The sequence below is a fragment of the Eleutherodactylus coqui genome, chromosome 7, assembly GCF_035609145.1.
Source record: "Eleutherodactylus coqui strain aEleCoq1 chromosome 7, aEleCoq1.hap1, whole genome shotgun sequence".
NCBI lineage: Eukaryota > Metazoa > Chordata > Amphibia > Anura > Eleutherodactylidae > Eleutherodactylus > Eleutherodactylus coqui.
The window spans coordinates 83,746,560-83,890,738 of NC_089843.1; the positions used below are offsets into that span (position 1 = coordinate 83,746,560).

Genomic DNA, 144,179 nt, shown 5'->3' on the forward strand with positions numbered 1-144,179 from the left:
CTACCTGATGGGCTTTGATTGGTCTCATAGATCAATGCTGCAAGTTGAGGCTGCAGTTAAGCCTTCGGGGTAACCAAAAATAGGCAAATGTCTTGATTATGACAGTGGCAAATTATAACTGGCCAAAATAGTTGCCCATGGTGGATGGAACACTATACTTTGCTATCCAATGAGAAACAGAACAAATCATGGTTATATGCAGAATTTGTAACTTGCTGGAGGTTCATCTGTAGAATATTGGGTGCTCCTGTTCAGTGGAAGTAGTCCTTATTTTCCTCTGATACAGTCCAAACTGTACTGAAGAATTGGATTATGAATGGTCTCTTAATGCTGGGCCCCGCAACACGAGCCTAGTCAGTGGAATGGATAGTTGTGGATAGCGTATTGACACTCTTTTGTACAATAGGAAATTCATAAATAATAAATTAACATGAATGTCATATAAGGACAGGGGAACGGCAGTGCATGTACTTATTATCTTCCATACTCAGCTGACATTCATCCACTGCAGTATGCGTGGCTGCTCTGTTTCTTCCTTATGTAAGTGTCCTCATATAACAATTTATCTGATAATCAGATAACTCAACACTTGTTTCAGTCAGGAAAATCTGTAATCACACAGAGAAGAACCAGTAGAGATAGTCTGATAGTCTCTGATTAAAGGCGAAGAGAGAGTGGCTTAGTTAACCATTTAATTTCAGCTGTCCAAAGGTGGTCATGCACATTAGATGAAAGCCAGCTGAACTTGCCATTTTTGGTAGTACTAGCCAACTATCTAATGTCTATGTTGGTACCTCGACATCTGCCATTGGGGAACGAAAGATCAGGCAGGTTAGATTTCAACAGGTCAGATCTTTTATTCTCATGGTAGATAAGCCACTGCTTGTCTTATTACCCTCTCCCAAGTCACAACAGTTAAAATGTTTTTTCCAGGCAGCAGATGCTGTTAAAAACCGAGGTTGCAGTGGAAGCACACCTTTGTAGCGGCCTGCGCTCATAACTGCAGGCACAGCTCTCTTTGAAATCACTGGGAGCTGCGCCTACAATTACAAGTGCAACTCCCATTGATTTCATTGAGAGCTGCATCTTGCAATTATGAGCACCAGATGCTACACAGAGGTCAGAGTAGAAGCTTCCATTCTAACCCCGATGTATCCCAGTGGCTGCTTCCTGGATAACCCCTCTAAGGCCTCATGTCCACGGGGAAAATAAGAATTAAAATCCGCAGCGGATTTTAACTCTTCTCCTGCCCGCGGATCCGCATCCCATAGGGATGCATTGACCACCCACGGGTAGATAAATACCCGCGGATCGTCAATAAAAGTGATTTTAAAAAAAATGGAGCATGAAAAAATCTGGACCATGCTCCATTTTCATGCGGGTCTCCCGCGGGGACGGCTCCCGCAGGCTTCTATTGAAGCCTATGGAAGCCGTCCGGATCCGCGGGAGACAAAAATCATATTTTACTCACACGCTCCGGTTCTTCTCTTCGGCGCCGCGCCATCTTCTCTCAGTCGCGGCCGGATCATTTTGCTTCGGCCCGGCGCATGCGCAGGGCACGTCACCGACGTCATCATGCACATCCGCCGAGCCGAAGAAAGAAGATCCGGCCGCGACTAGAGAAGATGACGCCGCAGCGAAGAGAAGAAACGGAGCGGATGGGAGGTGAGTTTATTCTCATTTATTCTTATTTTCATCCCTCATGTCCGCGGGGCAGGAGGGACCAGCTACGGATTCTACATGGAGAATCCGTAGCGGATCTGATTTTCCCCGTGGACATGAGGCCTAAAGGGTACTCATGCCTTTACATTTTATGTACTTTTCTATTGTCGTGGTTTGTATTTTTGCATTTCTAGGTGCTATCTACCAGAAGCTAAAACGTGGGAATAACAACACTTTATGCACAGTACGCAATAACTTTAACACTTGGTTGACAATGTCAGTAATGCCCGATAATTAACCTTCCGAACTGTATGGTGACTAATGCTAGAAGTCTGACCGGTAAGTTTGATGAACTGGAAGTAATAATGTCTGAGGAAAACTATGACATAGCAGGAATAACTGAGACCTGGTTGAATGGAAGCTGTGACTGGGTGGTGAACTTGCAGGGTTACAGTTTGTTCAGGAGGGATTATAAAAACTTGAAAGGGGGAGGGATTTGTCTTTATGTGAGATCCTGTTGGGGTGTCTGTATGGGTAGGGATACATGAAGGGAAAAACAATAATAAAATCCTTATAGGTGTTCTCTAAAGGCCACAAATATAACACAATTCACTGAAAATCAATTACTGAGGCAAAAAAAAGAAGCAGCAAATCACAATGAGGTAATTATCATGGGGAACTTTAAAGGGGTTGTCCCGCGAAAGCAAGTGGGGTTATACACTTCTGTATGGCCATATTAATGCACTTTGTAATGTACATTGTGCATTAATTATGAGCCATACAGAAGTTATAAAAAGTTATTCACTTACCTGTTCCGTTGCTGGCGTCCTCGTCTCCATGGTGCCGTCTAATTTTCAGCGTCTAATCTCCAGATTAGACGCGCTTGCGCAGTCCAGGACTTCTGCTTTTCTCAATGGGGCCGCTCGTCCCGGAGAGCGGCTCCTGGTAGCTCCGCCCCGTCACGTGCCGATTCCAGCCAATCAGGAGGCTGGAATCGGCAATGGACCGCACAGAAGAGCTGCGGTCCACGGAGGGAGAAGATCCCGGCGGCCATCTTCAACCGGTAAGTAAGAAGTCACCGGAGCGCGGGGATTCAGGTAAGCGCTGTGCGGATTTTTATTTAGGTCCCTGCATCGGGTTTGTCTCGCGCCGAACAGGGGGGCTGTTGAAAAAAAAAAAAACCCGTTTCGGCACGGGACAACCCCTTTAACCCACTCCGGCTATAGAACATACAGTTACGTCCTGCGGGGTCGGAATATGTATGAAGATGTATCTCTCTCCTCATACGTCGCTGTTTATTACAGCCGACATCCATCGGCAACACCTGCAATCAGCAGCGTGGCCGATTGTGGCTGGTAACCCTTTAAATGTGGCTGTCAATTGTGACGTTCCGTACAACCCCCCCACACCCCCCACGACCACCACCACCACAATGAGACCACAGGGAGCTGTATGGGTGCGATGGCAGCCGCGGGCCTCCTAAAAGGCCCCAGTGCTGTCTTGGCAGAATGCCTATCAAGCCATCCCCTCTTTCAATAGGGTTGCCTGTATTCAAATGAAAAACTAAGCAGTACTTACTCCTCCACCATCACCAGGATCCAGCACCACAGACCCACTGTGGTTCTGGCATTTGTTGTGATATCTACCATCAAAGACAGTTAGGTGACCGCTGTATCCAAGAGGCTCTTCCTCTTTTCTAGGTCATGATTTTGATGAAGATGACAAATGAACTTTGCCAGCTGTACGATGCTGGCTGCAGTGCACCCAGCATTCACTTTTCTGCCCCACTGATTATAATGGTGCATGGTGCTAGAGCTGTAAAGGAGCCAGACCGTAAAATGCTGCTGCCAATGCTCTAGTATCCAGCTTCTTGGCAAGTCTTTTGCAACTACTGATGTGCCTTTTACAACGAACAATCTCAGACTAATATGAGATCAATTCTTGTGTCAGTTTTCCTGTGGCGTTTGACAGCCATCCGGAGGGATAAAATGCCGGACTACCTTATGAAAGGTTACCTGGCCTTAGAGAGTCCTCCAGTGGGCCCAAGCTTGGAAACAATCCTGGGCCGTAAATACAACAGGATTACAAAAAGTTCAACAGGGAATATACCCATTTGGAGAAGACTTTGGTCTCAATCATTTGCCAATAGGGTCAATTTCTTATGAGTTATGAGTCACAAGTAACATATTAGACCTTAAAGTGGTTTACAGGATCTTTGTTTTACATAAAATCTGGCTCCCTTGCCATAAAATAACAAATAGGCTTATATGCCCCTCTCCCTGGTCTTGCTGTGTCCCGTGCTGCTGCTCGGTGCTTCTCCCGCTGTTCATATACAGGCTGCAGTACATAGTTGTGCAAGTGCTCATTTTTTGCGAGACATCCTTTAGTTTGCCTTGGTACCATTTTGGAATAGATATGACTTTTTGATAGTTTTTATTGCATTTTTCCTTGTTGACAGGGTAACCAAAAAGCATATTTCTGGCGATCTTTATTTCTCTTTCTGACGATGGTCATCGTACGGGATAAATAATGTGTTACTTTGATAGATCAGACATTTACAGATGCAGCGATACCAAATATGTATTTTTATTTTATGATTTAGATTCTTTTATTATAAATATGGCAAAAGTTTTTTCCTTAACTTTTATTACTTTTTTTAAAAATAGTAAAACTTTCTTGATCTTATGTCTACATTTTTCTTTTAGTCCCCAGAGGGGACAACAACTTTCGATGCTTTGATCACTCATGCAGTATGTTGTAATGCCATAGCCATAAATGATACTGCGATCGGGCAGGCAGTCTATCGAGCCACCCCACGGGCATGACTTAATAGGCATTCTGCCATGACTGCCTTGGTGCCTTTTAAAAGGCCCCTGGCTGCCATGACACCCACACAGCTCCTTGCGATCTCATCGTGGGGGGGGCCGTACGCAACCTATGAACATCGTTTAGGGGATTTATATGCCACTGTCAGAATTAACAGCGGCATTTAAAGAGTTAACAGTTCTGATGAGCCGTGCGGCTTATCGGAACTGTTGCCGCCGGGTGTCAGCTGTGCGAAACACCTGGCAACCGCGCTGTATGGAGGGAGATCACCGCGCAATCTCTCTTCATAAATACCCGATGCTACAGGACATAAATGTACGTCCTACAGCGTGAAGGGGTTAAATAGGGACACTTATGGTGAATTGTATAACAGATCCATTTTTCCATCCATATCTAGGAAAACTTCAATGCTTTTCATTTACCTATTAACACAAAAATCATCAGGATATATAAATTCTTACTATCCAAATTTGTACCATATGGAATAAATATGCAATTACTGGTAGTATACAGAACAATGAACTTTATTCATCCGAATCTATTTCCAAGGTCAAAAAGAGAGACATTTGCGGGCCAAAGAGGGATAGAGGACTTAGGTAAATAATAGGGACTGTCCCTCCAAGAGAGGAACACTTGGGAAGTATGGCATAATGCATTTGTGTGGATACGATTTCTAAGGGTACAGTAACTGCACTAAAAATACATGTTTACTGATCCTTCTCTTTACACCACATAAACCTCTAATAATGTCTGCATTATTAGGTCATTAGAAAGTTTTGTGACTTTTACGCTTCATTAAGCTGTATGGCCGCAAGCAGAATTTTTAATGCATTTTGTAGGGTGTGATAAGTTAATAATGTACTGTAGCCAAAGCAAAGAAATGGGACTTTATGCAACTTTCTGATAACTTGTAATGTCAGATTCTTTAAGTAATAAGTGCTTTTTCTCATATTCAATAGCTTGTAGTGTATGTTATCGTTCAAAGGAATTGAACATGTTGGAGGCACTGAACCTGTGTGGAATACTGACATTGGGTGTAATCATAGGTTAATCACATTGTTTTCCATGAAAGGTGTGTTAAAAACTAAACTTATCAACTGTTTCAATTAACTAAGGGCTCAGTCACACGGCGCCGATGCGCCCGTGTTTCTGCAGGATAAGACCGCTGCACTGCCGATGCAGATAAAACACATGGCCGGCAATGGAGCCGGTCATGCAGAGAGACGTCCGCACCCGATGCGGCCGTCTTATCGTGCAGTAACACGCATCGGTGCCCGTGTGACTGAGCCCTAAAGGTGCTTTTAGGAACTGCCGGAGCCGAAAAACCCAGGGTGTAGGCGGGAGGCAGGCATGACGGGGTTAACGGGGAGTGAAAGGGTTAATTGTAGAAAGCTGGGAGAAAGAGAAGGAGGGGTGAGTGGGGAGAGAAAAGAGCGGCAAGAAAGAGGAAGGGGAGGGGTTAAAATTCAAAGAGGAGCAGTTGGAGCCGAGACGTGGAAGAGTCCCACCCGCCCGCCCTGGAAGATAGGGGTTGGGGAAGGGGGGGGGGCAAACTGTCATGGCAGCAGGGGGATGGAGGGGTCCCGTGGAGTCAGAAAGTGGGGGTAGTAGGGGGTAACAGGGAGCTGGATAGCTTCCGTTCCCCTCGGTAAACTGTTTGTTAGAACTGTCGCCTATGGGAGTAGCAAGGCGGTGCCTTGCAGTGGTTTTGGGATGGGTTAGCCAGGTTATGGCTAGCCGTCCTCAGGGTCCGGATGAGGCGACCTGAGACGAAGTGGAGAGTGCCGGGCCCCCGTGTCTGTCGACTTGCGGCCGGGGCACTTGTAGGGAAGTAGTGTTGCCCGAGTCCGCCATGCGACGGGTGACAGGCACAACTACTTCCAGTTTTTCGGGTAAGGCGACAGTCCGGGGGTAGGGCTCCATGGGATCCCTTCCCAGGTTATCTGCGGTTAAAATTGGTTATTTTACTGTTGATGTTTGTTGTTTAAATAAATGTGGCTGCTGTGGCCATTAATTAATCCAATATTGGTGTTGCGTGGTTTGTAAGGTATGGAGGTAAAGGGAGGTGGGGATAGGTCACAGTGCCCGGCGACTCCGTAATACCCTAGTCAAGCTGATTATCGTTCAAAAAAATCGTTCAAACAAGCAAAACTGAACGTCTAAACACAAATGAGCGATGAACGATAATCGTCCGCTTTTCACTCGTCGCTCTCTTCCTGCAGGCATAAAAAAAAATCATCATTACTTCGTTCACTTAACGTTTGGTTTAAACAGCGCTCATTTGGTCCTTCTCATTCACTTATACAGCGAATGTAAAAAACTGAATGATTTCTCGTTTGAATGTGCCAACGAAGTATCTGCCTGTATAACTCAAGTACACCAGTGAATGAGCTAACGATGACGTCATTCACTTGTTCTCTCATTCAAACAGTAAATCGGCTCGTCTAAAAGGGCCCTGAGGATCTTTTTACACAGTGAGATAAATTAGAACAAGCATGCAACCCGCGGTGACGTAGCGATTGTATATGGATCATTTGGCATGCATTTACACTGAACAATAATTAGGTAGATTCAATTTATTTGAACATAGCCATGTCTCTAGCCAACCCTTCTGCCACTGCTTTCTAATCAGCAAATGGCTAGGATTTGCAGCTAACGAATGATGATTTTTTTTAGGTCCGCATAAAAGATCCAATTAAGAAATCTAACGATTTATCGCTGATTGCTTGCAGCACGCATTTTCACCTAATAGTTATTGTGCAAATCATACTGTGTAAAGGTGGCTTTAAGGGTTCTTCTACATGGGCTGATTCTTGGGCATTATTCACACAAGCATTTTGCCGCCATAAAATGCCGCAAATCCCAACCATCTGAACCATTGGATTCCAATGCATTCAGTCAGATGGGCAGTTTATAGCGCATAAAATTGGGCAGCCAGAAAAGATAGAACATAAGATTCCAGTTTTGTCCCATCTTTTTGCCGGAATATGTAGGTCGTTACCATAGACTCCTATGGGAGCCATCAGAAAAGGGAAGGGAGAGGGAGTTTAGCAGCAGCTCTCAGGAGCTGCCTGCAAGGGGAGGGAGGGGGAGGGAATTTAGCATGGCAAGCGCTGCTAAAGTCCCTCCCCCTCCCTCCCTTTGCCGGCAGCTCCCATAGGCTTCCATAGAAGAGTCAGGCACATACACACACAAATACATCCGTGTGAGTCCACCCTAAGCATGTGTTGACACAGACGAGAAAGTCGTGCGATGTTTTTGCGTTGCAAGATGTACAAAACTAGTGTGAAAATGCAACCCACTTGCAGTGGGTGTTTTACATGGGCGATTTTTTCCTACCAGTGATGTTGCGAGATGGAAAAATTGCAGCATGTTCTAATTTTGTGTGAGTCTCATATGAGAATAGAGCATGCAGATGTGCCGTCTCCCGCACATCACAAAGCACATAGATGGTGCTGTGCGATACAAGTTGACCTGAGAATCTCCGATGTGATTGGACCCTTAACAAGACAATCTATTTGGGATCACTTGGGTCACCCATTATTATTAGCTCTCCCATGTATAAAGATCTATAGCTCCTCGCTCACAAATTCATATATATGCATAAAATCTGCCTTTGCTTTTGGAATATGAACCTAACTGATAAGGTCTTTCACCAAGAAAAGCGGGAGACTAAACATGTTTCTAAGTCATTAAAGCCAACTTATTTTTAAAGAATAAGAACTACAGAAATCTTTTCATCGGATGTCAAATGGGATTTTTGCAGCAGTTTTTGCAGGCAACATAATACAGTGGAAGAAATGTATATTTTGCTCCATTAAACCTACATACTCAAGTCGCTCTTAAAGGTAAACACACTGCTCTTTCTAGAATCAACACAGAAATTAAATACAAACATCAAACGCTTTTAGTAGCTAAATTAAAATCGGTCTAGTCAAGAAAATGCCTTCCATTGCCTTTGGTGGGGCTCAGTCTGCAGGTTACATTCACTCAACGTAATTCTTTGTCTAAAATTGTGGTATACCAAGGCTAAATATGCAACTGGCAGGCATGGAGGCTCCGAGTCCTGCTTCCTTTCTGTAATCTTCAACTCTAATCTTGCAGGATATGGCATATTTGCATATGACTCTTCTTTGGACCAATTCAAACTATCGTTACATTTCTATAATGTATGTGTCTATTCATAACTGTTGCATCGGAGGAAGCAAAGTAATGTAGTTTTATAAAGTAACATTTAAAACGTTGAATCGAAAAGGAGTATTTCCTCCTATCAGAAGAATGGACTATTTCTAGAGATGAGCGAGTATACTCGCTAAGGCACATTACTCAAGCGAGTAGTGCCTTAGCCGACTATCTCCCCGCTCGTCTTTAAAGATTCGGGGGCCGGCGGGGGGCGGGGAGCGGCGGGGGAGAGCGGGGAGGAACAGAGGGGACATCTCTCTCTCCCTCTCTCCTCCCCGCTCCCCCCCGCTCCCCACCGCAACTCACCTGTCACCCGCGCCGGCCCCCGAACCTTTAGAGACGAGCGGGGAGATACTCGGCTAACGCACTACTTGCTCGAGTAATGTGCCTTAGCGAGTATACTTGCTCATCTCTAACTATTTCCTATCATCCTTCATCATGTGACACTGTAACAATAATGGGTGCCTGCAACCTCCACCCATGTACTAAATGAGAAGGACCTAATTTGCATTGGACATATCTACTTTTCCGATGAAACCAGTGGGACTGTAAACTATAAGATTCTCTTCTTCCTCACTATTTCTGTAATTTCTATTGCATGGCTCTCTCTCTATCAAGACTGAGTAAAAGAGTCACTTATTATTTAAGACATCTACAGTAGTTAGCTGCTTGACCTTCACTCATGTGACCTTCTGATGTGTTCTATTGGCATTTTGGAAGAAGATATAAATAGAAAACTATTTTACCTCTTATTCCAGAGATAATGGGAAAAAAACATGTACATTGTTCATTTACATTCCTATGGTTGACTCTTAGGGCTCAGTCACACGGGCGTTTTTAAGCACGTATATTCCAAAAAAAAAACGCACCTACTAAAGATAGAACATATGGGTGGCAATGGACATGGTCATGCGTTTTTTTACGCACGTAAAAACACCCGTGTGACTGAGCCCTTAAAGGGAAGGTGTCATCAGAAATCGACTTGCTCTATAAATCACATTTTTGTGTTAAAGATATTCTTGGTTATTTTTTTATAATTTTCAGTCACAATGTGTAATCTAAAAAACACCTGCATTTTTCCCACCGACCACAGAGCCTAATAATATTCTGTCACTTCCTGATCTGTAGAGAAAGCTTTGCAGCCATCATCTCACTAACAGGCAGGATTACACTGAGAGGTAACACATAGATAGATAGATAGATAGATAGATAGATAGATAGATAGATAGATAGATAGATAGATAGATAGATAGATAGATAGATAGATAGATAGATAGATAGATAGATAGATAACACAGGACCCACCATTCACAATTGGTGATAAGCTGTGATTATCCACCCCCCTCCCTGAAAAATGACCTCTGCACAGGCCACAGGACATCTCTAGTACAGCCTCCTAAACAAGTCAATGGGTCCCCTCTCGTCCATTGTGTAAATGGCCCATGAGACCGCTGTAAAGCTTATCGTCTCTAAGCTCTAAATGTTGTTTGATGTAGCTAAGGCAAGATGGCTGCCTACATAGTCATGTACAGATAACGGAATAAAAATTTCTGCAATCAGAAAATAAAAGCAGATTAGAAAAACACTTCCCTATCAGGTTTCAATTACTAAAAAAAAAAGGTGATATGGTTCATTTCATCTATACATGTTGAGGAGATGCTTGAAAAAATAAGAAAGTAGTTGTTAGCTGAAGAAATAATTTTGTTTCAAGTTGGTCTAGTCACTAGATGCTTGTTGGGGCATCAGACAATAGAGGGTACAAGAATCAGTCAGAATGGATATTTGATATTTCATCCTTTTTTGGTTTTAACCGCATGTATAATAGTGCCAGCTTATGTCCACGTTCACTCATGGAATCTAGAGAAAGGCCCATGAGTGGGTCCAAACGTTGTGTGGGTTTGAATCAGGATGAATTAAAAAATAATTCTGCTATTTAAAGCTGGCGACGCTTCTTTCTTGTAGATCTTAGATAGAGTCCGGGTAAAATATTGGACTACAGCACCTTTGCATCCTGAAATTTACAATGACTCTGGGCCTGCTCACAACCTTAAAGGGCACTCTGGTGAAAACACATTTATCCATTCCTGCCCCCATCACCAGATTGCCTGTCACTTTTTAGAGGTCTCCTTTGTATATTGCAATTACTTCCATGCACTGCAGCCTCCTGACTGATTCTTACCAGACACCACCTTCATGCTGAGATTTCTGCTTTCACTTTCACTATTCTGTGCTAGCAATCCCATGATGCATCAGTAAAGCATTTAATAAGCAGCTAGATACTGTACCATCTCTACTGCAAGGAAAACACTCCAATTGCATTCTGTATTTAAATAAGCTACAGACCATACGTATACAGTCAGGAGCATGAGCTATGATTTTCTCTATTATTTATGTGACAGGAGTGTATGTGTCCCCTTTTACCGGAGTGGCCCTTTAATGTCTTGTCTCTTATAAAATCTATCACAGAAAACACGGAGGAAGTTCTCTTGAAATTAGGGCATTCAGCCAAAAATTAGGGCTCCGGTGGCCTCAAAAAGACATCAAAGCTTCATAGCAGCAATAGGAGGGAGAAAGAAGCAAATTATCGTGAAAAATGACCATGTAGAGTTAATGCGGTTTGGAAGAGGGAGACAATGAGAAGCAATAAAAGTTTCCAAAATGTATCCTTGTTATGGCTGTTAGATTGAACTCTTTCAATGAATGAACGTTATCAGCAAGAATGTGGTCTTCTTCAGATTGCTTTCTGGCTCATCACCTGGTGCCGAGGAACCAATGTAATCATGATTTCTTCCAACGCCTACCATAGGTGGTTCAGATCTCTACAGTGAGCTCTATGAAAAACCCTGCTACCTCCATCCTGGTGAAGCCATTACCTTTGAAAAGTTCAGTTTAGCTGGTTTGATCCAAATTAGTTCAAACCGAACTAGAAGTTTGCCAAAACCTATAAACTGGTGTATAGCATTGTAAGTGGCATAAAAGTTCTGATAACACTGTGGGAGTGTTATGCTGGCTTTTGTATGGCTCTTAGACAGTGTTCTACACTAGTGTTCAAGACTAGTGTTGAATGAATCGAACCAGTAGAACCTAGTTTTAGGTAGAAGTTTTCCTAAAGGTCAGTTTGGGTTTGTGCTGAAGTGAACTTTTAGCATAGTTCAACCCGAAACAAGGTTCTATTTTTCGGTTCCTTCAACACTAACCATTACAGAACCTGCTAGAGCCTCAAACTCCCACCAAGACTCTACAAAAGCAACACTTGAAGGATTCATATTACAGTATGGAAAGTGCTCCACGGAAAATGGTTTGTTGTCTTTGGGAAGGACTGCAATATCCACTAGAATAAATGTGTCAAGCGAAAAATATTTTAATGGGCCTGCTTTCCACTGAACAAAAGCTGCGAGAAAGAATCTGTGTAAGCCTCCGTGAAAAAATTGATATATGTGGAGCTACAACACATAGAATTATAGCTGGGAACCATGCGAAGATGTTATACAACTGTGTGCATGAGCCTTATCCTAGGTTACAATTAGTATAAAATACCGATGGTGACAGTGGTTGCAACTTTTGCCAGTCTTTGGATGCCTAAGCAGGAATGGTCTTATTTATAAGGTTCGGTCTGCATGACAGATTCCTTGTAATGGCAACGAGACATCAGATTTTCTGTGGTTGTCATTCGAGGGCACAAGCAAGCTACAAACTGCCTCTTACTATAGTCTGTAGTTTGTCTATGGTGTCGTAAATCTCAGACTCTAGCTCTTAGTCTTTCTGCTGACAAAACTTAATTAGGAAAATCCAGATCATGCACTTCCCTAATATAGTATCTTATGAAAGTGGGAGTATACTTAATACAATTATAGAGTTGTCTGGTTTAGAAGACTTATTTTCAAATATACTGTTAGGAAATTCTGATTTAGTATAGGCATAGTTTTCGATTCGGGATCTTCGGTAGAACGTTACTGGAGAAATACACAGAAAGATCATTGGTTTCAATGAAAACTGTGTAATGCTTAATTTTCCCTGTGGTGGCGCTGCTGGGAAACGAAGCACTTGTCCCAATAACCCTTATAGATTACAACTGATCACTGGGGTTCATCTTATTGTAAGGGAACACTTTTAAACAAAAAGAGATTATCTAAGCAACCCCTTAGTATAGGTCATCAATAGATGATTGGCAGGGGATCACCACTTGCAATCCCCGCCCATTAATTGACGTGACAGCAGTGCACTCGTGAGTACCACTGTCAATTCAGTCTGTACCAGACACAGCACCATAAAATGTATAGCGACTGTGCCTGGCAGGGACGTAACTATAGAGGATGCAGGGGATGTGGTTGCACCCGGGCCCAAGAGCCTTGGGGGGCCCATAAGGCCTCTCTTCTCCATACATGGAGCCCAGTACTATGAATAAAGCATTATAGATGGGGGCCCCGTTCCAGGTTTTGCCTTGGGGCCCAGGAGCTTCAAGTTACGCCTCTGGTGCCTGGTATTGCAGCTCAGTCCTATTCACTCGAGGCCATGTGACTAATGAACGTGACGTCAGTGGCCTGATGAGAGGCCACTGCACTTATAGGCCTCTTCAATTAGCTAATTTGCAAGGATCCCTAAAAGTGGACCTTGTGAACCAACTATTCTGAGGATAGGTCATCAATAGTGTAGTGCTGGAAACCCCCTTTGAATATAGTATGTTTTCCCTTAACAATACAAATGCCAAGTAAAACACTAAAACATAGCAACTACATTTCATAATGTCTGTACTATATATTGTGTAAATAGAAAAAAAACATTCTAAATAATTTATAACCATGGATAAAAAATGTAACCTACAAATAATCCAAAAGTAATTATGCAAAATATATGTTATACCGAAAAACCAAGTAAAAACAACGTAAATATAAATGATCTGCGCTACATGCGTAGTATAATATTTACTGAAGGCTCGTTTGCCAATTACTGCGTGATAGAAATGATTTATCCGAATACCCAACACAGGCTTCCTATTTACCACTACTATGGCTATTGCTTTATAATTACGTTCATATTTTTCTTAGCACGCAAGAGCAAACAATGGCCATATTATATGAAGCATAAATACATCGGCAGGATTATATTGCAGCACAGGATTTATAATTACTAAATACCAGATAACTGCTTCCTAAATGTTCCTGCTCTTTAAACGATTTCATTTATAATTTAAAGAGCTGACAACTTTCCCGGGGTCCTTTATTTTATCTTGTCTGGAATAATTGAAGAGTAACTTAGTGAAAGGCTTTTTATTTTTCATTAGCCTTAAATTCAGCCACAATTAATGTGCCCAATTTGATTATAAACTGCACAAATTAAACAATAAAGAGCTGTCTAATGAGAAATTAATTATGGGAAACAGAAGAGGAGCTGGGCTGGATAAGAGTAATAAGTTATGGCCTATGGCAGGAGATGTCAGGCTTTAAAAGAGACAAAGAGGCCTTGCTTCAATGTGTGGCTGTGCTGATAGGAGTCCTCACAGATCACTAGATCCAGAAGCCATAAGAGTACGGTAATTGAAACTACCAAAATCAATAGTGCTGACAACCTTAATTAAATTAAATATGTCTCTGATGGGCTCAAACAGCACGGCAACGGACCACTTGACCCTTTCCCTGAGCTCGGCTTGATGTAATGTAACAAGCTGCATGATGAATTTCACCCCTGAGGACAGTTAGCACACACAAGCTACCAGAAAATGACTAGGAGAGTGATGGCCCCTGCTTCTTAACAAATGCTCGGGCCTCACTGAAGTATATAGATCAAGGCCCTCCGAGGGGCTTCCAGTCTTTTGAGCAGGAAGATTGCCTTACAATTGTTTGTTGTGCTCATTCTAAATGATTGCTGGAATATGATACATAGTATAGTGTTCGAAAAGAAACTTTAAGACTCTTTACTGTATTCTTATAGTAAAATGCTACATTAGTCTGAATTTTCTCTGTGCTTCTCAGGCTAAGGAGACTTAAAAATTAAGATGTAAGCTGGCTAATTTCATACGTAAGACTCATTGTGAGCTTTGATCAATAGGTTTACAGTAGCGGAATGATTGGATATGGTCATTCTTAATTCAATAATAATTATACGCTCATTGGTTTTGGAACTTTGGTCGAATATTGGATATTGTGAATTAATGATTTACAGTCTGATATATTGATGATTGTTGATTATAAGAATTTCATATTGTCACAGGTCATATTGTCCCTTTGAGGACATAAACAATTTTCATTTTTTTCATTTTTCAGCCAAAATATTTTTATTTTTCCATCGACAGAGCTATATGAGAGCTTGTTGTTAACAGGACAAGTTGAATTACAAATGCCATTATTTAAAGCAACTCTCCAGGTTGAGAACAAAATTCTTTCCCAGGACTAGAAAGGGTATATTTCTTGCAGTTGTTCCACTCCACAGTGCCTCCAATCCCCCGGATCCAGGTCCTGTTTTTGGCCATCCAAGATACCAATGCAATCTTTGTACTACCTTATCCCCACAGTGCATTGGTAATGTTAGGCTACTAATGCATTATACGTGCTCTGTGATTGGCCAGAGCTGTTCAAGTAATCAACACTGTCCAGTCAGAGAGCAGTGCACAGTTTGCAATAGGTAGTTACAAAATTGCTGCAGCCATGTGGGACAGGTGAATATGGGGCCTAAGATTTTGCCAAGAAAACCGATTAACGATTATGAACACAATGTTCACACAACCAAAACATAACTTATACAACTGGATGTCTCGTAATGGAGTTCAAAGCAACCAAATCGATTACATCTTGTTCCCCCAATAGTAGAAAAGTTCAGCTTTTGCAGTAAAAACATTCCCAGGTGCAGATTGTGGTTCTGACCACCAACTGCTTGTTGCCCAAAATCAAACTACATTTCTGCAATTGCAGAAAACCAGCAAAAGCGTTGAAATTCAACACTGACTCAGTGCCTCTTGCTTATGCAGTAGAAGTAAAGAATCATTATGAATTTCTTCATACCTTTGAAAAAGAGCCAGAGAAGCTATGGGAGGAAATATAATGCATTACAATTGAAACAGCAAATGAAAATCTACCATGCAAAAAAGCAACAAGAAAAACAACCTGTTTATCAGCAGATACTATCCGAATCATTGACATGTGACAAGAAGCAAAAACTACTGAAAATTGATTATTTCCAGTGGCTAAATGCCCAGTTACAGCGGAAAGCAAGGAAAGACAAAGAACGGTTTTGGAATGCACGTGAGTGGAATTGGTAGAAGCAAACAAAAAAGGACACACCAGAGAGCTCTTCACTCATATTTAAAAGGCTTGTGCTCCTTTTGCATCATGCAATGCAATCTCAATTTTCCATCAGAACAGCAAGGAATTACACAATCCTGAACAAATCAAGCATAGATGGTGAGAATATACAGAAGAACTATAAGCAAACAATCGTGGAAACCATCAACTAAAATCGGAAAGACCATGGAATCAATTGCATACCTGCTGAGCTGCTCAAGCCACTGCCAGTCCAGACACTAACAGCACTCTGTCACAAGATTTGTGCAATCAGAAAGAAGTGTACATATGCTTTATTAATTACAGCAAAGCATTTGATTGCATTAAATATAACAAGCTGTGCCCATGCCTAAGACAAATGGGAGTCCCAGGACATCTGGGACAGCTCATACAGTTGTTATAAGCAAACCAAGAGGCTATAGTCATGACCTGCAACAGTAACACAGGATGGTTGAGAATCGGGAAAGGCATATGCCAAGGCTGCATCTTATTCCATGCGTTGTTTAACTTGTATGCAGAAGCGATCTTGAGGCAATGCAATTTAGACAAATCCAATTTCGGAGTCAAGATTGGAAATAGTCAACTGCACTCCCCAATACTACCCAATCGTGGGTGGAGTGGAAAATAGATGCCCGCTCACATGGGATGAGACCCTAATCCCAATAAACTCCAAACAGTTCAACTTACGGCGAGCAGCATCAGAGGTGTGTGAGTAATTCAGATCCACACAGCAGGTCTGATCAGATCATTCTTGGTTTTTATTCACTTTCCGTGGCCATGACATCATAGCGACGTTTCGACCTGTCATCTGGGTCTTTCTCAAGCTTAAGAAAGACCCAGATGACGGGTCAAAACGTCGCTATGCTGTCATGACCACGAAAGGTAAATAAAAACCAAGAATGATCTGATCAGACCTGCTGTGTGGATCTAAATTACTCATACACCTCCAATGCTGCTCGCTGTAAGTTGGACTGTTTGGAGTCAAGACCGATGGAAGAAACGTCAAAATTTTCAGTTATGAATTTTATACAACCTTGCTGGGAGAAAGTCAGGAAGATCTTGAACAACTGATACTAAACTTTAAATAGCAAAGTGAAGAAGCAAACTAAGATCATGACAATACCTGGTAGTGGTCCAGGTAATGAAGAAATTAGAGCAATTCAAGACTTCATCATCCTTGGATCAAAAAGTGACCGCAATAGAGAATCACTTGAAATAAAACTTCGAATCACACTAGGTCGCAGCACAATGTTAAGTATGGATAAAATGTGGAAAGTATCGCAATGAAATGCCGAATAGTCAAAGCTATCATCTTCCCAATCACAATTTACAGCTGTGAAAGTTGGACAATGAAGAAAACAAACTGGTAGAAGATCGAACCTTGGTGCTGGAGAAAACTCCTACAAGTTCCTTGGACTGCCAAAATCAGAAACAAAACAGTCCTAGATTGCATCAACCCAACGTTTTCATTGGAGAGCAAAATTCTGAGACAGAGACTCTCATACTTCAGCTACATAATGCGAGCTAATTCATTAGAGACATCGATAATGCTTGGCGTGGTCAGTGGCAAAAGAAGACCTGGCTACCAAAGAACATGCTGGCTTGATACTATCAAAGCTGACAACAACATGCAAATGATCGGACTGAAAGAAGTAGTACGAAACAGAACCGTGTGGAGAGGGCTTTATCCATAAAGTATCTGAGAGTTGCCCAGACGAAACAGATAAAAAAAATAGATTCTATTGAAAAACTTTAAAAAATCTTTAAGTGAGGCAAATTGAAAAGCAATGCAACCGTGTCATGGTTTTTAGGGCTTCATTTTTAGGGCATTCACTGTGCAGTAAAAATTTGATGTTAGTATGATTCTGGTGAAATTCAATTTATATCTTTTTTATTATGTTTCACTGTGTTTAAAAAAAAATTAGATTTGTGTCAAAGCATTCTGACACCCAGAAGTTTTTCATTTTTCCATCGATGGAGCTTGTTTTTTGTAGCTTTTTTATTGCCATCATTTTGGGGTGCATACAACTTTTTGATAATGTTTATTCCATTTATTTGGGAACACGAGGGGACGAAAACACACTCCTGGCATTGGATATTTTTTACGGTGTTTAGTTTACCATGTGGGATAAATAACGTGGTTTATTAGTCCACACTTCTTTGAATGTAGTAATATCAATCGCTTTCATTTTATATTGTTTATATTTTTGAATGTAAAAATTGGAAATGGATGTTTTGGAACTTAACATTTTTATTACATATATATCTAAAAAAAAGAATTTAAACATTTTTTATTTAGTTCTAGTGAGACTGCAACATGTAACCTCTTATACAACGCACCGCACTACATATGCAATAAATAAAATATACTAGGATGGCAGGTCCAGAAACCTTCACTAAACCTCTAGCTGCCAAGAGAATCATTTGGCACTGCTTGATCAAATTGTGGGGGGCTGATCAGGTGACTGAAGAAGCCCCTTCCCTCTGTCTAACCACTTAGATTTAATGCTAACTATAGCATGTCAAGGGTTAAATGGTCTGAGTTAACGTTATCTCTAATCCTGCTCACTGCAGGTGTGTGTAAGCTGTGTAACACGGCCAGCACCCACTGTGTATGGAGCAGACCCAGCAACTATACATGGATGGTGCAGTTTTTTTTAATGTGGCAGGTGGGGACATGCAAGACATTCCTGTGGTTTATTTCCCTTTTTAAAAGCATTTATTTTTTCATATTTTTCCAAAAAATCCACTTACTGACTGCATGGCATCAAGTACATCAGTGGTACTCAGCTGGGACCATGGTCCAAATCCATACTACGGTCACCAGCTATCCAGACCCGTGCTATATGAGGACAGGGAGAAGTAGCAGCTATATCTTTAATCTATGCGCTGACTGGCTGCACAACTTCTAAACCCGCTCCAACACAGGGATGATGGGATGCAGTCACTGGGTAGTGCAGAGGGAAGGATGGACATCTGCCTCCTCCTCTGCATTAGCAGCATGTAAGCGCGGGCTGTGGGTTGTTACACAGCACTCTAAGGTGCTACAGGGACAGTTGCTAGCTTACACCAATGAAATAAAATTCACTGATGAAGGGAGGAATAAAGTGCTGATGGGCTATTGGGGCAGCTGGGGCCTAACGATGGCCCCAAGGCCTCCCATCTTTCTACTCACATAGAGCCTAATCAGATGCCTGTCAGTGTCACGTTGACAGGCATAATACACAGCAATATGGTTGTGTATTGCAGTGTATCATAAGAGCAATCGAATCCCCTAGTGAAGCTAAAAAAAATGGAAAAAAAAGTTTAATAAAAAATTAAAATATTAAAAGACAAAAAACATGTTCTCCATTAAAACTGCTTCATTTGCTTTATTATTTCGAAAAGTACATATAATTTAATTGTCTGATCTGACGCAAACTATTATGATATCATTATCATTTAACCTGCATGGTAAATGCCAAAAAAACAAAACAATGCCAGTATAACTGTTTTTGTTCATTCTGGATACTCTTAGGGCTTCTGCACACTTGCGTTTTTCTTGCACGTTTTTTTTTCACGTGATATCGCTGCGTTTTTTCACGCGATTGTCAATGGGACTTTCTAATGTTAAAAAACGCATTGCACAAAAATTGCAAAGCACCAACTTGCGATGCGTTTTTAACATTAGAAAGCCACATTGGCAATCGCGTGAAAAAAACAAGCAAGAAAAACGCAAGTGTGCAGGAGCCCTTAGGGTATGTTTACATAATGCTGCAGATTTGATCTGTGTGGCTAACTTGCACAGAGAGGTATTCCTATCACAGTCATGTTTGGTTGAGCTAGTGGATAAGTGGATGAGTGGATTGCATTGACTATAATGGGGTCCATTTGGTTTTCTTTTGGCACTTTGCTGGATTTGGCAAGATGAAATAGTGCTACATGCTGCGTTATTTTGCATTGATTTCTTTGGGGGGGGGGGGGAGACAGTGAATATGAATGAGTCCTAAGCTATGCAACTATCTGGCTGCTATAAGAATACTGTATGTGACACTGGAACCCTGTATATGTTGGAAATTGCATCACTGCCCAAATTTAACTCAGTGACTATCTATCTATCTACTGAATGACACTATTATTAGACTACTGACATACCTTGCCAAAATAATAGTGCCTTATAGAGCCCACTCCATGACCGCAACCATCAATATCCCTCATATTCAACCGAGATACAGTAGATATCTGTTTGTACCATCCCATTATGCCTGTGTAGTTATGAGCGTGCTCATTCGTGTCACTCGAAAGGATAGATTTATAGAAAGATCTTTTTCGGATCACTATCTCGGGCTACCTGTAGGACTTGAAGAGACCCCATTGTCAGACTTACGAACTTCTCAGAAGTCTATATAACTTCTAAAAAGTTTCTGCACCATGAAAATATAGGAAAAATGGGTCTTGCTGTGCACAGTTTGCTATGCTATGGTCAGGACATAAGGCTCCAGTGCTTTGGGGGTTAGGGGGGGGACTAAAGAATATTCATTTCCTGTGAAGCCTGAACGGCTCTCCACGCTGCAGCATTGTGGACTCCTGGGCACAGAGTAATAACACTTCTAGGATTTCAAAATGTTGATGTCAGCATTAACAAACTGTTGCTTAATTATAAGCCTGTCAAAGATCACAGGCGAGGATTATTGAAGTAAATGCCTTTCAAGTGCTCAAGGTGTTGCTGTGACAACCCCAGCAGAGAAGGGATTGTTAGAGGCCGACACTGTGGGCTTCCCATTCCAAAGGAGTTTAAATCATCCAAATCAGTTGCTGCCTAGCAAATACTTTAATCACTGTAAACACACAGTGAAGAAGAGAGGGAAGTAGGAGCACGGTACAATTACTGTATTATCTCGTATTGATTCACGCCAATCTGATTTACAGTGTGACTAGGAATGCAGAACAAGAGACTCCTCTTTAATAATTGATGTTCCTTCATTGTTACTTGTTAATGATTACTCTAAAAGTTCTACAAAAAATTACAATAATTACCAAGTATAATTGTAATTCAATGTAATTGCTGGCAGCAGGTTTTTTTTTTTGCTTTGATAGCCATGCGAGACATAAGGGACTCGAGATTCTGGTACTTGTTGAGTAGATTGGAATATGATTGCCATACAGCATTTTATTGCAGTAACCAGGATCGGTAAGCCAAATTTCCGACTCCTCTACTTTTTCTGACTCTGGCTCTTTCAAATATTGCTTATTTATGATAATATTATAAATTTCATGCAGTGAAATAGTAACATCAGATTTAGTATGTGTTATGTTCGAGCAGGGTGCGAGTACGGTACCCTTCACGGATGTCATCGGCATGTTAGATAAAAACGTAGGCAATGTCCTAAAAGGACCGGTTATTCTGACCATGCAGGGCTTATCTGCATGCAGTCTGCATGGGCATCAATATTATGTCCAAACAGAACAGTGAGTTACCAGGAATGGAAACATGACTAACATGGATATGATGAAATATATACACTTTATTAGAGAAACGAGAATAAAAGAAAATGGAATGGAAGTAATAGAAATAGAGGGAAGAGAACGCTATGCCTAAACAATTTGTTGTGATAGACCCTGCGGGACCATGTCAGGAACCTAGGGACGCTAATCTGTTGCTAGATGGAAGATAAGTGAGGAGAAAAATGTGATGGGCGTAGGCGCAACTGACCGAAATATAAAGTTCAATAACAATACAAGAAGTAAGCTCAGCTTCTCCAGCTATAACTGAAGAAGGGGTGTTGCCTCGAAACGTGTCTTTTTATGCTGGTATAAAATGCAGAAGCTGAGCTCACTTCTTGTATTGTTACTGAATTTTATATTTTGATCAGTTGCACCTACACCCATCACATTTTTCTTTTCACTTATCTATCAGAATAGTCTCACCTGCCAGTGTGACTATCAGTGGGTTGGCTGCCCCAAAACCCAAGGTCTTTTTGACCCCCACCATCTTCATGAGATAGAAGAATCACATCTTCTGCACATTCCTCTACCTATATATATCGAAATCAGTCACTCTTTTAGGTAGCTCCACCCTAATATATTTTTTTCCTACCTAGATGGAAGATAGAGAAAATAAATAATGGAATAGAAGTGAATAAGCCCACACAAAATAAATAACCGCAGGTACTTAGCTGACAGGACACCCCTGCCTCACTTAATACCTTAAGTAGAACATTGCTCAGATAAGACATAGGTCAGACCAGACTCAGGCATTACATCTGATGGTGTTTAGACAAGATATTGACAAACATATATCTGACCTGCATGCATGCTAAAACCAGAATAATGCCAGGAGAATAACTGGCGCCCTCTTATAGGAGGGGTCAGAATATATGTGCACAATACAATGAATTGGCTGGCTGAACAATCCATTTCACAGCCAACCTAATCAACCACTACCTGCAGAGTTGTGCTCCTGTCAGTGCATAGCATCACAATAACCAGGAGCACAAGCTGACATGCGGTGACAATATGCTATACAGTAGTATATCATATTTATTTTGAAGCCGAAGATAGAATACATTTCAGCCAACACTGACTCCGCCCAAAACTGACTCCAACAATATGACTCCAACTCCATAACCCTAGCAATAACACATAGTGCCTGTGATTGGGTTTTCATGCATAGATTGTAGCCCCTTATCAGTCCAGTGTCAAAGTTGAGCTAGTTATTTTGAGTTACCACTAAAGCTGGTCATACCCAGCCAGGTGTCTCACCAATATCAACTGCCAATCACAAATCTTCTGGCCCCTGGAATCCTTACTGTGTCACTGGCATCGGTAACACAGCAGAGTGTTGATTTTTCAGATGTAAGTCCAGCCATATTTTCTTAGGACAGGAACCATTATTTTCTATGAAAAACATTTTTCCTCCTTAGCAAAATAAACATTTTTACTCCTATTATATGTATTGGGCACCGACTTTTAGACTTTCAATTGGTTCAAAAGAGTGTTCTCCAACCTATGCCTCTCAAGATGTTGTTTATAATTTGACTCTCGGCATACCTCGCCAACCTAAGGCTATCAGGATGTGCTATGAGTCTTGCAAAGTCGGAGAATATATAATTAAGAACAAAGATAAATATGCTTGTGTAGACAAACCAACAATCTTCTATCTATGGAAATTTGTTACATAGCTATTAAAATGACACACAAATAGAGCAACCACAATCATCCAGCAATGCAGCATGAAAACATTCGAAAGTAGCAATTGATTAGAGCAAATTATATCAATGGGAAAATAGTTCCGGTGATAGCAGAATACTGGTAGATGTCTTTCCTGATCAGTAAAATGTGTGGATATTGAAAACATATTGTGAAGCTGACCTGAAGGGAAGCTGGGAATTGTGGTTTTGTAAACGCTAAACATATTAATTAGTTGGGAAATTGGCTAAGACAGAAAGAGGCTCTGGCAACTTGAAAAGTCCACATCCCTCCTCTTAGACCCACTCAGATGATGGAAGTTAATGGAAGAACTCTACCAAAACATTCTTAGAATAAGTTTACTTTCTGCTCCACTGACACGTTTTGAAATGTAGTTTAGAAAATATCTTAAAGCGAATGTGTCATCAGAAAATGACTCATTATATAAATCACATTTTCGTTTTAAACATAATTTTTAAAAATTTTAGTGATTTTTTTTCTTTAATTTTCAGTCACAACTAAGGTTTTTTTCTTTAAAAAATCTTAAAATCCAGCATTTTTCACACTGGCCACAAAGCCAAGTACTAGACTGTCACTTCCTGATCTATGAAAAAAGCTTTGCAGTCATCTCAGGATCATGGCTGGAGTAAGGTGCTTTTAGACTCAATTATTATTATTAAAACATTTTTTTAAACAGAGAAGGTGAACAATAATCATTTTGTCTTCACTTATGGTTCGGTTTTAACAGCAATCATCCTTTCTTTCCCTTATATGTAGATAGCACAAGCTCCTCCATTCACAATTGGTGATAAGCTTTGACTATTTATTTCCCCTCCCTGCACAATACCTTTCTGCACAGGTCACAGAGCATGTATAGTACAGTCTCCCATACAAGCCTATAAACCAGCTCCTGTCCATTTTGTGAATGGCTGATGAAGCTGCTGTAAAGCATCTCTAAATGCTGTTAAATATAGCTCAGACAAGATGGCCGCCCCCATAGTCATGTATAAACAACAGAATGAAAAATTCCACAACCCTAAAATAAAAACATATTAGAAAAATGGAAAATGTTTCTCTATCTGGTTTTATTTAATAAAAAACATTGGGTATTTTGGTGTTATAGTCCCTTTAAATTGAGAAATTCATTAAGGGATTAAGGTCCATGGAGGCCCTCCATTTTTGGGAGGAAGACTAGCTTAGAAAAATGCAAACTACTGAACTGTTTTCCTGCTGGCGCGTATTTTGAAGTTGTTCTTAAAGGGGTTGTCCCACGCCGAAACGGGTTTTTGTTTTTTTCAAACCCCCCCCCCCGTTCGGCGCGAGACAACCCCGATGCAGGGGTTAAAAAAGAACATCGCACAGCACTTACCTGAATCCCCGCGCTCCGGTGACTTATTACTTACCTGCTGAAGATGGCCGCCGGGATCTTCTCCCTCGGTGGACCGCAGGGCTTCTGTGCGGTCCATTGCCGATTCCAGCCTCCTGATCTCCTGATTGGCTGGAATCGGCACGTGACGGGGCGGAGCTACACGGAGCCCCATTGAGAAAAGGAGAAGACCCGGACTGCGCAAGCGCGTCTAATTTGGCCATTAGACGCTGAATATTAGACGGGCACCATGGAGATGAGGACGCCAGCAACGGAACAGGTAAGTGAATAACTTCTGATAACTTCTGTATGGCTCATAATTAATGCACAATGTACATTACAAAGTGCATTAATATGGCCATACAGAAGTGTATAGACCCACTTTGTTTCGCGGGACAACCCCTTTAAGTTACCTCAAGTAAAGGGACCAGTTGGCCATCCGTTTTTGGAGGCTGTGTCTTAAAAGAATCCCGTTTATGTGGATTTACTTAGAGAACCCGGAATTCCCCCACGGAGGCCACGCGAGAAATAGTTTACTCCGCCATACAGGAATTCCCCCGTGGCAGAAGAAACGGTGGGGTCACGCGTGACACAAAATAGGACTAAGGTAATCCAGTATTGGGTTCCCTGTTTATTAACCTGCCCTCAGCCCTTGGACACGTCACCGGTTACTCTCTGGGTGGGAGACGGTAGAGCCACTGTGACAAGGCCCAAACACTACCCCGCTGTCTCCTAGGCCGTGGCCCACTCCTCAGATGCTGCACCTATATATACGTAATACAGTAACAGTGCTATTGTCTCGCATCACAGTCTTGTAGGTGATATGAATTGTCCCTAACCCCTTAAGGACAAGACTATTTTTATTAATTTTACGCATGTGCTCATTTTTGGGACCCTATTTTTTTTTCTTGGGCTCCCAAAATTATTTTTGCAGCTTTTTTTGAGACATATAAGGCTAGTTTTTAAATAAAATTTTTTCACAAAATTTTTTTTCTAGCCTTTTTTGTTTATTTTGGGGTAATGTGTAGAAAAAAGTTAAAAAAGATTTTCTTTAATTTATAATTCTTTATTTTTTCAAATTGGTATACTTATGCAAAATAAGGTACAGGAATGGGTTCTCTGTTTAATTTCTGAAATTCTGTTATATAATTTGTAGTGTCAGATTAGAGGGCGGATATGATGATGGTTTAGGCAGGTGTGGGCGGTGGGTTATTTTCTTTTTTTAATAGATTTGTATTTTATTCTGTATTTTTTAACCTTTTTTGTATATATATTTTTTTAACATCTATGATCCCAGTCACATGACATAAGACCTTTGGGAACATTCACACTGTCATTTTTTTAAATTATTTTATAATTTTCCACCATAACTGGGGCATCCAGTTACAAGGTAAAACATCCCCCTAATGTTAAGTAGTCACTGGGGTCTGCTAAGATCCTGTAGCTCTACCATGCTTCAGATCGCCGGTGATCATGTTATCGCTGTGTTCCATACAGGAAACGGCACTGCTGCTTTCTCTATTCTCAATGAGCGCTACGTAGCCTGCAAAAGCAAAGGCCGAAGCAGTTATAAACCCCTTCTGTCTTTTCCTCCGGCTCCTCCTATATTTTCTGTGCTTGATGCTTAATGGGTTAAGGATATGGTGGAGTCCTTTAAATAATGGAAACCCTAAGGCCACGTTGATTTCAAAGGGGCCTGGCAGATATGTGCCCGATCCCAGCGCTGGACGGCGCTTTTCCGCGTTGCAATTTTCGAGCGCTGTCTGCTCTATTTTTCAGCGTTTAGCACACCTCAACATCCATCACAATGACGGGGTGCGCTAAAACAAGCTGTGGCCCGAAAACGAAGGTCACATTGCAGTGTTTCCCCACAGTATGTGTGTGAGTGGCCTAAGACATTTGCCTCTTTTGCCCTCACTATGTCTGAGCCCTGTAGAAATTCCACAATTTCTCCCAATCTAATGTAATCTCCATTCAATCCTATATATTGGTTGCTTGCTAAATCTGATCCACAGCTCTCATTTTATATAAGAGTCTCTCATAATCTTTTATGTCTTTTAGATGTATAATATCGATAGACAATAAATCCAGCCATGAACAGGTGAATTCAAGATTTTGACATTTTTTAATTGATTTGCTAATTCAATTGAAAAGTGAAAGAAATCCTTAATCTGCGTGCCCACATTTCTATACCAAGAACTGCCAGGGCCTGATAGGTCCAGTTTATGCTGACCACACATGGTTTAATTCAATGCTTGACTCGACAGCACTTCCCTAGGGGGCTGTTAATACAATCAGAATACGACTGTCAACAGGAGCTGATAACAGCCACATTCTCCTTGCATTTTCTTGTCTGGTAATAATCCAATCAGTTTATATTGGATTATTTATATTAGATCTGGAGTCACATAGTCTGTAGCATAGAAAATGCCAGCAAATTGCTAAATTTGATTTGATCCCCTGCTGCCCCAACAAATTGATGTTTATCTGAAGCTAATAGTCTTTGAGATCCTGGGAGGGATCTGCCATTGAGTATGCTTCCACATTTACACTCTTTTCCTCCTTGGCCCTGGCTCTAATGTTGCAGTTGGTGGTTACTTGTCATTCTTAACATGAATTTCTGAAAATTTGTATTATTAAATAAACAATGACTGCAAAATCGTTCATCCGACATTGGTTTCCTCTGACTGCACCATACACATGTAGGCTTGGCTGTTTTTAGGGATGTAAGCTCATAACTCTGGTGGTGTATTATCTCCAGGGGGGAACAATAGAATCGGGGTTTGAAATTCAGCAATCTTTCTTTTCTCCAATGTAATCTGCCAGGGAAAATTGAGCAACCACCATATACATTAGAGAGTCATCCGATCTTGCTAAAATCAGTGGGTTCGGAGAACTAAATATATATGGATACGTTAAAGACGCTCGTGGTTGTCCTCATCCACTCCCGGCTAGACTACTGCAACTCGCTACTCAATGGCTTCCCCCGCACTAGACTCGCTCCACTCCAATCCATACTAAATGCAGCAGCTAGACTCATTTTTCTATCCAGTCGTTATTCAGACGCCTCTGCATTATGCCAGTCGCTGCATTGGCTGCCCATCCACTGCAGAACTAAATTTAAACTCCTCTAACTCACTCACAAAGCTCTGCACGGCGCTGCACCACCATACATCGCCTCCCTGCTGTCAGTACACCACCCAGCCCGCTCACTCCGATCGGCTAACACCCTCAGACTAAACACCCCTGTAATACGAACCTCACATGCTCGCCTACAGGACTTCACTAGAGCAGCACCCATCCTCTGGAATGCTCTACCCCAAGGCATCCGGACAATTCCCGATGCACGAAATTTCAGACGTGCCTTAAAAACGCACCTCTTCAGGGAAGCATACCAAATCTCCTGACCTAGTCCCTCGCCCCTCCCTATGGTGTCCCACCCTGTTTGCCTTCTAATAAATGATCTGTACATGAAATTTCCTATTGCTTGTGTTCCCCAACCCCTGTACCTCCTGTACCACCCTCAACCCATTTGTGTCTAACCCAATGTACCTCACATTGTAATTGTTGTATTGTTTTGCATTTATCCATGCCTGAAAGCGCTGCGGAATAAGTTGGCGCCATACAAATAAAGATTATTATTATTTATTATTAATGTATATGGGTGCACCTTACAAGGTAGGTGTTACCAGGGATGTATGGACACCACTCACCCAATCTGCTTCCATAGACATTAGTACACTTGATCAGCAGAGAAGACAAATTGAGCAACTGTTGATAACTGGATTATTAAACAAGATCACATATGATCCAGTTATTGTGGGTGGATGACACCAGTATACATATCAGTATTACCCTCTTGTGGTATTTTTGGGCATATCCAACAGAAACCTCATCAATTAGCGTCCATTTTATTGAAACCATTATATACTCCATGGCCTATTGCTTTACATTTTCCAAGACACGAGTGATAAATTGGTAGTTGCCGTTGGTAGATTGGTACCTCTATTGGGAAATGCAACATAGTGACGCAATCCATAGGGATTAGGGAAATATTACAACTATACATTCTTAAGAGGGCATTGGAGGGAAAGGGATTAGACCGTTGGTTGATGCCTTATTTTTTGTCCAATCTGTGGTGATTTATGTTATTGAAGTCTATGTAAGTAAAGAGTGAGAATGTGACTCACACAATAACACTAATTTTAACTCTCATCCAAAAGAGAAAACTTCCTCACACCAGCCAAATCGAAATCCCTTCCTTTTGAAGGAGAGCTAATGTACATATTTTCCCCAAATCTCTCCAGTAACCCCCAGAACCAATTTTATGTTTAGTCAATGTACATGCCAATGTGTCTGGAGAGTGGAAAGCCATGTGGACGTAGAATATAGACACAAATACTGGGTGTATCATTCCTTAACATCTATCTTTATGTCTGTTCTGGCAACACCTACATCCCAATTTTCATCAAATTCCTATCAAAGGGACCTTCCTAAGAAAAATACCATGCCAACTTGATTTTGTTTCCATGGCGTACACACTGCAGCCAAAATGGCATGAAAACTTTATTTTATAGGTTGGTATGATTACTTCGATACCAAGTTTATATAGTTTTTTTGCTATACTACTTCTAAAAGACAAAATATATTGGGGGAAAAAATAAAATGTATTTTCTGCCGCCATCTTCTTACTGCGATAACCTTTTTTATTTTTCTATCTACATAGTTGTTTGAGGGCTTATTTTCTGTGGATTTTTCTGTTGTTTCTATTTGTACCAGTTTGGAGTACACATGACTTTTTGATCACTTTTTATACATTTTTTTCTTGGAGACGGAGTAACAAAAAAAGTGCAATTCTGACAGTGTATTTTTTTTTCTAACGACGTTGACCATGTGGGATAAATAATGATAGATCAGACTTTTACAGTGGCAGCTATAACAAATATATATTTGTTTTGACTTTTTATTCTAAATATGGGAAAAGGTTTTTTTTTAACCCTTTATTTTTTCTAATAATTAATAAAACTTTTTTAAACTAATTCTTACATTTATTTTTTTTAGTCCCCGTGCAATCATTTGCTCTCTGATAGAGTTCAAGAGAATACCACAGTATCGCATTATCCCGAGTTCTGACAGGTAGTCTATCATACTATTCCACAGGCATCGCTTGCTAGGCAATCAGCCATGGCAGGTCTGGGGGCCTTCAGAAGGCCCCAGGCTGCCATGACAAAAACCTGTATTTCAGGGGTCATTCGGGACTCTCAAATACTAATTTGGGCATTTAAAGAGTTAACAGCCTCAATTCAGCGTTCACAGTACTAGCCATTGAGCCACCATGCTCCCATCCACTTCCCTAGTTGAACTTGTTAACCATTTTCGTTATAATTTCGTTATCCTTCCTCTCTTCAGTAGTTCCTTAATTTTTTTGCATCTGTGTAGCATTGGGAATAAATAACAATATAATGTGAGTAAATAACTGTTTTATTCAAGTCATAAGACATCTTATGAAAGAAGCGCCGTTGTGTGTACACTTTTCTTAAAGCAACGGGAACTTTTAAAGTGGACAACACCCAATAATACAGGCTCATAATAATTAGCATAAAAGATCCATTTCAAACACAGCCGACTTTGTGGAGCCTGACATCTCTAAATTAAATAGCTTCAAGTATTTATCCAGAGACTGTTGTATTTTACAGCCTTGGCATGTAACAATGTTAAAATGCTATAAACGGTGGGAGTCCTGGACTTCAAAGGCCCGGAGCATTTTCACGTAATTACTTGTAATTATCATGTTTAGTGACAGTGATGTTCAGTCTCTTCACATGCTGATTGTCTGCCTTTATATCTTTTGTGGAAATGATCATCTCCTTAATTGATTGCACCTTTTTACCTTAAACTAGAATAACATAATCCGTAATGAACACAGGGCAGCAGACACTTGTGCTCTTTAATTACCCAGGAATCATGGCAATACACAGCATTAACTCTCTTTTATCTAGCAAAGGCTATAATTCGGGAGTTTTCGCTCAGCAGTATAGCAAATAAGAACTCCATTTTTTTTCTAAACAGCTGTAAAAAACATATTTTTTTCACCTGAATCCATATTAATTCGATTTAGCAATTTAATTTAATAAGTTTCATTTATACAGCGCCAACATATTTCACAGCGCTTATTATTATTATTATTACTCATGTTTCTGCACGTGAGTAATTGAATTTAACTTTACTTTATATTGTATACGCTAACATAACGAGAGGAAATTTATCATCAGGAGAATTTTTGATGCCACTTTTCTGGCAGCTTCCCCCCCCCCCCCTCGAGTGTATATCGACCGCAGTTTTCACGGCCGGCCGATATACGCTACCATCTGATGCATTGGATTCCCATGCATCAGATCACACAGGAGTTTTCCTGCGACGTAAAAGCGCCCAGCCGGCCAATATAGCACTGGGCGCTTTTATGCCGGGCAGTAAAGATAATCCTGTAACTATCTTTCCCGACCGGAATACCACCGCTGCCATAGACTCCTATGGGAGCCAATTACAGCTGCCGGTGAGTCAAGGTCACGCTGCTAAACTCCCTCCGCCTTCCCTCCTCCCCTCTGCCCCTTTGCAATGGGAGGGCGCCCCCCACCCATTGCTGGCTGCCAACAAGGGGCAGAGAGGGGTGTGCTAGTGTGCTAAGCTCCTGCTCCATCCTGCCTCGTCCCCTTGCAGACAGACAGCAAGGGGGAGGGAAGGGGGAGAACAGCTTAGCAGGGCTAAACTGCCTCCCCTTGCCCAACGGCATTGTGGGCTTGGCGTATATGGGCCGGGCCCGTGCCATCTGAACAGGCACATGTAAAAATGCTAACGGCCACGTGAAAGAGCCCTAAAGATGTGGAATCACAGTGTATACCACCTAGCTACAGGAGTAAGATTGTGTCAAATTTTGCAACTTTTTAACAAGTTGCATTTATAAATGTCTCTAAAAATCTCACTCTACTTAAACCGCACCCCCTTTACTAGACAATTTTGAAAAGCGGAGTAGGAAGTGTAATTTGTGTTCTTTTTGGCTCAAATCAATAGTAAATCTATTTAAACTGATTTGCGCCAAAAAAGGTGCAAGTTACACCAGAGTTCTGCCACAACCATAAATAACAACTGCATACTGGCTGCATGCTGCCCATCGTCATGAACTATTTTGACATGTATGCTCGTAATACGTGTCAAAATAAAACATGCTGCAATTTTACTTGCGTACATATTTTGCGCAATTTGTGTGAGAGGCAACATGGCTGCCTATGGGATATTGGTACAGCATATAATACGCACAAAACCCACGTGCATAATACGCTATTACCATACGCTTATGTGAGACAGCCCTTGCTCTGTGTGCTATAATACATTGTCTGTGCACTCAGAATCCTTCTCTGCAACCTCCAACCCTCTATTGCTTCTCCAATCCACCCTCAACTGTGATCCCCAACTAATCCACCTCTCCCCTCATCACTCTTCTGCTAGGAGAGACCTGTGCCCCAGGAGCTTTCAGTTACCTCCCTTTCTGTAATACACTCTGATGTGTCCTTCTGTAAATATGTATACTGCTCTCACTTCCCAGTTGTTAGTGTCTTCCCCCCTAAATGTATATCTGTGCATTCATGCTGAGTGCTGGACCAGTGGGAGGACCGTTGGCTCCCGAACTGCCAAAACATCTGTAGTGTCATGGCCATGGTGCTGAGTAGCGCTAGTCCCATAATGATAGACGTTCTTTATTGTAATTCAATAAAAACAGCATTGCAAACAAACCAACCTCCAATTCTCACACTACTTTCCAAACATGTTTCGAACAGTTTTTAATCATCATGACACAATTAAGTACTGTTCAGTTCGAAACATGTTGGGTCTGCTTGTCTACAGTGCTGTTTGTATTGGATTACATAATGTGGTAACCTGGGGATTACTCACTCGCATCTTCTGCTGTAAGATGGTTGGCATCACTCTCAGACAGACGCTGGACAACTGGATTCTTCAACCATCTGGCTTTGCCGGCTTTATTGCACACAGCAAAGGATTACAGCATCAGCATCCTGGCACATAACACAAACCTTTGGGTTTCCATACCGAACTTTCTTTGTCATATTACCCCTCTTGGGGTGTCTGGGGGCATCCTACCCTGTCAGATTCGTGACAGACGCAGTCTAATTCATGCTGGACCTAAGGCTTTGTAGCTCCTGAAGCTTCCTCTGCAACATCTTTCTCCCGGTTTTCAGCAGGGAACTCAATATGTCTGGATGTTTTATCTCCTCCAGGCACACCCATACAGCTGTCCCTGCTGATTAGCACACATAATGCCTGATTTTTCACTCTCTGCAGGCCATCCTGTGTACTACCTTGCCACAATAATACATTTTGGATTTTATCCTAAAGGCCCTTTTACACAAGGCACGTGTCAGGCAAACAGTGCCCGACACTTATACTCGCTCCCATGCCGTTACACAGGAGCGAGCATTGCTGGATTGCTCACAGCATGGCCAGCAGGGAGGCAGGGTGGCTGGAGGAGAGTTCTCTCCTCGCTCTTCCCCAACCCTCTCCATTCACTGTAAGCAGCGGTCGTTCAGTACTAACCAGCTGCTGTTCACACCAAATGATCGTCGTTCAGGATTTTAAGAATGCTTAAAACTAAATAAATATATGTTTCTCGTCCAGTCATTCAGTTTCTGCATGCTTTTACACAGGATGATTATTGTTCAAACCCCCACGGTAGAGCAGGATTTTGAATGACCAGAATGATAATCGTCCCATGTAAAAGGGGCTTCAGACCAGAGTATTCCTTTGTGCAACTTGTCTATTGCACCAGAGGCAGTGTTCCTCTGGATTGGATTTCATTGGTCAAAAATGGCTTAAACATTAAGTGCAGAGGTGAGTGGAACTGTGCTTTTCTGTAATTTCTGTTTTTTACAAAACCTCCTTCTTTACTCTCCTTTTGTTTGTTCCTCAATCCTCACATAATGGTGTACAAGATTCCTTTTGTCTATCTCTCATACTCTGGAACTTCCTACCCCAAACAATCAGAATCTCCCCACTACCGAAACATTCCAAAATGCCCAGAAAACCCACCTTTGCAGAAAAACCTACAACCTACGGTAACCCTACTGCTGCCATAGTACCATATGAGCAGTTTCTACTCCCAGCTACTGTATTCGTACCCTTCCCGTGTAGATTGTAAGCCCTTGTGGAAAGGAACCTCTCTCCCACTATACCAGTCTGTCACTGATTTAGTCGTTTCTATTGTGTTTGTTTTGTCTTATGTAATGTACTGAAATATGTATGCCATGGAAGTAATGGCGCTTAAAAAAAACATAAACAGAGCTAGAATTGCATTTTTTGATAATCCTGCCTCCCAAAAACAGAATTAAAAAATTACATGTACCCCAAAATGGTAGCAATGAAAATGTGAACTCAAAAAAATCACACAAAACCCCAGCAATGGTAAAATAAAAAAAGTTACAGTTCTCAGAATATGGGGTCACGAAAATATATTTTTTTCTTAAAAATTACTTTTATTGTCCAAAAGTAGTTGTTAGGTCAGGTGCCCATGTCTGCCAGCCTCCTGCTATTGCGGGCAGACGTGGGTGTTGTCCTGTCCTTCCTGCATGAATAACTCTTTATTTTCTATCAGCAGTGCTGTATGCTTTCCATCAGGAGTTAACCATTCTCCATGCTCTCAGGCCAGCTGTAGGGTTAATAGTTGATTACGCTCCTATTTAAGCTCATCTGGGGAACTTCCTCCTTGCCTGAGTATTGGTGTAGTTTGTCTCCAGTTCCTAGCAAGCCATTCTGATATTGATCTACCGTTTACTGACCTTGGACCCATTTACCAGACTTTCCTGAACTCTGCCTGCCCTGACTTTGGAATCGTGACTTGGACTTGCTTGAACCCTGCCTGCTTCGGCCCTCGGACTTGTAACCTGGATATCGTTATACTCCCCCTGCTCCGACATAAGGTCCACATCAAGATACTACACTTTGGCCTGTGACGTGGTGCGTAGCACCAGTGTTTCCAACCCCCATGGGTCAGCTACCAACCACACCAGGACTACTCCAAAAGGTAGCGGCCTGCTCAGTTTCTTGCAGCAGAGACCAGATACTTGTACAGGAGTTATAGGGTGAATACTGGGGAACGAGCAGGATAACGCTCTTAGGTTTAGCCCAAAGCCAAAACGGTTGGTTGGCACAGTGGGTCCACACTCACTGGTCATAACAGTAGTAAAACATTAAAAACCTATAAATATTTGGTATTGCTGTTATCATATTGAATAAAGGTAACATGTTATTTATGCTGCATGGTGAATGGCATAAAATTTACTACAAAATATAATGGCAGAATTGCAGTTTTTTTCCATTCCTCTAGAAACCGTTAATAAAAGTTAATCAATTAAAAATAATGCCATCCTGCAAAAAATAAGGTTTCACACAGCTACGTTACTGAAAAAATAAAGAAAGTTATGGCTCTTGGTAAGCAGTTATGAAAAAAAAAAATGCTTGGTTCTTAAAGATGTATTGCCATCTCTGACTTTTATGGCATATCTGCAGGAGGTGGGCCCTAACTCAAAATAGTTAAGGGTCCCAGAGGTGGCATAATAAAAGCCTGATAGGTGCAGGTCCCAGCTCTAGGACCCTCACCTATCTTGAGTTAGGGCCCCCCTCCTGCCCACGACCACCCTATATGCAATGGTCGAGGTGGTCAGGCTGATGAAAACAGATGATCTTGGCTGAGCTACTCTGTTTCCATAATTCCCATAGAATTTTATGGGTTTTACGCAAAAAGAATAGCACAGTGAACTATGCTGTTTCTGTAACTCATAAGCTATCTCTACAGCTATTCCCTCATAGCAGAAGAGTCTGTGGGCACATTGGACACTAAGCCTAGTAAAACTGCAAACACTGACCCCCCCCCCCCCTGCGTTTATGCCATTGTCAATGTCTATTCCAATATGGTGCTGGGGGATGTATTCTTTATACTCACTTGCTACGTCATTCCTGCAGTGTCTGCTGGTGAAGTCCATGCCAATCTGAAAATATAACTCTTTTCAGACTGCTGCACATGCACCCCCCACACCCTAGAAGTCTGTGGAAGTTCAGATCTTCAGGCCTTACGAGGACTTGACCAGCAGACAACATGGGAACGGGGAAGAATAAAAAAATGTATCCCCCGGCTCCCCGTCACGTCCTTGAACAGCACCATAACTTTTGTTAGGTGATAGATTCCCTTTAAGTTTGTATAAAACTATTCAAAATCTATTTTTAAAAAAATGCATCCATTTTGAACAGTGATTTGGAAATGTATAATTAATCCCATATTTTGTTTTATTTTTGCATTTTCTTAATTTCTTCCCAATAACCTTTGTTTACAGGAATAAAGTTCATTTCAGGTCTTCCTATTTATGTGTTAATAAAACGCAGAATTAAAATGTAATCGATGTTTACCGTGTCCTAAGTAAACTCTTATTACCAGTAATAGCAGATCCTTTTCCTAAACCAAGGACTTGATTTCTGTATGCTCAAGTCTAAGTGAACCCAATAAAGCAACCACACGTTACTTTGGAGGTAACAAGCCTACAGATTATTTTAAACACAGCTTTATTTAACTACATATTTTACAATCAACATCCTCCAGTATATTGGCTCAGGCTTGTGTTGAAAGCCCACAAACTTTTTGTGGCTTTTGGGCCCCGCAGCTAATTCTCTAAATACATAGCACATTTTCTTCTTTGTGGCTTGCATACCTTATGTTAAGTTGTTTCTTCAGATTTTTTTGTTACATTTTTTCACCATAATACTCCTATGAAAAGAAATCATCATAATGGCCTAACATGGCATTTTTCTCAGGCTACAAACTTTACCTTTCAGTTCTTTTACACTGACTACAGCTATCGGTCAACTGTTGGATGGAAGCAATTCATTTGGAGTGTTACAATAATTGATACTTGTTATCATAGTGTTCTCACAGGCAAATTGGCAAATTTTGCCAACTTCTGGCATAATCAAGTTACTAAATTCGACTAAAACTGTGAAATGCAAATTATTTTTGCATTTCCTTTAGGTCACATTACCAGAAGGGCTCTTTGTATATGTTTGGTGTGGCAAATTTATTATACTCAGCATATTGCAGATCACAGCAGAAATTAATTACTGTATCATTACACTCCAGCCAGCATGAGACCTATCCAGACTCTTTCTTAAGTGCCCATTAGAGCCTACAAATGTAGACTCTAATGGCTGCAACCAGGCATAGATGATGATGGCTCTTAGTGCAATGTCTTAAGCCATGGTAAAGCCATCACTTCATGTGAACAATTGGTCATGTATATAGCTTTATAGACTAAAATATAGACTGGAGAATACATGGATTCTTATCAAATGTAATTAATCTTTTTATTTGTATAGCACCAACTTATTCCACAGTGCTTTCAGGTAATTTATTACCCCCCACCAAGCTTGGTACTCATTTTACCAACCCCGGAAGGCTGAGTCATCCTCAAGCAAGCTACCTGAAACAGGCGAGGATTGAACTCACAACCTTCAGAGCTTAGGATTGCATTTCTGCTGCCTTAGCACTCGGTGCCACACAGGACTCTTATCATGAGTCCTTGTATTTTAGGTCTTGCTTGAAAATCTAAAAAGTAATAAATAAAAATTTATTTTCATTAAATATATTTTATATAATATAAGTATATTATATAATATAACAAAAACAAGCAAAAATTCTTGACTGACTCTTGACGTTTTCTTGGCAGGTGGTTTGCCATTGCCTTCCCCAGTCATCTTTTACCCCCAGCAAGCTGGGTACTCATTTTCCTGACCTAGGAAGGATAGAAGGTTGAGTCAACCTTGAGCCAGCTACCCTAACCACATGGGGATTGAACCTACAACCTTCAGGTCATGAGTGAGAGCTTCCAGTAGGCATTCAAATATGTAATACAAAAATCATTTATATTATTAAAAATCATTTTTGTAACAAATTTCTGAGAAAATGGGAATTCTGAGAATTATTTAAGGGACACTAATGAGAGAAGTCTTGCTCCTTAAGGTCCTGTACTAGACATAATGCAACATATCAGTTTTTCCTGGAGTCTTCCTTTAAAGGGAACCTGTCATCTCCTATAAGCACCATAATCTAAATCATGGTGCTTATAGGACCTGTCAGCCTGGGAAATCAACGCTCCGTCTATCAGCATGACATGTTGTAATTCAGTCTTTGAGTGTTTACTCCCATAGAGAACAGTGGAGTGCATGTGCACAGTCAGAATAAAAAGAGTCCTACTAACAGAGCACCAACCTCCAAGGGTGAGAGCGCAGGAACAGAGAGCCGGTTAAGTATAGAAATGACACCACTGGACTAAACAGGACCTATCCTATAAGCACCTTAACTTAGTTTATGGTACTTATAGGAGGTGATAGGTTCCTTTTAAGACAGAATTCTGGCTTCATTTTTATATCCACCTTTTATTTTTGGCTCCAAGCTCCATTTTTGTGAAGTCATTCTGTGCTGATCCAAACAATATTAGACTGTTTGTAATTCTCAGTAAAAGTTTTTGCATGCCTAGCCATTTTCTGCAAAGTCCTCATAACCTATCACCATAGAGTCTTAGATTTATGAAAGTCGAAAACAGGAATACAGGAACACTGGATCCTCCAGTCATCTAAATGAACCCCTCTGACAGAGATATACTCCGCAGGTCCATGTAGCTTTTCCTCTGTTATTAAAAATGGAGAGACTTTGATAAATAATCCTCCAAAGTTATGAGTTGTAGTGAGAAGCATCCATTAAATGCAATGTAAGCCCATGTGGTTTTTTGCAATTTAGATTTTAATACATGTTCTATAAGTCTTACAGCCAACATTTATACTCATGTCTCGCTGCCAAGAACAATACATTCGGTTAACAGGCTTGCTAGTACAAAACTCTACCAAAAGGTAAAAATGTTTACTTGTGGTCTTTCTGGAACAAAAACGCTTCATTTCTGTTTTAAATCAAATCATTAGTTCTAAATTCCCTTTAAATGCAAGCGAGATGGGTCATAAAAAAACTTCTTGTAATGTATCCACTTCACCGCTTCTAGAAAGTGGAGTGAAGTCTTAATAACTTATGCCTGTTTTGGCAAGGAGTGTGGAAAATGTTGATGAACTGTGTAAGTATTCGAGGCAAGAAGCCTCGCGCATGGAAAGATGAAGATAGAGATGCATGAGACTGAGTGCTCTAACAGTGCGATATCCTCGTATTAGTCACTGCCACATTTCACCAGGAATCTGGGAAAGTGCTGGGCAATAAAATAATATAGGTCTGTATTAAAGTATCAGCCAAGCTAAAAATGGTAAGACTTAATCTGAAAAGGAAATTTCCAACTGGATTATATATATATTTGCCAGGCTCACTTACTTTTTTCATTTTTTTTGTAGTTTGGCGGTGCAATTTATTGTGTAAAATAAAGCCAAATGTAAATGAGTTCTCTATATTGTTATGACTTATTTGTTTGAAGTTAAAGCCAGAAATAATTGTACCGTTATTTCTAATTATGCATTTTCTGTCTCGGAATTTTTAATTTTATTCCTAAATATTAACATATGGCCTAAAATAATTTTAGCTGATATCCATTGACCAAACTCATTGCTTACTGCCCTGTTCTATACATCTGTGCATGTCATCCATCAAGTTCTACAAAATTAAAAAGGAACGTGTAAATGAAAAAAAAAACCTAAAAAAAAAAAAATCCCTCCAATAAATCTCTTTTTGTTTTTCCTCTCCTGTTTCACATTACAATAAAAACTGTGGTCAATATCCATCTTACTGTCTGGCGGGAGGTTAGCCTGTACCCGACTCCTTTTTCTCAAAATCCTTAGATCAAACCTGACTCTGGCTGTAAGGCAACTAGGTTTAGCAGTAGCCCCCACCCCTGCACTGCATGCAATAGGAGGCCAGGCATGTGAAGTCATGCTCCTTATTGAAGCAATATGACAGACAAATGTAGGAGTAGTCAGAAGAAAATTAGCACCAAAGGGGAAGGAATGAAGTTAGGCAAGTAGGAAGGTGGGAAGGAGGAAATGGGGAAAAGGAGGAAAGAAGGAAGGTAATAGGGAAAGCAAGGAAGGGGCAAGGAAATGGAAGAAGTAAAGATGGTGGGAAAGGAAGGAAGGGTAAAGAGGGGAGGAAGGATGGAAGCAAGGTATGAAGGAAGGAAAAGTAATAAAAAAGGAATGGAAGAAAGGGAAAGTAAGGGAAGAAGGAAAGAATCAAGTATGACAAATAAATGTTCGAAGAATCAGAAGGAAATTGGCACCAAAGAGGAAGGAAAGACGTTAAACAGAAAAGAAAAAAGGGAGGAAGGAAGGAAGAAAGAAGGAAAGGAGAGAGAAGAAGAAGTAAGGCAGCAAAGAATGGAGGAAGGTAGGAAAGAAGGAAGGAAATAGGGGAAAGAAAGATGATGGGAAATGAATGAAGAGGCAAGGAAGAAAAGGTAAAGAGGGGAGGAAGGATGGAAGCAAGGAATGAAGGAAAAGTAATAAAAAAGGAAACGAAGAAAGGGAAGGTAAGGGGAGAAGGAAAGAATCAAGTATGACAAATAAATGTTGGAAGAATCGGAAGGAAATTGGCACCAAAGAGGAAGGAAAGACATTAGACAGAAAAGAAGAAAGGAAGGAAGGAAGAAAGAAGGAAAGGAGAGAGAAGAAGAAGTAAGGAAGCAAAGAATGGAGGAAGGTAGGAAAGAAGGAAGGAAATAGGGGAAAGAAAGATGATGGGAAAGAAATGAAGAAGCAAGGAAGAAAAGGTTGAGAGAGGAGAAAGGATGAAGAAAGGAATTAAAAAAGGGAGGGAAGAAGGGAAAAGGAAGTGAAGAAGGAACCAACGAAGGAGTCAAAGAAGACATAAAATGTTCATTCGTGAATGAAATTGACATCAAATTTGTTTACATAAGTATGTTCTCCAATTTGACTGTGAAATGCCTGACTTTTACCGTACTGCATACGCCATGTTCCCAGGAAGTCTCATTATGTCAGGATCTTACATTACATAAAATGGAAGCATCTAAATCCTATTTTTTGTAGTAGAATTGTGAATTGAAAAACAGTTTTTATTCTGCAACATCTGCAGTTATAAATGTGATTGCACAGCTATGCCTTCACTATTATCAACAGGTACATTCTGAGAGAAAAACTGTTCTCTCTGGTTGCCCAACATCCATGCATGAGTCATAGAAAGAGACAGAAATGGAAACAAATGGAAAAAGTAACTAGACATGAATTCATGTTGACAGTGTCAAGAGAGAAGCAGAGAATATGTGAAGTGGAGATGATAAATATCACAGTCAACCACAAGACAGGAAATTACACTTAACTATTTTGTGGCGATTCTGGAAAGTGCCTGACTGCTGTCACTGGTGCCATGAGGAGGTCGATTTAGAAAATGCTAAATGGTATGCCTCATGGCAGGAAAACACTGGACAGTTTACAATCAAATGGACAATGTAAAGCGGCAGCAAGTGAGAAGAGGAAGTCACATGTCAAATGATACGGAGAATATAATTACAGCAATTACCACATTGGGGAAAATGAACAGACAGCGTTAGAAGTCTTCTAGAAATGCTTCATACCAGCCGTCTACATAACAATTTGTTAACCTTGTAGTAATTGTCCACCCTTGAAAACTATTTTATTAACTAAATTCAATATTCTGCAAAGAACTTTGAACCTAAAAATATAGAATTATTTTAAATTTATTTACATCATAATTTTGTGTATCACCAACTTTATATATTTTTATTGCCCAGCTGTCTGAGGAAGAGGCACTGTAGCCGCAAAAAGCATGACAAGCTGGTCTAAATAAGGTTTTCAACAATACTTACCATTGGACTCTTCATTCTCACCTATAGGCTGTGTCAAAGCCTTAGTTTGTTTTTCCTAGTCACTTGCTGTTTATGGGCACTAACTAGTGCCACTAGGCTGGCAGCACCAGTTTTACTCCATCACTGCTCTTTCAATTCTCTCCTCTTTTCACAGTGCTCTGCCCACTTGTCTTCTTATTTCTATTGCTACCCTGCACTATGGGGAATCTGCCACTACTATTTACCCCTTGGGTTCTACTGCAATAATAGTCATTCTGTTTGAATTACTGCAGTTCACTTTACTGTCAAGATGAAGGGCCCATTATTGAATGTAGGGCCCTATGAATTATAGCTACATGGCTATCTAAAGTGTTGGATAATGAATACCTGATATGTCTTTATTCTTTTACTCTCCTTATTTTCAACTAATCACAAATGATCACATTATCCTTGATGCATGAGATGCACAGCCGACCCCAACAATTTCGGTTGGAACAGTCAACCATGAGTATGAGATTGTTCTGACTTTTGGATTTCAACATAACCAATCCTTTTGAAATCAATTGCCTCCAGAGGTACTCATTCAGAACACATGCACAATCGGCATGTTTGCACTATTTTGTTCGCTGCAAGATTACGGTTCCGGGGTAATGCTAGTGTAAACAGCTCTCAAGAGAACACTCTGAGGAATGAGTATATAAAAGAGAAAGGAGCACAAAGTTGAGAAATTTTTCGTGATGAAGCAAAAAGTTAGTTTAATAGTCCGACTTGCGAATGATTCCGCTGAGGTCGCTGAAGCAAATGCAGAAGACTACGGATGCCAATCTGCTAGAATATGAGTCAACTTTGAAGCTGTGGTGAAATTAGGACAGATTCTCATAAGTCCAGTAGCCTGGTGTGGTGACTCCCTGGTTCCATGATAGCCTGTTGTACCAACACTGACCTCTGGTATCTGAATCCACATAGACATTAAGTGACCAGTGGTATCACTATTGTTTTGAGTTCTCTAGAATATATGCAGTGTGCATCATTATGTGGTTAAGGACGCTCACTTCTCCTTTGTACCAGTTGGTCCTTACGACTCCCTGTGACCTGGACTTCTTCAAGAAATGTACTGCTCAAGAGCTCAGTGCCCAGGTAAGCCCACCAGTTTCATGTTCCCAAGCTCCCATGTTCCCCAGGGCCGGCTTAAAAAAGACTCTCAAAAAGTATGTGAAAGAAGATCATTTTCTGCATTATTTCTACAGCAGGATAAATCATTTATTGGTTGCTTTTGTACAGAGAAATAATTAGTGAATTGTGATGGTGCCAGAAACAAATACACATTATGGGATTATTTTTCAAAATTGGTGTAAAGCAAATGAGGAGCAGTTGCCTGTAAAATAAAAACTAGTGAGTACGGGTCATGCACATGGCCATATTACAGCTCTGTTTTGAGTGGAGCCATAAACTAGTGCTGCCATAGAGGTGCATGAGCCCACTTCTGTATGCTTCCGATTTTCTAGAGATATACTGAGATTTCTTTTTTTTCAGAATTTCGAAAGGTGTATGTTATTAATATGACAGATGTATAGAGATTAGAGATGAGCGAACCTACTCGGCCACGCCCCTTTTTCGCCCGAGTGATTTTTGAGTACTTCCGTATTCGGGCGAAAAGATTCGGGGGGCGCCGTGGGTGAGTGGGGGGTTGCAGCGGGGAGTGGGGGGAGAGGGAGAGAGGGCTCCCCCCTGTTTCCCGCTGCTACCCCCCGCGCCGCTACGCCGCCCCCCAGCACCCCCCGAATCTTTTCACCCGAGTACTGAAGAACTCGAAAATCGCGGTGCTCGATCGAGTAATTACTCGAAACGAGTACGTTCGCTCATATCTATCCAGTCGTTATTCAGACGCCTCTGCATTATGCCAGTCGCTGCATTGGCTGCCCATCCACTGCAGAACTAAATTTAAACTCCTCTACCTCACTCACAAAGCTCTGCATGGCGCTGCGCCACCATACATCGCCTCCCTACTGTCGGTATACCTCCCAGCGCGCTCACTCCGATCAGATAACACCCTCAGACTAAACACCCCTGTAATACGAACCTCTCATGCTCGCCTACAGGACTTCACTAGAGCAGCACCCATCCTCTGGAATGCTCTACCCCAAGGCATCCGGGCAATTCCCGATACACGAAATTTCAGACGTGCCTTAAAAACGCACCTCTTCAGGGAAGCATACCATATCTCCTGACCTAGTCCCTCGCCCCTCCCTATGGTGCTCCACCCTGTCTGCCTTCTGATAAATGATCTGTACATAAAATTTCCTATTGCCTGTTTCCCCACCCCCTGCACCTCCTGTACCACCCCCAACCCATTTGTGTCTAACCCAATGTATCTCACATTGTAATTGTTGCAATTGTTGTATTGTTTTGCATTTATCCATGCCTGAAAGCGCTGCGGAATAAGTTGGCGCTATACAAATAAAGATTATTATTATTATTATCTAATAGAGATACATGAAGGTATCAGTAAGCATTGCCTCTAGAGGAGAACACCATCATACACATGGAAAGTGATGAATGAACCTTTGAAAAGTTCATTTCCGCTGGTTCACTGAACATTTTCAAGAAGTTTGGTTCGGTCTGAATTAGTTAGAACCAAAACAGAAGTTCACCAAACCCGTAAAACTAGTGTATAGCACTGTCTAAGAGCCATAAAAGTGCTGTATAACATACACGGGGCTTTTATGACTCGTAGACAGAGTTATACACCAGTGTGTAGGACCTCAAGAAAAGCTTCAGCCAGATTACCTGTATATAGATATGTTCTAACACTGAAAATTCATTAAAACCAGGCCTTTATATCATCAGGTTAAAAACCAGCAGACAGTTCACATGGAGACAAATTCAGTTGACACGTTTCGAAAGGAACATCCTTAGTCATAACATGACACATAATGCATTCTCAGACTATTTATTACATGAGAAGAATCACATGATCTGAGACATACCAATGCATAATAAAATAGAATAAAAATTATCAATATTTAGTGTTCAGGGCTAGTCTTCAGTGAACCGAACCAGTAGAACAATATTTCGGGTAGAACTTTGCTAAATACTCGATTCGGGTTCATGCTAAACCAAATTCTAAGCAAAGTTCAGCTCGAAACAGAGGTTTACTGGTTCAGTTTGGTAAACAGTACACAGGGAGCCGGTATGCGGACATGATCTGTACACCATTGGACAGGCTCTCTGCCAGTGTGCATGAGCCCCCGAATATATGAAAAAAATGCAACACTTGTAAAATGTAGCTGTTTTTGTGCCTTACATTTGACTGGTGTCATTGTCTATTGTATTCTCATGGTTTTGTCTTTCTCCAACCATCTTTCCTTGACTTTTTACACTGTCCTTTTTTGGGATATTTTTGGATCTTGCATCTGGAAAAGATATGGAAAATGAACACGGACACCTGTATTAGAGACTATAGAGAACTCAGTTACATGCACAGCGGGACCACTGACAATAGATACCATGTGAGGGTTTAAGGAATTCCCAGAGTGGTTTTCTTCCCAGGAGTCTGTTGGCAAACGCAGATGTAGAGAAAAAGGATAAGCTTGCAGCATTATAATCATTACATTTCATATCATGAATTGCAAAAATGTATCATATACCAAAACGTGAGCTTTATCTGACACAGGGCATTATCTCCAGAATGATTACATTATCTTTTTCCATATGTTGAGATCCACTGTTGAATATTTTTTAAAACTATGGAAAGCGACAAAGAAACTCACATACAGGCGTAGCAAAAGTTTAATTTGACTCCTAAAGGCCCATTTACACCAGCAGATGACCGCTCAAAGATCACTCAAATGACTGTTCGAGTGACAGCTTTGAGGGATCATTTTGCATAAAGTATTAAGTAGCTACTCAGCTACTTAAGTATCAATTAAGTGTGTAAATGAAACCTTCACTGAATGCAGTTAATAGCCTATTATCTGCTCTCAGATCCTGTGTTCTCCACTGGGAAACAATGCTATCAACACTCCAAGGAGAACTACTGATAAAACTGAGTGACGATTTTTAGGTTAGCTTGAATTTAAAGATCAGCTAGCAGTGCCCAAAAAGCGCACGATGGGCGCACATTTACACACATCGATTATAACTAAAACGATCGCCAATTAGCGATTTTTTTTTAGCGATCTTCGGCTGGTGTAAATGGGCCTTAACGCATGAAGATAAGCTTTTATGCCACAGTTAATTTGCACTTTCAATGGTTTGTCAATGGCTTTTGTTGGTGCTAAGATAACAATAGCTTTTCAGTGGCTAAAGATAACATAACTTGTTGCAGAACATTATCAAAGTCAAGTTAAACTTTGCTACAGCTATAGATTTTAATGCTTGAAACAGTTGGGCAGATGCTGCTGAATAACATCACTATGTACACAGATGATACTGTACTGAAGTGATGTCTAATATTAGCCTTATGTGACATACCAGCCAGTTTCAGAGCATTGCTTCCTCCTACAGTCTACATACATAATAACATAGTATGCAAGGCTGAAAAAAGACAATGTCCATCCAGTTCAGCCTGTTTCCACCCCCCTCCCACCTTGTTGATCCAGAGGAAGGCAAAAAAAACCCTGATGAGGCAGAAGCCAATTTACCCCATTTGGGCGGAAAAAATCCTTCCTGACTCCATAATGGCAGTCAGAATAATCCCTGGATCAACATCTGAAAGATCCTAGCTGACTCAAGACCTGGATCAACAACCCCTCTGGTTATTTAATGTCTATATCCTGTAATGTTGTAGCTCTCCTAAAAGATGTCTAGTCCCCTCTTAACCTCCTCCATTGATTTTGCCATCACCACGTCCTCAGGCAGAGAGTTCCACAGTCTCACTACTCTTACAGTAAAGAACCCCCTTCTATGTTGGTGATGAAACCTGCTTTCTTCTAGACGTAGAGTATGCCCTCTTGTTACCATCGCAGTTCTGGGTATAAAGAGATCATGGGAGAGATCCTTGTATTGGCCCCTAATGTATTTATACTTAGTTATTTGGTCGCCCTAGTAGTCTGATATTATGGCGACGGCCATATCTGTCACTATAGTTGGGGATGATACTGTAGGTACAGGTATGCAGGGCCTATCATTTTATGGAAAATGACTCTATGACCTAAACATTCATTTTAAATCCCAACTATAAAAGCACATAATTGCTAAATACCAAACTTTGATTAAATCACTTAACTGGACAAATGGCGCAACAGCAATACAATTTCTAAATGTATGTTCACATGGTGGAATCTGCATTCGACTGCAACCTCTGCACCGCTATTCTTTTACCCCTGCCTCCACCTATTCATACATATGTCTTAGTTTAAGAACTGTATAGCAATGTCTGCTGTTTTAAAACTGCCCAGGCTGTTGGTATCTCCTCATGCCTTCTAGGTGTAATATCAAATATCAAACACAATATGATATTATGAACTCCTTTGAAAGTTCTTTACAGAAATTATTTTCACTGCTCTACTTCTAAGCAAGTATGCAACGCGATGTACTGGAGGCTATACAGAGATTGTCAATGCAGCTAAGTACTATGGAGCTGAAGGCACTTCATGTGTTGCTCTGTATGGCGCTGTTTTTGAAACAATGCTTCTAGGGGAGAATAGCTCCATAACATAGCACCTGATGGAGCATATCAATTATATGGAATCCAATAGAAAAAACTCTAAATACCTTTGTACAATGTTCAACGTATGGCCTGAAAGGACAAACTGAAATTTTGGGTGCCGTATCACAACTCTACACAGCTTGCAAGTTGTATGGAGCCATGACAAGACCATGTATCACATTCTGTGCAATTGGTTTACTTAACTAAAGGTGACAATTTATGGAGAAATAGACTGGATTGAATCAGTAATTGGTGATATGGGTCTATTCGAATTAACAAAGAACACCAGAATAAGGAATAGATAAGTATGGTGAACCATACTAGACTAATGGCCAGAACAACCCTAACTGGGCCATACCCTGAAGAGGAGCTCCCGCCCTAAAAACGGTGAGCCCACTATGGAAAAGACACCAATCCAAGAGTAACTGGTGACCATTACACTAAATGCTAACCACTGAGCTTCACTAGCCAGAAGTACTAAATCTACTAAAGCCCTTAATTAAGTACAAGAATAGTACAGAACTTTATACAAAATTCCCTGGCCCAGCAAATGGCCAGCATGCAAACAATATAACTGATGCTCTTAATACTAAGGAGTCAGCTTTTATCTGTTCTGACTATAATTGAAAGGGCAGCTAGATTAACAGGCAACACAGCTAGTCTATCGGTGCTGGCACCAGAGGGAAACATTATTCCCTTGGTGTCCAGTGCTGAACTTGAGAGCGCATGCACTGCCCTGCACCTCACATGGTCCAAAGGTGACGTGCACCCTCAATACAAGGAAGCCAGCGTGCGGCTGGTGCCATGACAGCCATGTGCATGAGACCTAAAGCTGACAAAATTTGCAAATTTTGGTGGGATTAGTCAACCATCTATAACATATGCTAGCCTCCTGGATTTCTTCCAATGCGGATGTCGAGAGAAAAGAATCGGGAAGTTGAATTTGCACATGCCCTATCCTTTTGTTCTCAGGAGAGATAAGTCAATCCTAGAAGTGCCTGGCAGCGGATTACTCCTCTCTTTTCATTGAGAATACATGTATACTCAGCCAAATCATGCATGCATGTGTGGAGAAAATGGGAGGAATAATGTTAGCTATTTGCTGTGTATTGTCAGCTTGGCAAGTAACAATTTTGTCAATTCCTGGTACAATTGCTGGTCATATAATTTCTTAACATTTTCAAAAAAATTCTCCAGAACTGTAGGTAGCTTTTAAATATTCCATAGTCCAGCTTCATTTTAGAGTCTTCTTTTGCCTACCTTCTGAATGACAAATCTCTAACAAAGTGAAAAAATGCTAATTATAACTCCTTGTTGGATAAAGCGAGCAGGATGCAATAATGAATTCTCTAATGAATAGTTTTCCTCAGGGCCTCAGCATGACATTCACTCCCAGGTGCTTGACAAGTGGTCCACCATGAGCTCCCCTCTGTGAGTTATATTAATATCCTCCCTTCCATTTTTGGTGGAAAGTAATTGGCCTTTGAGGCTCTTACGTCACCATAGGGTGTTATATGCATGTTATTTATGGGGAACGTACACATATGCCCTCATTAGACATTGAGTGATGGATGGTGACCCCTGTGGGGAGCTAATAATGGAAATATTTCATCATGCTGAGCCATTTTGAAAGTATTCCCCCATATCTAATAGACATACCATATGAACACATATACAGAGATGTAGTTATAAGAAGTTCCGAAAAAGCAATTTGCACCTGGTGCCTAAGAAGGCTCAAAAGCCTCTTTGCCACATAAGAGGATGCCAGTATTATATATGGCACATGGTAGGTGGGAATCATGTTACAGAATTTTCCTTAGGGCCCAGGAGCTTTATGCTATGCCTCCACATGTAGGACTGCTGATTAGATGCACTCTTTCTCATAAAATATAGCATGAGTGATAATATCATAAATATGTTTTTGTGCTCCTATTGCAAATACTTGATTTGTGTAACTAATTGATGTACCAAGAGCAAGAAGCAGTTTAAAAGCAAGCCAATTGTTGACTGACTTAGTCAAGAGCCTTCAGGCTGGGGATGAAGCATCTGGCTAGGGTTGGGTGGATTTGTCATAGCAATTAAGATGAATGATTTAGCCCTTTTATGGTGAAATATGCATTAAATTCCTTTAATTGGCAAAATGTCCCTCTTGGTCGAACCGTTTGTAGTATCATTGTGTCATTGTTATTCCATAGGCTTCCTCAGAGCTGAAATGGGATGAGCAGAAGGGCATGGGCATCAGGAATATCCTTCCATCTGTAGCTTAAAGGATTTGTGGAGCTTTACACTAAGGATGCTGATACATGAGTGCCAGTGACCAATACTAACACTCTCGATTTATCGATAATTTTTGGGTTGAGGTTGCAAGTACAGATGTGACCCAGCAATTATCGTGAGCATTGGCAGTTCTTGTGTAATGGCACCCTAATTCTTTTTCTCTTACTGCAGTTTATATGAAATAAGACGTGAAGCAGCTTTACAGTCTTAATTAACCATCCTATGTTTTTGATGTATCTACATTTTTAAAATCTAAAGCAAATTAGCAAATATTTTGACGGAGCGGTTATAGCTCAAACAGTTTGATTGACAGTTTTGAGCGATCATCTTTGAATAACTCTAAGTAGCTATTTAGCTATTTAAGAGTTATACAGGCGGAGCGGGATACCGCAACGGTAGCTTGGAGAACAATGCAGCTGTTTTGAATATGCAAACAGCTACATTGTTCTTGGTGCTTTCAGCTGGTGTCCTGATGAGAACTGCCAACAGGATACCAGCTGAAAGAATGCTATCAGCATGGCCTGCTCAGATATCAGCGAGCAACGCTGATAAGGCTCATCACTAATTTCTAGTTGGCTAAAAAATGAGCAATGAACAAACAGTGCACGATGGCTGCACATTTAGACGCAACGATTATCACTCAAAAGATGGCATCGTGTCTAAATGGACCTTAAGCCAAACCAGAGCAACGCATCAGATTGTTTTGTGGTTCTTGTCCCTCATCCGTACAAGGGAGGGTACTGATTGGGTACCTTGCTTTGTACTGAGGAGAGGCAAGAACCCCAAAATAGTCTGTCTAGAGATATGCTGCTCTTCCTTTTGGAGGAGTTATTGGTTTAACAGACTGGAGCTAATTTGCATAATTTTCCCCATGCATCATTGCCAGAAAATAAGTCTCCATACACTTTGGATCTCTTTAATGAAAACTGGTACCCCCTTGATTGTCCTTAGCGAGTACCTGCCCGCTCGGAAGAAAAGGTTCGGCTGCCGGCGCGGGTGAGAGGTGAGTTGCGACAGTGAGCAGGGGGTAGCGGGGGGGAGAGAGGGAGAGAGAGATCTCCCCTCCGTTCCTCCCTGCTCTCCCCCGCCACTCCCCGCCCACCGCTGGCAGCTGAATCTTTGCTCCCGAGCAAGCAGGTACTCGCTAAGGCCAATGCTCGCTCGAGTAATTGCCCTTAGCGAGTATACTAGCTCATCTCTACTTGTAATAGATTACAAATGCTATAGTCCAATTGCCTTGCATGTGTGTCTGACTTCTTACTAACCTATGTGTATGACTACACAGGTTTTGCTTTAGTCTGTAACTATGAAGACACATAGATCTGCAAAGAAGCTGAAGACACAAAACAATACGAGATATTTAATCAAGAGTCTTTGTAAAATTGCTTAATTTTGTATTTTAGATGGATTGGAACAATGAAAAGCATATCCTTCAAACAAAGCTTCATCACAAACTTATGTATGTCAATCATTACGTTACTGAGTTACTTTATTACTTTATCCAGCTGAATTCTCAAACCATAATTTGTGTATTTTATGACGACAAATCAGTATGCAATAAAAAACAGCTACTTCGGCTGGACTTACATATGAAATAGTTGTCAGCCCAAACTCTTACTCGCCCAAAAGCTATTTTGCGTGACAAGACCATGAATATGCACCATAAACATATGTATTTCAATGGAGAGAGGAGAATAAAATTCTGTCAGACCTCTTTGACAGTGAGTTGTCTGCAACAGGAATGAAAATCCGACATGGTTCAATCAAACAAGCTTGATCCTTCTTTCCCCGGCATCTCCCATCAGAGGTTGATTGGGAGACCCCATGCAAATCCAGTGTGTAAGGACAGCTTTGGGAACTCCCCATTCCAGGATATAAAAACAATAGTTCTTTAACCCATATTATAAGAATCAATACTATGGTTGTGCCAATAGTAACCATACCTGCATTCCCTATTAATCTGCATGCCGATTTTGCAGCAAACGGGCCATCAGTGTTCAAAGAAAATGTCATGCCGATTCTGCAAATATGTAATATCACTAGATAGGGTTATCCCATTACAGAGTCTTTATAAATCCTATACAGTAATATAATAATGAATGAACTAACAGAGTTTTAAAAAGCAACACATTAGAAAAATTAGTACAAATCTACAATAAATAGGTCATTATAAATATATCTTCAATGCATAAGATAAGAATGATACATAAAAAGCAAGATCAAAAACAATGAAAAAGACAAAGTACTCAAAGAGATACTAGGGTAATGTAATGCCATAGTAGTGTAGACCTACAATAAGGTATAATGAAGTCAGGCAAGATGCAAAAGTAGCAGCAAATTCAACACAGGATACAAACAAGAAACTGAGTCAACACTAAGAAACTAATACACAATACGTAACTCACACAGTAGATAATTCATCCATGATATTATGATGTATGATGATTTCTGGTACCCTTGATTATTAGGTGGTAGCCAGGTCAAGGTGTACAAGGAGTTCTAGACCTTCAACCTACAGATCTGCTTACACCTTGTTGTATTTAGGAACAAAAATGACAAAAACTATATTTAATGACAGCGTCCCTTTAAATGAATACATTTATGCTTCAACTATAATGTGTGTTCTTACATATTTTTGACACATAAAAAATATCACCAAAGTATGTATATTGTTAACTCTTATCAGACTGAATTCCCTTTGTGGTGCAGAGTATCCACTGAGGTGAGATCACTCTATCACATTTCCCCTCCACAAAAGATTAATGTTGCTCTGGAGAGCAGAGTGTCATGGCCACTAGATAATTGCTTCCTCCTTACAGGTCATCACTTGGCTCCAGTATTAAGAAATCAATCACCTCCTCATGTCCATGTACTGCACAATAACATGATAGAGGCTGGCCACATTTCAGTGTATACTGAAAGTTAATATCTAAAACACCATGAATACTAATGAAAAACTAACAATTTAAATGGAACTTGTCACCCTGAAAATACTGTTTATTATGCCTGCAACGTGATATAGAGCAGGAGAAGCTGAGCAGATTATATATATATATATATATATATATATATATATATATATATATATATATATATATATATAGGAAAGATTCAGTGTAAACTGTAATATATTCATTTGAACCTCTGCTCATTATGGTTTAAAGAGTCTAGTGGGCGGCGGTCCTATCAATGATTGATAGTTATCTCTCTCTCTGCACAGTTAAACAGAAAAGGATATCAATCACTGATAGCTCCGCCCACTGGACTCCTACACCCAAAATATGCAGGGATTTTAATTTGTAAAATGCAAGTTGCATTGAATCTTCGCCCACAAATATATTTCAATCTGTTCAGCTTTTCCTGATCTGTACCATGTTGCTGACAGATTAAACAGCATTTTTATGGTGCCAGGTTCCCATTAAATTGTTTTACAGAAAAAAAAGTTGAATTTTATGTCTATACCGCCCTTCATTTTGTAGGTATAAGTTTTTGGCATTGAATTTTCACTTACTCACTTTTTTGACATATACTTTTTATTGACCATGAGTAAGTGAAAGTATATAGATGGCAAATTGATGCGATTAAAGGGGTATTCGGGGATATTTTTAACTCTTTCTATTGATGACTGACAGGTCATGAATAGATGATTGTTGGGGACCTGCCGCTTGGATCCCCACCAAACAGCTGATTCCCAGTACAACTGTCACTATGGTCAGTGGAAGAAGCTAAAAGCACTGACCGCAGCACAGCAGTCCAGGTTGGTACTACAGTGTGGCTTCCATTTAATTCAACAGGAGCTGTGCCTGTAATACCAACCCAAACTGTTGCATTATGGTCACCAGTCAGTCATCAATAGCAAAAGTTAAAAATGTCTCAGAATATCCCCTTAACCCTTTCCAATCCAATTTGTATCCTGGTTTTCCTAGGGGGCTTACTCTTTTTCTGCCGTTATACAACGGCGCTATATGCTGGCTAAAGCCAATATTGCATGAGGTGACACATTGGATAAGTTCCGACAGCAGAGAGGCTGGCAATATACAGTAAGAGAACCCCGACGGATGTCTTCCAACATCGGAGCTGTACAGCCTTAAATCATAATGTCTTAAGACGTCAGACAGTAGATTGGAAAGGGTTAAGATGAAGGGGGAAATTATAAGAAAAAAAATCCCTTAAAGGAGCTGAATGAGAGTAGAACAAAATATGAGCTGGAACCTAATTGTACTATGGGCAGATGGGTGGGGGGCAGATCTATAAGGAGAGAAGAAGATGACAAAAAAGGGGTGCCGCAATGTGCAGGGTGCTAGGGCATGGGCGCTGGTGAGATGATCATATTATAGCGCATGACAAGCTGAGCAGATTAATATATAGTTTTATGGAGAAAGATTCAGGATAACTTGCATTAATATTCATTTAAACCTTTGTTTATTCTGGACTGAACAGTCCAATGGGCGGTCCTATTAGTGATTGACAGCTATGTGTGTCTGACTGTACATACAGGGAAAGCTATTAATCACTGATAGCTCCGCCCATTGGACTGTTCAGCTCAGAATGTGCAGAGATTTCAATGAATAAAATACAAGTTATACAAAACCTTTCCCCATAAAACTATATATCAATCTACTCAGCTCCTCCTGCTCTATAACATCATGCCTGAATGTCTGAGCTGACATTCCCTTTAGGGCTATTGAATATGGGCATGCACTAAGGCTGATCAATAACTTTTTGAGAGGGCAAATATAGTTAGAGAGATAGTGATTAGAGATGAGCGAGTGTACTCATTAAGTATTGCCATTTTCGAGTATCTACCCGCTCGTTAGAAAAGATTCGGGAGGCCGGCGGGGGTAAGCTGTGAGTTGTGGGAGTGAGAGAGAGAGTGAGAGATCTTCCAGAATTATATCCTATTATGCACAAAGTATTATCCTTAGGCCTTATTCACATGACTGTATATATTATTATTATAGCTATTTAGCTGCGTCCAAAAATCAGTCAAAAACGCAACCATCTGAAGCATTGGATTCCAATGTTTTCATTCAGATGAGCAATTTTAAGCGGCATAAAAAAATGCAGCCGTCAAAAATAGCACATTGGCAACTTCTTTCAGTCGCCGGTTTTATACTCTGTGTCCAAAGATAGATCTTACCCTATCTTTGGCTGAGGTACACTAAAAGCTCCCATAGACTCCTATAGGAGCTGAAACAAAAGGATGGTGAGGGAGTTGAGCAGCGTCCAACGCTGGGAAGAGAAGACAGCGGGCTCTATTTAAGCATTAGCAGTCCTTCTGAGGATTTCCGGCAATCGAGGGATTTTCGCGCTGCAGCGAATTTTCTTAACGAAACGCTGCAGCCGCCCTTGTGAACAGCAAAAAATACATGCTAAAGATCGGGACTTGATCATGGCTATTCTTCATTCATGCGATTTTACAGTGCGTACGGGCGACCATAAAAACACCTATGGTCGTGTGAAAGAGCCCTTAGGATCTAGTTAGTGACAAAGCAAAAAGGTTTAACTGCATAAGCATTATGGTTGTACTATTATTGTTCATTGCTAGTTATGCTTTTCGCAATAAATATTGTACATTTTGCTTACTCCATCTGCTGCATTGTATTCTGAAGCCTGCGTCGTACCATCACCCGCAATATTATTAGAGTGCTCTAAATATATTATATTCTGAGACAAGGAGAAATGAAGGCACAAGTCTAGGTAATCAATGGCATTAAGGTGCTCTGGTCTTTAAAACTGTTCTACTCATAGGAGAAGAATTTGAAACATTCTAAGAACGGTATAAACCACATTCTTTGTAGTGAAACCTAAAACAGTAAAGTCTTTAGATTAGATTTATAGATATATATTCTGAGTGGACTTTTCCCAGCTTTTGACGAGTGCCGCAGTAAGAGTCTACATTCTGGCTCTCCATTACAGGAAAGTGTGACGCATTCAAAGAAAATGTGTTATATGTTGTATTTATTGTATTTTTGTTTATTAAAGCAGTTGTCTGGTTACTTTGCAAAATTTTAATATCAGGTGCAGATGAGTGAAAAAATAACAAATAGATCAATAATACTTAACCATCCTCAACCCCCGGCGATCCAGCATTGCAGCCCTGCACCATGAAAGGCGTTAACAGCAGGGATCGGTGTTCTCACTGATCCCTGATGTTGCAGCTGAGCCGGCTGTCAGTCACTACTGCCGGGTCCCACTGAGGATTGCATGGGCTCCGTTTCTGAGCCCACACCATCCATAGGACGTATGTTTACATCCATTTGCGTGAACCCCTTCTGGGTGGGAAGGGATGCTCCTGAATCTGCAATATACACTGCAGCACATGTACACGGTGCCCACAGAAATACCTGTCTATTGATTCCCTTCTGTTATTTTAGTGCTGGAACAAGCATGCTCCTTACACATACCTCCGCGCTAGGAGGATCTATCTTGCCCCTGGATAGGTATTTCTGTGGACATCTGTATATGATGGCATATAGGATCTACTGAGCCACAGCCACACATGGTTGTCAGTATCTACAATAAAAAATGGGGTAATACATATGTTGTACTAATTGTCCAGCACATTTTCTAATGCATTTACTGCACTTTTATATCTTTCAACACTTCATACATGATCCTAAATGCGTTTTGAGACGATTCTCACATTGCACGGACGTGCCACATATGTAGTAACTGCTATATGTCACTGATATCTGGCATATTGCTTTCATTTGACATGTCTTCTAGGAACACTAAATTACTGTCAGCAAAGACAAGGGGAACCCGTAGACACACAGACAGCCAGCTCAGACTAAATGAAGACATAGAGCAATTAGACATTCCTTTGTAATGTATCCACATACTTTACTGGCAAGAGAAATTATTACAGTAGGACCGTGGCTTACGAGCTGTGCTTATAGTGCAATGTTTCAGAGACTAGTCGTGGATGTCTCCTGTACTTAGGAAGTCTCTATAAAGTTGCATTCATTGTCATAAATAAACATTTACATATATATATATACATTTATGATAATGAATGCAACTTTATAAAGACTTCCTAAGTACAGGAAACATAATATCTAAATTTTATATATATATATATATATATATATATACACACACACATATATATATGTATATATATATAGTATTCACTTAGAGGTGTTGTATAGGGTTTTTTCCCCCCAGCTAGATAGTGCCCCTCCAGTCCATGGGCTGTATTGCAGATCATCCCCATTCATGTGAAAGGAACTGAGCTGCATTACCAGACACAACCCTTGGACAACAGTGGCATAGTTTCTAGAAAAAAAACACCTTTTTTTTTGCTAATTCTGGATTTCCACCCAAGATCGTAAAATACCTGTATATTAGTAAATAAGAAGTTAGGGCAATATTAAAGTTTGTTAAAGAGATTGTCCTAAGATAGAAGTTATCTCCTAGCCACAGGATAGGGAATAATTTTACAATTGACGGGCGCTCAACCACTGGATCCCCCACAATCCCAAAAATGGGGGTTGCGAAGGTCCGACCGTGAATGGAGAAGCAGTCATACATGTGCACTGCTGCCCCATTTATTTCAATGGGAGCTTCGGAGATTACTGAGAACTTCAACTTGGAAATCTCCAGGTGAAAAAAGTGGAGCAGCAGGACACATGCGCTACTATATTCATACAGGGACCTTTGGAACCACCGTTCTCAGCAAGTGTGGGGGTTCCAGCAGTTGAACCCCACTAGCCTTAGTGAAATGATTGCTGTCCTGCCACATCCAGGGGTTACTCATTACCTCACAGCCCCTTCCCTCTTCACTCTGTGCTCTCTGTTCCTGTGTGTGCAAGTTGCGCCCAAAAGTCTCAGGTGCAACTCACCTCGCACACCACATGGACTCGTGTCTGTTTGCTGTTTGATTTACACACTGACTGCTCATCAACATGCATCGATATGTCCCAGTTCTTGTCTCTTGAAACGGATAGGAATAGGACACGTGATGAATTTTTCCATGCGGACTATTAGTTCGTATGAGAAATACGTCCATTTGCATAGCCTCATTAACATAGACAACAAATGGCCCCAAACACACTAGTGTGCCCAAGGCCTTACAGCAATCTAGCATGCGTAGGTCGAGTGCCCTGAGGAGAAGACAGGAACAGATAATAATCACTTCTGTCTTTCATTTTTGAAGCCTACATAACACTCAATCAGCACTCTGTAGCAATTTTGCTGCCTCTATTGGACCCAGCAATCATCTACTCACCGATTGACCTTGACATGACATTGTAACTGGGCCTTAGCAGACCTATGGATGCTGGAGTTACACTGAGAAACAGCAACATAAAATTAAAAAGTGAATGTCCCCAGAGGTCTATTATGACTTCATTGTGGAGATATTACGTTAACAAATGCAAAGAAACAAAAGTAATAAAAAAGAACAGAAACCATCACCAAATCTACACGTTTCATGTACTGAAACCAAATAGGGGACCCATTGTAATACTTTATTTTAGTGTGTGGAATTATAAGAATTTTAAATTCTATTTTTTACTTTTTGTATTACCCCAATAAAACTAAAAAAGGAAAATCTACATTTCTATAAAAAGGTATTACAAAACAGACCCATATACCGTGAAAAATCATGAAAAAGATATTTTGGTTCCCATCAAATAATGAAGCTAGGGCATTTGAACCACTATGTGGACAAAATTGCTAAAAAAGTGTCCGGTTACTTAGGACCAAAAGAGTCTGGTTGTTAAGGGGTCAAGACAGACTAGCTTGAATGTCTATGGCTGGGCTCACACAGGGCGGATTTGCTGTGAAAATTCCGTGTGGAATTTCGCTGCGGCAAATCCGCCTAATCCCGGGATTAGAGAGCCATGTGGACAAGATTTGTCAAAAATCTCGTCCACATGGGACAGCCAATCCGTCGCGGCAAAGCCAGCCCTGCAGTGCAGATTCCCCGGCCGCAGCATGTTTTTTTTTCCCGTTGTGGCCGCGCTCCTCTCTAAGGAGGAGTTAGCTGCAACGTAAAAGCATGCAGCCAAGCTGCTCCGAAACCCGTGGCTAAGTGCTGCGGGGTTTGAAGCTGTGCTTTCCCGGCGGACGTCCTGTGGTTTTTCGCTGTGGCAAAACCGCTAGATTTTCGCTGTAAATACATCTCGTGGGAACCCAGCCTACGTGTAATGTATTTTGGATTGGCAACAGCTCCTTCTGACTGATAAAATGGGATTACCAAAACATGACCAAAGAATATCAAAAGATTAGCCTCCTTACCACCAGTAAGGCTCTTTTCAGATGGCATTTTTTCCAATCTAGTGCTATCTCCATCCTGGGTTTTCGTCTTGTATGCAAAAAACGGCATTGGATGGAAACCAAGATGGAACCATAGGGGTCAATAAGTGTTCTCTTCTATGCAGTATAACAGACTGACAGGCACATAAACTATGTTACATGAAGACCAATCAGGCCTTCCTCTCGCAAATTGAACCCTATGGCGCTGTCCTGGCTTCTGACCCTATACGATATTTTGCATACAAGATGGAAACCCAGGGCAGAGGCAGCACTGAATTGGAAAACACCGTGTGAAAGGAGCCCAACCCTTACAGAGGAGCTAATTGCACACATGGGCCAATAGGAAAATCCAACCATAAAAAGAATGATTTACATGTGGCTATAATTAAAGGACCACCTAAAGCACATTGCAGTGTCTCATCTTCCTGAAATATCTGGAAATATTTTATACTAAATTACATAGAGAATGGAAGTGGGCTGTCATTTGTTATATTGTTAGCATTATTAAAACCTTCGGAATAAAAGACAATTTGTGTTTTAGATTTGGTGGCACGTTAAACTTGTAAACAAGATGTCCCAGCGTGCTGACATTTTTCTGAGAGTTCATGTGTCAGACGGGAATTCTTCCAGATTCATGTGAAGCTAATTCTAGAAATTACTTAGATGCTATCTGTCCAAATCTGGGAACTGAGTCTAATTGATTCAGACAAAGTCTAATAATTTTTTTTAAACTCAATTAATAGAAGATATTCACAACATAAGCAGTGAGGCTATAGAGTTAATGTCACGGAGGTGGTATTGTAATGCAGGTTCAGGATAGGATGCAGCAGATGGAGTTACAAAAATAGGCAATCTTTGTTTATAAACAAATGAATCCAAAAGAGTAATAGGGTGATGACAAGTAAGCAAACCAACTTTTAAAATTTTGTTTCTCATTGCTAACTATGTTTGTTAACAATGCTTTATACACAGTACGAAATAACACTGAGCAGGTGTAATAATTGCTGAGGTGGACAAAGAATAGAATCAGCAGGAAGAGCTATTATTCCCTCAGTCCTGGAATATCTGGGGCTAGAAATTTTTAATAAATGTTTATATTATGGGTTACATTTAAATAGGTTGTCCCATTAAAAGCAAATTATCCCCCATGACTTGTGGATAGGGGATAACTTGCTGATTGATGGAGTTCCAACTGCTTAGACCCCACCGATTCTAAGATTTAATCCCTTGACAAGTCATGATATCACAGCACCTAAACCACCATGATTTCCGGTTTATGTGATGTGTCCAGGGTAACATCACCATAACTCCCTCTGATGCCAGTGCTGATAGGCTGGCTGGGTTGTCTTTCAGCCCAATCAGCCTATCAGTTTACATGTAAAAGTATTTAAATCAACCCATTAGTATGAGGGGAGGCGATTATACATCCTGTATATTGGCTGTCACACTATGTCAATGTACCCTTTGTCAAAAAAAATAAATAAATCTCACCACTCCATGTAGATATCTCCTCCGAACTGCTGCTAGACGTAACCAGAGAAGCTTCTACGTTCTTGTTAACATACTTGACTTGATTATCAGAACATGATCCCCCAAAAGTATCAACACAAGTATCAACTATCTTGCCCCAGAAGAAGCCCGTCAGCAAAAGTCAGGGTCAGGCACTGAAAGTGAAAGTGGTGTGGACTGCTGATGTATTTAATAAAGGGGGTTTTAAAATGTCACCTCTGTGAGTATAACATTAAATTTTGTATTAATCTTTACCTAAAGGTTACTATATTATGAGGTGCATTATGGAATCATGTCCAGATGATAAAACCAGGTGTGTTAAAAAGCACATAGAAGCTTCTCTGGTTACGCCTGGCAACAGTGTAGAGGCGTTTTCTGCCGGTGATAAAAGATGTCATCTTTCCCTTTCCTCTGAGTACAGAGATCTTACATGTAGTACCGTAGTTCTGAGAGGGTTAGCTAAGTACTTAGTTTTCCAAAATTCCTGTGGTTTAGTGTCTTGTGTAGTTTGTTGCCAGTATGCTTTGGACTGGTTCTCAGTCTCTCTCCCGCAGTGTGGTCGCTCTTTTCAGGTTGGGTGTTCCACCTGAGGGACTGGTCTAGTTCGGGCAATTCTGGTAAAGTAGGTCATCATTTTCACACTTGCTGCGCTTCATAATGGTATTTTCCTTTAGTCCAAAAAGAACCAAATTACCAGGCCAATAGTTTGACTCCGTGTTTGGTCTCAAAACCTGTCACCTCCAGTCATTAGTTGTAACAGATGTGACACCTGAACTATTGGCAGTGATGACTGCACATGCAAGCCTCTCCACCTCCACTCCATTCACTTCAGTGGGACTGCAGGAGATTGCTGAGTGCTTGAATTTAATAATCTCCAGCCGCCCCATTGAAGGGAACGGAGCACAGGTATGCATGAGTGGCCACCCCTGCAAATACTTTGGGGGTTGCCAGGAAGAAAATGTCGAGATTGGTGCTGGTCCTAGCAGTCAGAACCCCGCAAACCAGCAAATTAACTTGCTTTGATGGGACAACCACTTGCTATAATTGCCCCACAATATTTTTTCTTGGATAATCCCTTTAACCCCTTGAGTGGCACGCCCGGAAAATTTCCGGGGCCGAGCTCCACTGCTCATAGCGATACTGCCCGGAAGATTTCCGGGCTATGTATCACTATGGGAGCTGCAGAGCACAATGCCACAAGCTGTGACAGTGTGCTCTGCCTGCACAGACCCACGGAAAACAAAGCAAGGGCTATGACAGAAGCAGAAGATATTGCCGACATGTCGGCAATGTCCTGCTTTGTTTACAGGTTGCCATAGAGACCATCGGCTTGTCAGAAGCAAGCCGATGGTCTCTGTGGCAGGGAGAGCTGGTTGTTAGCTGTCAGAGGACAGCTAGGTACCAGCTCTTACAGCAGAGATCAGAGAAAACCTCCGATCTCTGCTGTGTTAACCCTTTACATGCTGCAGTCTATGTGACTGCAGCATGTAAAGGGTTGTCACTGCAGCATGTAAAGGGCTGTCACCATCGGACCCCCGGAATGTGATCAGGGGTCCTGATGGGTCCCTGTGGAAGTCCCCTATAGGGACAAAAAAATAAATAAAAAAAAATAAATAAAAAAAAAGGAAAAAAATTATTAAAAAAATAAAAAAAACACTTGTCTCCCTTTACTTTGTAAAAAATCAAAAATACAATCACACATGTGGTATCCATGCGTCGTAATGACCCAGAGAAGGAAGTTAATACATTATTTAACCCCTTAATGACATGGCCCCTTTTTTTCTTTTTTCCCCATTTCTTTTTTTCCTCCCCCCTGTTTAAAAAATCACAACTTGTCCCGCAAAAAACAAGCCCTCATATGGCCATGTCAATGGAAAAATGAAAACGTTATGGCTCTTGAGACGCAACTGCAAAACTAGTTGAAATTCAATGATTAGACCATTTTAAAAAACCTGCCCTGGTGGGCACGACAGGGTGGTAGGAAACCTGCCACTCAAGGGGTTAAATAATTTTTAAAGGCTTTGCTTGTCCTCACTACCTTTGTGGATTCTAATGGAAGAGGCTTATTTTTTATTTCAGGGTATTAAGTTGGGCTAAGCAGTAGCATATCTCTAGATTTATGCTGCATGTCTGTTATACACGGTTATGCATAGTTATTCATGTGTGCACTGAGGAACAATTTGCATAGCTCCACCCCTTTTTTCCTAAATTGAGAAATATGCACCTTTTTTTAAAGATTTTTGATGGCGTACGAGAACTTTCTGTTAAAAGAAAAAAATCATTGCAGATCTTTACGTTTAAACTGTATGTGAAGTTAGAAGAGAAGTCGTTTCATTTTGTTCCAGCACAGGTTAAGGGCTCCTTTCCACTAGCTTTTTTTTATCGCTGAGTTTTTTTTAAAGCGATTGTCAATGGGACTTTTTAATGTTAAAAACGCAACGCAATGCACCAAAAACACAATTGCATTGCGTTGCGTTTTTAACATTAGAAAGTCCCATTGACAAGTGCGTGAAAAAAAATGCAGCGATAAAAAAAGGCTAGTGGAAAGGCATCCTAAGGCCAGCTGCACACAGCCGTGACGGGCTCCGCCGTGGAATTTCCGCGGCGGAGCCCATCACGGCGCCCCCCAGAGACCCTATACTTACCTGCGGATCCAGCGTCCCAGGTCCCGCATGATGCTTCGGGATGACGCGCCGCAGCATCATGTGACACGCCGACCACGTCACATGACACGCCCACTGCGTCACATGACGCAGCCAGCCGTGTCATATGACGCGCCGGCCACATATTATTTACAGCTGTTACAGCTGTGGCAGAGAAGAATGATTTGTCTTCTATATGTTCTCAATGGGGTCGGCGCTGCTGCCACCGGCCCCATTGAGCACATATAGAGAAGAGAACAGGAATCGCAGATCACAGATAGGTGCGATCTGCGATTTCTGTTCTATAATTTATCAGACGAGCGCATAAAAAGCGCTCATGTGTCCGATACCATTGCAAAGCAATGGTTTTAAAAAATCGCCGGACGCATGCGCAAATCGCGCAAAAAAACGCCCGTCTGACTAAGGCCTAAGCATTGAGCTATTAGGTTCCGTCCGTGGGAAGGAGGCCTAAGGGTGACTACCCACTTCAGCTTTTTTTCACTGCGAAATTCGCAGCGGTTTTTTTCTGCAGGGGTCTATGGGACTTGTAATGTTAAAATCGCGATAGAGCAAAATCGCAATTTACCGCGCAATTGTGATTTTAACATTACAAGTCCCATAGACTCCTGCAGAAAAAAAAAAACGCTGCGAATTTCGCAGTGAAAAAAAACTGTAGTGGGTAGTCACCCTAAAACACAAATATGGGAATTATTACATCTCTTTTTTGTACTAGGATGGGCTGAAAGCAATTAATATTGATGATTCATACTATAATGCATGTCATAGTGAGTTGTGAAATTATGGCACTGTAACCCTTACTGACACAAAATATTAACCCAAATTAAACAGAGAGATGAACCATCCATCATATATTGTTAAAGGGAGGGGGGTACCCCCATCTTAGAAAGTGATGGCATATCACTAAACTAGAAAATTACATCATTTTATAACAAGGGTGGGTTTGACCTCTCAGACGTCCACCGATCCTGCGAATGAAGAGGACAAAGGACTAATTTAGTACTGCATCCCTTTCACTGTTTTTCCTCAGTACAGCATGGCCCTATTTAAATGAACGGGACCAGCTACAATCCCCTGTAGAGCTAGGTAGTCTGGGCACTGCTGTAGAGAAAAATTTAGATTGGGAAGCAGCGCTAAATCATCACCACACCACCTTCACTTTTATGATTGGTGGAGTCCCAGTGGTCGGCCGTCCAAAGATCATAAAATTATTGCATTTTCAAGAAAAGGTATGCTTTTTAAGTTGGGAATACCCCTTAAAATAGTCTTAACAATTACACTAGTCTAGTATACAACAGAGATGCAAATAAGGGACTTTTTTTCCAGCGTCCATGTGAAAAAAAAATAGACACATCTGTAATTTTTTCTGGGCTGTTGGTACTTGAGCAGATTCTGACTGTAATATCATTTTTTTAGAGCTCGCAGTAAATGCTGAGAATTAGATTATATTATTATCTGACCTTTATACACGTATCACTAAAGTCTCATTTACACGGAGCCATGATCGCTCAAAAATCGCTAAAAAAGCAATCGTTTGAGTGATAATCAGTGCATTTAAATGGCCTTCGTGCACTTTTCGTGCACTGCTAGCTGATCGTTAAATTCAGGCCAACCTAAAAATCGTTGTGTGGTCTTATCAGGAGTTCTCCACGTGTAGTACTGAAAGCATTGTTTCCCGTCGGAGAACAAAGGATCTGAGCACAGATAAGAGCCCTCGGGCTATTAACTACATTCAGCTAAGACTTCATTTGCACACTTAATTGCTCTTAAGTAGCTGAGTAGCTACTTAATAGTTTATACAGAATGTTCGCTCAAAGCTGTCACTCAAACTGTAGTTTGAGCGATCTTTGAGCGATCATCGGGCCGTGTAAATGGGCCTTTAGATTCATCATTCAGTATGATCTTTCATTATATCCATAAAAAATGTTCTCTGTCTGTGATTTTTAGCTAAATATTCCAGAAAAATAAAAAAAATTAAAGTTGGCAACCCTGGTATATAGTGGCCCTTGACTTCCAGGATAGAGATGAGCGAGTATACTCGCGAAGGCTAACTACTCGAGTGAGTAGTGTCTTAGCCGAGTATCCTCCCGCTCGTCTGTAAAGATTTGGCTGCCGGCGCGGGTGACAAGTGAGTTGCGGCGGTGAGCAGGGGGGAGAGAGAGATCTCCCATCCGTTCCTCCCCGCTCACTTCCACAGCTCCCCGCCTGCCGCCGGCCCCCGATTCTTTAGAGACGAGCGGTAGGATACTCGGCTAAGGCACTACTCGCTCAAGTAGTTAGCCTTCGCGAGTATACTCGCTCATCTCTATTCCAGTATTTTTTGGCAATGTGCTGAAAGGATTAAAAATTGAGTAACATAACAATATTAAGCTGTATCCATTTTTGAAAGACATTAGTGAACCCCTTTCCATTGTAGGACTCCAAAAATAAAATTCTTGTGTTGCTAAAATGTTTTTGACTCCATAGAATATATAAATTTGTACCTTTAAATTATAGAATTTATATAGAAACAAACTCCCTGTGCCCTTGGCAGAAGACATCGTGCAGGGAGGGGGAGGAGGTGAGCTAGTGAATGGTGAATCAAATATTATCTTTGTTTAGATGTTACCTTTCATTGTAATCCTACTTTTGATGTTAGTGAGATGATGTAAGATTTTTTTTCGCAGAGCAGGAAGTGTCAAACTATTATTAGGCTCTGTGGTCGGTGAGCTAATACAAGATTTTAGGAATTTTTTAAATACAGATCATGACTAGAGATGAGCGAGCATACTCATCCGAGCTTGATACTCGTTCGAGTATTAGGGTGTTCGAGATGCTTGTTACTCGAGATGAGTACCACGCGATGTTCGAGTCACTTTCATTTTCTTCCCTGAGAAATTTGCGCGCTTTTCTGGCCATTAGAAAGACAGGGAAGGCATTACAACTTCCCCCTGCGACGTTCAAGCCCTATACCACCCCCCTGCAGTGAGCGGCTGGCAAGATTAGGTGTCACCTGAGTATTAAAATCTGCCCACCCGCGGCTCGCCACAGATGCATTCTGACAGAGATCAGGGACAGTGCTGTTGATGCCGGAGCTGCTATAGGGAGAGCGTTAGGAGTTATTTTAGGCTTCAAGAACCCCAACGGTCCTACTTAGGCCATAGAAATCGCAGATCACACCTATGTGCGATCTGCGATTCCTGTTCTCTTCTCTATATGCACTCAATGGGGCCGGCGGCAGCAGCGCCGACCCCATTGAGAACATATAGAAGACAAATCATTCTTCTCTGCCACAGCTGTAACAGCTGTGGCAGAGAAGAACAATGTTTGCCTATTGAATTCAATGGAGCCGGCAATACAGCAAGTTCCACTGAAAGCAATGGGCTGCCGGCGATCGCGGGATGAATTGTCGGGAAGGGCTTAAATATATAAGCCCTTCCCTGCAATTCATCCAGAAATGTGTTACAATAAAAATATATACCGTATATACCGGCGTATAAGGCGACGGGGCGTATAAGACGACCCCCCAACTGTCACCTTATACGCCGGGAATACAGCGGAGCAAAGAATAAAAATCATTACTCACTTCCCCCGGCGTTCTGCGGCGCTGCTGCAGGATGTCGCTCCCTCCTGGTCCCCGGCAGAGCATTGCTTTCTGGACGCAGGGCTTGAAATCCCCGCCTCCAGAAAGCTACTGCGATTAGCTAACACACGCCGTCAGCCAATCACAGCCATTCAATGACATCATTGTCATTGGCTGTGATTGGCTGAAGGCACGTGTGTTTTCTGGAGTTGTACCTGCCTGTGTCTATGAATTAAAAACCGCGGTCTGACTGGGGCATGCAGACACCTTGACAGAATGAATAGTGTGTGGCACATAGGTTCCCCATTGCTATGCCCACGTGTGCAGCTCCTGATGGCGGTGGCACAGGATTATATTTCTCATTGCTTCTGTACAGCATTGTGGGCTATCGCCCCGCCCCTTTTAAAGAGGGTCGCTGCCTAGCCGTGCCAACCCTCTGCAGTGTGTGCCTGCGGTTCCTCCTCATGGCAGACGCACTTCTAAATAGACATGAGTGTGGCGTGGCATGAGGGCAGCTGAAGGCTGCGCAGGGACACTTTGGTGTGCGCTGTGGGGGGGAGGGGGGGGGTTGGTCAGCATGTAACCCAGGAGAAGTGGCAGTGGAGTGTCATGCAGGCAGTGATTGTGCTTTGTTGGAGGTAGTGTGGTGCTTAGCTAAGGTATGCATTGCTAATGAGGGCTTTTCAGAAGTAAAAGTTTTTGGGAGGGGGGGGGCCCACTCTTGCCGCTATTGTGGCTTAATAGTGGGACCTGTGAACTTGAGATGCAGCCCAACATGTAGCCCCTCGCCTGCCCTGTCCATTGCTGTGTCGTTCCCATCACTTTCTTGAATTGCCCAGATTTTCACACATGAAAACCTTAGCGAGCATCAGCGAAATACAAAAATGCTCGGGTCGCCCATTGACTTCAATGGGGTTCGTTACTCGAAACGAACCCTCGAGCATCGCGGTAATTTCGTCCCGAGTAACGAGCACCCGAGCATTTTGGTGCTCGCTCATCTCTAATAACTAATGCTTTGGGCACCAAAAAAACTAGTACTGCTCCTGTACACATTAGATAATTGCTGCCAGGTCCACCGATGACAATAGTATTTGGTGACAATCCAGTGTTTATGGGGGCAGCCACACTGTCCCCCAAAATTGTTGCTAAGAAAAACAAGTGTAGGGGAATGAAAGAACAGCCTTCTCCCAAGTTACAGTTATATGAAGGTCTGTAGTATGACATTGTTGAAAAAAGTTTATTGAAGGTGTCCTGGCATGGTCCAGAGTATTCGTTGGTATGAGAGGACCTCTGCCCCGGTATGGTGACCACTTCAGAGGTTGGAAAAACTAGTTGCTGGACTGAGGAAGACAAATGTTTGTGGTGACAAATGGGTGCATGGGAAGACCACTCTTACTGGAAGAGTTACCGTAGAGGGTTTAAAAAGTGTGGTTGTGTTGTGAATGGGGGTTTGCAGAAGTGAGTGCAGTGCTAAAAAGCTCGAGAAGTAGGGTGTGCTGTGAGAAAAATCTAGTTGACAACAGTGTAGTAGTCCTGAAGTTTCCTAGTCATGGAGAGAAGATGCCTCCGACTGGTATGACCTGCCCAGATTACACAAAAGTGTATCCCGTCCTTCTGGTTGAAGGTCTGTGTGGAACTGTCATTGAGACAGTGGTGTACCACGCCAGTCTTGAGAATATTGTCTATCAACCTGTACCTGATCCCTGTGGGCCACAAGGTTGAGGAACTGTTACATTTTACCTACTACTTGACAGATTGAGTAAAAAGTTATGTTTCATCGCAACAACTATCCTGCATCCAGTGTCATCAAAGCAAGATTCACCCCAGCACAAGGATGGAGCATGTTGTATTCTGTGATTGATTGATTGATTGATTGCAGCAAGACAACGATCCCAAACATCCAGCCAACATCATTAAGAACTATCTTCAGGGTGAAGTCACACGAACGTATATCGGCTTGGTTTTCACGCCGAGCCGATATACGTTGTCCTCGTGTGCAGGGGGGGAGGATGGAAGAGCCAGGAGCAGGAACTCAGCTCACGCCCCCCTCTCTGCCTCCTCTTCGCCCTTCTGCACTACTTTCAATGGGGAGAGGTGGGACGGGGGCGGTTCTAATTCTCGAAACTTGGCCCCGCCCCTGCCCCGCCTCTTCCCATGGCAAATAGTGCAGAGGGGCGGAGAGGAGGCGGAGAGGGGGGCAGGATCTCAGTTCCTGCTCCTGGCTCTTCCATCCTCCTCCCCCTGCACACGAGGACAACGTATAGCGGCTCGGCGTAAAAACCGAGCCGATATACGTTCGTGTGACTTCACCCTCAGGGTAAAGAAGAACAAGGAGTCCTGGAAGTGATGACATGTCCCAACAGAGCCCTGATCTCATCATCACCCAGTCTGTCTGGAATTACATGAAGAGATAGAACGATTTGAGCAAGCTACATCCACAGAAGATCTGTGGAACAACCTCCTTGCCAAGTTCTTTCAAACTTACATTTATCCTTTATTTATTCACTTTGCATTTTGTTAATTGACAAAAATAAACTATTAACACTTCTATTTTTGAGAGTATTCTTACTTTGCAGAATTTTTGCAAACCCGCCTAAAACTTTTGCATAGAACTGTACTTGCCATTAGGAACTCCTACTGAAATCAATTTCTTTATGTTTTACTGTAAAAAATAACGCAACGATATAACAAGACAAACAGCAGTATGATCAGAGCCTAACCCGCTGGTGAATAGGACACAAAGAGTTCCATGCTTCATGCTCCTGTGACACTTGATACTTGGCACCTATGACGTCTTCTTAAACTGTCCTTGCAAGTTCCTTCCATGTGGCAATTCTGCACTTACTAAGGCGATCCTACAAGCAGGTTACATTTGTGTTTGTAGAGATATTATGTGCAACCTCTGTACTTGTAAAGGTCATGGGAAGGATTTGTGACAGGTAAATTGTACAGCCGAGCTGTAATTTTCCTCAAATTAACATTTCATATAAGTTGTAGCCAGGTCTATTAGTCACTGTACTCTGAAGCCTGCTACAAGTGTCCTTTCCATGGCAAGAGACACCTAATATTTGTCAGGATTCCTATCCGCATGTAATAGCTTCAGACGTATAGCTGAGATGTCTCAGTGGACGGAGGTGACATCATTGTAGTTACTGGGCTTAATTTTCACTGGACTGAATGAGCAATGGTGCAAAAATGTAGATTATGGACATATGATAGGTTAACATCAAAGTAACCTTACCACATGAGCATTGCAGATCTATGAAAGTAGACCCTGCAGATAATGAGACTGGAATTGAAGCTGGTACTCAAACGGGCACCATCCATGAGATGAATTGTGAAGTTCACTGCTGCGGTTCTGGAGGCCAAAAGAGGTCCAATGCACTATTACATGGGTGTCTCCAATGAAGTTTTCATTCAGTGAAGTTCATGAAGTTCATTCTTGAGATCTGAATAAAGTTATGTCATTATGAGTTATGGCTTGTTTCAGTTTGCCCTACCACTACATGGTCATTTACATTCAATGTCGGTCTATTTAAGGGCCCTTTTACACAAGAGAGTTGTTGAGCGCTAAAGCTTCCAAAAGTTATCCTAGCGACACTCGCTTTTACATAGGGACGATGATTGCTCAGTAAATGGAGGTGAAGTGGGCCAAAGATCACTCCAGCCGCCCAGCTCCATTCACAGTGAACAGGCAGTCATTCATAGACGAGCAACTACCTGTTCACACAGGTCGATTGTCGTTACGTTTTTATGCCTGCCTATACTAAACAATAAACGATAAGTGAGCAAATTGTTGTTTATCAATAAGTCGCTGGCAACTCTTATACTAAATGATCCAGTGAAAATCTGAACAAGAGCCCTGAGACTGGTGTCACATGTAGTAATTTCTGCAGAAAAAGCCATGGGGAAAATGTACTAAAGGCTTGTGATAGCGTGACTTTTTGCACTGTGAAGGTCGAGTTATTGCGCGCATATTGGTGCTTGTAACTGTACTTTCAGCACTGCTGGGGACCGTTCAACATGCTCTAGGATATGGTGTTTTTTTCTGGCAGTTTTCCATAGGTATCTGTATAGGAAAAATAAAATTGAGAAAAATGCTTGTGTGAAAAAAATGCATGGAAGAAAACGCAGGCATCGTCCAAAAGAAAACATGAGATTTTTCCGGCCTTCTTTTCATCCAAAAAATGCCAAAATATAGACTATGTTTATGGGTGCCCTAAACAAGGCTTTGTTGACATCAATTTAGGAGTCTCTATTAGAAGTATACATCCAGAGACTACATGGCATTTTTTACTGAATATCTTTGTATGGAATAGCTATTTTTTCCCAGCAAAAATGCAAAAAAATCGTTATATCAAGCAGAAGTTCCCAGTCATTGCCCAACATATATATGTGCAGGGATTGTACAATTAGTGAGAATTCGCTCATTTTTCATTGGTCGAATCTTTTATGGTTACTAGAGATGAGCGAGCACCCAAATGCTTGGGTCCGCGTTATTCAAGTCAAGCTTTTCGTAAAATTCGAGAGCTCTACTTAAGTAACGAACCCCATTGACTACAATGGGAGACTGGAGCATTTTTGCATGTGGGATACCGGGTGCCGAGCTTTTTTTTTTTTTTTCCTAGGTTCGTCTCTCTCTCTCGCCAGACAAAAAATTTGCCAATGACTCACGCTGCATCGCGGTGGGGAGGGGCCAAAACAGGCACGTCACAGTGGGGAGGAGTCAAAAACTTGGGCGGGGTCAAACACGGCTTGATGCTCGTTCGAGTAACGAGCACCATCGAGTACGCTAATACTCGAATGAGCATCAAGCTCGCCAGAGTATGTTCGCTCAACTCTAATGGTTACCCAAAAATTCTCACTCATTACTGTTATGTCCCATCATGTAACCAGACAACTGCTACTCGTTAGTAGAGAAGGCAGCAGGAAAAAAGCATCCTCAAAAGTCATTAAAATTCAAAGAAAACCATACAACTATTGTTACATATAGATGTATGTCTTTCGTTAGAACTCACTAGTTTATTGATCAGTGCTTATTTCTACAAATTTTATCTTTACGTGTAGAAGAACCCCTAGTGTAGTTTGAGGTGAATGAGTTTATACGTGTGTGTGTGTGTAGTCCTATGAATTATTTATAGTGCTGGTAATCTCAGATTAGAGCAAAACCTTACATAGAAGAGTTCTGACTCCATAGTTGAGATTAAAGTGGGACCCATTGTGATACCTGGTTTTGCCAGCCATGACCAGAGTGCCTAGTGTTTATTGTCCCTTAAACACCAAATTCATGAATCTTGGGCCGATTCTCTCCCCTTGTTTGTTCTAGTAAATAGTCCCCCCAGAGAGTGGATGCTGCACAGGTTCTCACCACTCAATAGCAAAGGGGATGGGAACCACTAGGGCCCCATAGTTGCCGAATGGGGTTTTCCTTCGGAATATACGCTCTTGGACTGTCTTAATGTGCATGTAGCTATCATAACACCCTGTCTGTATTTACCAAAATCATATGTGCTAATGGTATAGATGAGACAGCTCTGCTCCTGCTCTACACAGTTCAGGATCACTTAACATGTAAAGGGAATGATTTAGATAACTGAATAATATTTGGGAACTGCAGTAAATTCTTTTATGATTATGGTGAGTAACAGTACTAAATAACTGAAGCTAATAGAATTGACTCTCCAGATTCCAGATATGCTGTAAATCAGAGAAAAGGATGAAAAAGATAATTTTTAAACATTCACCAGTCTGTATTTGTTTTCACTTAATGTGTGATGATATTGCTGTACATTATTTCTCTGTGCTCGCAACTTTGCCAGCAATCACTGAAATATGCAAAGAGATAGACACTGGGCAGAAGAAGAAGAACTCTGCATACCTGGCCTAATGCCAAAATACCCGAATAATTACTATTGCTAGATTATTAAGCATACAAGAATCAACAAACTATGCTGATAATGTTACAGTTTGACTAACAATCTAGACATTTCTATTTGTCCTAATATACTGTATATGTGAGGTTATATGTAAGATGTATATGTGCACCATATGTAGGAATAGCTACATTCAAAACTTGTGTTTGTTAGTGAAGTAAATGTGCATCCATTTTTGTATCAGGTATTCATCTTGTATGGCTCAGTACAGTTCTGGACACCGGTGCTCAGGAAAGATGTTACAGTGCTTGAGGTGGTTCAAAGAAGGGCAACTAAACTAATACATGGAATGGGAGGACTGGAATACCCAGAGAGGCTATCAAAATTGGGATTATTTACCCTGGAAAAAAGACGGCTAAGGGGCGATCAAATAACTATGTAGAAATACATGAGGGGACAATACAAGGATCTCTCCCAGGATCTGTTTATACCCAGGACTGCGACAGTAACAAGAGGACATCCACTACATCTAGAAGAAAGCAGGTTTCATCACCAACATAGAAAGGGGTTCTTTACTGTAAGAGCAGTGAGACTGTGGAACTCTCTGCCTGAGGACGTGGTGATGGCAGGATCCGATCCATAGAGGAGTTTCAAAGGGGCTTGATGTCTTTCTGGAGTGGAAGGATATTACAGGATATAAATCTTAGGTTAATTGTTAATCCAGGTATACAGGAGGTAGGAACTATTAGAGGTTCATCCAGGGATTAGTCTGATTACCATTAGGGAGTCGGGAAGGAATTTTCCCCCAAAAGCGCTAATTGGCTCCTGCTCTTTTTGCCTTCCTCTGGATCAACAACATGGGAGGATTAATAGGCTGAACTAGATAGACATTGTCTTCATTCGGCCTTACACACTGTGTTACTATGTCATCTCATTGTCCTTTTCCTAGATATTCAATAAACTGTTCAAGAGGCCTTGAGTGAAGATTATGTTTTATGCTCAGGAGAAAAAAGTGAAGAATCCAGACTGATGCGCGATGTCAAGATGACTTGTTCCCCAGCGAGGATGCATGTCTCCAAATACTTATCCTAAATATTTTATCATTTATACATTCCTGTACCTTTGTTTTGAGAAGCCTATCATGCATGGTGCCACTCTGCTTGGGAGAAGTCCATCTGGTGATTCAGATGTTAATAGTCTTATTTATTTTTACCAACCAATGGTAATAAATGAATTAGAATAAATTATAATTAATACAAGTGAGGTGTGTTCTAAGCCTCATTGGGAATGTCTTATTAATGTTCATTAAATAAACAGATGACTTCCAATCACATCCAATTTGTGTGTGGTTCTGCAAGTTACTTCGAGCTAGAATATAAACAACTAATTTGGAAACCTAAAAACATACCTTTTGAAGCAAATCTTTATTGCTTTTACTAAAATGTTTCTGCCTAGAGTCTTGTTTATTGTGTAGTAGTGGTGACTATAAGGTATAACCTGGCGTTGTTCAGTAGTAGTGATGTGCAACTTTTGAAGAGCTTGGATCAGCTGGTTAGCTGAACTTTGCAAAAGGCTCAGTTTAGTCTGAATTAGTTCAAAGCGAACCAGAAGTTGACCAAAACCCCTAAAACTGGAGTATAATACTGTCTAAGGCCTTAGTCAGACGGGCGTTTTTTCACGCGATTTGCGCATGCGCATGCGATTCGCGCATATATAGAACCAATGGTTCGCTATGGTATCGGTCACATGTCCGCTTTTTATGCGGATATGTGATAAATTATAGGACACGACGATTTGCAGATCGCGCCTATCTGCGTTCGGCGTTTTATGTGCGCACCAAAATCATTTTTTTCGCCGGCCAGTCTAAGTTTCATGCGCATTTTGATGCGCACGGCGATTTTTCTCCAGTCAGACGGGCATTTTGCTGCGACGATTAACGCGGCTAGGTGCAGATTTTTCCCGCGATTTTTTGCCCCGGTCACGCGATTTGCGCATGCGCATCCGACATGCGATCCGCAAATCGCGCGAAAAAACGCCCGTCTGACTAAGGCCTAAGAGTCATAAAAAACAGTGAAGCCTCAAACTGCTATATAGGGCTTTTATGGCTCAAGACTAGTGTTGAGCAAACTGAACCAGTGGACCCTGTTTCAGGTAAAACTTTGCTAAAAGCTTGGTTCAGGTTTGTGCCGAACAAAACTTTTAGCAATGTTCAACCCGAAACAGGGTTCTACTGGTTCAGTTCCCTAAACACTATTTAGTAGTATGCACCCATTAAATGGTATTGCACAAAAATACCGGGGTTCATAAATCTATGGTTAACATGTCGGCCATCTGACCTTTACTGTTGTTCAATTTAAAAAATTGACACGAAGGACACTTGGTTCATCAAAACAAAACACAGAGGCATATTTATTTAGTCTTGTGCACCAGATTTGTAGCATACCAAAGTCAGAATATATAGATTTGTAGCATACTACAGTCAGAATATACAATGCACTGCATAATCTGCGACTGTTGGCCTTTTTATGCCGCCCTCTGCCACACTTTTTAAAAATAGGCTAGGCAAAAAGGGGGATTTAATATAATTCATGCCAAATACTGCCTTATGACTCTTAATAGATTTCACATATTTCATGAGTTAGACGAGTATCTAAAATGTAAGTCTAAATAAATAATGTATACAAACTAGCACATGCAAAAAGTGTAGTGAGGGCCCACAGCAACTAATTAGATGGCTTCACCTTTGCTAAAGCAGGCCAGAAAATTGAAAGTAGAAATCATTTTGGTTGCTATAGGTAGCAGTTCCACTTTTTGGCTGCTCTATTTCTTATATATAAGGCACCTAGGGTTTTTTTTGCCTTATTGCTTCTATGTCTAAGAAGTTGTTTTCACACAAGGCAGAATTATTCTGCATTCCACACCCAAATCCTCAGCTTATTCCCTTATTCCGCTGCTGCGAATTCTGCACCAAAACCTGCAAGTCTCATTGTGGATTTTGATGTAGAAATGCAGGCCGGTTTAAGCCACTTGAATTCTGCATCAAAACCCGCATGGAGATGTGTTGATTTTGGTGCAGAATCTGGTTGAAGAATGCAAAATAATTCTGTTCTTCTGAAGCACCCATAGGGACCTTGGAATAACATTGGAGGATGCAGCCGTATCTACAGCTGCGGAACTCCACATCACGATCTGCAGGTCTAACTTTTGATGCAGAATTGCAGCCAGGTTTTAAGCCATTTTCCGTTCCGCATCAAAATCCAAATGTAGCCTGCAGAAAAGGGGGTGGGATTTAAGGAGAGTGCAGTTTTTAGAAGGATTTAAGAATTGCAATTTTTAAAAAAGCCGCAAAACTTTTCACAATCTCACTGTGGTAGTTGGGTGGTATAAACAAAGTGACTCCACATCTCTAGACAGATTTAAAGAGTACCTGCAATTTTACGCTGGAGCGCTCGTGCTTCGTTGGCTGTTTTGACTCCTTCTGGCAGCTGAAGACAGGCCCATATAGCACTTTATAGGGCTGTTGTCAGCTATTGTGAGGAGCTGAAAACGGCTGACAAAGCACAAGCGCTCCTGCGTGACATTGCAGGTACTCTTTAAAGATGCAGCAAATGTATCAACATTGTGTGGCATTTGATGTGAAGTTGTCACACTTAAACTGGAGAAAGGGACAAAAGGCTGCAAAAAGTGAAAAGTATGTCAGATCTTTTTATATGATTGGCCAATCTAAATATGATCGCTGTGGGCGCACAATCCCTTTAATGTATAGTGAGGCACGCAACTCATCATACTGTACATTAGACGTACCTCCAGCTGTCCAAAAGAAATCTCCAGCCGCTGTCATTGGCTCCCATAGGGGTCTATGGCAGCGGACGTAATCTGGTTGGGAAGACAGTTCCCAGACTATCTTTCCTGCCCAGTGTAAAAGCGCCCGGGTGGGCACTTTTATGCCACGGGAATACGCTTGTGTGATCTGATGCATTGGAATTCAATGCATCAGATGGTAGTGTATATTGGCCAGCTGTGAAAACACCGACCGATATACGCTCGTGTGAGTAAGCCCTTATAATTACTATATGATGATAATGATTATTGTTACTATAGCTGTTGTTGTTGTTAATAGTAGTGGAAATAGCAGTACTGTTAGTATTTCTAATAATGTTGTTGTTATTATTAGCTGGCTATTAGGACTGTTAAGGCTGTATGCACACAGGTGGGTTTCTTTTTGGTCCTGAAAAATCTGTCTAATTTTTCATGAGATTTTCATGCATTTTTGCGTGTGATTTCCATTCGTTTGGCATCCATTTTCATGCACAAGCTCTGTACCTCCTCAGTTTTTTTTTATGGTCTTCTTCGTCATATGCAATAAAAACTGATTGCACTTGCATCATGGGAGTGCATTAATTTTTTTTTTTTACAAATCCATTGACTTGAATGGGTGATTTTTGACAGGTGTGAATATCCTCATGCAGGTCGGAGTGTTTTATTTCTGTGCAATTTGGACCAATTTTTTGGTACAAAAATTGGACATAAAAGTCACCCATGTAAATATATCCATTGGGCTCTTTTACACAGGGAGCTACACGTGCAAAAATCCTGAACGTAAAAAACACGCGGCTATTAGAACCAATGGTTTCCTATGGGAACGTTTAGATTCCTTCATCTGAACATTTCCATAGGAAACCATAATAGCCGCGTGTTTTTTGCATGCCTTATTTTTGTGCGCCAGCTCCCCGTGTGAAAGAGCACTAAGATAGATTGTTAAAACAGATGAAATTGTAAACAGAAAGGTAATTTCAAAACGAGTGATGATGCCGATAATTCATTATGATTTTTAATAACAACAAGAATGCAAAAAAATTGTAAAAAACAAGGTTAAATAACTTTATAAGGATAAAAACATGTAAAAAGATATAACTACCGTAGTACAAGAGACATAATGAGCATGAAATCACTCTCCATGTATATTGTTACATTGGTATCCTCTAATGGATACATTAGGGCTTGTTCACGCTTCCTTTTATCTGTTTTCGATTTTTATTTCCCTGTTCTGTTTTTGAAGCAGAGAAACGAAAGTAAAACTGAAAGTTAAAACTGATTAGTTTTTTTTCCCCATTGATTTCAATGAGTTTTCAAAAAAACGGAATGATTACTGTTTGTTTGAGGGCTTAAACAGATGCATGTGATTTTGTCCCATTATGCATCTGTGATTATCACGGCTGTATAACGGGTCAAAATGAAACAATTAATTTTAATGGCTTAGTTTCCACTATCGGGATTCTCACCAGTTAATAGTATGGGCGAGAAAAGATACGACTTTCTTGCACTGACTTTTTCTATGTGCAAGAAAGGACCTATCTTCCCGCTGTTTTTATTTCAAACTCTCATGCACTAGTGTGGAGTTGGAATGGTCCAAGAAGAAAAAGAAACACTGTCCAAAGGTCAATTTTGCTTCGGTTTTTTTTCTGGATAAAATCAGAATGGAACTGAAGCAAACTGAAATCAGTTCAGTTTTTTTTGAAAATCCATTGAAATCAATGAGGGGGGAAAAATGATATTTTTTTCAGTTTTACTTCCTTTTCTCTGCTTCCAAAATGGGAGAGGCAAATGAAAATCCAAAGCTGAGATAAAAAGAAGTGTGAACAAGCCCCATTATGGGAGACATTAAATATACTATTTGTCTCCTCTAATAGATACATTATATATACTATTAATCTCATCTTATGGAGATATTATGTGTATTATTTGTCTCCTCTTATGGATACTTTATATACACTATTTATCTCCTCTAATAGATACATTATATATACTATTGGTCTCTACTTATGTATATATATAAATATAAATATACACACACACACACACACATATATATATATATATATATATATATATATATATATATATATACTATTTGTCTCCTCTTATGGATACATTATATACACTATTTGTCTCCTCTAATAGATACATTATATATACTATTAATCTCATCTTATGGAGATATTATGTATATTATTTGTCTCCTCTTATGGATACTTTATATACACTATTTATCTCCTCTAATAGATACATTATATATCCTATTGGTCTCCTCTCTTGGATACATTATATATACTATTGGTCTCTACTTATGTATATATATATAAATATAAATATATATACACACACACACATATATATATATATATATATATATATATATATATATATATATATATATATATATAATAGATACATTATATATATATACTATTGTCTCCTCTTATGGATATATTATACATACTATTGGTCTCCTGTAATGGATACATTATATATACCATTTGTCTCCTCTTATGGATACATTACATATACTATTGGTCTCTTATTCATACATTATATGTAATATTTGTCCCCTCTTACATTATATACTACATGTGAAAATATTTATAGACTATCAAATCTAGCAAAAATAACCCACAAGTTGTTAGACATTAGTATATTTAGTATGCTACATTGTATGTATTACTAGTATAGGGCATAATATGGAAGATTATAAGTGATTCGCTGTGTGGAATAAGCAGTGAGCAGTCTCATGTCTTCTAGGGCTTTATGATACTTGTAGCACCCCAGAAATCAGGAATATCAATGTAAAATGTACTGAAAGGGGGATTTTGCAGTGTTTTTCTTCTGATAACAGTACTTTCCTGATATTGGTGGCTGCAGAACCCTTTGCTTGATACCAGATTTGGGCAAGTCCCAGTGTCCCAGTGTCTCCCTGACATCTTACAACTTAAATAACCGTAAGGCATTGTTACTCCCTGGCAGCAAAGTGCCTCGTTACGGCCGATTGAGCTAATTGCTTTGAAATAGGATATATTATGTATAATTATAGAGTTCTTGGAGGAGACGTTCAGCCTCTCCTTTCATCTTTCACAAGTGCATCATAATGTCGCGATCAAATTAATTTGGGCCACTTGAATTTTTGCATTCCACTGAGGCCAGCACCCGGCTGGACAATGACGCCTTGTGACAATGTGGCAGACTGGCTGTGGTCAGGCAGGAAGCTAAACAGGCACTTGGGGGTCCGAACCACTGCAGCAAGAATGATCAATCCGACTGTGTGGACAGGCAGAATGCAGTGCATGGAAATAAGTGTAACAGTATCACTTGCTGCCTCATCGGGGAGAGGGGGAAAGGTTTATTGGATTTACCAGCAGAGACCGAAGATTTGCACAGCATGTGCGGCTGCATACAGGAGCCTGTGGCTCTTCCTGAAGCTCATCAGTGATAATGATGGTCTGCGATCTATTTAAAGTGTATGCACAAAGGATTGTAACAAAGTCTCTATATTTGCAAGACCTAATCCAATGTGATGAGCAAAATTATTTTAAGGCTTTATTACCCTCTAGTAGAACCCATCAGTAAAGTGCCTAAAGGTTGTCTGCACAAAGATTGCAAGAAGGTAAAAACCGATTCCATAACATATGCAGGCATGACAAATAGTTCTTAGACCAAATCTGTTAATGTTCCCAGAGATAACACATAAGGTTATGGGATCTAACCATCATGCATACAAAGCGAATCAATCTATTGAAGGGTTCTCTGTGTTAGAAATAAATAACGTTATGAAGTTTACTAATTTAATTGTGCTTCAATTCCTCATCATTTCCCGAGATCTGTGCTTGCTGTCAGTGAATAGGAACATAGGAAGCTGATAATGAGGTAGATCGAATATTTTCTGGGGAGATAAATACAGAACAAATCTCTCCACTGTACTGCACTGTTACAATGTGGCAATATAGATAAAATATACCAGCCTGAAGGAAAAAATGTTTAGCTCATGGAGGATTGCCTAGAATGGATACATTGTAGCAAAATTTCACCTGTCAGAAATACTCGATAGGTGTACATTTGCTCTATACACACACACACACACACACACATATATATATATATATATATATATATATATATATATATATATATATATATATATATATTATACTCCGTTTCCCTGAAAATAGGCCCTAGCATGATTTTTTTCCCCAGGATTTTTAAGATGCTTGAAATGTAAGCCCTACTCCAAAATTAAGCCCTGCTTACAGTTAGTTAAAAAAAAGTCAATTTAAATAGTGTCCAGGCAGCTATACATGTAAAAAAGTGAAATCTTTTTTGAGCAAAAATTAATATGACACTGTCTTATTTTCGGGAAAACTGTATGGAGAGATATATATAATCATAAGCCCTATGCATCTATACAATCAATGCTGAATGAGCATTACATATATATGTACTGTATATTGTTAAAAAATATATATATTTATATCAAGCACCTAGAAGGAGTTGTTGGAATCAAATAAATCTTTCTGTGTGTGATTGCAACACTGATATAAGTAAGTGATTACAATATCAGAGAAAAAGAATAGTTTATTGCAGAATGCTGAACATTTGAAGGGAGGCTCTAGTAGCTTGTTGTACCACCTCTAGCTTGGATACAAGATGTGATACAGGCAGGCATGGATGCTCTAGTACCCTCTAGCTTGGATGCAAGATGTGATACAGGCGGGTATGGAGGCTTTAGTACCCTCTAGCTTGAATGCAAGATGTGATACAGGCGGGCATGGAGGCTCTAGTACCCTCTAGCTTGGATGCAAGATGTGATACAGGTGGACATGGAGGCTCTAGTACCCTGTTGCACCTTCTCTAGCTTGGATATAAGATGTGATATGGGCAGGCATGGAGGCATACAGGTTCCGTATGGTATTCTTCAGCATATCAGTCCACATTTGCTGTAACTAAGTCTCTGGATCATGCAAACTTGTAGGCTGCAACCGGGCAGGTCATGGAAGTGTGGTAATATTGTGGAGACATTCCTGTGATCCCCTTGTGTGTGCGACCAAGCATTATCCTGCTGGTAAAATGTCTCTTGGAAGCCGCCATGAGAGGAACACATGTGACTGCAGGACGTCCTGAACATATGGCTGAGCTGTCATTGTCCCTCATACCACTACTAGGGGTGACCGACTGTTGTATGCCATGGCTGCCCAGACCATCACACCAGCAGCAGGGGGCAGTGTGCCGCTGCACAGCAAAGGCAGGATTGAGGTGCTCATCCCGAGGTCTCCAGACATCAACACAACTGCCGTCAGTACCCAAACTAAACCTGAATTTGTTGCTTAAGACAACCCAATTCCACTAGTCCAGTTTCTTTGTTCACTACACCACTGCAAACGAAGGTGATGAATGGGTGGGTGTCAAAGACAGTACACATGATGGGTGCCATGAGATAAAATGTCCTTCACCAAGCGCCTGAAAATGGTTCCAGCAGAAGCCTGTAATGATAATGTCACCTGTCTCTGGATGGTGGACAACGAAACAGTTGGAGCTGCTCGTGTTTGTCTTTTTTTACTCGGGCTGATAGTCCAAGGTGATAGTTTTAACCGTGATTTTAAATGTGTTTATTCGGGTTACTGATTTTTCTCTCAGACTGATGGTCCGAGATAGAAAAATTGCAGCACATTCTATTTTTGGGCGATTCTTAAGAATTTCCCATTATTTCTTATGTAAACCTGAAAAAAATTGCAGCGCACTCGCATATAAGGGTGAAAACACGCTGCCATAGGTGCAACCAAGCTCGGCAGTACAAAGTGTAGCTGCGCTTGAACAGGGCAGATTTCTTCTCCCTCGCCGGCAGTTCAAATCCTGCACCAGAGCGCAGGAGTTTGAAAAAAGAAGCGGGAAGATAGCGGCTACCGGATCTTCCCTCAATGGTGTATTCAGTAGCCGAGAAATCCCAACTGTGAAAACGAAACCACTGAACTCCTATTGGGATCAGTGGTTTGGTTTTGTCCCCTTATTTGGCCATGATTATCATGGCCGAATAAGGGGAGAGGAACAAGTCCATGTGTTTTTGCCCGAAATGTGATTTTCATTATATTGTGATGCTATTTTCAACTTTTGCTTTTGAAACAACATGCGATTTTCACAAGCGAGTGAAAAATACACACTTGCATGAAAATCACATGGCATTTAATTGCAATGCATTTTTTTTATACTCCCGTAGAAAATATTGTGTAATTTGGGAAGAAAAATCACCCAAAAATAGGACATACAGCAAATTTTCTAAGGGCTCCTTTACATGGGTCATATTTGCACAACTTTTTGCAAACACAGAATTTGTGCGCACAATACGCAGATAGTAGAACCCTTAATGTCAATGGGTTTGTACACATGTTCGTATCTTGCGCAGGCATTTTGTGTGAGAAAATAAAACACAGCATGCTCTACTTTCGTGCACATTTGCGCACCAAAGGCCCTCAAAGATGGAAGGTGCACTAAAGCAAGCACAACATGCAAGGGGAGGTGTGAAACACTGCATAATTCCGCTGGAAAAAGAACACATCTGGAAATAATTAGGCTAAATAGCCATTTAAATTGGGTGTGCTTGTGTCCTGCACGCAGATGAACATGCCCTGTGGGCAGAAAAAGTACAGTAGAATGCACCAATACGCACGCAAAAAAGCCTTATTCACGGCGCAAATACGTTGGGCTGAGGTGTACAATTACGCATATGCTTGTGTGTAGCTGCCTCAACTCAGACTATTGGTCTGAGAGAAAAATTGCTTGTTTGAATGAGCCCATTCAAATAAATTGGTTCTTTTCCATTTCGGAATCGTACATGGGAAAATCGCCTGTGTGAACCACCCTAAGGGCAGAGACACAATGGCGTATCACAAAATACGCTCACTCCTGCTCAACTTTTTTTATGTGGAGACTGAGTCTACTTTGCGTATTTGCTCAAGCATCGCTAGTTCACATGGGCGGGGGAATCACCCCACTCTGATTTAAATGGCTGTTAAGGTAAATGAGATACCAGTGTTTGCGAGTATGCACAGAGTTTTGCGCATACTCGCTCGTATTTATGTTCGTATTCGTGCACCTCCCATAGAACTCGATTGGCCTCTTTGGTGCGAAAATGTGCACAAAACAGAGCAGGTCCTATTTTTGTGCGCCCGTTAGAACGGCGCGCACAAAAGGAAGACATTAAAATCAGCCCATTGAAATCAATTGGTTCTACTCTTCACATTTTGCGCACAGTATTTTTCCACATGCAAAAACGCGCTAACTAATGCTCGTCAAAAGGAGCCCTAATTGATACACAAAGCAGATTTGGAAAATTGCTAACACTTAGGGCTTCTTCATACGGTTGTCTGTGCTTTTGCTTGTGACTCAGTGCAACGCATTTGCGATTTGAGCAAGTATTTTTTGCCCACTTATCTGCTTATTTTCCTCTATTTTTTGTTCTCCCAGGGTGTGTGCATTTGCGCGTTGCAGATGAACACGCCTCGATTTAAATTGCTATTTAGCCTAATGAATTCCAGATGTGTTCACGAAATTCCGCAACATATTAAGCATACCATTGCACATACATTTGCACACCCCCATAGACTTCTATGGGGACCTTTAGTGTACAAATATGCACAAAAGTAAGGGCTCCCACCCACTTGCGTTAGCGATTTGCATTTTTTTAGCGCTGCGATTGAGCGCTAAAACTTTCTAGTTTGAAACAAATGAGTTGGAATGTGGCTATGTGCGTTTGCGATTTTTTTGCACAGCGCGGGTACGATTTTTTATCAATTGCGACTGCCCTATAGTTGTGCGATGTCCGATTTTTCCCTCGCCCATGCAAGTCAATGGTTGGCGAAAAATCGCATCACACATCGCAGAATCGCATGCGCGACTGCGCTGCGATGCTTTGCTCTATAATTAAGTTTAAAGTGTCAAAAACGCTGCGATAAAAAAACGCAGGACAGTCACAATACATAGAGCTTTGCGATGCGAGTTTAGTGGGAGAAAAATCGCAGTGCAATCGCACGTTGGCAACTGCGATATTGCAGCGATTTTAAAAACGCACTATCGCCCTCGCCTGTGGGTGGAAGCCCTAAAGCATGCAGTGGGTTTTTTTGTGCACGTGAAATGCGCCTGTACTAACCCATTGTAATCAATGGCTTCTATTCTCTGCATATTGCGTGCACAAAAACATGTGCCAATGTGAAACCGCCCTGAGTATGATAAGAAAGTTGCAGAACTTTATTATACAGATTGACTAAGGTCCACTAAGCAAAAATGGATAGTTTTAATCATAAACCTAGTAGTAACTATATACATAGTATCTGACACTATCCACCAGCCTGTATGCTCTTGCTAGATGCATCAGTGACAGTGAAGTGATTTTCTGCCCAGTCACCAACATTTCTTTAGCAAGTGGCCATTCATAATATTTGCTGCTCTTATCCATCAGTCTGTGCACCTCTTGATAAGACTCATCAGTGACACGTATGTGGTTTAGTACATGGTTCCTGGACAGGAAGATCTGGGACACAAGTTATGACTGCAGCCATCACATTTCAGTGAATTTGGTATTTCAAAGTAATGATAAGCCCATAATCAGCTGTTTCTCTAGAAGTCTTTGTAGCTATGATAAAAGTCATCAATGGCTGGCTATCGTAGTGTTTGCACTTACCAGTCATCCTATAGCCCTATCATACTTAGTGCACCATTATCTATGGGTCTGTGCATTCATTCTTGTTAGGACTCATCATGGGCAGTGATACACATTTGAGTGTTTATACAGTGATCACCTTGTGTACAATGTGCACACAACACTATGTGGACTATTAGTGGAGCACAAGGACTGTTTGCCCTCTCTATCTGCAGTTTATAGAGTCTGCAAGTCTGACAAGTACTTCTAGGGTCTCCAGTGTCTGCACTCACCAGGCACAAAAGGATCTTGTCTTGTGAACTCTTTCTTAACCACTCCACGACACTAAACACAAAGCTAACGTTTACAAAAGGCAGACAATGTCTTCAGATGACTTCTAGAGGCCTTTATAGTCAACTCGAGCGTCATTTGTTGTATTCACATTGAAATAAAACGCTCTGGGTAATTGGTTTTGATAGGACATTCATTATATTAACAGAAGCTGTTTGGGATGCTAATTGTTCAATATTGTTATCTAGCGCCAAGACCCTACTGAGCTTCACATTCCCAAACCAAACACACAGGAGCTTATACTGTAAACTAACAGGGGCCAATCACACCCCATGGAGCAGGCTATATAATATACACTCATATGTGCAAGGGCTGATCATACAGTAATACAGTACATGGAGATAATAAAGCTATGAAACACAGGCAACATGATCACACCAAAATACATTGATCTATTATATCAATATGTGATCTCTTTCTGCATAGAGTATGTAATAGTTATGGAATATCATTTAAATTAACTATAATAATAGTAAATGTAAGAAGGATATAATGCAGTTTTATAGATACAGTAGGTACTAAGATGATAGACAGATAGATAGATAGATAGATAGATAGATAGATAGATAGATAGATAGATAGATAGATAGATAGATAGATAGATAGATATGGATATAAGATTAATAGACAAGAGATGGATATAAGATTAATAGATAGAGATGGATATAAGATTAATAGATAGAGATAGAGATGGATACAATGGCTATAGATAGAAGAAAAATAAAGAAAAGAAAGAACAAAGGGAAGAAAGAAAGGTAAGTGTATCTAACAAATGTTTTGCGTTAATATTTTCTTTTTCTAATACTGTATATGAGATTTACAGAGTCAATTACCCATCTTCATATTAAGTATATTGCCTAATAGATTATATTTCTTACTATATTACTCATATGATAGTTCCGAGACCAAGGAGCCATGATATGCAAACCTTTCAGTGCAGATAAAGTATGTACAATGCATTTAGATGTTTTTATCCTAGTATTTTCGGTATGATAATATCATAATAAATTATGAATTCCTGTCCATATTAAAGCACTGGTAGGTAGATATTGGTGATAGAAATAGGATAGATATGGACAGATAGATAGATAGATAGATAGATAGATAGATAGATAGATAGATAGATAGATTTATACAGAATATATATAAAATGATTGACCATGTATTTAACTACAGAACCAAAGCTCTGCTCTCCACAGTCTCCTGGATAAATCTAATTCACTGTCTCATAGACATAACTGTTAATCAAAGGCTATAAGCATCATTAGATAGATAAGGCTAATGATCTGTGTACATGACGTGGCAGCAGACAGACAGGCAGACATGTCACCTTATCATCAACCTATCCTAACATCTAGCACAAGGAGCCTGGAGACTGCCTGACATCTCCATACAATGCCCTGGATAAGGGGCTCTAATCAAAGCTTCCATCATGCCAGAGCTCACTAGATTTTAGGGAGCCCAGTGTGTGTATGGATGGGAGAGGGAAATGATTGTGTTTGCATTTCTTCCATATGAAACAAGAGGACTGCTCTGGGAAAGGCTGGGGTAGGGGGATTGTTCAGGCTGAATGGGCTGCTGTCCCTGCAGGGCTCCTTGATGTGAGTTCACCTCCTCCTCCATGGTCCCTCCAGCCCCAGCCTTTGATCAGGCCGCTGCTGGCGCCTAAAACAACATCACTTGTCTGCCTATTAGAGCCACTGACTAATGGTGACACATTGTTTAGACTTGCAATTAGCAATGCAGACGCTTCCCTGAGAAGACACCAAACCTAGGACTGGGCCTGGGTCCACTCAAAGCAAGGAGCCAGAGGAGGGGACCCTAAAATGCACCCCAATATCAAACATATTACAGTTAGGGAGTTTCAATCACCGAGAGACCGACAAGTAGATAGATAAGAGTGTATTTTTCTGCATATCAGTTCGGTAATTGTATATATATATATATATATATATATATATATATATATATATATATATATATATATATATATATATATATATATATGCATGTGATAAACCATATGCATCTATACAACCAGTGCTGAAAGTCCGTTAATAAGTATTCTCACAGAGAAATGTTGCTGTGTACTCGATATTCCGATACTTGTATTGCATTGATGTATTAGCTCCCACTTTTGCTATTTCGTTGTTAGTTTTGCTTTGAATATCTCTCATTGTATAGGTATAGATGTTGTAGTATATTTACATAGCTTTACTTGCAATTTGTATAAATTATTCTACCCCTTTTAGAGTAAATACGTTTCAGTGTAATCTTGTATTTGCTGAGTAATGGTGTATAAACTCCCCTTCTATAGATAAATCAGCGCTATAAAAAAATTATCTCTACAATGAATGACCAGTCTCTACTGTGTTTGCAGGAGATTAGAAACTCTAACCTATCATTAAACGTGTCCTAGAAAGAGATAAGTACATAAATTAAATAAGATACTAAATGAAAATTCCACATTTAACTTCGAGTAACATATAGAGAGGCAGATTAGATCCAAAGAGATATAATATAGTAGATGTAATAGATATAATATAGTAGATATAATATGGTAGATAGATAGATAGATAGATAGATAGAGCAGCTATAAGATAGATAGATAGATAGATATTAGATAGATAGATAGAGCAGCAGATAGATAAAAGTTACATATAATATATTTGTGAATACTATTCAAGCAGTAAACGAAAGTTGGAGGTATTTATATTAATGAGCTTTATGTCTGTTAGATGCATCATTTACAATTTCCTGTAAATGATGTGGATAGGAATAGGGAGAATAAAAAAGCCCTGGCCCCTTTGAAGGTGGATAAAGAATCATAATAAATGCACTAATTATACTTCATTTGTGTTGCAGCTCATTTTCAGCTGCTGTTAAACAATCTGATTTGCATTTCTTTTATTTAACAAGTCAACAACAAGGTTGCAAATCACAAAAAAGGGCAATTGGGTAACTGTATGAAAGGAAAAGGCGCTGCTGGGCTGCGAATGGAGACGGCTCCAATTCCTGGAGTTTAGAAAGAGTTGTGTATGTGTGAGGGGAACATGGTCCTATCACAGAGCTGCTCCCTCCCCCTCTGTTCACCCATTGGACCATACCATTATTGGCTTCTGCTTTATTAGCAAGAAAGTGCTGAGTCTCAAGCTTGAAGTATGACAACAAGCGACCAGCCTGCTGAGGATTTACATTGCTGATCTCCCATGGAAAGCACATGTCCGCTTGCTCTCTGAGGTTTGCAAGGATCACTTCTGTATGGCCCCTGGTGTTCTTATGACTTCTTTCCAGCTTGGTGGAGCAAAAGTTGAAAGCCCTACTCACAGCAAGACAACCATGCAGACCAGCCTAAAGATGGCAGTGGAGGAAGAAAGTGACAACAAGCCCAGGGTGAATGCTGCAGTCCTGCCTTTCAGTGTGGAGGCACTGATGGCTGACAAGAAGCCTGGGAGAGACAGGGACATTTCCAGCCCTCCACTAGCTGGGACATCTCAAAGCCCAAGGATGGGCTCCCTAGCAGCTGCTGCAGATACCCCCAGCTCCCCTATATCTCTCAACAGCCATTTTACTGTAGGAGGAATCATGAAACTCCCAGAAGAAGCACTTGTTAAGTCTGAGAGCCCAGACAGAGAGAGGAACCCCTGGATACAGAACCCCAGATTCTCTCCATCCCCAACGAGTAAGTATTACATTTAGCAGGCTTTTCCCTTTTCTGTTTTTGTAATTGGATTAACTTTTTTTCTGCTTGTAGAAAAGTTTGAAAACTTTTTTTCTGTTTGAAGTCTGCATTATTCTTGTAGTTTATAAAGCATAGTTTGCTAGCAACACACGCATTAAGCAACAAAACAATGTATAGTAAAGCAACACAAGCATTAAACAATATAATGTATATAGTACAGCAACACAACCCTAAAGTAACAAAACAATGTAATGTACAGTAAAGCATACAGTAGAAAGCAGAGTCCAGCGATAAATTGATATTGTTGTTGCTATTATATACTTTTTATTGTTAATATTACTATTATCATCACAACATTGTCTTTGCTATTGTGATCACGATTAAGTTAGTATTTAACTGCAGTTTCAATAGTAAATAACTATAATATTATACAAAAACTTGCTGCTGAGAATACTGTTGCATACTTTAGTTTTGCTACCACCAGATCTTTGTTAAGTGTTGTTTCTAAAAGACCCTTCTTCTGATCTCCTCAGGGAGGATGAGCCCCCCAGCCTGCACTCTGAGAAAGCACAAAACCAACAGGAAGCCAAGGACTCCCTTTACCACCTCCCAACTCCTGGCTTTAGAGAGGAAATTCAGACAGAAACAATATCTTTCCATAGCCGAAAGAGCCGAATTCTCCAGTTCCCTCAACCTCACCGAGACTCAGGTCAAGATCTGGTTCCAAAACAGAAGAGCAAAAGCCAAGAGGCTTCAAGAAGCAGAACTTGAAAAACTCAAAATGGCAGCAAAACCCATGTTGCCACCAGCTTTCGGCATTTCCTTCCCATTGGGGACTGCTGTACCCACAGCTTCATTATACGGAACCTCCAATCCTTTCCAGAGGCCTACCCTGCCCGTATCACCCATGGGACTGTACACTGCACATGTTGGATACAGCATGTATCATCTCTCATAAAAAACTCACTTGAACCTACTAAGACTGTTGGCAAAGACCTTGTGTGAAATCCTCCCACACCATAACTTTGTGTCACTATTTATGAATTCCTAGGGAATTCATCTGTAGAAATGCAATATCACTTCAACATGTATCGCCATTATCGCCTTGTTCACTGCATCTGACTAGAAGAACCCTACAGTCTATTTGTGGAAAGTTATGTAGAGTAACCTGGAGATCCAAGACCCAAATGCATTCTTCATAATCAATCCAAATAATATATATTAGGATGATAGGTTTGGTTTTAAAATTTTCCTAAATTAGTACATGAACCTAACTGTATTAACATTATTTTTACTGTAGTAGTCTAATGGTCTGCATCTTGAGTCTGCTGGGAAACCACAATTCCCAGCTTGCTCTAACAAGAGTACTGTACGAAGAAAATCTTAGTTTTCTCACAGCTGGAAAAGACAGGTTGCAAACCACTGCAGTAGGCTATAGCAAGGGGTTAAAGGGCACCTGGAATAGATCACTTCTCATCTGCCATCATTACTGTGTCAGCAGATGACATCGTCGATAAAGGGATATATATATGTAAAGAAAAATGTCTCTTCCATGTAAGAGATGATGTATTTCTATTTAACAGCACTGTCTGTTTGCCTTTTTTATTTTGTTATTGCATTAATCCCTTTGGAAGGGATGCATTATGTAATATACTGTATATTTGAAATTTATTATCATTTATATTATAGTTCTATTTGTTAAATAAATTAATTTTAATGTAGTTTTGTGTTGTGTTTTATATAAAATTAGACAGTTAGAGTAATGCTGTCTTCTGTGGACAAAATCCTGGTGCGAATGTAACATTCTGTGCATCTGAGAGCTCTGAAAGTTTTACTTTGTATGGCTTTAACTGTGCGTGTGTGTATATATATATATATATATATATATATATATACTCATGTAGGATATATACATTATAGCTAATTCACTTATTTCACACAAAACTAACAGATAAAGTTTAAACAATTTGATGCAACTTATGTAATTTAAGGATCTTAATATTCATTGCAACTATTCAATACAGTAAATATAGGACTTTTGCTATAGTAAGAGTCTAAAAACATGCCTAACGATGGAGAAATAATCAACCGAGATTTCTTGCATTTCTCCTAGAAGTTCGGAACGAAATTTAATAAAAAATTGCACATGAAATCTTCTAATAACTTAATGTATTTATTACAGTATTATACAAAAAAGTTCTGAACGCTTTATAAAATCGTTTTAAGGCATCAATTAAATTAATTGCTTGTGATATGTACGGGGACACGAGAAATAATTATAGGTGGTTTGAAAGCTTTACATTTGTAAGATAACATTTTAATTATACAGCTTTCTATTTTACACTTTTTATGGTATTCACGGGAAGAATATTTAATCACTACTTCTTGTGAGATTAAAATGGAACAGAAAGAGCTCATCCCTGTAGCAAGTTGTAGCGCAGCTGAGTGTGTCATGAGTTATCCATAGGAAGATAGTTGGTGTACAAAATAAATGGTGTGTGTGAGTACAGGGATGTATTGTAGTGGATATTTTCCGAGGACTGTAGGTTAATGTAATAAATTACCTACTGAGCAAAGGTCAAGTACAAATTGAGTACCCTTATATGCTATGTGCTTCGGAAGCTCTCAGATTCGTATTGTATGACTTGATTTGCATAGATATTTTAGAAATACTTGTATACAGAGCTATCTACTATCAATCTAACATATATAGGTTGTATCTATCTTATCTATTATCACTTTTATTACTTGTTAGGACTAGATACGACTAATAAGTGTATATATATGTATATATATATATATATATATATATATATATATATATATATATATATATATATATACTTATAAATATAGTTGCAGCATGTAGTACTATAGTTTTATGACTAGGACTGTCTGCAGTGATGTGCACATAGTTGAGAGTTCAGACAGAGACTAATTGGTGTAATGAGGCAGGTTCTGCAGCAGACACAGTGCTGGCTCCAGTTAGACTATAGCTTAGGGCAAAAGGAAACTTCTTTGGAGTCACTAATATCAGTGATGCTTTCAATAACTCAGCATTTAATGAGTAGCCTTTAGAATTATTAAGACTCTTGTCATCATCAGTAATTTGTTGGAAGTTAGAGCCGTCTCCTATACATGTATCTATCTACACGCATGAATAAACACACACACACACATATATATAGATATAGATATATATAGATCTATACACACGTATATAATTAGATGCAGTGCTGTGTGGAAAAAATGCTGCACAGTAACAATGCTTTCAGAAAAAAAGTGTTAATAGTTTATTATTTAAAATGCTACAGTGAAATCTACATCACATCAATATTTGGTGTGACCATCCTTTGTCTTCAAAACAGCATCAATTCTTCTAGGTGCCCTTGCACACAGTTTTTAAAGAAACTCAGCCAGGAGGTTGATCCAAACATCTTGGAGAACTAACCACAGATCTTCTGTGGACGTAGGCTTGCTCAAATCCTTCTGTCTCTTCATGTAATCCCAGAAAGACTTGACGATGTCGAGATCAGGACTCTGTGGGGCCATAGCATCACTTTCAGGACTCCTTTTTCTATTTTAAGCTGAAGACAGTTCATAATAACACTGGCTGTATGTTTGGGGTCGTTGTCCTGTTGCAGAAAAAGTTTGGAGTGAATCGGATGTGTTCCAAACTCTTTTACACAGAGATACATACCGTATGTATATATATATATATATTATATATATATATATATATATATATATATATATATATATATATATATATATATATATATATATATATATATATAATGTTGGTGTGGAGTACGTTCTGCTTAGTTTGATTTTCTTTCAAAAATAGAGGGCGTGTCTCTTAACCTCTTAACTAATTCTAATTCTGGAGCAGGACAACGACTCCAACCATACGTGGGGTTTTGTATATATCCCTAAACACAAATATTAATTTATATGGGGGTGTATGTATATCCCTGGATAGCAGCAGAGTGGCTGCTAAGATAAGCATTGCAGTCTTCTCATCCCCAGCTCCAACCAGCAGACAGCTCTGATCAGCTCCCTATCTGTAGTGTTTGAAGATCACTGGGTAACATGGGAGATTAGATCTTGTACCAAAACTTTTGAGTTGGGGAAACTGTGGAGAAGATCAAAAGACAGAAGTCAGGAGAAGGTCCTGGGGCTAAGAAAACTCCATTCATTTATTGTTTGGGAAAGCGGTTTCATGCTTGTCACACACCTTTTGACTCTCTGTCCAGAGCATTACAGACAATGAAATCTGGTGGATGAAATCACTTGCGAGTCAGAGTTGTCAGTGCAAACACTCCACAACTGGGGAGGAGGGAGGGGGTGTAGTTACACCCCACATGTCTACAAAGCAGTGCCTACTTTACCCTGATAACTTCAGTACTGAATGAGCATCTTTGCTTTTTACGTCTTATCAAAGTTTAGCATGCCAAGTGCTCCAAATGTTTCGCAAGCCTCTCCTAAAACTAACATATGCCCTCCCCTATGATTCCTAGGCCTAACCCCTCCTCATCCCATAATCCCTCATATGCTTATTACTTTCAGTATCCCCCCATACCCATAAATGACCCTCTACTGAAGCTCTAGTCCCCAATAAATGGTCCTTAGGATTGACACCTCTAGTACACCCATACCCATAGGCGCTTATTGGTACCCTTACCACTCAAAGTATCCCCCTCCTCGTTTGCACCTCCTTTGCTGATCCTAGTGATGAATAATAAATCCTGTCAATCAGTATAACTTAACCCTTTCATTCCCACAGGCAGGAATATCTGTGGATCTCCAGAGAGAGAGAGAGGGTTAAGTGCCCCTGGGCTAAAAGTCCCTGGTTGCTCAATTAAATCCAGATGAGAACAATTAATAAATAGGTGATAACAATAAGTTGAGAATCACACGGTTCGCTGCTCCTTCTCAATGGGGAATTCTGCTACAAAGGAGCAGAAAGGATTTGTCGGCTCTTTTAAGAGGGGGAATTGTGCCCCGGGCAGAACGCAGAATGCAGCTCACTGCTGAGCCCATTGTCGTCCCCGGGTTCTCAACGGGCAGAGAATGGGGGGCTGTCTGCTAGCTTGTGGGTGATGGCGCCAGAGCCAGAGAGAGGAGGTGGTAGGGGTGGGGGCACAGGAGAAAGTCCTCAGTCCTGCTTATTTTGTATTAACACTTTAATTTCTGAAACTGTCAACAAAACTAACGTAGCAGTAGCTTTGAAGTATCCACATCGTGCTTGTAGTACTGCTGCTGATAGTAATGACAATGGTAATAATAGTAGTGGCAGTATTAGTAGTAATAACAATAGTAGTGGTAGTAGTGGCAGCATCAGCAATAGCAGTAGTAGTAATACTAGTAGTGGTAGTAGTAGCAATAGTAGTAATAATAGTAGTAGTAGTAAGAATATTGAAAGCTGTAGTAGCAATAGCAGTAGTAGTAATAATATTAGTAATGATAGTAGTAGTAGCAGTAATAATAATAATAGTACTAGCAGCAATAGTAGTAACAATATTAGTAGTGGTAGTAGTAATATCATTAGTTACAATAGCAGTAGTGGTATTCCTAATAATAATAATAGTAGTGGTAGATTTCCCAAGCAGATTTTGTTTTACCATTCGTTTCCATCTATCCATCTAGATCTTCAACAGATAGCGACAATAGTAGTAGTAGTTATAGTAGTACTATTAGTAGTGGTAGTTATAGTAGAAGTATTGTAGTGGTAAGAGTGGTAATATTAGTAGTAGTGGTAGTAGTTATAATAGTAATAGTACTAGTAGTGATAATATTAGTAGCACTGGTAGTACATTTTCCCAGCAGATCTTTTAGCATTCGTTTCGCTCTAGACATCAACCAATATAATCATACATTTACAGCAATGAAAGATATTTTCCCTGAATAAAATCTGTCCTTTAAACTCCCATTTACGTATTACCGGTATGTAGTATAATACAATATAGTAACTAAAAATTAATTGCAATCATCGTTAACAATAGCACTAGTAATGTGACAGATACTTCTGAGACCAATCCACAAGTTGTGTGATGATAATCAGAATTTCAAGAGATCATGCATGTTATATATACATCGGGATGCAACAGAACTAATTATGTTGGTTGTGTCTTTGTGGCTGCATCATCTGTGCAATGATAACTGTATGAGTTACGATAATGTAGTAGTATTATATGCAGTCCGATGTAACACCAGACTTAACACATGGCTATGTGTCATAATAAGTGCTGAAAGACAACTATTACATTTGAAAAAATGATATTTATGTAGCATGAGATTATGTAAGTGGTATGAATACAATATTCTATTTTGACAAACATAATGGGAGATACATCATCAATAATAATATGACGTTATTATCAAACTAGCAGCATATAGTCCCTTGTAATTTCACATACAAATTCCTATGGAATCATTACACGTTGACTTCATATACAGCGCTGACACTGATGGATAATTACATGATGTCAACCACGTATCTATCACAGCTGGTAAGATGTAATATAAGCGGTGTAATAACGCAAATCAGTCAAGGAGAAATACAATACAGCAATGACACAATCATACAATGCAGACGTATGAAGTAGAAACATTTCATGCAATGCATCATAATTATCTATTGGTCGCATGTGATAATGATATATTAGTATCAAAAACTACATAAAAATCTGCAAAACCACTTAAAAGTGAGAATAAAGTCAATATAATATTGTGCCTCATAATTACAATACATAATAATGCAATGTCCCCAAATATTACACTATATGGTAAAGTTCTGTGCACTATTATTACACTATATAATAATGGTCTGTGTTCTATTTTTACACCATATAATAATGTCTTGGGCGCTTTTATAGTATTATAAATCAATGTTCAGTGCATTATTATTATGCTATACAATATATGTGTGTGCACTATTTTTACAGTATATAATGAAGTCTTGTGCACTATTATTACACCATATAATAATGTCTTGGTCACTTTTTTTTAAGCATTACAAAACGATGTTCAATTATTATTATACAATATAATGCTCCGTGCATTATTACACTATATTTGTGTGCACTCTTACTATATAATAATGCTCCCTGAATGTACTTTTTCATATACTGTATACTAATGCATATATATATATATATATATATATATATATATATATATATATATATATATATATATATATATTTTAATATACATCACAATGATGTCATATAGATTTTTGTACAGAGTGAGTACAAACACAGTCCTTGTTTTCAATTCTGCATCTGTTGTAAATCGAGGACTGTTTTTGTACTCAACCTGTATTAAATTATGCTGAAGCATAGACTGTTATTACACTATAATGTCATGCAAACTGTATGATATTTGATACTGTCACATATACTATTATGATGCCATATAAAATGCCACATATATACATTATTGTAATATAAAAAGTGATTATTATTATGTTTCCAAATACATTGTTATTGCATTACACTAGTAGAATGTCAGACTTGACAATGGTATTACACTGTGCATTAATATCATATACACCGTTTTAATATACTGTATGAGAACCTCAAAATAAGTTCATACACATTATCTCATGTACACTCTTTACATATATATGCATAATACAGTAAAGTCATATACACTATTATTTCACAGCATTAGCAAGTCACACACAGCTTTATTACATTTTACTATGAGGTGATATATTTAGATAATTACACTGTATTATGACATCCTATAAACTTGTATTACTCTGTATAACAATGTATTGGATTATTATATCGTGTAATTCTACTATATACAATATAATTACACTGAATTCTAATGTCACATACACTCTTATTATGTTATTTAACAATACCAAATACATTATTAAGCTATGTAACAATGTCACACACCAGTATTATACTATGTAATTATGACATACATGCTATTATTACACTGTCTAATAATATTACATGCATTTTTATAACATTTCATGTACTGCTACAAGAAATAGTAATGTCAAATCCACCACTATATTCCACTAAATAGTAATATAATGTAATGCAATACACTAGACAACAGTCAACAACTGCCACAGTAAATAATATGATCTATATCTATCTATCTTACATCTATCTATCTATGTATCTATCTATCTATCTATCTATCTATCTATCTATCTATCTATCTATCTATCTATCTACCTCCTATCTATCTATCTATCTATCTATCTATCTATCTATCTATCTATTTCATATCTATCTATCTATCTATCTCTTATCTATCTCATATCTATCTACCTCCTATCTATCTATCCATCTATCTATCTATCTATCTATCTATCTATCTATCTATCTATCTATCTATCTATCTATCTATCTCTTATCTGTCTATTTATCTCTATCTATAAAATAGTAAAAAAAAAAATTAGCAGTCATATAATGATAATTATTATCACCACCATTAATAATAGAATAATAATCACCCCCAGTAATAATTAGCTAAAATAACATTGGATTATTACTTTATTACTTTTATCTAATGCTTTTACTATGCAAATGATGATCAGAAGAAAAATAAATATATGCAGTATAATCACACAGAATAGGTTTAAACAATTAACTATAGTGTAGATACAATGTCCTATACAAAATTCTGCTTGGCAATTAAGAAGAAGAATTGTGTAGTAATGTCACACTGGCTGATTACCTGTAGATAGTCATATAATAGTGATTGGTATTGTGCATAAAGCCGAGTTACCTATTAACATCAGCCACATTCTCACATAATAATGATGATCATAGCACATAACGAAGAGAAAGTCATATTACAGTCAAATGACTTGTGCTGAATTAATCATAAAATCTATTTATCTATCTATCTATCTATCTATCTATCTATCTATCTATCTATCTATCGCACCAATGTCGAATGTATAAAAAAATAACATTAATGCGACCTCATCTAATACAGGGATTATACAGAAAATAGAGGGAGAGCTAAAAAGAAATATAGAATTTTGTGTACTGGGAGGACGTTGAATAAACTAGAGACTTGATGATTAAGAATCAAGTGTAATACTGCACATAAAGGTAAATATATCGATGGATGGATAGATAGATAGATAGATAGATAGATAGATAGAAGATTAATAGAGATGGACACCAAATGTATATATAGATAGATAGATATGACTAAAAGATTAATAGAGATGGATACCAAATGTATAGGTAGATAGATATGCATATGAGATTAATAGATAGAGATGGATACCAAATGTATAGATAGATAGATATGAGATAGATAGATAGTCAGATAGATAGATAGAAAGATAGATGGATAGGAAATGAATAGATAGAAATGGATCGTAGATGAATAGGATATCAATACATACATAGAAATATGAGATTAATAGATATAGATGAAAGTTAAATGTATAGATAGATGTATAAAACTAATCTAGCCATATATGACATGATGTAATACACATAGTGCTATTTATTATACCCATCCATGTCTGTGTATATGCACTTTGTCTATGGATTATGAATTTTACCTAACGAACTGCTAGCGGCAGCAACCGACAATATTCCACTATGTGACACTCGGTATGACAACCTGGACACACCCGGGGCCTGGCTGTGTAGTTGGCATCTGTCTCATTACTGATTGCTCCCGGAGTAATGCATTTGTCATATACAGTATAAAGACGAACATCACACAGAGGGAGGACACTGGGGAAGACAATGGCCGCATCCAGTAATAAAGGTGACAGAGAGCCTGCCATTATCCCAGTAATAACAATACTCTTTGCTTTTCATGCACTGCATTTGGAGAGAAGTGGGGTTATATATCCACATCCCTAAAGGTACCCGACCCAACATCTTCTACCCCTCCCCCTACTTACCTTGTTAACTGTCCTTGTGCTGGTGACTGTCCCCCTTTGATGTGTGACCAGGCAGCAATGTTCTCCTACCTCCAGCACTGGCTGCATCTGATAACTGGGGTAGCCTGCCATAAATCAGCCTTATGAAATAAGCTTAGGGCCTGGCTTACATTATATACAATCCTTCTACAGGCTTCATACCATTCCGTTGCTGACAGAACAGCCACAGAGCTCCAGTGTATGCAAGGAAAGAGACAGTCTTCTTTTTTTGTGTGTGTGCTTTTGCATGTGTGTATATATACAGCAATTTCATTCTACTTTCTTTCAGTATAATGATTATTATATTCATTACAATTTACTGTAATTTATCATAATATTCAATTAGTAGCATTGTTATTCAATTAATATCGTTATTATAAGATCAACATTATATTGTTCTGTTATCTACTACTATTATTTTTCTTTTTGTTCAATTTTGCCTTTATGTTTCACAATTTACAGCCCCCGAAAATCACAAATCTAAAATTATGGGAGCAAAAAATTGTTTCTTGATCCTTCCCTATAAATAAAAGGAATAAACCTTTTATAGATTATTTGCTAGAAAGTCTATACGTATTACTAGTAATGGCAGAAAATTAAATAAAGTCATCTGTTCGGACCCATGTGTTGCTACTAGATGTTCCCTACATAAGGAAAGAAATCTAATATATTGTACAAATAGAGGAGGAAAACCATAACCTGTGTAGTAAGAAATAAAGACAGAGACTCACAAATTAATAGAAATGTATGCATAAATACATTTTTTTTAAAAAGCAAGAAAGTAACAAGAGAATGCATTCAGCAATTCTTTTCATTATTAGGAGTTGCAAACTTTAGCAAAACACATCAGTTTGTATAAAAATAAACTACTCTGTAACTATAACAAAGATTGCACAGGCAGTTACAGATTTCATAAAAGTAAGGTCTTTGGGAGAAAATATCTTCATAAACACCATACTGACAGCATCCTGCATTGTGCCTTGGAATCTCTGCATAGCAAATACTTTGGTGCTATATAAATAATGGGAAATAATTGTGCTACATGTCTATTGTTTATTATGCATTATAAGTATATATACCTCTATAAATTACATCTTCAAGTTTTTATATACTGTGTAGGTATCTACTGGAATAAATATAGCATTTTTCTTAATATATGTGTTCATTATTATTATATTTACTGTAATAGAAGTATTTGTATCCTGAGAAATGTTGTATCTATATCTGTTACTACAGTATTTGTGCCTAAGGCTTCTTGTAACTCTTTGTTTATATATGGCATATATTGTCACGGAATGGTTACAGCATATCTGTATTTACATTCCTATATGTATACATTTACTTTATATATATCAGTATATATATATATTTTGTGTGTATACTGCATCTGCTATTATTGTATTTTTGCACTATATTTCGACCGTTTCCACTGTGTTGTTTACTTTCAGCCTGTGACATCCCGTAAACCTGCTGCTGCAGCCAATGACAGAGCTCAGCGAGGATCGCTGAGCGCTGTCATTGGCTGCAGCAGCTGGTTTGGAGACATCTCAGGCTAACTGCAGTCAGAGCCAGACCCAGCGTCAAGGTACAAGCTGGAAGAGGTAAGTATCAGCTCTATGAGCTCTTTATTATGCTTACACACTGGGGTCCCCTTTGGAAAAAACTTTTTTTTATCTCGTACAGCACCTTTAACAATTGGACATTACCCTTGCGCCTGCCAACTCCTAAAGACCTTTTACATGGCATAATTATTGTGGTTTGCACAATAATTGTTAGGTGTAAATGCATACAGAGAGCAAATGATCAGAGATAAATCTTTAGATTATTGTTGATTGGATCTTCCATGTCGCTGCATTGTTTGGTGTAAACAGGCATATATGATTTGTCAAATAGAAAGAAGTGCCTGAAGAGTGGACTAGAGGCGGTTATGATCCAATAAACAATCGAAATTACCCAATTACTGTTCAATGTAAATGTATGCCAAGCAAACGATATGCGATATGCTGGTTGCATGCTCGCTTCAATTTATCTTGTCATGTAAAAATACATTTACACCTTCTAATCAGTACTGGCCATGTCACACTGTGTAGGGATACAACATTTTGATAAGAATGGTTCCATCCAGTTGTCAATTTATTCATACATTTCCCAGAGGAACAACAGAGGAACAGCACAACAGAGTACTAAGAAACATGCTCCAGAATTATTTAATAGGAAATACAAGTATTCACTAAAACAGACATGCCAGTGGAAGTAAACAATTCCTCCCTAAGAATAAAGTATATTAAAATTGTGTTACAATGAAATTTGACATTTTCTAGACAATCAATTATTGTTTAACAGTCTGAAGAATATTGAAATGCTGATCACAATCAAGATGATTCCCCCTATGGCCAGCTGTACAGAATCCTGGAGGAGTTATCCTAAGCTCTAGACTCTGAGGGCTATGACTGTACACTATGTTTTGGGTCACATTTAGTTAGTGCCAAGTACAATAGTGTATAAACTATTTGAGGTTTGCTACTGTGCTTCCTCTCCATTTGGTATTTCATTTTTGTGTGTGTTTATTGTACTAAAGACTCAATATTTATCTTCTGATAAGTGTTCCTGGACATTTTAATGTAGTTTGTTTTAGGGTTAAGCAGCACACAATTGGGTAACAGTGATACATTGTATGCTTTATCTTCATTCTCAGAGATAATGACTCCACCTAGTGGTCATTTGAAAATATGCAAGCATCAAGTGAAGCCGGGAAACTTTTTTAGGTTTCTAATACTCTTTGATGGACTCCTTTCAATACTCTTTGAATCCCACATAGCATTCTGCACAATAATATTAAAAAACACTTTACATAAATCTGACATACTTATAAGTCAATGGAAAAAAAGGATTAAAACAGACTTTATTGAATTATGACCGACCCATGAAACTAAACACGACTGCAATATTTCTCATGGATTTTGCAAAAGAGAGCGGTTTGAAGTTTATGTGGCACTATCAAATAATAGCATAGCCGAAAACATAGTAGCAGCTCCAATACAACATATTTGTTATAAATGTCAGGAAGGTTTCTTTGTACAATCCTCAAGCAGTTTATATTGAATTAAAAAAAAGAATTCTGCCACCACTAGGGGGAGTTTAATGCACACTGATGTATGACTGATTTTAAAAGGGTTTTGTCACTATAAACTAAAAACTTTCTAACAGTTGGGCCTAGCATAAGGTAGGTTCTCCAAGGCAGATGGTGGTGGGAGTTCATGTGGCTGTTCATGCACGTTGTGTTGAGGTAGTTTACATTGTTTGCTTTGTTTGCTTACGGCAGATCTTACAGATGACCACTGTAGTAGCGGGTGATAGAGTCATGGCACTTTTGTTTTTCTAGGACACCCTACTCCCTGTCTTGGAAGTATGCTGCCCTGCAATGTCCACTTCTTCTTACACCTCTTGAGCTGGTATGATGCCGCACCCTGCCTTCACACCATGTTGGGTCAACTACCTCTTCACCTTCCACCTTCTCTTCCTCTTCATTGTCCTTCTGCTCCTGAGTGGACTCTATGTTACAGTGAGCACCCAGAGCTGGCACCTCTGTTTCTACATCCCCCTGAGTACACATTGTCTGTGGAGGTATATAACAATCTAATACGACATGTTCAAAAAATGGAAAGATATCTGATACCACAAATGGAGAGTATATTTTTATGTTGTTTTTTTTCTATTTTTAAGTTGATTTTTCTTTGCTTTCAATCTTTTCTTTCATTTTCTACCCATTTTTAAGAAATCGTGCGCAGCCACTTTCATGTTCAAATGCAAACATTAGTGGAGAAGCCTTGAGCCCTTGATAGATCTGACTGTAATGTCACTGACAGTCTGTCTATTGATTAGTCCAGCTGCCATCTGCAATCAGAAGGGAAAAGGGTCCTGGTATGTTGGATTCCACATGCATGATCCTTTGTTACCCTGTGACATTAGTGCTGCCACAGGTGTCTAGCGGCTACTTACCCAATCATTCCTCGTTAAAGTGCTGGAAAGCTCAGTGACTGTAAACATGGCACTTTCATGGCATGCCATCTTCGGCAGAAGTTAGTTTGTGAAATATTCACAGTCAGCTGTGAAATGGAATAGCCATGGAGCTGTAGGCCATCTGTCCACGGGCGTTGCGAAGTCCCACGGCGAATCTCCGCCGTGTGAGCCGTCGCCCGGGAGCAGGAGCCGGCAGACAAATCTCCACCGGTTAGCTTATCTGACAGATAGGCTGACTACGGAGAATTGCGGAAATTCACAGCATGCTACGAATTGCCGGCCGCGAGCGGAGAAACACAATGATTCTCCGCTCGTGAACACAGGGTCGGCGCTTTCCATAGCAATGCTATGGAAAGCTTCAGACGGTGTGATTCACCCATGATTTACCGCCAGCGAAATCACGTCTGTGGACAGGGGGCTTTAATGACTCTGCTACAAAACGGTAGATCATTCAACTCTCAAAGAGGAGCTGCTGAGTGCTGAAGAAAGTGAGTATTAAAAATTGCCTTTCCACAGTTGCGTCTCCTACTACTGAAATCCAGACTGCATGAAGTGATATCAGTACAAGAACGTTATGTCTGGACCCTCACGGAATGCACGTAAGGCTAAGATCGTCATGCACAATGCCAAGCATTGGCAGCAGTTGTGTAAAGCATGCCTCCATTGGACTCTGGAGCAGTGGAAATGTGTTCTCTGGAGTGATGGATCACCTCTGACTGTCTGATAGATGAATTTGGGTTTTGCTGGTGCCTGGAGAGCTTACTTATATGTGTTTTTTAGTGCAGGAGATGTAATGGTATGAGAATGTTCTTCAGGGTTTGTGCTAGTGAAGGGTAATGTTAATGCTAAAGCATACAGGTATTTTAGACAATTGTGTGTTTCTACCTTTTAGGAAAACAGATTAGGGAAAGCTTGTTCCTGCTCCAGCATGACTGTGCTGAAGGGAAGGTCCGCAAAGACATGGTTCAATGGGTTTGTGTGGAGGAACCCAAGAGTGGCCTTCACAGAGTCCTAACCTCAACCTCACTGCTCAGCTTTGGAATGAATTGGAAAGGCAATTGCGAGCTCTGCTACATACACAAACACACACAGCTTGGAATATTACTTCTTCTGCTACACCCCACCTTCACTATTACTTGCAGGGGTGTAACTATAGGGAATGCGGTTGCTGCGGGCCCAGGAACCTTAGGGGGCCCATGAGGCCTCTCTTCCCCATATAGTAGGCCTAGTAGTACAAATAAAGCATTATAGTTGGGGGCCCTGTTGCAGAGTTTGCATTGGGGCCCAGGAGCTTCAAGTTATGCCTCTGATTACTTGGACTATTACTTCTTATCCTACACCCCCTCTTCATCATTACTTGGACTATTACTTCTTATACTACACCCCTCCTTCATCATTACTTGGACTATTACTTCTTATGCTACAGTCCTCCTTTATCATTACTTGGACTATTACATCTTATACTACACTCTTCCTTTATCATTACTTGGACTATTACTTCTTATACTACACCCCTCCATCATTACTTGGACTATTACTTCTTATGCTACAGTCCTCCTTTATCATTACTTGGACTATTACTTCTTATACTACACCTCTCCTTCACCATTACTTGAGCTATTACTTCTTATGCTATACTCCTCCTTCATCATTACTTGGACTATTACTTCTTATACTACACCGCTCCATCATAACTTGGACAATTACTTCTTATGCTACTCTTCTCCTTCATCATTACCTCGACCATAACTTCTTATGCTACACTCCTCATTCATCATTACTTGGACTATACTTCTTATAGTACAGTCCTCATTCATCATTACTTGAACTATTACTTCTTATGCTATACCCCTCCTTCATCATTACTTGGACTATTACTTCTTATACTACACCCCTCCATCATAACTTGGACTATTACTTCTTATGCTACAGTCCACCTTCATCATTACTTGGACTATTACTTCTTATGCTACACCTCTTCTTCACTATTACTTGGACAATTACTTCTTATGCTACAATCCTCCTTCAGCATTACTTGGACTATTACTTCTTATGCTACACCTCTTCTTCACTATTACTTGAACTATTACTTCTTATGATATACCCCTAATTCACTATTACTTGGACTATTACTTCTTATGCTATACCCCTCCTTCATCATTACTTGGACCATTACTTCTTATGCTACACTCCTCATTCATCATTACTTGGACTATACTTCTTATACTACAGTCCTCATTCATCATTACTTGGACTATTACTTCTTATGCTACACTCCTTCATTATTACTTTAACTATTACATCTTATATTACACTCCTCCTTCATCATTACTTGGACTATACTTCTTATACTACACTCCTCATTCATCATTACTTAGACTATACTTCTTATACTACAGTCCTCATTCATCATTACTTGGACTATTACTTCTTATGCTACACTCCTCCTTCATCATTACTTGAACTATTACTTCTTCTAATACCCCCCTCCTTCATCATTATTTGGACTATTACTTCTTATGCTACAGTCCTCCTTCATCATTACTTGGACTATTACTTCTTATGCTACTCTCCTCCTTCATCATTACCTGGACCATAACTTCTTATGCTACACTCCTCATTCATCATTACTTGGACTATACTTCTTATAGTACAGTCCTCATTCATCATTACTTGAACTATTACTTCTTATGCTATACCCCTCCTTCATCATTACTTGGACTATTACTTCTTATGCTACACCCCTCCATCATAATTTGGACTATTACTTCTTATGCTACAGTCCACCTTCATCATTATTTGGACTATTACTACTTATGCTACACCCCTTCTTCATCATTACTTGGACTATTACTTCTTATGCTACAATCCTCCATCATTACTTGGACTATTACTTCTTATGCTACACCTCTTCTTCACTATTACTTGAACTATTACTTCTTATGCTATACCCCTCCTTCACTATTACTTGGACTATTACTTCTTATGCTATACCACTCCTTCATCATTACTTGGACCATTACTTCTTATGCTACACTCCTCATTCATCATTACTTGGACTATACTTCTTATACTACAGTCCTCATTCATCATTACTTGGACTATTACTTCTTATGCTACACTCCTCCTTCATTATTACTTTGACTATTACATCTTATACTACACTCCTCCTTCATCATTACTTGGACTATACTTCTTATACTACACTCCTCATTCATCATTACTTAGACTATATTTCTTATACTACAGTCCTCATTCATCATTACTTGGACTATTACTTCTTATGCTACAGTTCACCTTTATTATTACTCTCCTCCTTCATCATTACCTGGACCATAACTTCTTATGCTACACTCCTCATTCATCATTACTTGGACTATACTTCTTATAGTACAGTCCTCATTCATCATTACTTGAACTATTACTTCTTATGCTATACCCCTTCTTCATCATTACTTGGACTATTACTTCTTATGCTACACCCCTCCATCATAATTTGGACTATTACTTCTTATGCTACAGTCCACCTTCATCATTATTTGGACTATTACTACTTATGCTACACCCCTTCTTCATCATTACTTGGACTATTACTTCTTATGCTACAATCCTCCATCATTACTTGGACTATTACTTCTTATGCTACACCTCTTCTTCACTATTACTTGAACTATTACTTCTTATGCTATACCCCTCCTTCACTATTACTTGGACTATTACTTCTTATGCTATACCACTCCTTCATCATTACTTGGACCATTACTTCTTATGCTACACTCCTCATTCATCATTACTTGGACTATACTTCTTATACTACAGTCCTCATTCATCATTACTTGGACTATTACTTCTTATGCTACACTCCTCCTTCATTATTACTTTGACTATTACATCTTATACTACACTCCTCCTTCATCATTACTTGGACTATACTTCTTATACTACACTCCTCATTCATCATTACTTAGACTATATTTCTTATACTACAGTCCTCATTCATCATTACTTGGACTATTACTTCTTATGCTACAGTTCACCTTTATTATTACTTAAACTATTACATCTTATACTACACTCTTCCTTTATCATTACTTGGACTATTACTTCTTATACTACAGTCCTCATTCATCATTACTTGGACTATTACTTCTTATGTTACACTTCTCCTTCCTCATTACTTGGACTATTACTTCTTATGCTACCACTAAATCCCCAAATACATGTGTAGTGGTATATGACGTCCTCTAGGTACTTCCTGACCTTTTTCGGGTCTGAAGCTGCTGACTAGTCCAGCCAGTTACAATGGTCTCTCTGCCTGCAAGTGTCAGATTTGTTTCAGCGGACAAATTGGCACCATATATTTGATATAGACAGCTGCCTGACTAAAACCTCATTTATACGCAACGATTATTGCTCAAAATTTATTCAAATGAAGAAATTTGTGTGATAATCGTTACATGTAAATGCGAAGTCATTGTGCACTATTCGTTCATTTATGATTTATCGCTGAGTTTCAGCCAGCATAAAAATGGTTTTTAGTTTGTTTGCTTTTTGCTTCATTTAACCCCATAGTGACGGAGCTTTTTTCCATTTTCGTTTTTTCCTTCTTCCTTTTAAAAAATCGTAGCTCCTTTATTTATTCATCGACGTCGCTGTATGAGGGCTTGTTTTTTTGCAGGACAAGTTGTATTTTTCAATGGTGCTATTTAATGTACCAAACAATGTACTGAAAAACTTTTAAAAATTCTAAGCGGAGAGAAATGGAAAAAAAAATGACATTCCACTATCTTTCGGTGAGTCCTGTTTCTATGGCGCACAAACTGCAACAAAAATGACCCAATAACTTTATTCTATGGTTCAGTACGATTACTACAATACCAAACTTATATTGTTTTTTTTTGCTGTACTACTTGTATTTTTTTTTAAGATATTTGATTTTTAAAAATTATTTTCTGTGTCCATTTTCTGCGCACAATAACTTTTTTATTTTTCTGTCGACATAGTTATGTGAGGGCTCATTTTGTGCGGTATGTCCTGTCGTTTCTAATGATACCATATCTGCATACAATTGACTTTTTTATCGCTTTTTATTCCTTTTTTTTCTCGGAGATAGGATGATCAAAAAAGTGCATTTCGGGCGTTCTTTTTTTTTCCGGTCCACGTTCACTGTGCTGGGTAAATAATACGTTACTTTGATAGATCGGACTTTTACGGACGGATGGCAAAAGGCTTTTTTTTTGGAACATTTATTACTTTTTTTTGAATAATTACTAAAACTTTATTGATCTTATTTTTACACTTATTTTTAGTCCTCCTAGAGGACTACAACCAGTGATGCTTTGATTGCTCCTGCAGTATGAGGTAATGCTATAGCATTAAGTCATACTGTTTTTTGACAGGCAGTCTATCAAGCCACCCCACAGGGATGGCTTGATAGGCAGTCTGCTAAGGCCTTTCAGAAGGCCCCCGGCTGCCATGACACCTGCACGGCTCCCCTGATCTCACTGCGAGTGGGGGGCGTACAGGACCCCCGAACATTTAAATGCTGCATTTAAAGGGTTAATAGCCGTGATCGGCCGAATGGCAGATTGCAGCTATTGCCCGCGGGTGTTAGCTGTAATAAACAGCTGACGCCCGCAGTGTATGGAGAGAGAGATAGCTTTGCTATCTCCCTCCATACATGTCCTGCAAAAGCAGGACGTAAAAACACTATAGGGCCGTCACTAAGGTGTTAAATAGCATTCATTCAGCCTGAACAACTTGTGGGGAGAGGTGATTGTTGGCTTACATAAACACATTGTTTACTTGTTTACTCACGCAGCAGAAGACAATAGCTTATCTTCACACTAATTAAAACCCTCCTAGCCAGAGATTCCTCGCATAAACACACGCCCACATGAGCGAACAACATATACAGGGTCTACTTTAGCTAATGAGGGAAATAGGGAGGATTTCACATGATTATCTGTTCATTTAAATGTTCCGAATTTGGCCGGCCGCACACGACTGGGTCGGATTCCGCATGCAGGAGCTCGCAGCATAATCCGACCCTGTGCCCAGCCGTACCTGCCTTTTCTGTATCTTCTCTGAACTGTGGATTATCCGCACAGCAAGCCGTTGGACATGCGCACTACAGATTTTTTTCTTTAAACCCCTGCTTTTCCCTCGACCTTTCCGCAATATCATTGCGGAAGGGCCGCGGATCAGATGGCTGCCATTGACTTCAATGGAAGCCGTCTGCGCAGAATCCATGCAAAAATAGAAATGCTGCGATTTTTCCTTCGCCAGTGGAAAATCGCTATTGATTTCCACTCGTGTGCAGGAAAAAGCATTTTTCAGTAGGATGTTATGGGTGTTATTTGCTGTGGAATCAGGAAGCGGATGCCCGCTCCGGATTCCGCAATGCAAATATGCCCGTGTGCAGCCGACCTTTCTATGCAAATAATTTGTTAATTTGTTCAGTGTTTGGTTCGTTCAAATGATAATCATTGTTTGAGAATTGAGTTTTAGACGTAGTAGAGCAATATCATTATCTGAAGTCTCATCTTTGTAGTGAGGGTGGGTTATGATTTTAGTTACTTGTATTTGCTGCTAAACTTTTTCCTGCCTCCGGCAGACGTATTCGCCTGTGGTGTGATATGGGAGAATAAGTAAATAGAAAGTAATACGTACTATAACCGTTAGTGTAAAGCGACTATAAACTTGAGCAATACGTTGACCAAGATACTGAATTTTGAGTTTTTCTCTTCAAAATAGTGAATTTAGAATTTTTCTCTTAGTTGCCAACAATGGTGGGTTATGATAGAGGTGGCCACCTGGTGCCCATGCCCACCCGAACCGGCCCACCATTAATGCAGTCTCTTTTTACTCTTTCAGAAGCAGCCATGGAATACGATTGCAAGGAATGCCATATGGGATCAAGGAGGGGTGTGTTACAGCAGTGCTACTTCCAAACAAAAAGCAGCAACTATGTATACCTTTGCTAATGATTCCCCATCAGCCCACTCAAAGGTCCATCCAGCCAGAAGTTCCACCACTGACGAACATGTTACTGTCTGTGCAATGATCTGGACTTGGCATCAGCTTGGGTTCATGGTGACTATGTACTCTGACTCTAATCCAGCTATGTAACTAGTAAAAGAAATAATTATTGTAGTTCGCGACCCCATTTTGCAGTATGCCAGAGTGAGGGGCAGCAATGTACTCTGACTCCCACCGGGTCATGCTACAAATAAAAATGATTGCTGTTGTAGTCTCTGTCACTGGAGGGCAGTGTAGTGTATTTTAGCGCAGATGTTCCAAGTGGGAAGGAGCTCCAGGATATGAGGGTAACGGTGAAACAACAGAACTTATGTTTATTCAGTAACTATTTATTACATCCAAATAGAGTCCAATTCTCCTTTACATTCAAAATCCAGAGGTTTGGTGACTGGAGATACCGCCCCTATTATCAGTATTCCTATAAAACACACATGCATCATATCTGGAATCTTTTTCCTTGGATTTTAGAGAATTAACTGTGTCTGTCTCTTTTCCTTATTCTTTCTGTCACTAGCTTTCTCTTTCTGTTGACTTTCTTATTTTTTCAACTACAGCTCTTCTTCTCCACATCTCTTCAGAACTCTGTACTTTCTTCTGGTTATGGACTACAACTTACAACTGAACCTTCTGGAATATACAGATGTACTTATAGACTCAAGGTCCTCCCATGAGCATAAAGATTAGGGGCTTGACATGAGAATGCAGTCTCTGGGTTGGACTTGATGGTTCTCCAGTCATCAACTCTATTTTAGCAGTTTTAATAAATTGAATAGAATTATATTATAAAACGATAATTATATAAAACTATACTTTTTGACTGGTTGTAGGATTGAGAAATACATGCCTGTGTAGTGCTAACATTGTCCCTGAAGCAAGAGAGTGACAGTGTGGTAATAAAAGTGACAGCAACTTTGCAGCCTCCATGCACCAGTCAAACCTAGTGGGAAGTGCCGCTAGGTAGAAGTCTGGGACCTGTTTCTCCAACTTGTAAGCGCACTGAAGTGAGATGCTGAATGTGTAGTACCCCAGAGTTGGGGTCCCACAGCACTTTTATAGCTAACTCTTGTAGGGTGTATATGTGTATTAATGTTTATGTTATGTTAATGTTATATGTATTGGCCATAAAAGGTCGTTAAGGGTTAATGTCTGGTGTCTTCTCACTGCATGACTGTGCAGAATTCATCCTAGCCTGCTTTGTCACCTGTCTATTACCCCTAGCAAGGACTGGGATTGGGTAGATAGATTCCCCTTAGCTCAGGATTGGTTAGTGGGGAGAGTATAAAAGGCAGGGCATGGGAGGGGATAGGTGAGTGAAGAGTCAGTCAATCAGGGCAGTGAAGTGGAGAACGGAGTCTAGTAGGAAGTGAGCAGTGAAGAGTGAGGAGAAGAGGAGGTAGGCGAGCCTAGGCTAGGCTAGAATGGGAGCCCAGCCCCGGAGGAAGTCAGGAGAAGAGGAGTCAGAGTCTGGGCAAGTCTAGTTCTGGAGGTCAGCCAGAGAGGAGGTCTAATTATGGAGGCAGCTGGGGAGGAGAGCTGGAAGTCAGAGGGAAGTCTTTTTCAATCCTGCCAGAAGGAACCTGAGCCAGGGCAGACCCTGCACAAACTGGAAAGCAATCAGGCATCGCAATTGTGAGTGTAACTTGTCCCTGCACAGTCAGTGTGTCCACAAGAGAGCCTGCACAATTCCCTCTATTCCTCTGCAAATAACCTCCTAGCACTACAAGTACCTAACTTAGTCTGGCAGCCTCATCCTTCAGGAGAGAGTTGAGGAATCACTGTATGTTATTTTATATGCAAGAGGAGTTGTTGAAGTTCTATTGCCTGCTAGACTGCCAAGTGTGAAAGTTGTATTCAGTCTACAAGAACATGCTGAGCCTACCCATCATCTGAGTGATACACTTTGTCTGGCTCCTCAGTTCAAACCTGTCTGGCATGGGTGGCTTTACCAGCAGAAAACACTACCACAAGCATATCTTTCTTTCAGCCTTATCAGAGTCCGCAAGCTCCTTCCCCACTACAAGGGAATATCCATGGAGGAGGGTGGTGGTGGTGGGGGGATAAAGGTAGACATAGGGGCAAGACGTAGTGTAGAGATTGGGATAAGGGTAGAGATAGAAGTATGGATTTGGTAAGCAATTACGATATTGATTGGGGTAGGGATACAAATAGCTCTCTCTGTAGCTGTCAGCAGATGGAGCATGATGATGGACGCTCATCATTTTTGCTGGTGGCCGTTCGATTTAGTCTTCCCTTACAGAAATGACAAAAAGCTTTTTTTTATCAAAAATATTTCGGAAATGCTTGAATCTAAAGAGATAGAAAAAATACTGGTTAATAGACAGAAAATGGAGAAGGACACAAATCACTACAGGATAGGCATGGATTGTAGCAACAAGAAATACTAACCAGTCTTACCTGCGTTGGCAGAAACAGCCATGGTAGGTGAACCTATAGTGTATGTCATAGTTGTGGTAGACTTGTACTTTTGGCAGCTCAGGATGCTCATCAGTCACATTCTGTGCCTATGCCATCCATAATGGTCCGTGTCAAGTCGTTGATTCTTTATCAGTCAGCCAGCACGCAGCATGACACATTTCGTGGACTAATGTGTCTGTTCCTTGGTCTAGAGAGAAAATGATTTCAACGTGCAATGAGCATAAAAGACGCATTACATCCCAGTACCAGCCTGTTACTTCTATCACAGATGAGACATTTCCTAGAGGCTTCTTCCCCATATACAAGTTATTTTATAAAGATGTAAGATGGATGTGATGTGAAACCTACCTGCAAAATAAGCAGATGATGCTGTCAGCCTCTTATTCCATGTTATCCTCATGTTCTTGGGGAGCTATAGAAGATGGAGCGGAAGACAAAGTCCAATAAATCTAAAGTTCTCTTATAATATACAGAAAAGAGTGAGTCATATCATGGCCAAGCTGAGATGTCAGCCATCCATTGGCATCACGTGAATCTTTTTTGGCCCCAATGTAACAAGTCACCCAACTTTCATTTGTATATTTTTTTTATATGGGACAGAGGGCCTTTAGGGCCTCCTTATACTCCAGGTCCCAGGATATCCAAATCAATAAAAATGTAAATTATTCCAATTAACACAATTTTAAGACAATTAGAAGTAGTGGGGGAGACATACTGGATAAGTCGATAATAAGATTCCCTGTTCTTAAAGACAGTTCTCTTGTAGAGTTGGTAGAGTCTCGTTACTGGCTCATGCTTTATCTCCTGGAAATTACAGGTGTAAATGGAGGTGGGCAATGTGATTCCTTCTAGGACAAAGCCACAAATGTTACAAAGAGGTCCACTGGGAAGAATAAGGAATCGTATATAAAGACACAGGAACATTTGTTGGATAGTTCATTGTTTCATAACAAAATCATAGAGATGAAGATATGCAAAGACCTGAACTCTTCTCTTAATCCCAGCTCTTCTCGTAGTCAGATGGTTCATTATCTGTACTGAGATGTGGATGTTTTGCAAAGTTTTATGTGAAAAACTGCTAATGTTGCAAACAAGAAATGTCATTATGTAGACACATATAGTGACAAGAATCTGGCACTCAAAGATATACAAGAAGAAAATATGTCTTTACTTATCATGGACAGTCCACACATTTGTGATGTTTCAATCTAAATATGGACCTTTTGATAATAGTCAGATTACAGTAGAAGGAAGGGATGGAGCCAGAGCCACAGGAGGGGGTTAAATCTAACATGATACTGGACAGCGGACATTTTGAATAATTCCAGAACAATCCCTTTAAGAACTCTCGTTTGCATGTTCCTGTTTTAAACATTTATAGCATATAGGATAGGCCATAAATGTCTGATAGGTACACATCTGATGTCTGGGACCATCACCAAGCATGAAATTGGGACTCTGATGACCTACATTTGCAGGTTTATTCTAGGTGCAGACTCCTAAGGATTCCACAGAGAGGGGGCACAGTTGTATAGGGCTTTCTCCAATGCTATTTATGGGAGTTACATACAGATACACATACTATATTTTCTTAAAGGGGTACAGTATGTCCTAGTAAGAGATCGCCTTTAAAAATCCAGACTTGAATGAAATATAGGCATATATCTAAATACTGCTATTTGTGTTTTAGTACAGGTTATATGTAAAAGTAATGACTTATTCCTCCAGAACTGTGAAAGAACTATCTGCTGTAAAATATTAATCGTTATCATCGCTCTCACTTATGGCCGTTTGAGAGCCCTGCTGGATAGACGTGTCATAAGACTCAATATTGGTCCAGGTTCCTATAAGTAACAGAGAACTGAGCAATTTTCTATGTCCAATAACATACAGCTGGATTGTAACTAGATAACACAGTAAGACAAGCATCAACATATGAGGAGCATTATTGGATGAGAACAGTACAGGGTTCATTAGGTGATGGAGGGAAACTGATGCCGTTGTCTTCACCTTGGCTTGGAAAACTGGCACCTGGCTTCTTCTTTGGACGGGGCTGGAAAAACGTAGAAAACAAATTAGACAAAACCCGGAAAAATGATTATGGCCACTTTATAGAATAAATCATCTTAACACATATTCCACTTTCCTATATCACAATATGTAGTGTATGAAGAATTTGAGGGTTCAGCTATGGTTATGGTATGGATAGGGTTGGGGGTGACTAGAGATGAGTGAACGTGCTCGTTTAGGACAACTACTCGATCGAGCATCGCTTTTTTCGAGTAACTGCTTCCTTGGGCAAAAAGATTCGGGGGGAACAGGCGGGAGCTCTCTCTCTCTCTCTTCTCCCCCCCCCCTTTCTCCCCCGAACCTCCCGCTCACCCCCGGCGTCCCCCGAATCTTTTTGCCCGCTTATGCAGTTACTCGAAAAAAGCGATGCTCAATCGAGTAATTGCTCTAAATGAGCACATTCGCTCATCTCTAGTGGTGACATTTCCTTGGCTTCTAACAATAGTAATCTCTGCCCTGCGCATGGGCATTTTGTCACAATGACCACACTGAGGAGGTCTTTAATCTGTAAATATGATCCAGATTGTTTGGTATATTTTGAGTCAACTTTCTCCCTCCATCTTTTAAGAGTTTTACTTCCCCAACCATGTATTATAATAAACTAACTAACTATATAAAAGTGATGTTATACTGTCTTTGTCTTCATTGTTCTTTTTTTTAAGGGTTGTGCCGGCTGGGATCCGCTGTACCACATAGATTTCTAGCAGCACAGCCCCACACGTGTGGAATGATTGAGCTGGCTGGGTGTGATGGTCTCCTGCTAGCCCATCTCTACCAGTCTGTTTGCAAGAGGAAGCTAGTTTGTAGGGTTTGTTGGTTTTGCAGGCCTGTACATGTGTTATGTAGGTGAACTGTGTCATGTCCAGTGTTTGTGCAGGTGGCCAAACATTAGGCGTGGACAGTCCTGTTCTGTGTATATGGTGTAAACAGCATCATGTTCTGTATGTCTGTGCAGGTGGCTAGACATGAGGAGTGAACTGTCCTGTTCTATGTAGTTCTGTGTCTGGCATGTTAACCCTAGTGTGTTGCTGTGTGATTTGTGTTCTGTGTGCCGGTCTGTTCTGGTTCCGTGTATTAACCCTTTAGGGATAGTCAGGACCGAGGTTCCAGCGCGGGGCTGCCTTTATCAAGGCAATGGCCATGCTTTTTAAGTAGGTTTCTGCCATTCTCCCGGCAGCTTGTGGGTCAGTTGTCTTGCTAGTGTAGGGACCCACAAGATGATGAGGAGCCTTGATCACAGCTTCCGGGTTTAAGTATTTTGGCCAATATATGAACCAATACCTTGTACTTTTATAGCTATAACATCTGCTTATGTGTACTGGTATGCAAGGCGAGTGTGTGTCATCAGTCGGTTCCTGTTTGTGTCTTCTGCCAGTACGTCCAGTCTAAGTCCGTTTCCTGACACTGTTTCAGATGGTCCTTAACCCCTTTCGGGTCACGTTTGTGTTGGCCCGTTGTTTGTTTGTCCACACGAATGTAATAGTCGTTCTCCGAGTTGGACAGAACCATATCACTCTTCCAACTCTTAGTTGCAAAACTTGCACAGAACGTTCCTTGCTCTGCAAACTCCTGCATAAACCCTCAACTAAACTTTGGGTGACGGAGAATTTATCGCTGGTGATTATTTGTCACATCATTATAATGTACTTATTACTTCTGCGATACTATGACACCATTACAGTGATAATACTGAGCATGTGATTCTTTTTCACTATGCAATTCGCCTTTAACATTTTTCTCCTTTTGGTTGTCATATATGATACTTATATGTGCACATGTGATTAGAATATTTAACCCCTTTCTGTCTCAGTTAGTTTTTTCAGAGATGCTTTTGTTTTTTTTTAATCCCCACCCTTCAAGAACCTTAACTTTTCAAAATTTTGAACTCATATAGCTGTATAGGTGTGTGTTTTTTGCAGATTGAGGCCTCGGTCACACGGGCGATTTGTCGCGCGATTTGCGCATGCGATCTGCGATTTTATAGAACCATTGCTTTGCAATGATATCGGACACATGGGCGCTTTTTATGCGCTGGTCCGATAAATTATAGGACAAGAAATCGCAGATCGCGCCTATCTGCGATCTGCGATTCCTTGTGTTCTCTATATGCGCTCAATGGGGCCGGCGGCAGCAGCGCCGACCCCATTGAGAACATATACTAGACAAATCATTCTCCTCTGCCACAGCTGTCACAGCTGTGGCAGAGAAGAATGATGTTTGCCCATTGAATTCAATGGAGCCGGCAATGCAGCCGGCTCCATTGAAAGCAATGGGCTGCCGGCGAGCGCGGGATGAATTTTCGGGAAGGGCTGAAAAATATAAGCCCTTCCCTGAAAATCATCCAAAAATGTGTAAAATTAAAAAAAATATATATACTCACCTTGTCCCTGCAGCCGGAGTTCAGCCGCGGCCAGCCGGCAGTTCTCCTGAACTGCTCTGAGTAGTATTCAGCAGGCGGGGATTTAAAAGCCCCGCCTGCTGAATGGGCTGCCTCTGATTGGTCACAGCCCTCACCAATCAGAGGCAGCTCTCACTCACCTGCTGCAGATTTTTCGGGCGATTTTTCGGCCCCAGTCACGCGATTTGCGAATGCGCATCCGTCATGCGATCCGCAAATCGCGGCAAAAAACGGTCGTCTGACCGAGGCCTGAGTTGTATTTTTTTTTTTAAAGAATCATTTTTATTGTTTTGTCTGTAAGGCTGTGCGAGGGCTTGTTTTTTGCAAAGGGAGCTACAGGTTTTTATTGGTACCATTTCCAGAGGCATACAATGTGTACATCACTTTTTATTCTATATTTTTGGGTAACAAGGTGACAAAACAAACCCCCAAAAGAATTCTCGCATATTTTTTTTAGCATGAACTTTTATTGACATGGTGATAACAATTATATATATATTTGTGTTTATACATCTTACATAAGAAATGGAAGAGATTTTTTTATGTTTTTCTTTTATATTTTTTAACATTTTCTCAAACCTCTTAAAATGTTTTCTTTTACAACCGCACCAGGAGATTTTATATTGTGATGACCTGATTGTTTGTATAATACACTGCAATACTTCTCTATCACAGTCTGTTGTGTTGTGGGAAGGTGGAGAAGCGAGCAAAAATTTAGTGATTCTCAGTAATGATTTGCCTGTCTGAACATTCTGCACGAGCGCGAACAACTAACGGGGACGTCATTCCTTCATTTAAATGAGAATCATCCTGTGCAAAAGGGGCTTAGACTACGATGCATACTAATGCATAGTGCGCATCAAATAGTCAGAAAAATGATGCGTCCATCTTTGTATGTCCAAGCCTGGGGGGTCACTTTAAGCCATTCAGAAGCTATTGTTTTTCTATCACAAAACCCAATGTAACACAATTGATAGAGTGAAGAAACTGTAAAACAGAAAGTTATTTTAAAGCCCATTTCGACAGAATAAATGTCGGGTAAACGATGCCGAACACTTGTCCCTGTGTGTCCTCCCTCCCGTGCTGTTGCACGGGAGCTAGTATCACTGGCTCGCTCACAGAGCAGCCAGCAGGAGATTTCACTCCTTGCACTCCCCGCCCCTCTCCATTGACTTAACATAGCGGCTGTTCAATACTGAATGGCTGCTATTTACACTGAACGATTATCGTTCAGCTCATCGTCCATCGTTTATGCAGCATAAACGATGAACAATGAGCTGATAGCTGATCGCTCAGTGTAAATAGCAGCCATTCAGTACTGAACGGCCACTATGTTAAGTCAGTGGAGAGGGGCGGGGAGTGCAAGGAGTGAAATCTCCTGCAGCCGCCCTGCTGTGAGCCAGCAATACTAGCTGCTGTGCAGCAGCACGAGAGTGAGTATGTGCGGGAACGAGTGTTGGGCATTGTTTGTCCGATATTCGTCCCATCTAAATGAGCCTTTAGGGTTCGTTCACATGAGTGTATATGTGCAACATATTGCAAGCACAGTTTTTGCTTGCGTAATATGCAGTGAATACAACCCATTGATTTCAATGGGTTCGTTCACATAAGCATATTTTTCCCTACAATGTACAATTGCATGAAAAAAAATACATGGCATGTCCTATCTTGTGTATTTGACACACCGAAGAAGCCCATCGAAATTAATGGGCATGCATAAATATGTGTGAAAAGCGATTCTGCATGTTCTTTTTTGTGTGCATAAATATGCAGTGCATTTGCAGACACAATGTGATTGTTATCAGTAAGAGAAACCAAGTAATCGTGTAGATATGATACCTTTTAATGGCTAACAAAAATATATGATGTTATAGCGAGCTTTCCAACCTAATTAAAGTTCTTCGGCTGAGTGCTGTGACCAATCACAGGAAGCACTCAGCTGTCATTTAACCGCTTAGTGACCAAGCCTGTTTGCGCCTTAATGACCAGGCCAAATTTTGCAAATCTGACACGTGTTACTTTAACATGGAAAAACACCAGAAAGGTTTTGCATATCCAAGCGATTCTGACTGATTGTTTTTTCGCTACATGTTGTACTTCATTTAGGCGGAAAAAATAGACCAATAGAATTTGTGTTTATTTATTAAAAGCGCCAAAATTGGGAAAATTTTGTAAAAATCGTCATTTTTTCACATTTCCAACTGCAATATCTCAAATATGTGCAAACATAATATAAAATTTTTTGCTAAGATATATATTTCCATTCGTTTACTTTATTTTGGAAAGGCTCATAGGAATCAAAATGATTAGAGATGAGTGAACGTACTCGACCACACCCCTTTTTCGCCCGAGTACCGCGATTTTCGAGTACTTCCGTACTCGGGCGAAAAGATTCGGGGGGCGCCGTGGGTGAGTGGGGGGTTGCAGCGGGGAGTGGGGGGGAGAGGGAGAGAGAGAGGGCTCCCCCCTGTTCCCCGCTGCTACCCCCCGCGCCGCCACGCCTCCCCCCGATCCCCAGCACCCCCCGAATCTTTTCACCCGAGTACTGAAGTACTCGAAAATCGCAGTGCTCGATCGAGTACGTTCGCTCATCTCTAAAAATGATAGATACCCCTACAAGTGACCCCATTTTAAAAACTACACCCCTTAACGTATTCACTGAGGGGTGTCATGAGTATTTTAACCCCACAGTTTTTTTTCAGGAGTCAATGCAATTTAGAAGAGAAAAACTAAAATTTCATATTTTTGCAAATATGTCATTTTAAAGACAGGACTTTTTTCTATCGTACACATGAAAATGAGGATTTGCACCCCAGAATGGATACCCCTGTTTGTCCCGTGCTCAGAAACATACCCTTTGTGGCCCTAGTATTACGTCTGTATGCACAATGGGGCCCAAAATGAAAGGAGCAACTGGTGGCTTTCGGAACAGAAAATTTGCTTGCAGAAGATTTAGGCCCTATTACACACTTGTAGAGCCCTTGAGTGACCAAAACGATGGAGAACCCCCACAAGTGACCCCATTTTGAAAAGTAGACCCCTTTACGAATTTATCTAGGGGTACAATGACTTTTTTGACTTCACAGTTTTTGAATGAATCTAAGCCAAGCACAAGGAAAAAAATTACGATTTTCATTTTTTTGGTAATTCTGTCATTTTAAAAGCAGTTTTTTTTGTACCGCACATATATGAATGAAGACTTGCACCCCAAAATGGATACCCCTGTTTGTCCTGTGCTCAGAAATATACCCATTGCAGCCCTAATCTTACAGCTGTATGCACAATGGGGCCCAAAATGAAAGGAGCAACCGGTGGCTTTCGGAACAGAAATTTTGCTTGAAGGAGATTTATGCCCTATTGCACAGTTGTAGAGCCCTTGAGTGACCAAAACGATGGAGAACCCCCACAAGTGACCCCATTTTGAAAAGTAGACCCCTTAACAAATTTATCTAGGGGTACAATGACTTTTTTGACTTCACAGTTTTTGAATGAATCTAAGCCAAGCAGAAGGAAAAAATTATGATTTTCATTTTTTTGGCAATTGTGTAAATTTAAAAACAGTTTTTTTTGTACAGCACACACATGAATGAAGACTTTCACCCCAAAATGGATACCCCTGTTTGTCCCGTGTTCAGAAACATTGCATCGGTGAGGGAAGATGAAACTTCCACTTTTTAAAGAACTTTTACGTGATCGCCATTATGCATTGGATAACGGCGATTACGTGACCAGTAACCGCATACCGCGGCTCCCCGTGACATCTCCAGGCTCTTCGCTACCTTTGGTAGCCAGGAGCAGGGAGATTTTAAATTTCTTGGGCAATCTTTCCCTTTTGTGCATGCGTCCGCCATCATGCTGACGGGCGCATGCGCCGAAGCTGGGGTAAGGTCCACGGATCAACATCCCACCAGGGAACAAAACCGGGGACCTTGGGTACGTAATTTCATCCCCCTTACGGATACGATCCGTAAGGGGAGATGAAACTTTAACTTTTTAAACTTTTTTTAAAAACTTTTTAACTTTATATGATCACCGTTATCCAAAGGATAACGGTGGTCATGTGACTGGAAACCGCATACAGCGGTCCCCAGTCATATCTCCCTGCACTCGGCTATCTATGACAGCCGGGTGCAGGGAGATTTTGAATTTGCCGGGCTCGCCGGCCTTCTGCGCATGCGCGCCACATCGGTGGGTCCCGAGACCGGCAGGAGGTCATGGAGGAAGGGGGGTGAGTATTTTTACCTTCCCTCATGGATCCGATCCATGAGGGGAGGTGAAACTTTAATTTTTTTACACTTTTCTTTACATTTCCGCGATCGCCGTTATCCATTGGATAACGGCGATCGCAGTACTGGGGACCGCTCACCGCAGTCCTCGGTGGCATCTCCTGTCTCCCGGCTACCTTCAGTAGCCGGGAGACAGGAGATTTTAAATTTCCCACACCGCCGGGCCTTCTGCGCATGCGGCTGACTTAATGCCACCTGGCGCGCATGCGCAGAAGGCCGGCTTCGGGGCCCTGAGGACTGGGACAGCGGGGAGCAGTGTGGCAGATGGGGTGAGTAATTTCAGCTACCCTGATAGATCCGATCCATCAGGGCAGCTGAATCTTTAACTCTTTTTCAACTTTTTAAAACTTTTATACGATCGGCGCTATCGATTGGATAGCGCCGATCGCATTGCCGGGGGGGAAGTCCCTGCAGCCCGGGATGACAGCTCCATGCTGTCGGCTACCTGCGGGCACCGACAGCATGGAGCTGTCACATTCAGTTCCCACAGGGCTTTATTCTCTGCAGGACACATGTTTTTACGTCCTCAGAGAATAAAGCCCACTTGGGCAGGACGTAAAAACACTATGGGCTGGTCGTTAAGAGGTTAATGAATGGCTGAGAGCTGCCTGTGATGGGCTGAGCAGTCAGCCAATCAGATACAGCCCTTTCAGCAAGCAGGGATTTTAAATCCCCTCCTGCTGAAAGAGCTTCAAAGCAATGCAGGGAGAAAGCAGGGTAGACACGCCTCAGCCCCAGCAGCTGAGGAGAGGTGAGTATAATTTTTTTTAATTTTTAACACATTCTAGGGATGATTTTAAAGGAAGGGCTTATATTTAAAGCCCTTCCCTGAAAATCGCTGCAGGGCCGGGCCTGCCAGCAGCCCATTGCTTTCAATGGGACTGTAAAAGTGCCAGTCCCATTAAAAGCAATGGGAGAACATTGCGATCCTCTGCCACAGTTGTCACAGCTCTGACAGCTGTGGCTGGGGATTTTTTACTCCCCGCGGGGAGTCCTCTTGGCACTGATCACTGTGACAGTGCTGTCACAGTGTTCAGTGACAATGGGACTCCCTGTGGGGAATATTTACATGGCAGCAGTGGAGAGGTGGGTATATATATATATATATATATATATATATATATATATATATATATATATGTGTATATTCTATTTTTTTTACACAAACTGGGATGGTTTTCAGGGAAGGGCCTATACTTAAAGCCCTTCCCTGAAAATCACTGCAGGGGTTGCTGGCGACCCATTGCTTGCAATGGGACCGTCGGCAGCAGCCGCAGCCCCATTAAAGGCAATGGGTACAGACCTGCATTCACACGTGTTTCTGCAGGTACGTGGGTGTGCATTTTTGTGTGCACCTGTGTATAGCACATGCTTAAGGGTGGCTTGTGTGAAGCCACCCTTAAGGGGTTAAAAATCAAGGTCTTAATAAACTCTGCTACAGCTATAATACACCTTGCCTCTGTACTGAGATGACACTCTTGAGAGCCATTGTTAGGCCATACCTGCCATATTTACTTATCAGCCTCCATCAGCTCAAAATGCGTCAGTTAACTATTTAGATGTTGTGGTAAAATATGACTGTGTGTCTAAACAACCAGCTAGTGGTTGGGCTTATCAGCACCCGTGTGATTGAGGTGCTAATGCGCTGGCAATGCAGCACGGGGCCTAGTGAAGGTTCACAAGGTTGTCATACATCGATATCTATTAATAGACCAGTTGGAAAATGACTATATGCTGCTATGCGGAAGTCTTGCATTATATAATATGAGCGATCAAGCAATCACAAGTTCAAGTTCCCTGTTGGGATTGAAGAAAGTATAGAAAAAGGTTTATTACAATTTTCAAAACAACAAAACTATTGAAAGTTTAAAAAAAAATTTCCCATAAAAATCTATACAATGAAAACCCCTAACATATTTGGTATTGTAGTGTTTGTTAATGTCTGAACTATTAAAATGTTTGACTAATAATCCCTCATGATGAACACCGCCAAAAAAGTTCAGAATGCCACAATTGTGTTTTTCTGGTTACTTTAACTCCATAAAAAATTAAATAAAAAGTGATGCAAAAGATGCGTGTACCCCAAAATTTCCCCTAAAATGAGTTTCCTGCATACAGCCCAATTGATGAAAAAATAAAAAGTTTTGGATCTGAGAAAGTGGTAACAGAAAGCAATTTCTGTTTTTTTTTTTTAAAAAAGCTTCTTTATTCTTTAAAAACAGTAAATAAAAAAAAAAAAACTATATTCATTTAGTATTGGTATAAACATACTGACCAAGAGAAAAAAGTTTGCATGTCATTTTTACTGCACCATGAATTTCATAAAAACTAACTCCTCCCCCCCCCCCAAAAAAAATGTTGCAATTGCATATTTTTTCATTTCATCCTATTAATAGTTTAGGAATACATTATACGGGAAAGAAACAAAATAAAATCTCTAAGCTTGAAGAGGATAAAAACTCCATCTGCCAAAAAAGAAGACACTGGTATTAGAAAAGGCACATAATAATTGTGAGGTCCAATTACAGATTTAGCACTGGGGTCCAGAAGCTTCACATTTTACTCCTGAGCGGTAAGGTGCATAAACTGCACCATACATCAAATCTTGTATGGCATTAATTGCGTAGGAGACCCCCACACTTGTGAAAAAGTGTCCATGTTGTACAACACATATCGGGGGGAATTTATGTAATTCATTACTCTGGTTTTCAGCCATAACGAAAACGTTCTACATTTTTATGCAAATTGGGCATGTGTAAAAATAGAGACAGCATGATTTAGCAAAAAGGGTAAAGTGGCCCTAAAGATTTAATATAATCGGTGCCAGAAGTTTAAATTATGGTGGAAATTTATGCCAGATCAGATTCCTTTAAAAGGAGCTTTGGAAAGACTGTAGAAAATGTCTGCGACTGTTCAAAGTCCTTTGAATGGAGGAGAACTGTGCTATGACTGCCTTTTCATCAGGTCGATGGGAGAATCTCTGCACAGGGAAAATCTAAGGATCGATAGAGGCTCCAAGAGTTGGACGCCCCCCTTTTACACGGTCGGTTATGGTATATACTAGTCATATACTATAAATGGCCACTCCAGTGATTTTTTTCTTCCATTTATGGTATAGCTATCTCCCCCAGTATATATAAGTGGGCTAGTATTACCTTGGTTCGTTATGCCTTTCTATCTGAAACTCCTAGCCACTTTCTCCTCAGGAGGTCATGTGATCTCATTCTGACCAGCTCAAATTTACTTGGGGTTATGCTGTCTGAAACTAGGCAATTTCTCAGTCTGTGTTATGTAGTTACATGGACTTAACACCAAAATTGCTTGGAGGGGGACACAGACACTCTTATCACATTTACTGTTGATGATCACACAGTTATAATAGAGGAGATCACATCTCATCCTCCTGACTGTATACTTGTGGTCTGCAGCTTATTTAGGTGACTATAGAAGGTAATGAGAATTAAGCTGTCCCCCCAGCAGGCAGGAATGTTATAGCCTCAGCTAATGCTGTATTGATGTATAATGAAATTGATGTGAGAGTGAAACCAAAAAATCTCTCCATCAAGATGGCGGCTGATAAGTATCAGACAAGAGGCTGCACTGCATGGAAGTGGCTGCAATATACAGAGGAGATCTCCACAGTGTGACGGGAAATCCAGTGAGGGGGGAATGGATGGAAAAGTTGAGTGTTTGCCGAAGTGGCCCTATAACATTCATACAGGAATGCCCCTTTAAACTTGACCTTTCATCAGTTTACCAGCCATGGACAAGATCAGAATCTTATCTATCCAATATTAAATGAAGAATTACCACTAATAGAGAATGTCAGCAATACAATGGAAACACGTAGAACCCGGGATACTAATAACGCTCCTTACATTTCTATAAGGCCGTGATCTTTAGTTCTCCAACAAGCAATAATGAGGTAAGGTAAGATGTTATATATGATTATGTAGTGTATATATTTGCCTTTATTGAGGTTGTGGTTTATGCATCACATGTATTGGAGCGAACACGAGGCGCCAGGGATCATCATCTCCTGCAAGAAATTGAAAAGCTGCAACGCTTGTTAAGCTATAAACATTGCAATTGAGCAGCTTGTTCAGGTTTATGTGCTTTGTCTTTAGTTTTCAATGCTGATCATTTATATGTATATTTATGACTGAACCCCATGAGCGGAGTAGAAAATCATTAGTGCATGTGAACTTCTCTGCGTACAATCTGAAGTTTTTTTCCCCTTGGCTTTCATTGATTTGTTTCCAGTATGGAGGCACAGTAATTTGAAGTATGCTTTAATCAATCCATTTTAATAGACTACCCGGTACGCTTAGTAAATCAGGTTTGGCAATCTTATGGTATACTAACTAGAACCATATGCTACCAGTGTACTTCACTTGTAATATTAATTTGTGAACTATAGGGAGCTTTCCAGATATTATACTATTCTTTATGACGAATTGCTGCAAGCCATTATGTTTAGCCCTAAACTGTGTGGTACTCATAAAGGCAAGGTTACTTGTATGTTAACCCCCTTTCAGTGTGTTCCCAAAATTTACATCCCCTAAATAAGAGAAAAATTGAATTGCCATTTAATAATAATTCTAATACATGTCAATGGAAATTTACTATTGTTCAATGAGTGGTGGGTAGCACTGCATACAGTAGCACTACTTACCTCCTCTTGCAGAATCTCTCATAGCTATTCATCTCCTATTTGTCTGTCTATCTAGGCCATATTTACCACTGGGCATTGGTGGTTCAGTGCCCAGCAACACTTTGTAGGGGGTGCCAGCTGACATAGGTAGTAAAAAAAAAACAAAAAAACAATATATATATATATATACATATTATTTTACAACCTCCTCCCCAACTTCTGCTAGACTTACTAACTGCTAGCACAGGCTTGCACTGGATGATAGTGGATGACCACTATTTGCATCCACACTTTCCCTTCTTGTGTTCTACAATGAGGATTCTTTTAGCAACACTGTTTTGTTCCATACAGTTATATATGTATTTTGAGTACAGTTGGGTTTATGTCTTGTCTCGTATACTTCTTTTAGACCCACAGAGTTGAATGGAGTGGCAATGCACATGCCTGGTCATTGCTCCACTGAAGTAGAGGACATCAGACCTCATGATTGGTGCCAGCGGTGGGACCCATAACCATCAGACCTTTATCACCTATCCTGTGAATAGGAATAGCACTTTAATAGTTTTAATGCTTACATGAGGTACAGATTTTTGACAGTTTCAATACACGCAGGGGGATGCAAATTCTTAACGTTGAAGATTAACCAAATAAATGGACCACTTAAAGGGGTTGTCCCGCAAAAGCAAGTGGGGTTATACACTTCTGTATGGCCATATTAATGCACTTTGTAATATACATCGTGCATTAAATATGAGCTATACAGAAGTTATTAACTTACCTGCTCCGTTGCTAGCGTCCTCGTCTCCATGGTGCCGTCTAATTTCAGCGTCTAATCGCCCGATTAGACGCGCTTGCGCAGTCCGGTCTTCTCCCTTCTGAATGGGGCCGCTCGTGCTGGAGAGCTGCTCCTCGTAGCTCCGCCCCGTCACGTGTGCCGATTCCAGCCAATCAGGAGGCTGGAATCGGCAATGGAACGCACAGAGCCCACAGTGCACCATGGGAGAAGGCCTGCAGTCCACCGTGGGTGAAGATCCCGGCGGCCATCTTCGCAAGGTAAGTAAGAAGTCACCGGAGCGCGGGGATTCGGGTAAGTACTAGTGACTTTATCCCTCTCTCAGGCTCAGATCTTAAAGGCTCTGTCTCTTCTTCACAGTTCCCTCAAGGGTTCTATCTCTCTGTAAAAGTTCCCCATGTCTCATGGAAACTGTCTCTTTTAAAGTTTTCTGTGTCTCAAGGGTTATGTCTGTCTCAGTTTCCCTGTTATTTGCAGTAGGTAATCTCTCTATGGGACACTTAAACCACTCTTCAGGTTCTCTGCTTACTCATCCTGACAGTAGCGTAACCTGCACAACGGGGGCGTAAAAAAAGGCTCCTGCTACATCACGCAATCCCTTGGCTACTCCACTCAGCCCATTGTAGTTCAGAATTGTACTACCCAGCCATATCTTAGGCTTGATGGATAAACCTCACTACAACTATCTTTCTTGCCCACAGTGATGGGGGTCTTCCTCAATTTCCCCAGGATCCACAGTACTCTTCTCCCTATTATTTATTTTAGAATTGGGCTAACTATTCCTACAGTCCAATCAAACTCCACAGATCTAATAATTAGGCTGAAGATATACTCCCCAACTCTATCAGCCCCATGACTCTAATGGTCCCTTTGCTAGCTTTCAGTCTGCTTGGCAAAGTGGGCAAACAGCTTCTGTCTAAGGATTAGCTCTCTGAAGGTAACTTTCTTCTCAGCTCTGCCAAGATGTGCAGCAGGTTTCCCAACTTTCGATTAGCCACTTCCCCAGCCTCTCCACAGAGGGACAAGCTTGGTCCCATCGGTGACCAGGTCCCAGGCTACTTGCTACACAGGCCCTCAACAAAGAGGTCTACCACCTCATGTGGATTACCACACCCTGCATCAATGGCACCAAACCACCTCCTTTTACTAGCTTTTCTCTGCAACCCTTCAGTCAACATGGTGGTGGAGCATATTGGCATCATCCCACTTCATACTCAGCCAGCACCAGGCTCTTCTTGGGCCTAACTAATCCTCCATAGCTGCTCTGTAACTATCACTCATAAGACTCATTTATTTTTCATTTACTAGTGGTCAGTGCACCACACCTGCAACAGCACTACAGGGCACCATGGGTCACCGTTCAGCTGACCTGCAAAACAGAAGAACATATACAGTATATGGTGCAACACAACATATAATACATACATAACATCACTAATAAATTGTAGCAGTTCTTAAAGGCATTGCCCCAGACAGCTCTGTACGTTGTGCAGTGGCCTGAGTTGGTACTCCAGGCTGAGTTCCATTAACTTCAGTAGGACTTAGCCTGTAGTACCAACCCAATGTGCAATGTATGGAGCTGTCTGTTTCCTGCAGCAAAACAGCTAGAAGTGGAAGAAGATACAATTGCTCAGCAGTTCATAAAATGCAAGTGTCCATTTTTCACACTCTTACAAATGCATTTGGTCTATGTCCTCATTGTGGTGATATATAATAATAATCATTATCATACTAAACAATAGAACACAAAGTCTTAGGGACATAGAAAAATTCTATAAAATCCAGATACTTGAAAACAAAAGTTTTTAATCAAGAATTTAGATTTTTGCAGCTTCTTCCAAGTTTCTTGATGAGCATGCTTCAGCTCTTTTTTCATGTCTCTCATGCTTTTGTCTCTCTTCATAATCTCACAAATTCTTGATAAGTATTAAATCTATGTTCTGGAGGTCATGTCAAATGTTACTTAACTTGCCACTGCATGGAAGCGAGGATAGTTTTTAGTAACGGTTTAAAAGCGTTCTCCATGACTTACTGATGACCTATCCTTCATTCACCAATGCTTCAGTCTTATCACTTCCACAATCAAGCTAATCCCGAGTACAATATCATGACCAACAGTGCTTCTAGTGGCCATGTTAGTGGTCCGCAGGGTTATTTTATGTGAATTTATTAAAAAAAACCCATCTGTTTGATTCCTCCTCATTCCAGCTTAGTGTATTACTATAGACAAACTTTTTTGTATCCAAATTTACATTAGCATCTGGACACATTAAAAGAGCTATAATGAAATACTGGCATGTTTTATAAAGTGTCCTGAAATTACAGGGATTATTTGATTTTCTTCCTTTGTATAGGCATAAAAGAAGCTTTTGTTGAAGCCAACAGAGCTAGAACAAAAAAAATGTAGAACATTGTATTTATGTAGAGAACAGAAAAAACATGACGTTCCCACTATAAAACATAAATACAACTCCCCATCAAGACCACGTAAATTCTCTGGTAATGAAAAGAGGCAAAAGCTAAAAGTAGTTGTAAAGTTCAGGAACCTTAAAGATAACTTAAGGGCAAGGCTCTATTGTACCTTAACCCCTTGTCATTGCAGCCATTATTTTAGCGAGTTTTTAATTTTTTCATCCATTCATTGAGAGAGCATGCCATACCTAGTTTAAATTCTCAACGATTCATTTGCTTAATGGGGGGCTGTGGGAGATGAGATTAGGCTGGACAGAGGACAGTCAGGTTTCCACAAGAGCATGGAAAATGTCAGCTGAATAGGCATAAAGGGTATGTTGTGGAGTACTAGCCAAACTCCCCTTTTATTCCAAGTGCGATTGCTCCCCGGAAATACTGATATTGCATGTCAGAGGCAATGACCTTAACGACAGATCATCTAGAGACCTTACATGATCTGCTCTGCTTGAGGTCGTTGTTCCTCAGTGTGGTGCTGGTTTGTTGTTTTTTTGTAATGGAGCCACACTCGCTCTGTAGATAGAATCATAGAATGGTAGAGTGGAAGGGACCTCCAGGATCATCGGGTCCAACCCCCTGCTCAGTGCAGGATTCACTAAATCATTCCAGAAAGATAGACTTAATAAAGCTAAGTGTAAGGTCAACAAGCATCAGTAGTATTGTAGTTCTCCACAGGGAGCTGGAAATCCCTGATAAAGACCACTTAAGGAAGAATGCTGTACATCCCAACAAAATGGAGATCAGCATCTGGTCTTTAGACCTTCAGGATGGCATAGAAAAAGGTCTAAAGGTATGGCAGGATGTGCATGCATAAGGAGTCATGCAGGCTCGGAAGCTGAAAGGTCTTTTGGGGCACTAAAAAGAGGTGTATTTTGATGAAAGGCGTATGGTACTCCTGGGAATAGTATTTATGGAGTGTTGGTGTTTCCAAAGGGGTTGGTCCTGGGGAACTGGTGACTCAAAAGTATGCAGTACAGCTTAAAATATTTGTCACCCCTCTGAGTCAGTGTGGTGGGGCTAGCGGAACCTCTCTCTTAGTACTGCAAGTGGTGTGCTCTTTCAGACCTCTTTGATGTTCTGCTGATGCAATGATAATATCATTATTTATAAGGTAATTTTAGGCACTTATTTTACTGACTTTGGAAGGATTTGTAATTTGGAACTTGTAATTCTTTAGATGAAAGAGAATGTTGTGGCCAAGAATTCCAATATCAACTTGCAAGTTGTCTGTCAGGGCTCATTTCCACCATCGGTCCCACCATTAATTCAGGACAGACCACTGGTACACAATTGATTTTCCAGGTAACCGCTGCAACCTAGTCATCAATGGACAATGCTGAAACCGGGAGAGAAACGTATTTCACTGTATCCCAGGTATTAAAGATTAACCCTTCCATTACCCTAGGCCACCAGGGATTTGGATATTAACTCTTTCTCTGCTATAGACTACCAGGTGTACTGGCATAAGCTCCTGCTATGCCCTAGATGACCAGAGATTTTGACATTAACCCTTTCTCTGCACTAGCCCACCAGTGAAGCAGACATTACCCCTTCCCTGCCAGAGACCTCCAGGGATGGAGCCATTAACCTTTTCACTGCTCTATACCCCTTCGGATGAAAATAGTAACCCCATCACTGCCCTAGATAGGGACCTCCAACAGGTCATGATGTCAGGATTTCCTCAGTATTGGACAGGTGATGTAATTATTGTTGACACCTCAGACATTGCCACAGGTGTTCTTACTGTAAGATATTTTGAAAACATGACCTGTTGGGGGTCTCTGTAGACTGCAGTAGAGAAACACTGCTCTAGACAACCAAGGTTACTGACATACCTTAACTGCCCTAGACCACCAGGGATACTGTAAATAACCCTTTCACTGCCCTACAACAAATCGATGTAGCTATAACCTAATTACCTTTGCTAATTATAAGTAATTATTTTGCAATGAACACCAATATTATTTGCAGTTGTTTTGACTTGTCCAGTTTAGAGAGAAAAGCTCTTAATTACCCTGTTCACTAGTTACAAAGGCTGTTATAGAAGTAATACAATAGATAAGGTGCAGTAACTCTTACTATCTTTGCTCCCGGGCTCCTCTTCAGGTCCAAGCACTGCCATACTGGGTCCTGATGCCGCAGCAGCACCAACACCCAATGTGGTAGAACCTGAAGATGAGCCCAAGAGAGAGTAGGCTTAGTATATGAGTTTGGTTTATGGTTTGGTAATTTTTTTCTATTCTGGTCTGGGGCCTGGTCTGATGTCTAGCAGAGGAAAATAGTATAGAATCCACCACCGAGCAAAGCTCAAACCCTTCAAGGCAGTTTCCCCTTTGTTGTCTCCAGCTGCAGAGGGAAACTAGAATTTCAAAAACATGTACTTTCTTAGACATCAATAGCTTTCGTAGGTATATGTTGGGAGTCTTTCCCAACCTTCCCTCTAATGGATACGGCAAATGCATTGAGGATATGGCCTTCCCAATAACAGTTAATTGTCTGAGCAGACCAATTGTTTTCTCTTTTTGAGCTATTGATCACAGTAATGCCAACCATCAATTGGCTTCATTGAAAATCATGATTACAGTGCTGTATGTAAAAGTTGCATATGTAATGAAGTCAAAAATAGGGCAGCTGTCATATGACATCAAGGTACCTAACACGAAGGAGGTCATTGGCTGATAAGGTCTGTGTGGCGTCTGCACTGGTCTATCTAGTGTGCCAACTTCAATGAAACCTCCATCTGAAGTTCCTATTGTGTTTTCTATTGTTATCCCTAAGAGTAAAAAATCACTTCAACTAAAGTAAAAAAGAATACATTTGATGGTATTAAAACAAATGTTTGTGTGTAGGTATAGCTAAAGGAGGTACAGAGGTAGCAGTTTTACCTCGTCCTCGTACTTGATGCAACTCAAAGACCTGTCTGCAACACCAGTTTTATAAATGGCAAATGATAGGTGAGGAGGACCCTGTTATGTTCGGCGCCAGAAGTTCCAAGTTACGCCTCTCGACATCATTATCTATGTAGAATATCCATACTGCATATTTGATCACAAATCTAGATGTTGTGGAGACTTATAAAGTATGGATCTGAGGCTCAGACATGGCACCAATGCCAGGAGTTGTGTCCTTGCATATCCTAGAGTTGCGTGATACAAAGAACTCCACCAAGAATGTATAATACCAACATGAGTACAGCTTGACCCTAGACTGCTAATAGCACTTCATAATTCTCTCCCTAAACACTGCTTAGTAATTAGCAATTTTTTTCCTTCAGTTGAGTCTGAAATTTGTGATTAAAAAGCATCTCAGTGCACAAAATAATCAGGTCCAAATGTTTTAGTAAAGACAATTAAACACAAGATTATATGGAAAATTGCCTTCAGCTCTTCTACATTAAAATTCTTTCCCAGTCCTTAACTCATAAATGTGTATTTCACCCCATCGCTTGGTGTCTAAAACGTCTATAATGTAAAATAACTTTATTTCATAAATAGTTAAAAGCAATACAGGACATGGGATTAGAGTAGTACTCCTTTTTATGATGGTACATGATTAATACAATAATACTTCAAGTAAATGAAATCAGGTACAGCGTAGAATCTAATTTAATGTTATTGAGAGGTCACTAAAAAGGTAACTAAAGGAGGTAATACATTAAAAACTATTTATAGAAAATGCTTTAAATATACTTAAAGGGACAGCACTAAATTCTTAAAGGGAATGTGTCATCAGAAAAGGAGCTATTGTATAAATCACTTTTTGTGCTAAACATATTTTTTGGTGATTTTTTAAAAATGCTCGGTTACAATCTATATTTTTAAAAAAAAAACTAAAATACTGCATTTTTCATACTGAACACAGAGCCTAATACCAGTCTGTCCCTTCCTGGTCTGTAGAGAAAGCTTTGCAGCAGTCATCTCATTGACATCACAGGCAGGATTACACTGAAGGTAACGCCTAGATAACACAGGATCCACCATTGACAATAGGTATAAGCTGTGGCTATTTACTCCCCCTCTCTGCACGATACCTTCTGCACTGATCATAGGACATATCTAAAAGAGTCTCACATACTAAGCCAATAGGTCCCTCCTGTCTATTGTGTGACTAGACCATGAAGCTGCTGTAAAACATATCTTCTAAATGATGTTAAATGCAACTTAGGAAAGATGGCTGCCCCCACAGGTATGTACAGACAACAGAATAAAAAAATTCTACACTCAGAAAATAAAAACCAAAGGGTGCTCTCCCAAAGGAGAAACAATAGTCTTCCTGACCCATGTCTACAGACCAAGCCAGAAACCTGCTGCACACCGATGAAGGTCAATCACTCCAAAAAAGCTGTCTGTACATGGTTATCTTCTTCTTCTGGAGAAGACTGTAGCTTTGGCTCGCTATTCCCAGTCATTGTTACAAAGCTGGTTAAAAAGTCTGACACTGACTTGCAGGAAAGCTGCCTTCCAATAGATGGTGCTGTAGAGATATTGCTCAATCTTTTCATTTGCATATTTCCCAGGGGAGTATGGATGACCCTATACGTCTCACACCTTCTAGGTGCTCTCCCTAAGGAGAAACGGTACCCTTCTTGACCCACATCTTGTTACCTATAACACCCACTCGTTACCATCACAATGAATTATATCCACATTTTCAAGATATTGATAGAACTAATTTCAAAAAAGGAGGATTGGATCAATATCACCCATAAGTATGCTCCAGTCCATGCAATGTTTCAGCTCACTCTGTACATGTACACATATTTGTTATAAATGTAACCACAGGAACCCATGTAATACATTAGTAGAAAGCTCGTACAAGGACGGCAACTGCAATCTATATAAATACCCAAGCTTAGGAAAATTAATCAGTGAAATTTTGAAAAATAGTTATAATGCAAAGGCGTCAGCTATTTCTAACACACAATATACTCAGGGCAAACCAATGTAGAGGTCCCTTTCATATTCCCCCAATGGCCTACTTTTGTAGAAACTAACAAAATATTTCAAAAGGCTCAACAGGCTTTTCTTTTATTCATAGCACATCTTATTGAAATATTTTTAAAAAGCTGGGATGATGTGTAAAATATAAATAAATGTTAAGAAAAAAGGATGCAATGATTTGGAGATCTTGTATAACCCTATTTTATTCACTATAGAACATAGAGTAAATATCAGAAGTTAAAAGTGAGGCATTTTTTCATTTTGTTTAAAATAAATAATTCTTTTAGAAATTGATGGCAGCAACACATCTCAAAAAAGTTGGAACAAGGTTAAGAAAAGGCTGGAAAAGTAAGTGCTACTAATGAAAAACAGTTGGAGGGTCACTTTTCTACTAATTTACATGACTGTATAAAAAGAGCATATTAAAGGGGCAGAGTCTCTCAGAAGCAAAAATGGTCATAGGTTCACCAATCTGTGAAAAACAGAATCTAAAAATTGTGAACCAATTTCCAAAAAATGTTCCCCAATGTGAAATTGTAAAAATGTTGAATATCCCCCATCTCTACAGTACATAATATCATCAAGATATTCAGAAAATCTATAAATTCAGAAATACTTCTAGTAATTGTTTGTGAAGACAGTTCACTATGCAATCCACAAATGCAAGTTAAAATTGTATCATGCAAAGATGTCATATATCAACATAATCAAGTAATTCTGGTGTCTTCTCTGGGCCAAAGCTCATTCAAAATGGAAAACTGTTCTGTGATCAGATGAATCAAAATTTGGAATTCTTTTTGGAAACCACGGACACCGTGTTTTGCGGACTCAAAGAAGAAGAACTATCTAGCTTGTTATCGGCATGCAGTGCAAAAGACTGCATCTCTGATGGTATGGGGTTGCATTGGTGCCTATGGCATGGACAACTTACACATCTTGAAAGGCACTATCAGTACTGGGCAGTATATAGAGGGTTTAGAACAACATCCAGACAACGTCTCCTACAGGGAAGGCCTTGCATATTTCAGCAAGATAATGCTAAACCACATACTGCATCCATAAACAGAATCTGTAGTGGCCCAGCACATCATTCTGGTCCCCTCCAAAAATGTCATACATGTTTGTCTTATGTGGATGCACTGTGCAAAATCTGTCTTGTCATTTCCAGTATGAGTGTTGCATAGCTGCAGCGCTAATAAAACCAAGTCTGCATGTAAATGTATCAAGTTTGTCATATCACGTGGTATGAGAGAGGGTATAAATAGGTGTGCTTGAGAGCAGGAAAGGAGTTCCATCTTCTAGAGTAGCAGGTCTTCAATCTTGTCTGTCACCTAACACAGAACCACATGGAGGCACCTTCAGCTTCCTTGTGGTGAAGATGGAGGAGAGATATCCTGTAATGTCTGCATTCTGGATGTGAGTGGAGTGAGCCCAAATTAGTGAGAGAGCAATTGTAAGTAATTCTCCAGACAAGGCCAGTGCAGAGGTATTACCTTTTCTGTCTGATTTTCCTATGTGGCCATCCAGAGCCAGAATCACCATGTAGAGGTACACCCTTAATTGTCACACCCACGCATGTCTGAGTCGGGGTGGAGTTACTGCAATAGAATAATCTTTATTACATTTGAGAGTATTTACCTGCACTGTAAAGTCTTAAAGTGAACTGCCTTGTGTACTCTGTTTAAGTTTTCAAGTAAAAGTTTATGCCGGGCCCTAACCGTTCCTAGGGACCCGTGGTACTCAGAGACTGCTTCTGTCTGCATTTATTCTCTGCCGAAGATCATTCCGGTGTGTAGAAGTGGTGGCGTCATCTGTGACAACTACAACCCACGTTTCCCTGTGTTTATTGGCATTCCCTATCCTAGGGGTGTCTATGGTGGCCTGCAGTAATACTCTGGCCTTGGCTGCGTGTATCCCTCTGGGAAAGGAGTTTGGTAGGTGCCACCATGACACACCATTACTTTACCCTCCCAGCTCCCCACGTATGTCAGATGTCTGGGGTGTCCATATGGGACGCTGGAAATGACTCCGCAGAAGAGTCTGCTAATGAACTGGCCATCTGCAGTCCAGACCATTCACCAATAGAAAACATTTGATGCAATATGAAATGCAAGATCTGGTAAAGTAGACCCAGTACTGTGGAGTAGCTAGAATCCCACATCAGACAAGAATGGGTCAACATTCCCCCCAAAACTCCAGCAATTAGGCCTCATGTCCAGCTGCACGCACAGATTCCATTGCTGAATCCCGCAGCGGAATCCACCCGTGTGGGTGGGCCGCAGAGTGGACGGCTTCCATTGACTTCAATGGAAACCATCAGCGCAGGATCCGCAGGAAAATGGAGCATACTGTGATTTCTTCCTGCGCGTGCGATCCGCACACAGGTAAAAAAAAATCACATCCGCATGCTTTTCACTGCTTTGCGGGCACCCATGCATCCCTATGGGTGGCTTGATTTGCGGATCTCCTGCTTGTAAAAAGAAGAGGTGATACTATAAAATAGTAAACAAAGGAAAAATGTCTCCTTTTCACTTTCTGATTTCTGGTCTAGTGTGAAAAAAAAAAGAATTAGATGAGATCTCCAAAACATTGTATTTATTTATTTATTTACATTTTACAGTGTCCCAAGTTTTTAGGAATTGGGGTTGAACTTTTTAACATTTTTACCACTTTACCTACAATATAAGTAATAAGCAAATCTTAAGGGCTGAAGACATCCCTGTCTCTCCGCAGTTAACCCTGACATTTGTCTCAACTGCATTTCATCAATTAACTTGCATCTTGCAAGCAGTCAAATGACAGAAAAAGGGCAAAAATGTGTTTGGTCTCAAGGCTCGAACATATGCATTGAAGGGGTTGGATAAGATTAGAAAACTGTGGCAGCTTTTTTTCCCCATAAACCTAATTTATAGGCTGTGTCTGGTATTACAACTCCGCCCTTTTCAAGTAAATTGATATGAGCTGCAATACCAGACACAACCTCTGGATAAGAGTGGTGCTGCTTTTGGAAGAAAATAGCCATATTTTTCTAGCCCCATATAATCCCTTTAAGGGGTTAGTATTGTAAATATGAATCGTATAAGACCCAATAGATCTTTGGAGGGCAAGATGGCCAGACTCAGGCTCACGGATTTTGGCCATGTAATGTGAGCAGAGTCGCTAGAAAAATCTATAATGCTTGGACAGATCAGTGGCAAAAGAAGACCCGGCCGCCAAAGGACAGGACGATGACTGATACTGTCAGAGCTGATACTGGCATGGATATCACACAACTGAAAGAAGCAGTGCAAAACCGAAAAACATGGAGGTGGCTCGCCGAGGGTCGCTGAGGGTCGTGAATGACTAAATGGCTAACAACAAGAACATTGTAAAGATAATTCATCCACTCCATAACCTCCATACTATATGCACATTGTTATATACTGCCTATAATATATGAAGAAACTTCCAAATTAATTCATTAGACAGTATTTTAGATTCCACTTTGTATAGTCGTTTCTCTTCTAATGATGTTGCTTTTTCTTGTGGGTGAACAGAATCCTTCTTGATTTTCCTGTTTATTGTATGCTTACTGATCAGGAAGACAATTAAGGCATTTTATTCTTCCATAATTGGATGAGAATTATTTTTACTCTGTAGACGTCCATGTATGTGCCAGAGAACGGCATGTGATTGACTAATGGAAAGCACAGCAAATTATGTCTTGTTTGGTAAGCAGGCAACCAGTAATCCGGTCGATGCAGGGAAAGTAAACGTAGTAATGGCGATGTGAACGAAATACATAGAAATTTCTCTCACGCTCTCAGATGCAACATATGTTAAAAATTAGGTGGGTTTAATGAGGACAGTCTGGGAGAAATATGTCAAAAAGGGAATTAACATTTATGGGCACATAATTTCAGTATTTATGGACTCATGGAAGTAAAGTTCTGCTATCCCTGGGAGCCTGTAATGTTTTGCCCTCAAATTCAATTATAAAACGCAGTATACAAGCTGATCTGTCACAAAACCCGGGCTCATCTGTGAAGACTCAAGATGTGACAATGCAAGGTCTCAGCTTATGGATTTTTCTCTTGATCAGCTGATTGCTCCAGGATCGGCTTATAAAACCCCAGCTGACGTAACCAGGAGAATTAGTGGCTCACCATGATTCCCGTTGTAGTGATTAAAATGAAGTACTACATAAAGGTCATCCAAATAAATGTAATATCTAGACCACCAAACACTGTTACTGATGAAGCATCACCAACATTGTGGTTTATCAGCGACAGAACCTGTTTCTTGGAATTTGGAAATAAGTTTGACCACTGCACTGCGGGTAATGGGAGGTCTGGTTGGGTGGTGTTGATTGAAATCTATGGCAATGACACGTGTGTTTTGTTCACCTGACAGAAGGATGATCTCAACACCTTTGGCTTGAGATAACGCCATCATTCCCATTACCTGTCGTGAAGCAAAATCACTGCGTTGCAAATAAAGTTATGTTAAAATGAAGCACACCATTGTTTTTCTGATCAAATTCTCTGCCAGTTTGGTATATCACACACCTTGCCATTATTTTGGTGACACGGACTTACAGGTTGACCCCTTCCTCAGCAGCTCTTATGCAAAATTCGATCACCGCCTGCCAAATTATTTTCATTCCCCCCTTTAAGGCACCCTGGATATTCGATCAATCTATAACATTCATTAGACCTAATAGGATATATGGAAAGGGAATGGCAAACAGCTGATCAGTGGGAGTCCCAGGTAATGGACCTCAAATAGTCTACTATTGATGACCTATGTTGAGGATAGACCATCAATAGTTTAAAACTGGACAAACCCTTTAACATTTTCATTCCCCTTACAAGCAACATCTACTTGGAATTTGTATGTTCTCCTTGTATTTGTGTGTGTTTTCTCCAGGTTTTCCATTTTCTTACTGTAAGATCAGGACAGGCTGCTGAAGGGATGGGTTGAAACCTCCTAGATAGTTGCAGAGAATGAGGCACATGAGATAGAATTTTTTTTTCAAATTCCACATGCAATACATGTGTTACAACAGACTTGAGAAAGCAGTGGATCTCGGGGTGGAGTCATCTTATTTTTCTGTTACAGTTATTTCCACATCAACGTTTCCCAAGCACTCGGTGCTCATTTATTGGCCTCTCTCTGTCCCTAATTGTCTCAGATACGTTTCCTGAAACACCCTTTTACAGTCCCGACTAATTTGGCAACTCAACTGTTGCAGACCAACTTTCTGGTCACGGTCTTCTATTTGACCCCCACTCAGTTGCACCATTCATCCAAGGGTAAGGTGCTCATAGCAAGAGCATATGCCCGACAATACCACTGACATGAGCAACCTACCCCCCTGGGTTTTACTGCATGCTTTAGATAAAAACCCCTGAATCAAGGTTTTTTGATACGGGGTTGGTGCAATGGGGTTGTCACTAGAGGCATCACAAAATGCTACTTGTCTGCTTCCAACATGAACTTTATTTCAACTTCTTTGCGGTGCTCGTTACAGCCCTTCTCATGAGATAGGCGATTGGACTACACTGGTGCTTGGCTTTCACAGCAGAGAACTGGCCTTTTGGTACTCAAGTGCTGGTTTAGTCCTGGTGCCTTCTCGTCTGGTTTGGCTGGCACAGCTGAGATTACTGTGGCTCTCAGCAGGTCTGGATCAAAGCGCAGTATTCTGGCGGGCTGGCTCAGCAGCCGATCAGTATTTTGCCCGCTTGCTTTTTGCTCAGTAATTTTTCTTTCATCGCAAGTTAGAGGCTTTCATCTCCCCCCAACTCCCGCAAGAGAGTCTACACTCCAGTGCTCTTCTATGTCTGCCTGCCGCCAACATCCCTTAAAGACATAGCATCAACAATAAGCATCAGGAGAATCATAAAACATGTAGTTATGTCAAACAACTAAATAATAAAACAATCATACACCCCCTTAATGGGGGTAAGCAAGGTCCCATTACACATGGATGGATGTGAAGGGTGTCCGTCTCTGCGCAGCGCCGCAGAATATGTTGTTGCTATATTAGCAACTTGAAATAAGTATATAATATGTGTACATTGAGGTAAATTGTAGTATTTCCAAAACAGCAGCAGATTTTGAAGAAGGCTAATTTACACTTGGAATCAAGTTTTAAAAGGATGTCAGCTCCAATGAGCCATGTAAATTAAAGGGGTATTCCAGGGAAATTCTATTGATGACCCCAATAGATGAGCTGAGCAGGCTCATGTTGTCAGCACCGCAAATACAGAGGTCAGAAAGGAAGCCTCTGCGCCGAACCTTTGTGTAGTGGTCGGCGCTTGTAACTGCAGGTACGGCTCTCATTGATTTCAATGAGAGCTGTGCCTTCAGTTACAAGTGCCAGCCACTACACGGAGGTCGGTGCAGAGGCTTCCGCTATGACCTCTGTGTATTTGCGGCGCTGGCAGCATGCGCCTGCTCAGCTCATCAGTCGGGAGCCCGTGCAACGGACCCCAGCCGATCAACTGTTGATGACCTATCCTGATGATAGCTCATCAATAGTATTTCCCTGGAAAACCCCTTTAAGGGCTCATAGGTGCTGAAAATCTGAATCCGACAATATGAATATTCTATTTACCCTTCTTGGTGTTCTACTCTTCTCATTCTCTGCGCGTGCCTGTGAAGGCTGCTGGGGGCATGCCGTAGCAGCTTCGATAGCGGGGGAGTACTGAGTAAGGTAAGGATGATAATCACATCCCCTGATTTAGCGTGTCAGCTCTTATGGGCCAATAACTTTGGTTTATGAGGCTCATAGGAGCTAAAAGATTCCCTTTAATTCATTACTGCTACAGTTACAAGGTTTGCTGATCTTGCAGAGCTCAACAGCTACTACACTGCATATAAAGCTGCAAATCATCATTGATTGCACACATAAAAAACTTTCTCTAAAACAAGACAGATTTGAATGACATTTGAAAAGAAACTTAAAGGGATTGTCCAGTTGTAAACTGTTGATGACTTAGCCTTAGTATAAGCCTTCAATAGTACATCTGTGAGGGTCTGCGGTCTGGGATCCCCTCTGATCAGCTGTTTGCTGGGCCAGTGTGCTCATGCATTGAACTGATGTTTGCGGAAGCAGACAGCTCCACTCCCTCGGCAGTGGCCAGACTTGGTATTGCACACAGTGCTACAATTGAATGAATGGGAACTTTGCCTGTAATACTGAACCTGCCCACTACAGTGAGACCGGAGCTGACTGCTTCCTATAAAAATAAGCTCAGTGCATGAGCACATTGACCCGGCAAACAGCTGAGCAGAAAGGATCCCTGATAACAGATCACTTCTGATCTACTATTGATGGCGTATCCCAAGGACAGACCATCAGTAGTTTACAATTGGACAACCCTTTTAACATTTCACTCCAAACACATCTACAGCACTTACGTCTAACCTGTTAATCCAACATATAGTAAGAAGAACCCTGAAAAAAAAGCAAAATAGATTTTAAACTCAGGAAATAATTACAATAAATTCTGAAATTAATTTACTGAGGAATTAAATAAGTAAATCTTACTCATCGAGGTACTGTAAAAGATGGTGGGCAAAGCAATAGGATGAGCTGCAGTACCAGATACAGCCACCTATAGAGATGAAGGAGCTTAATCGTGCCTAATTTATTCTGCTGTATGGTGGGGGTCCTGTGTTTTGGACCTCTCCCAATCCAACACTGATGGCCTACGCTAAAGAAAGCCCTTCTGTGCAAAGGGGAGTTGAAAATACCTTACCAAGTGTTTTCCCTAAATGTGAACTTTCAGCTTAATAGCCTTAAAGGGGTTGTCTCGCGAAACCAAGTTGGGGTATACACTTCCGTATGGCCATATTAATGCACTTTGTAATGTACATCGTGCATTAAATATGAGCCATACAGAAGTTATTCCACTTACCTGTTCCGTTGCTAGCGTCCCCGTCTCCATGGTTCCCTCTAAATTCGCTGGCAGCTTGCTTTTTTAGACGCGCTTGCGCAGTCCGGTCTTCTCCTTTCAGCACGAGCCGCTTCAGTGTGCTCCCCGCTACAGCTCTTCTGCGCATGCGCAGACGAGCTGTCACTGCTCGGGAGCGCGCTGGAGCGGCCATTCTGTACCATCCTCTGTTAGAGGAAGGTGCAGAAACTGGAGCTGCCGTCCCGAGAAGCTGCCCAGGTGTCCAGCTGTCCCGAGAAGCCGCCCAGGTAAGTGATGGGTCGGGGGTGATGTTCACTGACAGGTGAAGGCCCCGGAGCCCAGCGCTGGGCTCCGGAACCTAGCGCTGGGCTCCGGAACCTAGCGCTAGGCTCCGGAACCTAGCGCTGGGCTCCGGGGCCTTTACCTGGGCTCCGGAACCTAGCGCTAGGCTCCGGAACCTAGCGCTGGGCTCCGTGGCCTTCACCTGGGCTCCGGAACCTAGCGCTGGGCTCCGGGGCCTTCACCTGGGCTGAGGGCCTAGCGCTGGGGAGCCGGGAGCGTAGCGCTGGGGAGCCGGGAGCGTAGCGCTGGGGAGCCGGGAGCGTAGCGCTGGGGAGCCGGGGGCTAGCGCCGGTTACCTGCTGCCTGGCGGTGGGTGACTGGTCGGCGGCTGCGGTGGGTCCGGTCGGCGGCTGCGGGGCGTCTGGTTGCCATGGAGACACAGCTGGTAGCGTCTCGGGAGCGCGCACGTCGGGCTGCAGCAAGCGAAGGGAAAAGAGACGGCGGCCATCTTGGGGAAACTTTTATAAGTTGCTGAAACGCTGGAACGGTAAGTACAAACCAGCTAGAAAAGTCATTTACAGGGGGGCTTAGTAATGTATGCTTAATGGGGGGGACTGGGCAAAAAAAAAAATTCACTGCTTCCTCGAGACATCTCCTTTAAGGCCTCCAGCACTCTAGTGTGTTTTTGTCCATGTGCTGTCCGATTAAAAAACAGACCAAACTCGAACAGCATACGGCCCCCTATTAGTCATTGTGGCAAGACACAGATCAGTGTTTTTACAAAGACACATGGACTACGAGAAAAAGCTCATGGTATGCACTATTCTGATGCAATTTGTAGATGAGACTCACTATTCAAGACAATGGGGATACAAAATAATGGACAGCACTTAGATGCCATCTCTGTGTTGTCTGTTTTTCTTAAAATGTTCCAGTTGATTTTTTTTGTGGAAGTGAAAAACTGATGGCATATGAAAGTGAAAGAACGTATATGGGAACCACATATGGATGGCACATCTGTGTTTGGCATGTGAAACATGGAGCAGTTTTTCACTCTGGCGTGCACCTAGCCTTAGGGCTTATTCACACTTCCATTTTTTTGTCTGTGTGCAGTCTGTGCTTGCAATGGGCTGCACATGGACAGCTCATGGACCCATTGATTTCAATGGGCCTTTTCAGACATGCAATATTTTTCAGTAACCAGCAGTCATTGCAAAAAAATTGCTGCATGTTCTATTTTCAGGTATATCCCGATCAGAGTACCTGTAATGTCCACTGTCCCCACCGCTTGGATGGTACATACATGTGTCCTTTTAAGAGTTTGGCACAATTACACACATAGAAGGTGGTGTGACAGGGAGGACTCTCGGGGTAATCTGCACAATCCACAGTCCTAGTTATCTGTGTGATCTTGCTCCCTGCGACTCTCTCTCCAACACTCTACCGGTAAACACTTACGATTCTGTTGCCTTTTCTCTCTCAAGCAGCGGTCTTTCTTTCTCTCTCTCAGTGCTTAGTCATAACACCGGCACATATCGGGTAGAGTAGGCCCAGGCCAAGCAGAAGGGAATCACTCAGCTTCCTCTATTCTCTCCACACACAGGCCGATCTCTGATCCTCTCACTTGCAGACTGAGACTTCTGCTAGACTGTCTCCAACTGGCTGACTTGCTTAGACTTAGACTAGACTAGTTCAGACTGAACTAGTACAGACTGGGCTAGTACAGACTGACTTGCATCCCCCTTGCAAACACATATATAAGACATAGTCACATGACATACAACATGATACATTTTTCAGACATAACCCAGACATTAACTCATTCAGTGCTGCAGAGGTGTAATACACATGCCAAATGCACACTTCACATAAGACACTGACAAGACAATGGTACAAGACAGACATATAAGATTATGGAGGGGCCCCACTAGCTCTGGGCCACTACACAATGGCTTTGTTAATGTGTCCCGGCAGATCGTACATAGTTGGTAGTAAGTGGGGCATATAGGCTATCTTTAACACACACTACCAGAAAAAAATCACAAAGCGTTGAAGCCAAGGAAGAAGTTTGTTAGTGTCATAATCTGCACGGCCAATCCATCCATTTGGTAGTCACCTATTGAGCTCACTTCTAACTTTGTTGTGAAAATGGTGGAGGGGTTTCCCATCCTGTTGGAAGATGAAACCTGGGATTTCTTGTTCCAGCTTCGGCAGAAGCCATGTCTATAGCATGTCCAAGTATGGAATGCCTGTGATTGTTTCCTCATAGGAAAAGAAGGGGCTGTACACTTTTCTACAGGTTATAGTGCAAAACACAATCACCTTGGGGGGGTCACACAT

The 144,179-nt window shown here is 40.6% G+C and overlaps 1 protein-coding gene and 1 long non-coding RNA gene across 2 annotated transcripts; one reads left to right on the forward strand and one right to left on the reverse strand.

Annotated features, from left to right (window-relative positions):
• Positions 1–44,373: 44,373 nt before the first annotated feature.
• LOC136573351 (uncharacterized) lies at positions 44,374–98,577 on the reverse strand. The gene is made up of 3 exons (XR_010785875.1): positions 98,532–98,577; positions 44,846–44,892; positions 44,374–44,752 (listed from the first exon to the last, which is right to left on the reverse strand). It is a non-coding gene; the product is annotated as an uncharacterized lncRNA (long non-coding RNA).
• Positions 88,098–90,345, forward strand: MSX1 (msh homeobox 1). The gene is made up of 2 exons (XM_066573292.1): positions 88,098–88,624; positions 89,158–90,345. The coding sequence occupies exons 1-2, from the start codon at positions 88,204–88,206 to the stop codon at positions 89,580–89,582; spliced, it is 846 nt and encodes a 281-aa protein (XP_066429389.1). The 5' UTR covers positions 88,098–88,203; the 3' UTR covers positions 89,583–90,345.
• Positions 98,578–144,179: the final 45,602 nt, after the last annotated feature.

Excerpts from the sequence above, each read along its gene's own strand:
- MSX1 (XM_066573292.1), top strand. The coding sequence starts at position 88,204 with ATGGCCCCTGGTGTTCTTATGACTTCTTTCCAGCTTGGTGGAGCAAAA. Across the intron at positions 88,625-89,157 it reads ATTCTCTCCATCCCCAACGA|GGAGGATGAGCCCCCCAGCC; the intron begins GTAAGTATTACA and ends TGATCTCCTCAG.